The sequence below is a fragment of the Pelecanus crispus genome, chromosome 2 (genome assembly GCF_030463565.1).
Source record: "Pelecanus crispus isolate bPelCri1 chromosome 2, bPelCri1.pri, whole genome shotgun sequence".
In the NCBI taxonomy this organism is placed as follows: domain Eukaryota; kingdom Metazoa; phylum Chordata; class Aves; order Pelecaniformes; family Pelecanidae; genus Pelecanus; species Pelecanus crispus.
In genome coordinates this window covers 142,882,714-143,026,892 of record NC_134644.1, presented here as the reverse complement: position 1 = coordinate 143,026,892, position 144,179 = coordinate 142,882,714, and the positions used below count along the sequence as shown (strand labels likewise).

At 42.5% G+C, this 144,179-nt stretch overlaps 1 protein-coding gene across 1 annotated transcript; it reads left to right on the top strand.

The window, feature by feature from the left end:
- Positions 1 to 38,731: 38,731 nt before the first annotated feature.
- Positions 38,732 to 107,028, top strand: ZNF704 (zinc finger protein 704). Its single transcript, XM_009489308.2, has 8 exons — positions 38,732 to 38,973; positions 83,496 to 83,599; positions 87,723 to 87,955; positions 91,449 to 91,549; positions 93,614 to 93,875; positions 98,931 to 99,035; positions 105,018 to 105,112; positions 106,892 to 107,028. Exons 1-8 carry the CDS (start codon positions 38,747 to 38,749, stop codon positions 107,001 to 107,003), a joined length of 1,239 nt encoding a protein of 412 aa, XP_009487583.1. The 5' UTR covers positions 38,732 to 38,746; the 3' UTR covers positions 107,004 to 107,028.
- The last annotated feature ends 37,151 nt before the right edge of the window (positions 107,029 to 144,179 follow it).

Sequence of the window (144,179 nt, the reverse complement as noted above, 5' to 3'; positions counted from 1 at the left end):
GCTACCGGTGAACGTGTTCTTCATGGCTTACTGCTGTGAGTGTAGCACAGCACTGACATAGCTTTCCTGCAAGATTTTTGTGCCGCCACCTTTGGTTTTGTGCTGCTGATGTCAGAGTATGTGTCATGTACAGAAGCAAATGCCCCGACTGATCCACTGGATTAACCAGTGGAAAACTGTACCTCAGAGGACAGTTACAGGCCTTTAGAATGCAGGTAAAGATACTGAGTAGGACAGACCTTCAAAGACTGGCCTAGAAGAAGCCTCTGAAACACTATGAATAAATTATATCCTTTGTTGCGCATGGATTGGGAGTACAACAGCCAAATCCTGAACTGGGAGCAACTTCCCTGGAGAGAAAATACCATCAAGGTCTATTTGGGTTTTTTTTCAGCATTACTTAATACTTTCTACTCTCACCTATTTTACGTCTGTGTTGGTGGAGCTGGATTTTCTGTGAACTAAAAGCTCAGAACACTTTCGCTTTTATTCTTTTGAGAAAGTCAGTTTAGTAAATTTCTTTAGTTTAATAAGGAATTCACTGTGCTCATCCATTTTCTGACAACAAACCCAGCTTTGGAGATTAATTGCTGTTCTCCCAGAGCAATTAAAAGAGAAGTCTATAGTTCGACCTGGCAGGAACACAAGGCTTTTGGGGTCTGTTTGCTTCCAGAAATTTAACCTAGTATTTTTGAAAGGTTTATAATTTTCTGTCTAATACATCAAGATAAAATAATACTCCTTGACTCAAGAAATTTTTGGGAAGGAGAAAGAGGCTGATCACCTCTCAAAGGTGATTTTCTCAAAGAAAATTTAAAATCTGTCATTCCAGGATCCTGCTTTATTAGACAAGGTTGTGTTCAATGCATTGACAGAAGTAATGTTATAAACATTGATACAAGATATTGTTTAGCCACACGGTATTTCTTACTAACATGAATGAAAATAAACCCCAAATTGCAAATATTCCTTCTTCAAAAGAGCTTAACTCCTGGTTTTACTTCCCTATTACTGTCTAGTTCTATTCATTGAAATAAATGAGCAAGATAAGACCCTGTTTCCATGAGGGATTTCTCTAAATGAACACATTTTCATGATTTAGGTGATGATAATGGTGATGCCCTGCTCCAGCTGGAGTAAGAGAAATACACAAATGGAAGATCTTTTTGTACCTAGACCACCATACCATACCAGCATTACCCATTAGAAAATCTTACCTGTGTGACTGTTTTGCAGTGAGTAGTATAAAACAACGATGAGTTTGCTAATAATTGCTCTATTTTTAAATGTAAACTATTCAGAACCACTGAGCTCTGACTATACAAAAGCACTTTACCTGTTAAGTATCTTCAATTCAGAAAAGAAATATATCTGAAAACCGGGGGCAAAAGAACTTTAAAACCCAAATGTTCTAGTGGTCAGGAGTCCCTAGAGAAGACAAGGGACAACAAGTATAGAAGAAAGTCTCTGTAAGTGGCAACATATGATGTGGTTCATGCCCATGACCTTAATTGGAAAATCTGAAATTAAGATGATGGATATCTCTGATGTTTCTAGATTTCACTGTGTGTATTTTGTGATTACATCATAAAAAAAAAATACCCATCTATTTCTAATATCTCTCTTTCTGAGTAACTCAGACAAAGTTGAGGCATGTGTCTGAGGCAGGAAGAAGACTATTTTGTTATGTTGCAGTGGAATTGAGAGAAACCTTTACAAGAAAACAGTACTGAACAGATGATTTAAAGAGAAACAATCCCAGTTTAAAAAGCATAGTTGGCACAAATACTTTAGTCAGACTTAACAGCTAAATGAGGTCTGTATGTGTTACTGGCTAACAGGTGAAGAAGTTAATGGAGACATGGGCATGCAAAAATAAAAAGGGCTGCTGATGTGATGTCACCTAAGGTTTTACTGTTGCCCATTCTCTAATTCTTGTGGCCAAGTGAGACATATGGCCGCAGCAGGACATGTAACTGGGACCCCCCTACTTTAAAACCCCCAGCCTCTTCCTGCTCAATTGAAGAACAATTTCTGTTAATCTTGTCTTGGGAGAGAAAGTTTTATTTGTGAAGAGGGAGATAAAATATAGACATTTGCAATGTATTCACCCAAAATAAAATCAAAGAGGGGGGGTTGCATTCAAGGATTAAACCCACAAACACATGTGTGTATGTATCTCAAAGAAGCAATATAAGAGGAAAGAGAAGTTTTGAATTTAAACCCTTTTGAATGGGATGGAGAATCAAACAGCAATGGAAAGCAGAACTACTAAGGTATTATCCATTCAAAGGCAAGAACATGCACAAAAATGACTACTAAATCCATTGTCACAAATGTCTTTGAGATCAGTGAAGCGGAGATATTGAGTGACTTGGCATTGCTCAAAACCCACTAATCTCCATGAGCAGACTGAGATTCAAAGCAGACCAGAGAGCAACCCTTTGTTAATCATAATAAAGAATTTGCTGTATTCAAATGAAGTCACAGCAAAGTGGATGCGTGCCAGTGCAGCACCAGTGTTCCAAGAGAAAGGCAAGCTAGGAAATTATAGACCCTTCATCTCAATGTCTGCAATTTGCAAAATAAAGGGTACAACCGAGGAGCAAGTTTGCAAAATGCATGTGCAAATGGCGTATCATTCTCTGTAATCTACTTGCAGATAACTAGCAAGGATAGATGGTGTCGGTTAACTAATCTCCTTTTTGAAAGAGCTATGCTACACTTTAGTTATTAAATTTAAAACACTCAAAATAATAATTCATGTGACAGGCTGCTCACCTAACGCTCTGTGGCAGAAGAGGTTAATTCTCCTCTAAAATTGGTGTCTATTATTCCGGAAGAACTTCCTGATGCCACCGTAGGAAAACAGTAATCTAGGTCCCAAGTGTCCCAAGTTTGGGTTTTGCAGACAGCTGAACTTGTGAGCAGCACAAGGGGCAATGTGACCACAGAAATAGAGAAAAAGAAAGGAAACGATCAAAATTTTTAACAAGAGCTGTTATCGCGTATCTTCAGGACACTTACCTGTGTCATGCATAATTACCTCAAGCCTCTTTCACAAGGGTATAATGTCAGTTTGATTACCTACTTCTCCCCTGTCCCAGTAAACCGCCTGTGAAGAAGAGTTGTGTTCAAGGGAAAATCGCAAGGAAATAAATATTAAAAACAAAATTCTTGGTTTCATCAACATCTCTGCTATCCTTCACTGCCCTGGGGCTACTCTCCCATTCCTACGACTTGATGCCCCTGCCCTCCCCACTCCTCTTTTGCTGTCCTTCCTCTGCGACTACAGCCATCCTCTGCCCTTCCTGTTGCTCCTTCTCTATGCTGTATTTCCCTGAGCCGCTTCACTCTGCCTTTGTTTTCTGCTTTGAGACTGTGTTTATCTAAGTAACACGTTCCAAATGACTAATTCAGACAAGGCAGCAGATGCTTCATTAAACTGTAGCTCAAGTGGAACTCATTATCTTGCCATCTACACCAAACTTTTGCATTGTGTTAGCACCTTTTGACCAAAGTATCCTAACACCAAGAGGAGGGAAAGCCTCCAGGAGGGCTGGGGTTGACTTCTCCCCGTGCTCCCCTCTTACCTCCGCCACCCTGCTGCTCCATTCCTCCCACAACAAAGCCTGGAGTAGCAGTTCATTCATATTAAAAAAAAAAAAAAAAGTTTATACACAAATAAGTTTGTTCTATAAACACTGGAAAATAACCCTTTGTATTTAGTAACATTTTCAGCACCCGCAAGGTTTTCTTTTTGCTTACACAAATCATAGCTTAAAACACAACACTCCTCTACCAAAGGAAGCCAGCAAAACAGAACAGCTTTAGTGTCTCTAAACAAAACCCAACCATGTAGAAACCAAAAATTAATTAAAAGAACTTAGAAATTCAAGCCAAAACATTACGCCTGAAAAAATAATCACAAGAAAATGCTCAGAACACTGCCACTTCAAAATTCAGTTTTTCAATTCTATTAGCTCTTCCCGCTCAAAACAAAACCAAAGCCCTAACTACCAGCCAGAGAAATAAATGAGATTTACTATGTGAAATTTAAGAGCTTTTGCTATTTCCCGGGGGGGGGGCCTGCAGTTGAAGAACCGAACTTGCCACAGCAATTAGTTGCAACCTTGCCTGCATTTTGCACCAAGCGTATTCTACCCAAAACCCACAATGTGTTTAATGTTACGTGCTCACTTTTGTATTATGTCTGTAAAACAGGTAACCGCTGGAGTAGATTGTCCCAGCCTAACCCAAGTCATAGGTTTGCAGTTCATCCATTTTAGCTCAACAACCGTGAGACGTGACTGAGCCGCGTTTGGGTCACTTTATGTATTTGCTGATTTCTGAGCTGTTTACTTCTATCAAGTTTCCCAACTCCCACACACACACACACCCCACCCCCCCGAGGAAGGTTACAAAGGTTTTATTTGGGTGTTGTTTTTTTTTTTTTTAAGGAAGCTGAAAGTCTTACACAACCCTCCCATTTCAGTAACGGGGCTTTAAGACCTTTATGGATAACGCACTGCATAACGGACTGCCGCAGCGACCGTACCTCACCAGGGAGGCGGAGAGGGGACAGAGGAGCGCGGTTCTGCAGAGATGGTGGGGGTGGGCCTGGGCCTGGGCCGGGGCCGGGAGCAGCGCCTGGCCGCCCGCCATCGCGTAGGAAACACGCAGCTACAAACAGCAGCGGGACAGCACCCCGCGGCAGCCCAAACCGGCCGCCTTCCCCCCGCCTCTCGGCAGCCCGGGCCTTCACGCCTCCTTTACCGAACGAGCGGGCGGCGCCGGGGCCGTCCCGCCGGCGGCCGCTGCCCGCCCTCCCGGCCGCCGCCCTCCCCTCAGCGCCCCCCGCGTTGCCGCGCAACGAGCGCCCCGCCGGCGGGGCGGCAGCCGGGCGGCGGAGCGGAGGAGGCCGGGCGGGCATGGCGGAGCCCGCTGACAGGGCCGCACATGTTTACGGGCCGCGCTCCGCCGGCAGGAGGGGAAATCTGCGGCAAAAGCTGAACAGGATCGCGGGCGGGAGCATGGAGCGAGGGCTGCGGGAGCGGGCCTGGCCCTCCGGCAGGCAGGGGCTGCGGGGCGGGCGGGGCTGCGGGAAAGGGTGGCCCGGCAGCCCGGGCTCCCTGCGGTGCGACAGCGAGGGGCGTGTTCCCAGGCCGTTTTTTAAGCGAGTCCGCTTTATCTCTGCTTTTCCAGCTCCGTGGAACTATTTTTTTGTTTGTTTGTTTGTTTGTTTGGGGTTTTTTATGGAGGAGAGCAGGGTGGGAGAGGCAGGAAGAGGTCAACCGGATTTCCCCATGGAGAACGGGGCAGCGCGTCCTTGCGAGGGGACAGGAGAAAAGCAGAACAAGCCACCTGGAGTTGCCCTTTTCAGCTTTTGTTTTTAGGGAAAAACGGGCCAGCAAAAGCGACGGTTTTTATGAAGACTCCTAAGGAGCTGACTGGAAGGAGCGCCTCCAGAGAAACTTCCATCAGGGAACTCCCCTGGAAAAAAAAAAAAAAAAAAAAACCAAAAATTAGCTTTAATGAACCCCCTGTACTCACTAGAAAACAGGGGCATGTACAACAGGGAAAATGGCTCCTACATCTCAAGCTAGTGACCTGGCTTTCGGCTGATTAATGAAAAAATCTGTGAGGTGTGCGTGATCCTCAGGTTGTCTGGCTGGATGGTGTTTCCCGTAAATTTTGGTTGCAGTGGTAGTTACTTAAGGAGCCTTTAGGGTTAATGTCAGTGTGGTATGCAAGCCAAAAAAATGTGGAGTGCCCTTTTCAAAGCAGAGCGTTCCTCTCCAACATTAAGAATTCATGCAAATAAAACTATACTATCTTAGGTAGCAAAATGATCAGAATAAAATTGTACCCATTGCTTAATTTATCGGAGTAAATATTTTTATTGCTGGCATTGACAGCTATATAATCTTTTTTCTTGGTTCCACGAGATTTACAGTGGAGTTTCCATGTAAAAAGTGAGTCTGTAAGTACTGTTTGATGTGATCCTGTAATATTTCTGTTTTCCTGAGTGCCTGATCTAATTTGTTCATTTTGAAAGGAAGAGCTAGTTATTTTCTTCGTAATTGCTGTCTCTGCAAATTCAGCCTTGACTCTTAAGAACCGAGCTGAGTTCTTTGACACTTCACTGAGAAAGAGGAAGTTGACATGCCAGTCTTACATTTTTTCTTAATATATGTTTAATCTAACTTACAGAGGAAGTTCCACCTAAATTAAGACAATTAATGAACACGCTTACTTAAAATAATATTTCAATTCTCATCCATTCCTTTTCTATATCTTTCCTTTAATTCCAGTGTCATTTTAGGGGTCATTATTCACCACGTTGCTCTTACCACATATGAGTGAGCACAACCAACTTGGAAACTCCCCCAAAGATTTTTTGTGTAAAAAAAGAAAATTATTTCTAGTATATGCTCAAACATTTTCGTGACAGAGGCCTATGTTTTCTGTGTTTCTGCCCTCAGTGTAGACTGATCATGGGGTTTTTTTGTTCTGTGCTGCTTTTGTTAAGGAAAAGTGTTTTCCCTCCCCCCCACCCCACCCCCGGTCCTCACGCTGGGCTACTTAAGTAGGAAAATGTTAGTCTTATTTTTTTCAAATTCATCCCTTTGTCTTTCTCAGACTAGTTAATTTGAAAAAAGGGGAACTGTAATCATTGTATTAGTACTAGCAGGAAACTCCGATGAGCTGACCTATGTTTCTGGGAAACAAAGCCCTTTAAGAGACATAAATGTGTAAATTGCATGAAATTACTTCTCCACAACAGCAAAAACTTTGGGGAGGGTTTTTTAAAAGCCGGGCAGTTCTGGTTGGTGTTCATTCTCTCACAGTCCAAGGATGGACTATCTGGAATTCCTTTCCATACCAGTAAGATTATTCAGAACTCGTAAATGTTTCAGAGCATTAACTGGAAAGAGTAATGCGTAATGGCTGATGAATTTTGCCGCTTCATTCCAACGCATGGCTGGCGCTGGAGCCTCCTTCGAGCAGAAGGCGTAGCCTTGTCTGCGGGGTGGCATTTCGCTGCACCACAGCCAGACGCAGAAGTGACCTTGTGCTCCCTGCTCGGTTGATGAGTGGGGCAGAGGCATGTCACAGAGGCGACGATTTCGCTTACTGAGAAGGGGGTCGGAAGGTTGCCACCTCTCCTTTTGAGCAGCATCTGGTAGACAATTTTCTGCCTAATATTGTCAATCATTCCCTTGTTCTTGAAGGTGCCTGACTGTCCTCCCAGCTGGAGTGAGAACTTCAATGATCACTATAAAGCAAAACAAATGCAAAGTTTACAAAGGGGGTGTGGAGAAGGCAGGTCCCCAAATAAAGAAGTTGGCAGGGGCTCAAATGCCTGGGATTATGAGAGAAGTGGAACACACACATGGTTAGTGCACATGCTGGTTTGAATACTAAAGCTCACACAAATGCATTTGTTGCACGCTAAAAAGTGAAAAGTGAATGAGTACTCGAGCAGGTTATGTTTAAAAAAGAAAAAGTGATCAAGTGTGCGGAAAATTGAGGGTTTCTTTGCTTCCTATTGCTGCTAGACTTTAAAGGTAAGGAACTAACTGAAGCATAGCGTCAGTCTGGGAGGAGGTAGGAGCAGAGGGGATCTTGCCTCTAGTGATAAAGAGATGGCATTCATGGACAAGGGGAAAAATATTCAAAGACTTAAGAAAATAAATCAAGAAATGTATTATTTCCTTGCAGGCCCATCAGAAAAACAGAAGGGGGCAAAAAAGAAAAAAAAAAAAAAAAAGCAGCCATAGCCGCAGCAGGATTCTGGGTGGTCCAGCAAAATGCACGCTGCAACATGTCTGCCTGCTCCTGTGTGGCAAACTGAAGCACACCCGTACTAGCGCTTGTTAGCCGTGGCTAGCGCTTGTTGCTGCTGGCAGCTGTGTTGCTGACTGATGGTCCCTGAAGGAAGCAGTGTTGGGACCAGCAAGTGAGGTAGTTACAGAGTAGTGCCTCCCTGAGCATTATGGAAGGATCCCCACTTTTCAAAGCAAAAGGGACTCTTTCTCCAACTTGGTGTCAGGCAAGCTTTGCCTGGAGTCATGATGACAGTATAAAGTAGCAGTAGCTGAATGGAACAAAATGTCAAAAAGATCAGTAAATAATTATATTAAAAATGAGAGGAATACTTAACTGAGAGATGGACCGTATAAAATGTTTGGAAAAAGTATGTATCATTACAAAAACCCACCAGACATTAATCAGGATAGACTAGTTAAGGCAGTGCCAGGGAAAGCTAGATTTTTTTCTGTGGCTAGTGCACAGAACTGCCCAGTGGAGTTATGGAAAGAAGTTAGACAATAATTATTCAAGATGAACTGCAAAGCTGTCACTGTAATCAACCTTTAGATTGTTCTAGAAGAACTTCTGGAGGGATATATGCTTATATAGACTTACCATTTGAATTGTCTCATATGTCTTTACAGAGAGAAAGAGAGACATTTCTTTTTTGGAAATATGAACTGATTGCTAAGGTTAGAGGCAAAGAAGCATCTGAAACGCTTCTGCTGTGTTGCGAAGCTGTATACACAAAGGGAGTGCAAATGTGCACATTAACTTTTAATAAGCATGGAAATCATTGACATGTAAACAGTTACTATTACAGCCAGAGCCTGTACTTTCATTAGAGGCATATTATGCTGTAGTACAATCATGAGATATCTCTGTTTAGCTAAGTGTTACCATATTACCCCATATATCACAAGAATTTACTCAATGTCAGCATGTGGCTATGGGCCAGGATTGTTCAGCAGTTCACCCCAAGAGTGCTAAGACTGAGTCTCGGGGGAAAAAAATGTTGATGGGTGATAGTGGATTATGGCTTGTGTTTGACTCTTAACTATTTGTGAATGTAAAGATACTTAAGAGGACTGCATCTAGGGCTCCCTGACTGTCCTTAGAAAACTTTCTCCATAATTTAACTCCTCTGGGAAGCACTGAAAGGGCAATATGGGTTCAGCTTCGGCTCCATTCACGCTGCAAGTCAGACAGACTGGAAGAAATGGAGCACACAGTCATTTCTATCTTTTGTTTGTATCAAATATTGTGAGAGAAGTTATTCTTACTACAGCTCCAATCTGGCTCGCCTGGGAAGTGCTAGAAATCTTTAACCAATCTGTTGTAGAGTTGTCAACACTGGCTCCTCATTGCATTTGATAACCCAGCAGGAGTTAAAAGCATTAGCAGCTCAGATTACTAATCAGAAGTCGGTATTCTTCCCCAAACCCCTTCCCGGGATTGCCCTGCCCATCAGCCCAGTGAAATCTGGACTACTCTTCCTTTTGCCTCCTGATCCGGAAAATATTTTGCCTCCTCTCCTTCCACCAGAATTTGGTTACAGTCTTCCTCCGCCACCCTGCCCAACTTTGCAGGGCTCACCTGCTGTCCCATGACCTGCCAGAGTCCTGGGGGAAAGAGGCAGCATCCTGGAGGATGGGGCCACGTCCTGCAGGCAGGCAGGCAGGCAGGCCTGGGATGTTTTGTGTGTCCCTAAGAACCTGCCTGAGCCTCTCTTCTCTGCCTTCTGGTGATGCTAGAGCATGGTGATGCTCCCAAACCAGAGAACCCAGCTAGTAGTTTTTGAAACAACTGTTGTTGAACTGACAGCTAAAAGCCTGATCATTGGTTAGCAATCTCTGCTTTTATGCTCATCCCCCAAAACCTCAGGGCAAGAGGCGTCAAGTCAGCGGTATCTTACAGCAGGTCCCAAAACTAACCTGACGAAAGGGCTGAATGCAGAGGTCAGACAGAGTCTGCGGCGTGAGGTGTCACGAAGTTAACAGATATGTCTGCGCAAGCCCAGTGACCCTTTATCATCGCTATTTTCTACAAGAAATCCTTTGGTCTCCATTCTGTTATTTGCAGTGTTCATGCTGGCACATATAATCCAATTCAGTGGTAACACATTTGGTGTATACAATTTCTAATTTTGATTCTGTTCTTGCTACAATTCAAACATACAGACCTTTGAAAACCTCAGGGAAGTCTCTCAACATTTATCCCAGCGTGCGGCAGATAGGAATGGGACCTTCGTAACGTGATTGTAGTTCAGATAACTGCAAACACAGGCCACTACAGAAGATCACAATTAGATTTAGGTGGTAGTCAAATGATATGAAATATTCTGAATCATTTTAATACCAGGAAGTATTTGAATGATTGTGTTTCTATGCCCTCGAAGTGCGAGTATGAAGGAACCGAGAATACCATTTAAATTCATGGTGGAATTCATTCTTAAGGCAAAACCGAAGCATAACTTTTTGCCAAATCTAAACCTTAATTCTGAACATTCAGTTTAGAAATAAAAATAAAAAGCATTGCTGCTTTTTTTGTTGTTGTTGTTCTTCCACAAATCTGTCCTTTATGCAACATCAGCTTCAAAAAACGATGACTGATCCACTCAACCAGGTATCAAGAAGCTAAAATACTCATGCAGCGGCAGGAAAAAAGACGGGATGTCTCGTGGCAGCGCGTACCAGGGGCTGCGACTGCTGTTCTGCTGCGAGACGGGCTGACCCGAAGTTGCAGTGCAGCTGATCAAAGCTGCGGTAAAACATCTGGAAACGTCACTTTTGGACGTGTGGGGAAATCCTGCTGGAAGACCTGATACGCCAGAATTTGCCAGCAACTCTGTTGCGGGTCTCGTCCGGAGATGCACAGTCTCTGGAAACCTTGAAAGAATGAACGAAAACAACTGGTTTGTGGGCTTGGGTTGAGAAAATTGAAACCATTTCCATAGTTTAACATGGAAAGTAACTTCATTATTTCTTTAAGAATGGCTACTGTATTATCTATAATTCCTTGCATAGAAAGCGCTACATGCTATATTCCAAAATGAATAAATATCATTACTTTTTGACAGGGACAAATTAACCTAGCGTTGGAGGTGAAGCTTGGCCCCATGCTGACATACTATGCGTGCATTTGGCCTGGTGGCATGTCTCAACAGAACGTGTGGGGAGAAAGGTACTGAACATTGAAAAGGGAAGAACTGCAACTGACTTGTGAATGGAAAAGATTGTGTATGTATGGCTCAAAAATAACATGTAAATGCAGACTTAAAACTTATTTATAGAGGAAGGGGTTAGGAAGAGCATGTGGCAAGCTTAAGTATAACTCAATCTCAGGAGGCTTTGATAAATGGTATAGAAGCCTATAATAAATTTAAACGGTGACTGCAATAACTTAAAACTCTGAAACTATTTTAATTTAAAAAAAAGTTTTTCAGAAAGGTATCTTAAAGCTTGAAGCGCAGAAGTGCAATTTAAACTGGAAATTATTTCCCTGCCCATCCTGGGTAGTTTTCTCAACAGGCTGTAGATAGCTCCGCTTCCATTTTTCCTTTCAAAAAACCCCCAGTCCCTTCTCAGCCTTTTTCCCCAAAAGTTCCATTTTTTCCATTTAGGTTTTTTTTTTGGGGGGGGGGGGGGGAGGGGAAATAATTTGATTTCGCCCAGGCCCGAGACGCGCGGGGCCCCGTCCCGCACGCCCAGGCTGCCGGCCGCCGGCCCCGGGGCCATTTCACCGGACCGAACGCCGGCGGGGCGCGGCGGCGGGGCCGGGCGGGCAGCCCGCTCCCCTGGGCGCAGCGGGGGCCAAGCAGGGGGCGGCGGGGCCGGCGCCGCTCCGCCGGGGAGCCCGCCCGCGGCTGCGGGGGGAGGCAGGGCAGCGCGGCGCGGCGCAGCGCCCGGCGGAGCCGCGGTCGGCGGGAATCCAGTCCGGGTTTTGGTGCCGGGGACCGGCGGCGGCGGGGAAGGGCGAGCGGGAGCGGACCCCGCGCCGCGCCCGACAGCCGGGCCGGGCGGGCAGGCCGGCGGAGGAGGAGGAGGAGGAGGAGGAAGGGCGGCAGGAGCAGGTGGGCGAGCGGCGGGGCGGCCGCGCCCGCCGGCCCCCATGGCCGCGGCGCGCCCGCCGCACACACCCACCGCCGCCCCCCGGTGAGCGCCGCCGCCGCCCCTTGGGCTCGGCGCTGCCGCTGCCCGCAGCCGGGGCCGAGCGCGGCGGGAGGCGGGCCGGGCCGGGCCGGGCCGGGCCGGCGGGCGGGCGGGCGGGCGGAGGAGGCACCATGCAGGCGCGGCGCTTGGCCAAGCGCTCCAGCATGGGCAGCCGGCGGCTGAGCGCGGGGCCGGCGGCCGCGCAGGCGGACGGGGTCCGGCCCCCCAAGCCCGAGAGCGCCTGGAGGCCGCCCCGGCGGGAGGGCTCCGCCGCGGCGCTGGAGGAGGAGGACGAGGACGAGGACGTGGTGGTGGAGGTGGAGGAGGAAGAGGAGGAAGAGGAGGGCGGCCTGGGGAGCCCCCCCCCGGCGCTGACCGGCCACGGCAAGGGCCCCCCCCGGGGGAGCCTGAAGGTGCGTCCCGGGAGGGCGAGGGCGGGAGCGGGGCGGTGGCGGCAGCCGCCCGGCCCGGCTCGGTGCCGGCGGAGGGGCCCGGGCGGGGGTGGCGGGGCGGGGCCGGGGCCGGGGCCCCGGGCCGGGCCGGGGGGAGCGGGCGGCGGGGCGGCCGCTGTGCCCCACCCCGGCCGGGCGGCCTGCGCCTGCCGGCGGGGCGGCCCCGGGGGCGGCTGCGGGGGCGCCGGGGGCGGACGGGCCCGAGCTCCGCAAGTCCCAGAGGCGGCGGGTGCCCGCCGCGGCCCGGCGGGAGGGCGGCGGGCGGGCTGCGGCGCTGCGGGGGCGGCCGGTGCGGGCAGCGGCGCGGCTGGAAGGGGGCGTGCGTGGGGAGCCACCGGTGCCTGAAGTAGTTTGAGCGTGGAGGATAAAGACTTCGGTGGGTGAAGTGCGCGGCAGCAGGGCTGCTGCGGGGCGGCGAAGGTTGCTCGCCCGGGCCGTTCGCACGGAGGTTTTTGCAGGGCTAGAGCCGTGCCTGCGGGCTGCGTGGGGTGCGCGGCGCTGGGCCGGGCGCTGGAGCGCTCCTCCTGCAAGGGAGGGTGGCCGCGGAGAGGAGACCTGGGTGGGCGATTTGGGAAAAGTTTTCTGAATGCAGCAGTGCTTGCAAATCCAATCGAAGCGTGCTCGGGCTGTCCTCTGGGTTTGGTGCGGTTTGGAGCAACCTGCTGAACGCTCGCAGGCTGAGATCCCGCAGACTTAGGCTTAATTATTTTTATCATGAGGGGTTTTCTGTCATTTTTCTTCTCTTGGGATAACCCAGATAGTAGGGTTAAGTCTGTGTGTAGGTCTGCGGGAGATTCATGTGAAAGGTGTGCACTGGTTATAGAAAATAAATATGTATGGAAGTTTAAAGGGTATCCATTTGGATTGATTTTTTTTTTTTTTTAAAATAATGATTCTTACTTAACAAGAGGTCAGGGTTGGCCTATTAGTAGTGCCATATTACCATTGGGGGTCTTCCCTTTAGCCATAGAAGAAGAAGAAAAAAGGAAACAAAACCGAAACAAACAAACAAAAATCCCTGAAGGAAAGCAGCAGCAGAAATAGAAGTTATCCCCATATTGCAAGTTTGATGTAGCAGTGACAGGATAAATCTGACCCAGTTGGGTCACTGGACCCTGTCCTTGTTCAGTGGGTCTGTCAAAGGCCACGAGATGTGGTTGTGGTCTGGCTGGGTCAGACCGTCCGTGCTACTGAGGCCGGACAGGCTGGGATAACTTTGTTACTGCAAAACCTGTTGACACTTGACTGGTAGCCTGAGGATGGAGGGCACCGTAATGGGCTTCTGGTCCCATCAGTCTCCCCATTGCACCGAAACTGCAAGCAGTAGAGGAGGCTTAGAGAAACTTCCCCTGCATACCTAATAGGTAAAAAGTGTGAAATTCTCAAATGGAGCACAATAATCTGAAATATCAGCTGGATTACGTAGGTATAATCTGCCTGTAATGTGGGTTACCAGAGTGTGCTGTTCTCTTTGTCAGCCCTCAACACGTTTTCAAGTACTAGGTCTGTTAATATAAATCAAGGTCACTGGTATTTCTCTCTTGCATTTAAAACTATATGTGCATGTAGGAACATTGTGCTCACATGTATTTACTTACCTGGCAAGTAAATCTGCCTCATAGATGAGATGAGTGGAGCAATGTGTATTAGGCTACTTTCAGTATACGTAATAAACTCTCAAGTCATCTGCAGCGCTGCAGGTCAGTAACCAGGTGCAGGTATTTTAGGAGAATATTTCTAACCATCATGACCTGCCTCATTTTTGCTTTCAGTATTTATACTTGTAAGTACTGTAAACTAGGAAAACTGTTCTAATTTAATATTTTAAAGAAATTGTCTTTACTTTCTGTATATTTCTTTAGGGATTGATATGTAGGAGTACATAAAGTTAATCTCAGGATTCTTCCCAGTAATTTTGAAGCAAGAGATTAAAAATGAGCATGAAACGAATGCAGAGGACCGACTGCAAAACTGCACAGGGTAGTAGGGCTGGCACAGTCTGGCTGTGGTTTGTCAAATGGGATTCCTGCCAAATGGAGACCTGCCATGGGATCAGCAGCATTTGACTCCTGGACCTGGCCTTCCGAGTTGGGGTCCAGGAGCAAAAGGAATTGAAGGGGTGTCCACTGCTGAGACAGGGCATAAGTTGTTGCAGTGTCCAATACCCTTCAGAACAAGGGATGTCCTGAAGAGCTTCAGAATTTAATCAGACTTGAAAGCAAAGTGGTCCGAGTGCTGGTTTTGCAGTATATGCTATCCAGATAATGCAATTAAAAAGCAGCACACAATGTTTTGGTGTGTGGTATAGATACGGATGACACATGCATACACTTGATGTCCGTGCCCTTGGGTGGAATGGCATTTTAAAGCTGGAGGTTTCACGGGCTCTTCACAAGGTCACTTTCATGGAGTGGCTGTGTTACATGGATGACTGCATCATAGGGTCTGCGATGGAATTAATATTTTTAAAAAGTACCTGAGAATTTGGTCCACTAGTCAAGATGAAAAAGTACTTGCACCATCAGGTCTCATAGCTGTGTTGTCTCCACCAGAAAGAAGTCCACTGAGTGGTTGCATCTCTAGTGGTCCATTTTTGACTCCTGCTCTTAAGCAGCGGGGGGGGGGTGGTGGTGTAGAGAGACAGGAAGTACTTTATAAAGACAAATCTTATTTCTCCAGTTTCTGAAGTCTTGGAAGGAGAGAACAGATATGGCAAAAAAGAGAGTGGGAGAGACTGTTGGTCATGGGGAAGATACAAAAATTGTTTCTTTATATTGCTGTAGCCACATAGATATCCAAGTGGAGGACACTGGAGAACACTTTTGTTGCTCTCTTTCCCCCCTGCTGTTCTAACACGATGCTGGAAGAGGCATGAGCTGTGTTGTATGTCGCTGGTGGGTAATGGCAGGATAGCCTGAAAGACTCTGAGAGCCTGTAAAGCCTTGCTGAGAAGTGCTGGGATTTCTTATTTTGTCAGAACTAGTTCATTCATCTGTACAGGAAAACAAATAACTCCAAGGTGCTGATTTTACAGCCTCATTTTGCACATGAAACTCTTTCTTTGCAACTCATACTTGCTGCTTTGGCTGCATCTAGATTTCCAGCCATTTGAAATTAAATGAAAAAGAATAAATAGTGTAATTACCAGCACTTTGTCTTGAAGCGTGGATTAATTTGCAGTCCTGTTTATTTTGTCTTTTGTGTGGAGCTTGGTTCAGATACCACAAGCAGCGACATTAGTACCACACTGGGGTTAATTGCCTCTGTGGAAACGGCTGGTTTTGGTGATTTGGAGAGAAGGTTATGAAGTAGAGTCCATCAGTGGTCTGCGATGCTGAGTTTATCTGGTACTCGGTGAGCAAGCCTCACTGCAAGTTGCGGAGCTGTGCTAATTTGCCTGTAAACCACTAAAGCACAGTGATTGAGGATTTGGGCTGGTAATGAACATAGGCTTGTGATAACTTGCCAACATGGTGCAATGTTTTCTCTACTGTTATAAATAGTAAAGGGGTTAGTGCTTTCTTCTGTTCAGCCCAGTTGAGCTGCCACTTGATCCTGTTGTGGTTTAACCTGGCAGGCAGCTAAACACCACACAGCCGTTCGCTCACTCTCCCCTTCCCCAGTGGGATGGGGGAGAAATCAGGAAAAAAAAAAGGTAGAATTCATGGGTTGAGATAAAGACAGTTTAATAGGAGAGAGAAAAAGAAGGGAAAATAATAATAATATACAAAATAAGTGGTGCACAATGCAATTGCTCACCACCCGCTGATGGACACCCAGCCAGTTCCCGAGCAGCGATCGCTGCCCCCCAGCCAACTCCCCTAGTTTATATACCAAGCATGACGTCATATGGTATGGAATAGCCCTTTGGTCAGTTTGGGTCAGCTGTCCTGGCTGTGCCCCCTCCCAGTTTCTTGTGCACCTGGCAGAGCATGGGAAGTTGAAAAAGTCCTTGACTAGTGTAAGCACTACTTAGCAACAACTAAAACATCAGCGTGTTATCAGCATTATTCTCAAACTAAATCCAAACGACAGGACTATGTCAGCTACTAGGAGGAAAATTAACCCTATCCACCCCTCATTCTATACCATCTACGTCATGCACAGGTCTCTACCCTTTCCAATAAATTGGAATATTCCAATTTATATTCCAATAAATATATTCCAATTAACCACCACCACTTTTCCTGTCTTTTGATATATACACACAGATACCATTCCCTTAATCTATAAGCCAGCCTTCTAAAATGTCCATTGAGTTCATTTAGTCCATGACTTTGGGCTCCCTCTGTCATAACAGTGTTTCGGAGCAGGAGAAATGGTGTGTGGTGTTGGATTGTTGCGTGCTGAAGCCAGTCCTGGTTCCATCACCGCTGCACTTTGCTTGCTTTTATTAAAGTTCATTCTTCATTAGTCTGGGTGATTCTTACTGTAATACTGCTGATATGGCATACAGCAACCATAAAAGCGATGCCTTACAGTATTGTCTAGCAATTAACATCATACAGTTCATTGGCTATTTTCACCCAAAATCGTAATCCCTTTGAGGTACACGTTGGACTTCCCTATCCTTTCTTGTTACCCACCAAGTGCACCTAGGTCCTTGACCAAAAGCAATTCCATGGATGGGTTTGCCTTTGCCTGAGGCAGGAGTAACCCAGACTGTCTTCCCCAGCATATTTCTTACATGCGCTACAGGGACTTTACTCCTTCTACAGTACGTAAGAGTTTTGATAGGGCAGGGCCAGCTTGATTGGCAGATCCCCTGGTGTTGACTAACCAGGTGGCTTTTGCTAAATGTGTTTCCCAATGCTTGAATATCCCAGCACACATTGCTCTTAGTGTAGTCTTTAACAGTCCATTGTATCGTTCCGTTTTCCCAGAGACTGTTGCATGATAGGGTCAGTACAATGCTCTTTGGCCCAGGTGTCTATGAGGTTGTTTCGGAAATGAGTCCCATTGTCTGACTTGATTCTTTCTGGGGTGCCACGTCACCACAGGACTTGCTTTTCAAGGCCCAGGATAGCGTTCTGGGCAGTGGCACGGGGCACGGGATATGTTTCCAGCCATCCAGTGGTTGCTTCCACCATGGTGAGCACATAGCGCTTGCCTTGGCAGGTTTGTGGGAGTGTGATATAATCAATCTGCCAGGCCTCCCCATATTTATATTTTAGCCATCATCTTCCATACCAGAGAGTCTTGAACCGCTTGGCCTGTTTGATTGCAGTGCATGTTTCACATTCATGGATAAGCTGTGCAGTAGTGTCCGTGGTCAAGTCCACACCTTGATGACGAGCCCATTTATATGTTGCATCTCTTCCTTGATGGCCTTAGGTGTCATGGGCCCACCGAGCTATAAATAATTCACCCTTATGTAGCCAGTCCAGATCTGCCTGAGCCACTTCAATCTTAGCGGCCTGACCCACCTGCTGGTTGTTTTGATGTTCTTCAGTGGCCCGACTGCTGGGTACGTGAGCATCTACATGACGTACTTTTACAACCAGGTTCTCTACCCGGGCAGCAATATCTTGCCACAGTGCCGCAGCCCAGATGGGTTTGCCTCTGTGCTGCCAGTTGCTCTGCTTCCATTGCTGTAACCACCCCTGCAGAGCATTTGCCACCATCCATGAGTCAGTAGAGAGATAAAGGACTGGCCACTTGTCTCCTTCAGCAGTTCCTAAAGCCAGTTGGATGGCTTTCACCTCTGCAAACTGACTCGACTCCCCTTCTCCTTCGACACCTCTTCTCCTTCAGCAGTTTCTGTGACTTGTGCTCCATACAGGAGCCTTCCACCTCTGATGTTTTCCTACAAGACGACAGGACCCATCAGTGAACAGGGCATATTGCTTCTCATTTTCTGGCAGTCTGTTATACAGTGGGGCCTCTTCAACACGCATCACCTCCTCCTCTGGCGATATTCTGAAATCTTTGCCTTCTGGCCAGTCCATCATTACTTCCAAGATTCCTGGGCAACTGGGGTTTCTTATTCGAGCCCATTGTGTGACCAGTGTGACCCACTTACTCCAAGTAGCATCAGTTGCATGACTTGTACAGGGGATCCTCCCTTGGAACATCCAGCCCAGCACCAGCAGTCAGGGTGCCAGCAGGAGCTGCGCTTCAGTACCAACCACTTCCAGAGCAGCTCGAACCTCTTCATATGCTGTAAATATCTCTTTCTCAGTTGGAGTATAGCGAGCCTTGGATCCTCTCTATTCTTGACTCCAAAACCCTAGGGGTCAACCTCAAGTCTCCCCTGGTGCTTTCTGCCAGAGGGTCCAGGTAGGGCCGTTCTCCCCGGCTGCGGAGTGGAGCACATTTTGTACATCTTGCCCTGCCCGGACTGGCCCAAGGGCTACTGCATGAACTATCTCCCGTTTAATTTGTTCAAAGGCTTGTCGTTGCTCAGGGCCCCATTTGAAGTCATTCTTCTTCTGGGTCACTTGATAGAGAGGGCTTAGGATCAGACTGTAATTTGGAATATGCGTTCTCCAAAAACCCACAACGCCCAAGAAAGCCTATGTTTCTTTTTTGCTAGTTGGTGGAGACATAGCTGTTATTTTGTTGATCACATCCATTGGGATCTGACGATGTCCATCTTGCCATTTTGTTCCTAAAAACTGGATCTCCTGTGCAGGTCCCTTGACCTTACTTTGTTTTATGGCAAAACCAGCTTTCAGAAGGATTTGGACTATTTTCTCCCCTTTCTCAAAAACCTCTTCTGCTGTGTTGCCCCATACGATGATGTCATCAATGTATTGCAGGTGTTCTGGAGCCTTGCTCTGTTCCAGTGCCATCTGGATCAGTCCATGGCAAATGGTGGGGCTGTGTTTCTGCCCCTGGGGCAGTCAATTCCAGGTGTACTGGACACATTTCCAAGTGAAAGCAAACTGTGGCCTGCACTCTGCTGCCAAAGGGATTGAGAAAAACACGTTAGCGATGTCAATTGTGGCATACCTCTTGACTGCCTTTGACTCCAGTTTGTATTGAAGTTCTAGCTTGTCCAGCACGACAGCACTCCAGGGCGGCGTGACTTTGTTTAGGCCGCTATAGTCTACTGTTAGTCTCCGCTTGCCATTAGACTTTCGTACTGGCCGTGTGGGACTGCTAAAGGGTGAGCGAGTCTTGCTGAGCACTCCTTGGCTTGTCCAGTCCATGAATCAGCTTACGGATGGGAATCAGGGAGTCTCGGTTGGTGCGATACTGCCACTGGTGCACTGTTGTGGTAGCAATCGGCACCTGTTGTTCTTTGACCCTCAGCAACCTCACAATAGAAGGGTTCTCTGAGAGACCAGGCAAGGTGGACAGCTGTTTAATTTCCTCTGTCTCCAAGGCAGCTATACCAAAAGCTCACTGGTACACTTTTGGGTCCTTGAAATACCCTCTCCTGAGGTAGTCTATGCCAAGGATGCACAGAGCCTCGGGGCCAGTCACAATGGGGTGCTTCTGCCACTCATTCCCAGTTAGGCTCACTTTGGCCTCCAGTACAGTTAGCTGTTGGGATCCCCCTGTCACTCCAGAAATACAGAGAGGTTCTGCCCCTTTATAGTTTGATGGCATTAGGGTGCACTGTGCATCGGTGTCCACTAGAGCTTTATACTCCTGTGGGTCTGATGTTCCAGGCCATCGAATCCACACAGTCCAGTAAACCTGGTTGTCCTTTTCCTCCACCTGGCTGGAGGCAGGGCTCATCTAATCCTGGTCACAGTATTCGTTACTCACTTTTTCTAAATATGAATCAGAAGTCCTTTTATTAAGACTGGAAGTAAAATCAGCCCTTCTACTCTGTCTGAGGAACCGCTCACTGGAAACTGGAGCTGCAATCTTTGTGGAAGAACCCCCTTTTGTGATTCTTTTTCCTTGTAACTCACGTACCCATGCCTCTAGGGTTGAGGTAGATTTTCCATCCCAGTTCCTCATGTCCTGTCTGTGGTCATGCAGGTAAAACCACAGGGTAGCCTGTGGTGTGTATCCACTTTATCCTCTCTCTTGAGCAGAGGGATGCTTACTCCTAATGGCTGAGATACTGGACTGTACAGGTGGGAAGTAGGACATATCCTCCTTGAGTTGCTGGAACTCCTGGGACAGTTTTTCAGACAGTCTTTCCACAGCTGAGACACAGGCCTGTAGGGAGGAAGAGAGACTTTCTTCATATTGCTGGAGTTGGCCAGCCAATTCATCCACCATTGGTTCCTCTCCATCTTTCCAGACCATTACTGCCAGTGAGTTTGCATGCGATGATGTTGTGCTCCGTACAAACTTCCACCACATGGGTCGTGTGCACCTGACTTCATCTGGATCTTTGGATACCTGCTTGTTGTTCAGGTCATCATAAATCACCTCCAGCATGGCTAATTCTTTCAGATACTGGATACCTCTCTCCATGGTGGTCCACTTGCCTGGGTGGAAGGGATACCTTTCCTTCACGCCTGACAGGAGTTGCCTCCAGAGGCTGAGGGCTTGTGCCCCTTTTCCAATCGCTTTGTCAATGCCCCCTTCCCTAGAAAGGGATCCCAGCTGCTTGGCTTCCCTGCCCTCTAGTTCCAGGCTACTGGCCCCATTATGCCAGCATTGGAGCCGCCAGGTGATGATGAGCTCACCTGGACGACGACTGAAATCTTTTCGCCTACCTCGTGGTTACTCAGGCATAGGGATGGAGTGGTTACCATCTCATTTATGGGTTCTGCCTCTTCCTCCTCTGGTTCTTGTGATGACCCTGGTTCATCTTCATCACTTACCAAACGAGCTGATCTTCTTGTGTATTTGTTCTTGTGTATAGGGGCGACTAATACCGGCACAGGTTGGCTCTCTTGTTCAGCCACAGTGCCTGTCGCTGGAGTTTGAGTAGCTGCAGTGTTTGTCACTAGGGTTAGAGTCACTGCAGCGCCTGTTGCCAAGGTTGCATTGCGTATCGCGGTGGTTGGAGTAGCTGCAATGCCTGTTGTGGAGGATTGAGTAGTTGCAGTGCCCGTCGCGGGGGTTGATCTCTGGATGATATTCTTAAATAGTTGTTTAACCCTAAACAAGACCTGAACCACATTCAGGAGACATAGCAGTAGGAGGATGCTGGTTTGAATATGCCAAGGATATTCAAAATTCTTAAGAGCTGCTGTAACTAGCCTGAAGGAGAAAGGGATGGTGAAGGAGTTGGGGAAAGTGTCCCCCTCTGTCTCCCCAATAGATCGGTTCTCCGAGGAGAAGAGGTAAAAAGTGTAATTATTAATAGTTTCTGAGAAATGGCTCCCGAAGTACGGGAATGACAGCAGTGCTGAGTACAATCTCATGACTGATAATTTTATCATACCATAAACCAATGTTACACACTAAAGCAAAGCGATAACGTTAATCCATCTCCCAGAAGCGATAAACAGCACCACAGGGAATGCATACAGCAAGTAAGGTGTTACATAGCACAACTCGGAACAAGCACAACAACTCTGAGAGCAAATGAATCAACATTGCGACCAGTGACTATTAAACTAATACAATGAACGCTTATCACAAATTTGTTTTAACACACTCTGGTGAGATCAGTTGTTATCTCAAACCCTTTGAGCTTCACGTTGGGCACCAAAAAGGACTGTTGTGGTTTAACCCAGCAGGCAGCTGAACACCACACAGCCGTTTGCTCACTTTCCCCCTCCCCAGTGGGATCGGGGAGAGAATTGGGAAAAAAAAAAAGTAAAATTTGTGGGTTGAGATAAAGACAGTTTAGTATGAGAGAAAAGGAAGGGAAAATACTAATATACAAAATAAGTGATGTGCAATGCAATTGCTCACCACCCGCCAACCAATACCCAGCCAGTTCCCAAGCAGCAATCACTGCCCCCCAGCCAACTCCCCCCAGTTCATATACTGAGCATGACGTCATATGGTATGGAATAGCCCTTTGGTCAGTTTGGATCAACTGTCTTGCCTGTGCACTACCTAGCGACAATTAAAACATCAGTGTATTATCAGCGTTATTCTCAAACTAAATCCAAACCACAGCACTATGCCAGCTACTAGGAAGAAAATTAACTCTATACTATCTGAAATCAGGACAATCTCTGGCGTGTTTTCTGTCCCCAGGCTCAGAATATGGACACATGACATTTCACATTTCTAACCCAGCTGAGTATGGGGGCTGCTCCTGTTCCTCAAGCATTATGTTTCTGTGGTCTCTGCCCTTTACCTTACCATAAGCACCCGTGAAATTATCCATTCCATATATTGCCTTGTGTGTGAACACTTCTTGGCAGTTCAGAAGTATGAATATCCTGCAAATGGATTTTTTCCTGCAAACATGCAGCTCCCAAAATCATGGGAAATGAGTGGATGAAGAGTCTGAAAACTAAAGGCCCAGAGAGGTGGGCCCAGAGGAATATGAAAGCCCAAGGTGCATAAGCAAGGCTTCAACTTTATGCACATGGGGCTCAGTTTTGCCCACCTTGTGTAGTGGAATTTGCAACAAGTACAAAGTACGGAGTACATGCAAGTCTCTGCTAGAGGTTTCAGAGCAGGGATGGCAGATACTGGTAGGAGTCTAGGTTAATCCAGGATAAAGTATGCTTTTGGACATGATTTTTGTGATTTGTTTTGTTTTGGGTTGTTGTTTTGGTTTTGGTTGTTTTTTTTTTTTTTTTTTGAAGATAGAGACATCTGTCTGATATATGGGATGTAGAAGAATCTTCAGAGTTTGTCTGGAAGAAATCAGTTGCTTGTTACTTATGTGTGTTGTTTGGCTGGGTTGAATTTGCTCCCTGCTCCTTTGCTCCTTTTCTTTGCATTCTTTCTAAAGCCAGGTGTGAATTCGTTGTTGTCCTTTAAATCACACTTTCAGCTTCAACTTTACAGTTTGAATGGACGATAGGCTCATCTTGGGCAAAACAAACATTTTTTTTGCTTGATTAGCAAAGTGCTACTTAATTTAGCTTTCATATGTGTGTGTGGATATATTCTAATGGGCAATTTGCAAAATGCAAACTTCAAATACCAGATTCGCTTCGTGGTGGAGAGATCTCTAAGACACATTAGGAACTTGCATGCTAACCTAAGAGTAAACTGAAATGTTCCCTCTCAGACTAATAATGATAAAGGTATTTTAATAAATGCTACTAGTTGTTAGAACACCAGAACTCATCTTCTGATCTCGGAGCAGGATCCTGTTAGGCTAGGCTGTATACAAACTCGGAACAAGCACAATCCTGCTCTACGCTCTTCTGCAAAGTTGAGGAGTAAGACAAGAGATAATGAATGGATACTGATGGACTGTGGGGAACAACTAAAGGGTGAGACAAGAGAGGCAGATAAACGCCAGCAGCTTAGTCCTATTTTTGTAAGTAGGTAAACTTAATTAATTTTTAAATTGCAAACTTCATTCAGTTTTCTGTAGTCCTTAGGTGAAAACCTGGCTAGTGCAGTTGGTGTGGAAACTGCACGACTAGATTTGGGAATTTTTTCATCCTTAATAAAAAAAAAAAAAGCTTATACATAGTATGGATTACTGGAGGCAGAGCTGGGGTGGTGAGATTGTAAGATGATGTTTTTTCTCCACTTGCCCGTAATAATGAATGGGAGTAATTCGCTGAGGATTTTTGATGTTATTTTTTTTGTTGTTGTTTGTTGGACACAGACCAAGCATAACCACTTTGCCCTTAAAAGGAATTGTATTAGAAAACTGTAAGTATGTGAGAATAGAGAGGTACAGTGGAGCCACTAACAGTTTTGATCCTTATTTGCTAGACTGTTTTCAGTCTAGAATAGTTCAGTTGAGTGTGATCAGTCGGCTGCCTTCAGGTATGCAGCATATGCTGGTGGCTAGAGATGTGCTGCTCAGTCTTTATCACAGAATCACACAATGGTCGAGGTTGGAAGGGATCTCTGGAGGCCATCTGGTCCAACCCCCCTGCTCAAGCAGGGACACCCAGAGCAGGCTGCCCAGGACCATGTCCAGATGGCTTTTGAGTATCTCCAAGAATGGAGACTCCACAACCTCCCTGGGCAACCTGTGCCTGTGCTTGGTTGCCCTCACAGTGAAAAAGTGTTTCCTGATGTTCAGAGGGCACCTCCTGTGTTTCAGCGTGTGCCCATTGCCTCTGGTCCTGCCACTGGGCACCACTAAGAAGAGCCTGGTGCTGTCCTCCTTGTCCCCTCCTTTCAGGTATTTCTACACATTGATGAGATCCCCTCTGAGCCTCCTCTTCTCGAGGCTGAACAGTCCCAGTTCTCTCAACCTTTCCTCATAGGACAGATGCTACAGTGCCTTCATCATCTTTGTGTCCCTTCGCTGGACTCTCCAGTATGTCCATGTCTCCCCTGTACTGGGGATCCCAGAACTGGACCCAGCACTCCAGGTGTGGCCTCACCAGTGCTGAGCAGAGGGGCAGGATCACCTCCCTCCACCTGCTGGCAATACTTTGTCTACTGCAGTCCAGCCCCCATTCCCCTTCTTTGCCACAAGTGCAAATTGGCTGGCTCATGTTGAACCTGGTGTCCACCAAGACCCCCGTGCTTTTTCTGCAAAGCTGCTTTCCAGCTGGGCAGGCCCCAGCATGTACTGGTGCCTGGGGTTGTTCCTCCCCAGGTGCAGGACTTCACATTTTCCCTTGGTGAACTTCATGAGGTTCCTGTTGGATCATTTCTCCAGGCTGTCAAGGTCTCTCTGTGTGGCAGTGTGACCGTCTGGTTTATCAACCACACCTCCCTGTGTTGTGTCATCCACAAACTTGCTGAGGATGCACTGCCCCATCATCCAGATCAGTAATGAAGATCTTGAACAGGACTGGATCCAACATTGAACCCTGGGGTACACCACCATTTACTGGCCTCCCACTAGACTTTGTGCCCCTGATCAACACCCTCTGGGCCTGTCTGTTCAGCCAGTTTCCAACACACCTCACTGCCTGATTATTCAGCCCATACATCAACAGCTTGTCTATGAAAATGTTATGGGAGATGGCATCAAAAACCTTCCTGAAGTCTAGACAGAGAATATCCGCTGCTCTCCCCTCATCTACCAGGGCAGTCATTTCTTCCTAGAAGATCATCAGGCTGGCGAAGCATGACTTCCCCTTGGTGAAGCCATGCTGACTACTCACAATGATTTCCTTGTCCTTCATATGCCTGGAAATGGTTTCCAAGATCAGTTGCTCCATCGTGTTCCTGGGAATCAAGGTGGGGCTGACCAATCTGTAGTTCCCTGGGTCCTCCATCTTGAAGATAGAAGTGACCTTTTTTTGCATCTGAAAACAAAGTATTGAGAAAGTGCTTTTCATGGTCTGGTAATTAACATTTGTAATGTGTCCTACGACAAGTGCGGATGCAGCATGGACCATCTGTGCTCTTTCAACCTTGCTTCTGACCCAAGGTTACGGAGAACCCTAACAGTCCTGTAGATCAGCTTTGAACCCTCGAGTCCTGCTCTGTCTTTTGCTAGCTGCTAGATTAGAAATTCCAGTGATATGAGAGGACCAGAGAGATCTTAGCAGACTGCAGGATAAATCTGTGCCTCAAACTGTGCCACTTGGCCATCTCAAAGATGGGAACTTTGCTGCTTGGGCAGTAAGGGAGCATGGGTGGTGTCTGCTCTGTAAATACTGCTGTGGATTGAGCAGTGATGCTTCCCGCCTCCCCCCCCTCAGAATGAGGGTGCCCATTGGCTTCGTAATACTTTCAAGTGATTTATTGAATTGCTTATTTCTAAAAATAGTGAGCAGCTTGACCATTCCTGCTGCTTGAGGCCAGCCCAAAGAGTACAGAAGGAGGATAGGCTAAGAGAGAAACTCTTATTAGTGTTTATTTGCGAAAATTGAAGAGGAAATATAAAGTGAATAAAAAGAGCGTTCATTCACTCCTATGGAGATGAGCTTCAATCTCAGGAACTTGTGTTGATGTTTTTCTGTAGCATGTTGCAGCACGTAGGAATTTAATGTTATCACTGTTGCTGAACAATCTGTGATGGGATCACTTTCACCGCTCTGGCACCTTGCCAAACTTTCCAATCCCAAATGATGATTGCAGTGACATTTGTCTCATTGTATTAAAAAGTACATGTGTGGGTGGTATTTGTTGTTTGACAACAAAACTAATGAAGACAGGAAGTCGAACAACTTCTGTTGCTTGAACTTTGGTTAAAAATACAGATCCTTTTATTGGTGTTTTTGCAAAACATGAAGAATCAAATTTCCATAAAATCTTGACCCAGCTGAAGTTGATGGAAAAGTCCTGCTAGTTTAAGCAGATTTGGGATTTCAGCCCAATTACGTAACCACAGTGGTGAATCCATTAGTTTCCTAAAACCTTTCCACAGCGGTCCTAATAATTTTTAAGTATTGCTTCAGACTATAGAAGACTGTTATCATCACTGGACACAGAATCAGAGGGAAGGCAAAATGCCTCATGATTAGATACTGAAGTGTGAAATTATATAGCTCCTCATTTTACCATCTTTAATGTATTTTTTTAACCTAGAGGATAAAAGGTTAGTTGAACTTTAGATAGGTAGCGCAATTATGACGAGCAGTCATAAGACTGGATGGTTACTTAAATTTTTTTTCTGCTTCAGCAGATAAAGTGGCTAATGTCTGCATCATACTCACATAGAGAACAAATTGTACAATCACCTTCTATAAACTGGACTTTGTAAAGTTGGCGAACTAAACCTTTGAGCCAGCCTGATCTTTTATGTACACATGCATATCCCTTCGAAATGGCAGAAAGAACTCTCTTTGGATCAAAAATGCTTTTGACCTCGTATTTCTCAACACGTCTCTTTTCTTAATGTAATTACGACAAATGTAAGTACTGCCAAAGGAAAAAAAATCTGATTTTTCTACTTTAAAATACTTCTAAAGTGAACAGTGTGATGCAGTTCTTGCTGCTCTTAGGTGTAGGTTAGTGGTGGTTCCTCTGTAGCGTGTGGTTCATAAGGCCATGGAAAGTGGTCCTCATCTGGCTTACAGAGCTATATGGAAAAAGCAGAAAAATGAGTAAGGGTGAACTGGTGGTTGTTAAGGATATGCTTAAGGAAGCTATATTTTGCTTCAATGTGCGTGGCCACCACTGTTCTAGACAATTGTCCTTCCTTTGTTGGGGCAGGAGAGAAGTGGTTGGTCTTGCAGGTTTTCCTCTTTCCATGCTGGTAGGTCTCACTGCTGGAGTAGCAGCCTTTGCAGCACGGCATGCTTTGTGCCTGGGCACTGGGTAAAACTGGATGGTGTTTGTGGAGCCACAGTGGGATGATTTAATGTTTCATCGAAGGCTCCCTCTCCGTCCTTCCGTCCTTTCTCCAGCTCCCAGCCATGCACCAGCTACCTTGGGCTTGCACCAGAATTCGTTGTGTGCTTTTGTGGGCTACTGAAACAGTGGGAAACATGCAGCAAAGAGTCTGTAGACTCTGTAACTTAAGTAAGTTAAGGTGATTCAGGAAAGGGCTTGTCGAGGGTCTTGATAGTGCAGAGGAAAAGATGGTATATCTCAGCTAGGGCATGAATAGGGAGGAAAAGGAAGGTGAGAAGGGAAGCAAGCCATCCTCCTTTAGAGGACAGCAGCCATTTGAGTGGTTGGGTGGTGCTTGACTTTGGGCGTGGTTGTTCTTCAGGTTCTTTGTGAAGGTTCTTCTCCCATGAGACATCCTTGCATTCCTCTAGTGGTTTGATAGAGGGCTGGTTTCTGGAGTAGCTGAGGAAGAGGTGGTCACATTTGGCCTCTGCAGGTTTCTACTAGTGTTATTCCATTGCTTCCAGGGATAATGAGATGAAACTCTGTGATACTACTTCTCTGCATAGTCAGACCCAAAAATAAGCTTTTTTTGGCACCTCTCCCACTCTGAACAGGAAAACTGCTAAATGTTTTTGTCTGGAGCCGAACATAGATTTGGGAGAATATCTTAACTGGGGGCAATGCTCCTTGCTTGTTCATCTCCTCTGAAGGACTATGCTTTCTACTTCCAGGCTTGAGATCAGTTAGAAAAGACAAGGATGTGCGCTTAATTCTGGTCTTGTAATATCTCTTCCAGGCTCTCAGCTTCAGGGATCGGCACTGGCCCTTGAAGCTTTCGTTCACAGTACCTATTTCATTCAAAAGTTACAACAGTTGGATGCATCTGTGAACTACCTTGGTTTAATTTCACTGAAATCCCATCATTTAAACAAACAAACAAAAAAGAGCAAAGTCTCTTTATTCCCAGGATGTTAAGGCAAATGGATTACATTTCTATACCCTTTTAAGTGATCTAGGATCTGCAGCATCTCATCTTGGCTGGCTGCTTCCAAAGTCAGACAATTGCTTCTGCCCTTAGAAATCTCACACCTCTTTGTACCTTATTTGCAAGAGGTCTTGAAAATAAAGCTAATCTGGTTTTCTTTTCACTAGACATACTCCGCTATGTATCTCTATCCAGACAGAGGAGGAGGGCTTTCAAATGCAGATGAATTGATCAAGAGTTTCTTACTGAGGAGCAGTGAGGCAGCATTTCCAAAACCTACTAAGTGTGGGGAGTTCCCCACTGCCTCTTGTATGGTCTGATTTTTGGGAGCTCTGCTTGCTTGATTCTGAATGACATGATAGAAATAGTGATGGTATTTCTCCATTCTGCTTTGCTGCCATCCTTACTGATCCCAAACCACCAGCAAATGAAAAGAGGAACAAGTGGAGCTTCTCATACATCTCCAGCAATGGTCTTGAAATAGTTGAAATTAAAGATACTTTATTTGCACGTGAAATTTGGGAAATACAGGTCAGATTGCTATTTCTGTCCATAAGGCAATCCATACACAAGGCTGTATTAAGCTACTTGAAACTTAAGCTGTTGTGTACAACTTCTTAATGTAGATGGAATCAAAATTAGGAGCAGCAAAGACAGTAGACTCTTTCCCACTGGCTTCTAGGACCCTCTTTGCATCTCTTACAAGTAGGAAAAATCGCCATTTCGGAGAAGATAGATGTTCGTAGGCATACCATAGAAAATACCCTGACGTGAGGTTTCAGAGCTTCAGCCAGTGCGGTAAGAACTGGCACTTTGATGGCACTTAACTAATTACAGCTTGTAATTACAACCAGTAACGTAATAGAAATAAAAACAAAAAAGTTTGTTTGAACTTCCCTGCTACCCCGCACTAGCACGCTTGTTTTTATCTCCAATTCCAGGTTTTTTTACAACTTTTCCAGAGGTGGCCAGCAAGACCCAGGTTTATCTTCCTCTTCTGTCCTTCAGTGCTCCTTGGCCAGCCCAGGGCACACGTTTCCAGTCCCTCTCCTGTCCTGTGCATGGCCGCAGCTTGCCTGGCAGCACTGGCCACTGCTCACGCTGCTTTTGCCGCAGGAGAGGCGAGGGGAGCCTACTGCCTGGCAGGCACCCTTCCCACTTGCATGGCCAGGCATGTACGTTGCTGCGAGAAATGTGATAATGGGTTTAGTTCATTTTAAACTCACGGCTTGTGAAACCAATAATTGGGAAGGCAATTATGGCTGCCTGTGTCTGGCCAGCCAAGTCCTTTTTAGCCTGGTGGAGTACCCGAGCGCTCGATGGTGAGCGTGTTTAGCAAAGCTTGAAGTGCAGCAACAGGATTGCTAAATGAAAAATGAATCTGTTTTTTTGCAGCTATGATCCTCCACTTTCCTTCTGTTTAAGGCTTTCCAAGCTAGCTTCTTAATTTTTAGATGTTTAGAGGTAATGTGTTTCTCAGGGCCTTGTTTTATTTAAGAAAAGGAAAACAGGGCTGAAAGACCTCTGCTGAGATCCTTCCAGAGATGCCACGCCTGGGCGCCGTTGTCCAAACCCAGCTAGCCGGGTTTGCGGAGTGGTGACTGCAAGACATCCGCTTCTGTGCGCAGCACATCCAGAATACAGAGCACGGAGTTACTTCTTTGAGACTTAAACATTGCAAGCAAATTTTGAAGATGCACGCATTCAGTAATTAGTATGAATATTTGGTAATTGTTACTAATTGGTGGCTGATTATCTTAGAAGTCATGTCATGTACTTTTCTGTAAGGAACTTACTATGGCTGCATATGGGGTGGGAAAGGAAGCTGCCATACTTTCACGTCTTCATCCCTTTGTTCACGTGGTGGAGAGAAAAAGGCTCAAATATCTCTGAATCATTTTTGTTTAGACCTGAAAACGGTGTATGGGAAGGGCCATGGATTCCCAGTGTTCCTCGCTGTCTTCCCCTGTAACCTTAGTAACACCTCTTTGTCCAGTTTTAATAATATCTGTGCTTTTGTGCAAGTTAGTGCAGAATTTCAGATGTCACAAGTTGGTCGTTGTTTTATTTGGGGTACAGCAGGTACCTGGGTATTGAATTTCAAATGTGGGAGTGAAAGTTTCTGTCATTCATCTGGATAGATGCTGTGTAATTCAGAAACACCTTAGGCTGGTGCTGGGGTACACAGTTTTTTGTAGATGAGTTATATTTAGCCAGATAAGTGCTGACATACATATGATGATGAAAGGGCAGAAACTTCTTGCTGACTCCAGTTCTTGCTGCCTAACACCATATTGTGAATCCAGGCAACATAAATGTTTAGATTTGTATTTTAATATCTAGAAAATATATTCTAGGGATGGTTTTGTATATTCAGTCAAATAGTGAAGACAGGGACTTTGTCCTAGCCTGGTTGAAAATGAATACTACACTACTATACATTAATGTATACTATATATTGTAAAGAACACTTACAGTAACCTTAAAATGCATTATCTTCCGTATTGTTACAGAGCAGCAGTTTACAAATGCTTGGAGTGATTAGGTTGACATGGTTTATGTGTAATGAGCAGCCACTGGTGAAGCGAGTAATTAAATGCAAAGTATACTTGAAAATGTAATAATACATTGAAATTCAGGGTAGATTATTTCCAACCATCATTACGAGAATCTGTCTTACCTCTTTGTATTCCAGTATGAATAGAGATTTCTGGCAAAATGGAAATGCAATGCATTCTTTCCTTCCAGTGAGGACACTGTTTTGGGATGGCAACAATTAAGAGCCTTTTTACATAAAAAACTCTGTTATGGGAACTTGAACTAGAAATACTGTACGAAGTAGTACGAATAAACCAAAACCTTTGTCCTTCCGGGGATTTAATTTAAACATTTTTTTACTTGCATGATGTTATCTTGGTAATCAGTTCAGTGTTTCTCGTTGCTGCTTGTTGTATTTTGCTGTGAACTTTACTCCTGATTTCTTTTTTGTTCAGAAAAGTGGCTTATCCTTGTCCCTAGAGCATAGCCTAGCTGTTCAGGCTGGCCTGAAAAGAGTCCTGCAGTTATTGAGCTCTTGTTTTGGCTGAACTTTTTAAATGTGTATCACATTAAATATATACATTTCATTATTGGTTTCCATTAATAACCTAGGCTGAAATAATATATCCATTTCTTCTTTTGCTTCCCCCACCGAGCTGCGTAGTTGTTCTGTGGTGGATCAAAAATGTTGCTAAAGCCTTGTTTAAAACCAAATCCTGTGACTTTTGTTTTCTTAGCAGATGGAAGTTTTATTGGCAGTCCATAACACTTAGCATGCTTACATCTATTTCAGAAAATGGAAAGAGATGGTCACAAAGTCAGAATTTAAAAAAATAGTTTATAAAAAAACAACAGGGTTATATGGCAGGTTGGCGGGTGCTAAACCATCTTGTAGCTATTGGTGTTTTTTTAACTGGTGTTTAATGAAAAGAGTTTTTTGATGGAATTAGGCCAACTGATTACATAGTAAATCAGATGGAAAACAAAAATCCTCATCCCAAACTGCGTCTCCTTTAACAGCTATATAGTGTTAATATTGTACATAGGCCTAGGACTCACAATTCAGTTAAGATTATTTATCTATTGACAATGCAAATTTATCCAGAATTGGAGCAGTGTTGTTGGGGTGGTTGTTTTTTTTTTTTAGATGTGTTTTTTAATTAGCGCCTACCCCCCCCCACCACATCTGCCTCCCCCCCAGTCTGGAAAGCAGCCAGCGTGGCTTGTGAGGGATCTTCTTGTCTCTGGAGTGAAGTGACACTGGGGTTGAGTCCAGTCATGGTGGCCTGTAGCTGAAGTAGAGGAAGTATAGCTTTTATGGGTTGAGGGAGAAAAGGAAGTCTGTACAAAAATGGAAACACGGCAATGACATCAGGATTGTTAAGATAAGGTGGTTTTTTTAAGCAGCAAGTTTCCCAAAGCATATTCTCACTAGTGTGTTTGTTTTTTTATAGGGAATTTTGGATGCAGTCAGCTACTCTCGTAAATTTCCCGCTACTCTCGTAAAATGTTTTTAGTGTTTTTTAGAGATACTTTTATTGCTGCTGTCGTAAAAGGAGCTCTTTATCTGTATGAACAAAACATAATGGCACAAAATAGGCCATAGTTGCAAGATTATTTAAATTACCCGGGCCTCTAGGATTCAAACTCTGCACGGAGGGGACTTTCTCAGACATTTAAGTCCTTCCAGAATCCCAGTAGACAATGTGAGGAGAAATAGGAGTTAGCCAGTGTCCCCGAGGAGATCAGGGGGGACTGGGCTCTCACTGCCATCCTGCTGCCTGACAGCGTGACACAAATATTGCTCTGCCGAGCCTCTGTTTGCGGGCCTGCTTCTTGGCAGGCGGCTGTCATCACATGTGTGGCCAGATCGTCTTCAGCTGGCGTACACTGGCATAGCTTCGCTGAAGATGCTGCACCGAGTCCCAGGGTTGGTGGGAGGCAGAGCCGCTCGGGTGAGCGATGCTCTGCGCTGGGCAGCTGCCTTCTGCTCCCGCGCTTCTGTTACATCCAGTGCCCGCTGCCCGGCTCCTTGTCGGTAAATCAGCCCCCGAGTTGTTTATAAAACTGTCGGCAAAGTCGGCATGGTTTGTGGCATGGCAGTCCTTTCAGTAGCGTTTTCTATTGCCATCTGCCTGTGTAGACCATTACAAAGCCTGTTAAAAATGAGGTCTGTGCTCCTGGTGTGCCCACCTGGATCCACAGGTGCTGCACAGAAAGTAGGAAATTTGAAAGAACATAGGTGGGAGGCAGTTTTTACATTTAAAGGCATATTTCTATACATTTGGGACACATACAGGTAAATTGTGCGACTGTTCCTGGGAGTTTAGTACTTTCCATTGTATAGGAAACACAGACATCTTAATGCTTGTTAAATTGTAGTGAACTATTTGAAAATAAATAACTTAAGGTTTTAAGCAGCAATGCACCAGCAGCAAGGGAAGATGCTAAAGCCCAGTCAGGTTGTACTCAAGAGATGACAGACATAGTCTGTCAAATGCAAGTCTCTGCATTTGCACATCAGTGTGATAGGTCTGCTTATTGTAGTGTTTGCTGATCCTTTGACTAGGCAGTTCAATACTTGAGCTGTCTGCTCAATAATTTTTTTGCTGTTCAGGGAAAAATCCAAGCTGAAATTTAACTGAAATTGGAGAAGACTGAGGTTTGACTGCAGCGTGGTTTTGGGCATAACAAAAATTGACTGCAGATAAGTTAAGGCATAAACTATTGAAAAATTGCAGTCTGCACATCCTCTGTAAAGAATGAAGAAAAATTTCTCTAAATTCCTCAAAATTTGTGTTGGTGTTGAGCATGCTTTAAATTGGGCGGGACTTCCATTGCAACGCATGGTCTTGATTGCAGCATCTAGTTTTTACTTTCATTAAAAAATACGAGGCAGGAAACATGAAATTATTACTCTACCCTTAATTGGTTTAGTGGTGGACTTGGTAGTGGTAGGTTAATGGTTGGACTGGATGATCTTAAAGGTCTTTTCCAGCCTAAATGATTCTATGATTCTGTGATTCTATGTGGAGTTCAGGACTAGCAACTTGGTTATGACAAGATACCACCAAATACAAGTTTCTATAGGCAGGTTAAGATGGCTGTTGCAATGAAAAATTATTAATATACTGCTGAAAATACTAACTGTGGTAATCATTTAGCTGTCACATGGAGTATTCTACTTCCTCATTTTAATAATAATAATGAAACAAGCAAGAACTTTAACTTAGAAGTAAAACCCTCAACCTAAATATATACCATTGTCTTGACAACTTCAAAACAGAAACTAAAACACTTTTCTTTTTTTGTTTAATAAAGTTTCTGCTCAGAAACCAAAGCAAGAAATGACTTTCAGTTTTTGCAGGAAGATTACCAAACTCCGTGGTTGAAGCGGCACCTGCCTCGGTCTGCCAGACTAGGGCTGCCACAGCACCGTGCTGCTGTGCTTGGTGAGCAAGAATATTTCAAAATGAGCAAGGGAAGAGCACTCTGTGGCCCGGCTCACGCCTTTGAAGAAGTTCATGGACATGGTCATACTCTGAGGTGTGGAAAACTCAGAGGAGAGTGAGTGGGAAGGCCAGTGCTTGCTGAGAAGCAGTGGAAGGAGTAAAGCCAGATCAGACCCCAAGCATGAGCTCCAGTGAGGAAGGTGTGGGTAATACTGAGCTGCTGTTCCCAAGCGGCGGCACATCAAGTTTCCCTTGCCCAGTGGTGATGGAAGGGAAGTTGTCAAAGGCAGGTTAGGGTAACTGCAGACAGAAGCAAAGCTAGTTTTTAAAATTTGCAGATGGTTTATAAATCCTGTTTCTGTGACTGAACTTCCAAGCGATGTCAGTTGCCTGAGGCCAGGTTGCAAAGGACTCGGTTGAAAGTAAGCTGAAGGTTGCTAACGGCTTAAGGGTGAAAATATGCAATGAATTGCATAGAAAAAGAGTTAGCCTATTATAAAATGGCTTGTATGAGCAATAATTAATCAAGTGTATGGAAAAAACTGTGTAAGTTTTTATCAGCAGTTGATACTGGAGGCAATAAGGTGGCAAATATGAAGGTATGATGACAAGAAAAGCCAAACCATTAGGGAACAACATAAACATGGAGTTTGAGAACAACTAAGAGAAATGCAAAGTATTGGAAGTAAGCAGAAATAAATTGATGTTACGGTGTTAACATCTGGCTGTCTGCAAGACAAGCTGTATCCACAAAATTTTTGCTGAAACATGTTATGGACTTAGAGGACCACCACAAGCCTCAAAGTAGTTAAAAGAATATGAAGGATCGGGAGGAAGTTCCCGATAAGATGTGACAGAACAGTTAACTTATCTGGAAAGACATATTGGAAATTGTCTGTATTATCTCCGAACTGTGAGTGATGGTGAAGCAGAGCTTAAAAGTAGAGGGGTCCTGGTGGTTAATCCATGTGTTTGCCACAAAGCGAGGAACCTGATCAGTCAAGTGACTGTGGCTCTCGGCGCTCCCCACATCAGCGGCTGCTTGTGTAGGTGGTTGGGTTTCCAGCAAAAGACCCCGTACCCTTCCAGGCAGGGCAGGTGTCTCAAGTGGGAAAGTCTCTCGTAGACATGGATGAAATAAAATAGAAGAACTGCCTGTGGAGCAGGAGAAAGCTACTGGAGAGTGGCCGCCCAGGGAAACTCTTGGCTTTCTCTCACAATCACCTGCTTTTAAAACAGAGAAGATTCTCCCTCCTCAGTCTCTCAAGGACGGGTTTGGAAAGAGGTTGTTTCCAAACACCTGTTGGAAACTGAGGGAAAGGGTTAGTCTAAGCATTAGATTTGGCTGTTTCTGGCCATTTAGACAAAGGACCTGAACCGCTTGGCAGCACGTCTGCAACCTTCTGAGCACTTGCTTCTGTGGTTTTTGTTATTCCTCACTTCCATTGGCTTGCATGGGGCTGGCTGTTAATTGTGGCGCATTGACATATGAAAACCAAATCGTTACTTGAATATATTTGAACTGTGTTTGAATAATTTTGATATATATGAGTAGACTATCTGGTATCACAGTACAAATACTCTGCTTTTTATGTTTTAGGCTTTATTTGTACAACTGTAGTCCGAGTCTGCAACTTTTTGTGGTCACTGTTTAGGTCTGTAAAGAAAACCTAATGATGGATGACATAATATGTTGGCTGAAACTGAGTGAAATATTACAGTTCCATAAATCGAGGAATTTTTTTCCCCCCCTTTGGTAAAATCTTGGATTTATTAGGTTAAAAAAAATCATCCTGATGAATACCATGTTCAGTGTGGCGTTGGAGAGTAGGGAAGGAGGGAGGCTGCCCCTCTCCCACGCTCTCGGTGCTTTCTCCGCTAAGGGTTGCGCAGAGCAAGGAGGAAGCTGCTGGGTCCTGCCTCGTACGTGTGTGCACCAGCACCCTGCCGCGCACGGTGGCTGCAGCAGCTCCTGCCCTGCGCAGCACCGTCCTCTGCGCCGGGTCGCGTGGAAATCCTGGGGAGGGAGGAAAAGGTATGTGGTCATGCAACGGAAGACCATATGCAACGGAGGGGATGGAATTCAAGTTGTCTATGTACCTTCGTGTGGCATTATATAATTTCTAGGGGCTGGATATCGGAACTTGGCTGTTTTCAGGCTTTTTTTTTTTTCTTTTTTCTTTACTGCATCACTTCTAAGTCAATTTTGATGAAAATGGAAGGCAACTCAGCATCTGTGAAGATCCTCAGAGACTCAGAAAAGGGCTTACTGTAAACCTAAGAATTTTTTTTGTTCAAAAAATCATTAAATCAGAATTAAATCTGTGTTGTTTATGTGTCTTCTAATTCTATGTGATCACATGCTGACTATTTTGTCTTCCAGGCAGATTTTCTTGGTAATGTGTCATCTGTTTGTGTGTGAAGAAGTGTAAAATGACTAATTCTTTCTACTATTTACATTCATAAAGTAACAATTCTAGTTCTGTTCTTGCAGCAACTACTAAAAGCCCTTCAGTGGAAACAGTAGAATGAGACAATTAAATCGTTGGTCCTAAGTATTTATGCGTTAATGATGTTATATACTTCACCGAACAAACCAAAATTACCTTGGCAGGATTGTCTTCCCTGTGAACTTAAAATCACTTGCACCGTTTTTATACCTGCCAAGGTTTGAAAGCTATAAACAGGGAGATTATGTGGGGAGAGGAATGTATTTTTATATATTTTTATGCATAAATATATACACTTACACATTCATTTTTTTGAGCACTGAAAAGGCAGAGGAGTAAGGGGGAAGAGTTTACATAGGAATTTCAGCTTATTGGTGCTGTTGCTATCTGGGGATGACACATCCTGGATTTTTCCACTGTAAAGATCACCAATAATTTAGAAGTATCTGAAAACCCGGTTTGCAAGTCCTAGAAGGCGTCTGGATTTCCCCGAGGTGATGCGTGCGGCGTGGAAGTACCTCTGCTCAAGGCGGGACAAGCAGCCATTTTCTTGGGCCGTATTTTGCTTGGCTGTTTGGGTTGGGTGGAGGGCTTGCCTCCCTGGTGCATCTCCGGGACTTATGGCAAGTTAGCCATTGAAACTCCTGATATTGAAAGCATGGATATCCAGAAATAACTCTAGTAGCAGATGCTTCTGGTAGGCTCTGTGTTCGCAGGGACAGGAGGAAGCTCGCAGGCTGAGGGGCTGGAGGAGCTCGGCCGACGTCCGGCAGGAGGAGAGGCTCGCGACAGCCTGCGAGATAGGGCTGCCCCCGTGAAGCTGAGGAAGCGCAGCTGGCCAGGGAAAAGTATTGCAGAGGAAAATTGAGATCCTGGACTTTGTTTTGCTTGCTGGGGAGGCGGAGTGGCTTGGTTTTGCTGGCTTTCCATGCTCTTCACTACAACTCTGCAATAGGTCTCTTTATAAACACCAACACGTTGTACTGCAGAGAGGTAGCGTGTTTGTTGAGATGCCTCTCTGCTTGGGAAGTCTTTGCTTACGGCAAGCAGCAGACCTGAAGATCTGGGAAGCGCTGGCAGCCAGAGAGACAACGTGACATTGCGTCTGTGTGTGTCCGTGCTCTTCACCGCTAGCCGGGCTCCTCACGGAGGTCCTGCCGGCATCGCTTGCTCCCCTTTGCCTTCTGGCAGCTGAGTTGGATTGTAGCAAATTATTCCGCTCCTGGAGTAAACCCTCATTTACAAATACAGCTGTTAAAGCATCCAGTAAGTGGCTGTCAGAAACGCTTTAATTTCTTGGTTGCCTCTTATCTGGACAAATTCTGCCTTTTTTCCTGGAATTTTAGGAGAGAGGCAGCTAGGATTTCTTTTGCATAGTTAAGCAGCGCAGATGTGTGTACATTAAATATGTTGTATATACTGTGATATTCCAAATACCTTTTTGATTCAGCATTAAGAGCCAACTGCTTGCTTTATCAAATGGACAAGAATTGCTTATTTTCCTGGATAGTCTTTGACACTGTTGAGAAATTAATGGCAGTTTCGGAATTTATGAAGGGCAAAGAAATGGTATTCTCTGATTCAAAGAGCTAATTAGAAGCAAATGCCTGTGGGTATTGGGTTTTTTCCCCCTACATTGTAGGAGCATTAGATGAAAATTTAATAATTGCTTTTAATTTTACAGGCAGCCAGCATCAAGCGTGAAATGACCTTCCCTGCATTTCAACAGGAGGATGTAAAAAGTGACATCAGTCAAAAACTGCCAGACCAACAGTTTCTCCTGTTCACCACAAAGGAAGAAGATTTAAAACCAGCAGAGACCAAAAAAACAAACAGAGCTCATGAGTATGAAAAGGAAAACACTCGTTCTGTTTGTCTTCTGGAACAGAAGCGCAAGGTTGTTTCTTCAAATATTGATGTGCCTCCAGCAAGGTAAGGAAAGTTGGGATTTTTTGTTGTGTTTTGTTTTAAGCTTTTTTTTCCCCCTTTTTTTTTTAATGGCAGATTAGAGGCAAGTTTGGTAAGCAGTACAATGAACTGATAAGACTAGTATTTGTGTCCAAGCAGTCCAGAGTCAATCACAACTCCATTACTTGAGGGATCTGCTAGAAAATTGAAAACACTAGTAGCAGAAACTGAGACCATCTGCAGTGTAGGACTTTGTATTGCTATTGCAATGTTTGTGCTTTTGTAACGTGCTGCAACTGAGATACTCCCAGAAGAGGACATATCTGAACAGGAAAAGGTTGTTGACCCAGCTTCATCCCAAGAAGTAATTGTCTAAATTAGACACAGAATCATCTTAACGGCTAGAATTTTTTTTTTTTTTTACACTGTCATACCTGCAGCCACTTTATACTCATGGAAGTGTGCAGTGACTTATGTTGCGTAGTGTGGATGTAGTATCTTGTGTTCTGTTATATCCCTGTATAGGTATGCAGCTACGTCATAATGTGGTCTATGAAATTAATTAATAGAAAAAAGTAGTGAGGAAAGGCCAATGCAGGGAAATCAGATTTGTACAAAATGGGGACTTTGGTATTGCTTTTTAATTTGTTATTCCTTGAGGATCTGTTGTGAGTGCACATAAATGTTTATGTCCTCAGCATTCGCATCTGAGCAGTTACACTTTTAATTATAAACTATTTATAAGGAATTATTTTGAGAAAAATAGTTGTTCTTTAATCTGAGACTTGGCATGTATCACAGAAAGAAATGCAAGGCTTATTTGTCTATCTTATTTCTTTCCTGATATTTAAGTGGAATTACAGTAAGAGAAGGAGAAACTGAGAATTTCATACTGGCTAGTGATTTAAAGAGAAGGGGCTAGAAAATACAGAGTCTAGAACTTTGGGGAAGGACTTCACTGCTTTGAGAGAGAAAGGGAATGACTCCTGTAGGGAATGCTGAACATTAGTATAAAAGAAACATATCCAGTAATGCTAAACAGACTCACTTGTATTAGTGGTGAAAAACTGACAACAAATTGGGTGTTCTGCGTTGCAAGATGACAAGTGCTTTTTCTTTTTTCCTTTTGTTGCTTGTGATTTCGTGTTGGCAACAGTCTATCTGCAAAGATTTTTTCCTTAACCTGCCTGATAAATTCACCTGCACATAATATTCAGTGAAATGCCTTCTGAGTTTATAGTGCCACTTAAAAAATACGTAGTCAAGCTGGGTGTTTTGTTGGATTTTTGGTTTGTTTGCTTTCTAAAAACCAACATAAACCAGCAAGTTCTGCCACATCATCCAGAACAGAACAACCATCATTTTCCTCTGGCTCTTATAGATGACACCTGTGAAAACTGCAAAGTTCACAAGCATTTTGACAGGGTTTTTTTTCCCCCACATATATCTAGTAAAAAGCTATGCATGAAAAGCTTGAAAGTGTTAGGATACTTGTTTGAGATTTTCACCAGTAATCAACCCTGTGATGGCTGAGTACCCTTCTCATTCATGCTTATGTGTCTCAAAGCAAATAGGATCATCAGAAAATTCAGGTCAGCGGGGATCTCGGGAAATCAGCTAGTCCAACCTCCTGCTCAAACCATATGTTAGCATTTCCATTTTACAATTCAGTCGGCTAAGGTACAGAAGTGCCTTTTTGTGTCCTTCATGCAGATAATCCACCTGAAGAAGGAGTCGAGCTCCCCTTTTCTGTAACTGCAAGATCATCCTTCCTTGGAAGGGTGGCTATTTTTTCCCCAGAAAGGTGAAAAGAGAATGAATAAACATCTTTAATGCCTTCTTAAGATTAATTGTGACACCAGTTGTGAGCACAAGATACTTATGATATGAAATATGTTCATTTGCAAAGATGCCTTCTGAAGTTGTTTGTTGTTGCTGTATTTTGTTGTGAACACATAAATGATCATATTATGTTGATGCATGTTTTCAGACATGTAGGTTGAGCTGCTGCATTAGCAGAATTAGAGATTGAAGTAGAAAACAAACCTGGAGTCTAAATTTGATAGTATGATAAACACTGTCACTTGCAACAGTTTTGAGGACAAGTATAAGTTTCCCTTTTAATATGAGGTGATTTATTGGGCCATTTGTCCACACTGGACAGGAAGAGTGCTAAAACCTTTGCTTGGAGATCTTACTAAATATTTGTTGTTGTAATGATGGGAATGCCCAGTCTCTCTTCCTCTTTGGCACAGTTTGATCTATTAAGTCATATTCTCTGAGAAGTGAGAGTCTAGGCATTTGATGTTCTCCTGCCTCTTTATAAGCCCCTTCCAGTCTTCTGTCTAGGACTGTGCTGATGGAGTTGCATGTTCCCCAGAGATGAATTTCTCCTCTGTTCTCCTCCTGGCAGGACTTGTTGGGTCGACTGTCCTCTCTGATGAGAACATCCATCCACCTTTGCAGCTTGCTGATTGCCTTCACAGATTATTTGTCCTATCCTATTGTGAAAGGTCATCTTGAATTAATCAGATTATGTTTACAAAAGCATGGGAGAAATAAGGAGTTTAATATGATCTTCAGTTTCTTATTGCTACATGCACCTTCTTTACAAAAAAACTTTCAGCTATCATTTTGAAGTAGAAAAATGCTATGGAAGTGAAGCTTGCTATTTATTTTGTTTTAAAACCTTGGTAGAGCTGAGAAGGTTACCCACTTTACTTCAGAAGCCAAGGTAAAGGGTAATGTTAAATTTTGCAGTATCCCACTAAACGCAGGACAATATGTAAGTGATTTTGAGACAGAAGTTTATCATACTGCGGAATCCATACATATGCACAAGGGCATATGTATGGAGTATCTCCATAAGAGCTCTGAAAAAGTGTCTGCAAAAGAGCTGGTAACATGGATAAGTGTACTTCACTTTGACCACAAAACAAAGCCCATCCCATCTTACCTGTTTTTAAGGGTCTCAGTGAATAAGAATGAAATCTTTGTGAGGCACTGTATCCAAAATAACTAAGTTCAGAAAACAGCAGCATAATAAATGTTGCTTCTGAGGCATTCAGCTGCAGGGCTTGCGTTATTGCTTACAGACTCTGAAATTTTAGAAATGTGAAAATATGTTCACTGAGACCCTGGTGTTTCAGGTGATTGGTACTCAGGTGTGCTGAAATTACAGTAGATGGAACTCTAGAGCAGGAACAGGCTGGTGGCCATCTCATGTGCACGTGCAGGAAAACGGGAAACTAATAGAAAAGATGGGACGCTTTAGAGTTTTGTTTGTTAATGAAATCTGGAAGGAAGAGGTAGATCTAATTAATTAATACAGCAATCTAATAACAATACAATGTAATTAATAACCCAACAGTTACACACTTGCCTGGAGCATGGAAGGTGTGGGGTTCAGCTCCTTTTGTTGCTGTATTTGGAGCAAAGACCTGAACTGGGGTCTGCAGTGTACAAGGTGTCTTAACCATCAAAGTCCTGGCATATTGAAGGTGCTTCATAGGGCAGCTCTTTATACTAATAGTGTCAGGCTTAATGTAGCAGACCTGAAATAAATACTTTATTACATGCAAGAGAATTTTAATACTGATATTAAATTAAATTTGAAGTTGATTGTTTACATTTTCCATTTCATCTTACATAAATACTGCAGACGTTTCTCTCTATGTTACGTGCTGTACTGGAAGTGTCTTTTGGATTAAAATAGTAGGAGACCATGACTTTTTCTTACTGCTTTTTTAGGTTTTGGAATGCAAAAATGAAATGAGAGGTTAACAGCATTAAGTCTTTCCCTTTTCAGATTTCTTTGGTCATTTTGAACAAAACTTATGCGAGTTAAATAGTTTTCCTACTTCTGAAGCTCAGATGAGCATAAATGTTCAACTTGAGTAGATGAATTCTTTAAAATAATAAGGAAATTTGAATTCTTTACTTTCCCTTTGAATTTATTGGTAGTTTTGGTGCATAAAGGACTGCTGTCTTGGAGAAAGGGGTCTGACCATTCAGCTATACACTGCAATTATCTCTGAGAATTGAGATGTTATCTGTACAACAGAGGAGAATATGCTTTACATTGACCTCCAGTTCAAACATGAGCAATCAAACACAGCCCAGATCCCTAGGATCTGAGTAGTGAAAGGTCTTTTTCTAAAAAGAGAGTGGTGTCGCTGAGGGACTAATCATCTTGTCTTGTGGGCAGAAGCAAGCAGAGGTCTACCAGCGTTTCGGGCAGCTACATCGGTAGTGGTCATATGTAATCAAAGATGATGTCCCCAGTAGGCAGTGGCATGGATGTTAACAGAGCCTTTTTGGTCGTTTGTATTTTCGTCAGTTACTTACCATAATGCACACTTACTCCCAAAGCAAGTCAACAAGAAAGATGAGAAAAAGCCTGGGCTGCTGATGCGGTGGGTGTGAGTCACGATGTAGGGACCCAGTGCAGGTCAGGCACGTGGGGAACGGCTTCTGCCTGATCCTTGGAGGATGAGGATGGAAGGGTGGGCAATGGAGAGCAGGGGATGACTTCTCCTTTTTTTGAGTAAAATGTGAGAACAAATGTCTGGAAATGGTGATGGGGTTAAAGGTCCTTTCAGACAGAAGTGTTTTGACCAGCTGTAGCTGGAAACCCTTCAAAACTTATATGCATTAGTATCAGAAGTGGTGTCCTTTCTGGTGACCAAGAAGGGAGTAACTGGAAACATCCAAAAGGTTAAGAGAATTAAAGAAGGAACTAGGCAGGCATCGCTCGTACCCCTCTGATGGGTGGGAGTGTTTGAATAGTTTTGCTTTTGTTAACTTGTGCTAGATGACCTCAAAATATTGTGAAATTTGTATTATCCCCTTGCCACACATTCTCCTTTTCCCCAGTCCTCCTGTACCCTATCTTACTGAAAAAAAGAAACATAAACTTTCTAACTTCCTAACCTTTTCTGCATTAAGTTTGTACTCTTAAAAGACAAGCCAAAGCTAAACCTCAGCTGCTTAAGCACTTCCTATAGTATGAAAATAGCTATTGTGCAATAAAACCTTCTAATTCCTCTGCCCTTCTGGTTCACTGCTATTAAGCAGTGACATTTGCCATGACAATAATATATTGGATTTTACTATCTTCTGTTTCTTTTCTATAAAAAAAAGTTGCTCAGTTACTGCGAAATTAGTATTTATTCATGTACCTATACTTTATCTACTAATTAGTTTATAATTTAATGGAAGAATATGTGGAATAATTGAAATAAAGTAAATGAAACATGTCTAGGAATTCTCTTCTCCACTGCCTCTTTAGGTCCTTCTAGAATAGCTACAGAAAACTGGAGCAAAATGAATTGCAGTCGTGTTTTCTGACTGTTAGAAAGAAACAGTATAGGCAGTGCTGCATTTTCATCCCTAAATTATTTTCTTGCCTGGTCTCTCCAGGAACATAGCTCTGGGCAGCCTTCTGATTAGAGAGTGTGTTGTTGATCCATAAAGCCTGCTGGGCATGATTGATTATGCACCGTGCATTTTAGTGGAAACATTTGCATATTTTCATAGCCAAAACTCTCCAGGAGTCTGACTCCAAGATCAAAAGCAGTATCTGCTTAACTATGATATCCTCACTAGGAGGACTTCCCAATCTACTCACAGAGGGAAGAACCTGACGATCAAGTTGTGCTTTTCTGTTTATCCAGAGATGTTTATTCAGAGACTGTCTTCTGTGATTCTTCTCCATCTGTTTTAGAAGGCTCCTCAGTTCTCCTTGGGGGAGGTCCTTTCCTGTATCCCTCACAACTTTGGCAGTGGATTGATGGGACAACTTCAGAGGGCATCAACTATTTGTTGGCTGCTGAGGCTTTTCAGTTAAATGGGTGAAAACAGAAGGCCAAGAAACCAGGCTGTGCTTCAGATTTACTGACTGTAGCTCTGCAAGCTTCTGAGCTCTCCAGCTTTCCTTCTAGCCCAAAAGCACTTCATTGGGGTGTGAGTTCTTCTCCAAGTTTTCTCACCATCCTATAGGTTGAGTGCTTCCATTTCTTAAGTTTTATTTTCTTATGGTGCATCCATGATAGTTAGAAACTTTGAAAATGGTTGGTTTTCATGTAATGAGAATTACTCCCAGAGTCATTCCCATGTTTCAGGGCTTCTGTAAAACTGTTGGTAGTTGGCAATACCATGCGTTTAAAAGCAGCTTCTCCAAATATCCACACCAGCTAATTATTGACGTAGTAAATTGTTGCTTTGTTTTGCTAGACTTCTTTAGTTAAATATATGTGTGCAGCTTGATTGGATTTCACCCAAGCAGTCATTAGGGCTTGATTATGTTTAATATCGATGGTAAACTGCTTGTCATGGTCTGTTGCAAAAAGGTGTGGTGCCTTCTAGGATCTGACTGTTAATGGGAAAAAGAGGCTTATCCAAAGAGCAATCAGAGAATTGGTCTGTTAGCATGTTTTGAAGTAAAAAACCTGCATTTCTCAATGCTGTTTTCTAATACTAAATTTTCTTTGTGTTCTGGAAGGGCTGTGTATGTGCTTCAAGCTCTAGATGCCTTTGATCTGCCTGCAGCATGCATAAGCGATGTAGCAGAAGCTTCTTTGAAAAGTGTAGATTAAATGGCAAATAAAAACCCTGCAGGTAGCTACCACAGAGCCAAACTAGAACTCTAAAAGTCACCTTGCTCATTTAACGGGAATGTCATTTTCCAGATTACTTGCCTGGGTGTGCATAGTGTTTGTTGCCATGATAGCTGAACCAGCTTCTCACGATGCCGAGAGAGATGACAGCGTTCGTGACAGCTTGCAAACTGTTGGAAACTCACCTTTCAAGTGGTGAGATGGTTCAAGTCTCAAGAGTTCTGGGGCACAGAGGACACACTCAGTAGGACTGTCCCATTCAAAGACTGGCTGAACATAGGCATGGTTGAGCTTGTTATAAATAAGATGGCATTTCATAGCCAGGTGGTACAAACTCGGGCGTTAGCATTCCGAAGTCCCCACTGCCAGAGAGCCACAGCGATATGTTGGATAGGATCATTTTTTGAAAAAGGTGTAACGTCCCCTGCTGTAGAATAATTTACTCTGAAAGTGTGCATAATGTGTCTTTATTTTTCAGTGGACTTTGTCAGTTCCCCCATTTCTTTGTGTTGTACTGTGTGCATGTCTGAGAGTTTCGAGATATCTTGTACTTAACTGTATTACTGACATTTCTACAACCATCGTGTTCAATCCATTGCAGTTTGTAGAGGAACCAATTATGTGCCTAGCACAATTTATTCTTTCATCACCAGTCTTAGATACTCTGGCTGGCCTCTCCAGCAGGATTTTGCCAACATAATATTCTCATTAACTGTGAATTTTGGATGAGTTAACATTACTCTTGAAGTATTTTTTTCCCAGTAATGTTCAAAGCTGAGGGAATATTAATCTCATGAATAAAGCAAAGTGCTTTTTCTGTTCTTTACTCATAATGTTTTGTGCTTCATAGTGATTTTCACACAATTTGGTATAATGGCAACTACGTGTGGTTGTGGTCTTTGTGCCTGATTTACTATACTTGATCCTGTGAGAGCAGGATATGATTTAAGAGTGATGGACCTAGCAGGAATATGGATGAAGCTTACTTCTCAAGAATAAGTGGCTGTTTGGTGGGGCTTTTCATAGCAACTGGTCATCACATGGACATCTTAGTTCGTTCCTGGGTTTCCATAATTTCAACTTTCACCCTGTCTTCTGATGTGTGCAGTAGTATTAATTTTAGGAGAGGGAACTTCTAACACAGCTGGTGAGTTTAGCCCTCTGGATTTTTGGCCAATGTTATTGTCCATTTTTTTAACTGTGGACTTGCAATGGCATTCCTAGGGAATGAAATTCCAGTGAAAAGTAAAAGCATGAGAATTTGATAATGCAGTTAAATGTGGTAATGCTAAGTTGTCCTACTGCCTGGCATTGGAGTCTGTATTATTTTAGGTAATTACTATTTTCAAAAGAAGATTTTGCTTGTGCATGTATACATACATATACACACATATATGTATATATACACATAAAAATAAGTTTCCCATTTCTCTAGAAGATCCCGTATTCAAAGCACTCCTGAGAAAGGTTTGTCTTCATCTATAGAAGTATGACTTTCACTTTAAAATCTTCTTCCACTGGTAGCCAAGAAAAAAGGCTAAATAATTTTATCTGTGTGATGGAAATGGCCAATGGACAATGATCTCATTACCAAGCAAATTTCAATGAATTCCTCTAATGTGGCGCAGAGGAAAAATGTGTCCTTAATCTGCAGCGACCATTAAGCACTGGTTCTTGAAGAGCTGCTTTCAGTCAGCATTGCTGCTTTATCTGTTAGCCATTGCTGTGAATGCACGGCTTGTTCTCAGCTCTTCAGTTCCCTTAAAAAATGGAGTGTAATTTCAAAACACTCTTCAACAGCAGGCAATATTCAATAAGAGTAATTTCTTTGTGGTTTGTGTTAGCTGTGGCACAAAAAAAATTTCCTCTTGAAATGCCATCTGTGCTGAGAAAAAGAAAAAAGTCAGTGGGTACATGGTTTATAACTTGTGTATCTGTGAAATGTGCAAGAATGGGTTACCATGTATATGGTTACATTGATTACATATATCATAGCCAAGTGCATAGCTATAATTTTATTTAAATGCTATAAAATGAAAATATTCTAGTTTATGCAGTGGTATTCTATCGTTGAGGTCAGGAAAGACATGAAGCTTGCCTTTCTGAGAGAAGTTGTATCACTGATTGTTAGTTGTAAAATATTTTTAGAAATTTCTGTCTTAACTCCTTTAGCATCATCTCCATGAAAACATTAATTTTACACATTTTAAAAAAAGGAGGTAGAAAGTGTGACTTTTTTCCATTTATAGTAATACGCTTGCATTATGTATACAAGGGTTTTTCAGTGTTTTGTTTGTATCCCTAAGACAACTACATTACAATGGAACTCATCTAACCTTATTGATTCTATAAGGTACGTAAAGTGTATAATTGGTTTGTATAGATGAAGGGCTATTTTTAAGGTGCCTTTTATTAATTTCTATAAGAAAGATTTTCTAATCTCTATTATGTTGGTTTATATGCATCAGATACCTGTTTGCCTATTACTACTTCTGTTTTTGTGACAACAGGAATGTTGTGAAAGGATGGAGGACTTAATCACTTCGAAATATCAGTATCTAGATTACAAGTGTAAGGTAATCTATTATGATCTAATGTAAATTAGATTTTTCTAACAGGTTATTTTTGTTTGAAGCAGAACCACATCATCTTGTGGTTTTAGTTGTCTGCATGGTTTAGTATAAGCTCCAACTCTTCCCTTTTTACTCCCTGATCGTTTGGGGAAAATGGTGGAATCGTTGCTAGATACAGAAGGTCTGCATGAAGCAGCTACAATTTTTGGTAAGTTCCTAGTCTTTCAAAATTAAATATCCCTTGACTTTGTTACTGAAGCAGCACTCAATGGGATTGTATTGCACCAGATGTGTACTGCACGTGACCTGCAGCGTGGCTTTTGTTCCCTATGGAAAGTGTAGTTCCATACCCAGCTGAAAGGCTGTTTTTTGGAAGTTCACAAGAGTTAACCTGTTGTGTTCAATGTGGTTTTAATAAATACTGAATGTCTAGTTCACAGTTGTCTCGAGCCAAAAATAAAAAATAGTTTTTGTTCTTCAAGTACACTAGTGAAACTCACTACAGAAGGAGTTTTGCAATTTTGCACGCATCTGTATTTTAAATTCTGCCACAGGAATTCCCACAGGTGATCTGATGCTGCATCTGCCAAGTAACCCTGGGCCGTCTGTGCTTGGTACCCAGTGAACAGGACAGAGGTGGTAGCATCTTCACGGGACGAGGTGGAAGTTGTGTGTGAAACATGAACTTCTGCTATTAGTGGTCCCAGCAGAGGCAGTACATCCTGAAGTACTTTGCTCTTCCATCCATAGGATAAAAGATGAAATGAGATGAGACATTTTGCTAAAAATATTTAACATTCGCAAGCAAATGTATGTTTACACTTTGTATAGAGCCAACGTTTAGAAACATAACTTCATTCTCATTTTGGGATAAAACATTCGCTGTTAGTGGGTGTGTATGTGAAATGGTTTGTTTGATAACCGTGTCTTCAAAATAGCCTCCTTGGGAGACTGAGGGAAAAAGTACGGAGTAGCATTGCCAGAATACAGTAGCTGAGTGTTTCTTTTCCTTAATTATACATTATGCTAAATTCTAGGTATCTCAGAGTTGTCCTTGCTTCTCTCCAGGAGCGTACCAGAAGCCCACATGTGGCTGGACACCTGAGCTGTCTTGTCCTGTGGAAAGAGTCGTCCCCTGCAGTGTCAACATTGGCATACTGCATTGAGGCTGCTACTGTGTTGATGCATGGATGGTTTTAGTAATGGCAGTATTCCAGATGGTGAATGGAGTCAATAGCTAATTGATGCTTTTAATAAGTTATTCTTATTTTGCAATACTGCTGTTCCTCATTTCATTTGGTTTGTTACCCAAAACTTAATGTCTTGGCTATTTCTTTGAGGAGGGACAGAGGGTGATACTTCCACCAGCAGCAGATGTACTGTCATTTTGGTCAGCTTTATAATGAAGTAAAGCTTGTGTTTAGGTAATGCTTTCCCCAGGAAAACGCCCGTTAAAATACTTTGTAGTCTTTTACTTAATTTTGTGTATGAAGGACATTATTCATCCCATACTGTGCTCCCAAACTTAAGCTGCCTGCTGTGTCTGTCTGCTTTCCCCCTTTATCTTAATTTGGGTCATTGCTTTTGTTTTCACCATGAATGTCCGATTCATTCTTCGATTCATTCTTCCCTTGAAGCTGAGACAGGCAGTGAAGTAAGACACACACACGCGCAGTGGCACGTACTGCGTGGAGCGGGAAGCGGTGTGCGCCTGATAGCTTGGTGTGAGGCAATTCCTCACCTCTCTGGGCGAGGAGGGAAAAGATGGTGAAGAGGATGTGCTGGGCCTGCTTTGATATTTCATTCTCATTAAAAGTGTCTGTGAAAAAAGGTTTGATGCCACTTCCTGATAACATCTGTGCCAGTGATTCAGAAAGAATATTTTGGCTGCTTTTTCCTAGCAGCCGATACTATTTTTTTTGTGTGTGTGTATATATACATATGTGTATATATAATCAGAGCATGTGTTTGTGTGACATACTTGTGCACTCATCTCTGATATCCTCAGAAATATCTTGCGGATATTTAACCTTTCTAAACTAGTGTTTCTACTTCTGGTACCTGGAGTACTTTTAGATCACAGGAATACCAACAACAGCAATAATAAAAATCTAATCAATGTTGAAAGCCCTTTAAAACATGTCACATAAAAAGGCTTGTGGTTACACTTACTTATATTTTGTGGTATATATTTTACAATGATGTTGACGGAAGTTCAAAGTATTACGAAGGACGATACATGACTATCTCTTGCTAATCTCTGAAGCAAATGCATGCAGGGAAATGCAGCAATTTTGTCATTTTATTATGTTTTGATCCAAGTAAGAAGCTTGGAGAGAAAATCTACATGGAATGTATAATAAAGGTCTTACCAAAATAAACTGGATATGTGCTGCACTTAGAATAAATCATTAACATTAAAGCAGTACAAAACCAAGCTTTCACATCTTAAATTAAGACATAATGTGTAACATTAATAAATACGGCTTGTATTGGTCCTACAGATAGAAGCTTTGAATTACATTATGCAGCAAATGTTCTTAGTTATCTTTGGTTTTTTTTTTTTTTCCTTGAGATTTTTTTTTTTTTTGGCAACCTGTTGTGCAGACGTCCAAACTGTTCACAGTATTAATTGAGTTGCTTGTTGTTATTATGGCAGAGGAATTGGAGAGGCAGCATATCTGTGATGAGGAGCTGGATTTATGAGCCGAGGAAAAATGTGGTTGCTGTGAAAGAAACCATGAGGGGTCAGTAGATGTCCCACGTACCAGCGCTGCCCAGCAGGACCTAGGTTTCCCTCTGCGAGACAAGGATTGAGGTCTCAGCAGCTGCCCGCCCCAGCATCGTGGTTGCAGCTGAGCCCCTACAGCAGTAGATGCTGTCCTCATATCACCTGTGAAACCCCCCTGAGATGGAGGGGACTGCTCGGGTACAGCTGAGGAGACTAGGTAGTTTTTATTGTATGTGTCTGGTAAAATAACAACCCTCATAAAGGAGCCCCAATTCATCACAGTCCTTCAGTGCCATCTGTGCCTTTAAAGGAATGTTGGCTCTATCATTATTTGCCTCTCTGTGGTCCTAGAAGTACGGCTTATTTACCTGCTGTCAAATATATCAGAAACAGGAAATACAGAAGATAAAATCTAGTCAGACTTCAAAACTGAAAACAACCTGTCCTGTCCGTCCCTGAATCGAGGGGCAAATATTAAGCCATTCTATGTGTTTCTGCTTTTCTTACCTATATTTTTAAATCAAAGCTTGTCCAAGCTAAATGTATCCCTTGATGTCATGGGAACTGACAAAGCATCTGGCCTAGATTGCCCTCCTGCTTTGTAAAATCTCCTGTTGACTCACTGTGCTATACAGCCTCCCACCTACCCATCTATTGCTGCGGATTCTCTTCCTCCCACTTGTTCTCTCCATGCTGTTCCTTCTGTGGGTATGCCTCTGCTCCAGCCATCCCTTAAAAACACCAGCAACTCTCAAAACCTCACCTTCTTTCAAATGCTTTACATTTTTCACAGTTGGACTTCTAAAACCTTCCCTTTAGTTCCAATGAGGAATAAATTTTTCTTCCTCTCCAAAAGATATACTTCCAAATATTCTGAAATGAGTCTCTCCTCATGCTTCTATGGTACATACTATAAACAATGTTTGGGATAAATTGTATTGTGCTGAATTAAGGAATTACATGGTTAAAAGCTCCTGTTCTCATATTATGCACTGAGTGTATTTGAGTGCCTGGAAAATACCCAGGTAACCTTTGCCTGCCCTACCGTTTGGGAAGGAAGGCTCCTGAGAGCAGTGCAGGCTCATGGAGGGAAGGAAGTAGCTGGGAGGAAGCAAAGCTGGCTAACGAAATAAGTGAACCCAATCGTCATTTTTTCACTATTATTTTTGTGAAGTTATCAACATTTGTTATATAAGCTGATTATATTCAGTTTTTGTTTGGGGGGGAACAGTGAACAACAGACTGAAGGTCAAAATCTGCTTTGCTTGGTGGTAAGCATCTTCATTTCTGTGATCTAGTCAAAAGTAACAAACTTTCATAAGCAAGGGCAGATGTGTGTACGTGCTAGGATATGTTTCTATACAACACTAAATCACCAACAGAATAATTAAAATTTGCTGAGTAACTCCTGTGGTGAGGCCACAAACAACATGCACATTGTTTTCTTTATATAAGCAGTGATGGACAAATTGTTACTGATTTCTGTAAGCACCACAACCTAAAGAAAACACTAGACTTTGAAGTAGCTTATCTTTCTAGTTTAAAAAAAAACAACAAACAGAACAAAAAACCTTAACAAAACCAAACAAAACCAACCAAACAAAAAACCCCAAACCAAAAACCCACAAGTCAAGTGAAAGGTAGACAACAAAAAGCCCAGAGAACAACTATTATGAACAGATGGCTAATTTCTTCTGTTCCTAAAGCAGTTTTGTCAGTATATATTGCTAAGTCTAATCAGTTTTTTTCTGTTTACATTGTACTGGAGCCCAAAACATGTATAGTTATCTTTAGACCATTACACGAGCCCATTCATAGGAGTACGGGGACGCCCATTCTGATGGTTCTGCACAATGTGAGTGGGTACCTGTTATGGAAATTATGTTTTACGGGGTTGAGGGCACCTTGGTTCCACCTGCATACAAAACCAGGCCCTTTTTAGGCTATCAGAAAGCTTTGTTTGTTACCCAGTAGGGCAGCTGCCTCTAGAGGATGAGAGCTAGAGATGGGAGCGAGCAGTGCCAAGCTGCACGTGCAATGGGCTGCTCTTGCAATTAGTGTAGCTCCGCTGAAGCAAACTGGCTCTCCTACCATACATCTTCCCTAATTGATTTCAATGAAAACAAGGTCTGACCATCGTCTGCAGTACCCAGTGTGCATAGAAAAAGTTGTGGGATTTATAAAAGACGTTACAGGAAGCTACGCTGTGATCGGCAAATACTTATTTCCGTGAAACATATATACATAGAGTTAATTCTTAGTTTATGTTAGAGTTTATCTTGATAGGAAAACTGGATATGCTGTCATTACCTCAGAGCCTTGTCTTGTTGATAGAGAGAATTGCTGTTGTTTTAATGGAAAATATTTGAACAGATTTTAACAACCTTAAACTTGTACTGTGTTCTGTTTAAAAATATGCTGAATACTTTCCCAAACTCTTATGTTTTAGGAGATGTGTGACTGCATGTTTTATTTCTGGTGTACTGCCAGATTTCCCGTATCATCATCTATGCCAAATAATTGCTCACTTATTACACTGGTAGCTTAAATACTGTTGCTGCAGAGCTGTGTTTAGAAGATATGATAGATATTGGCATATTTTGATTCATAGCATTGAAACAGCAAAATTACAGGTTGAAGGTCCTCCACAGGTCATATAGGTCTTCGCTTACCCCCCAGCAAGATCAGTTTTATGTACGCCTTTTGATAACTGTTTGTCTAATATGTTCTTAAAAGTTGATACCTATTGGCAGGTCGTCATTCAGAAGGGCAGTCAGTTCCAGGGTTTAAATATTTTTACTGCTAGAATATTTTCCAATTACAGCTGAAACCTCCCTCATTGCTTTTTACATCCATTGCTTCTTCCCTCTACCCCAATGGGCATGGAGAACAATATACCCCCTTCCTCCTCCCCCACCCCCCAACCCCGTATTTTACATACTGGAAGATAGTCTTTTTGGTGAGTGGAAGGGACACCTTTTATCCAGTTGCTATTTAATATGGGTTGCATGAATAAAATTGAAAATGAACATCCCATGGGTGAGTATCCCATTTCATGGTGTCACAGATGTTCAGGCTCTGGCCTTTTGCCGAGGGCAAGGGATTGAGGCACCCTCCAGGGAAGCGGCGGGTCAGGTCAGGGAAGAGAACGGAAGGGGACTGACGCCAGGCAGCAGAGATGCACGGTGACAGCAACCCTTGAGCACATCACAAGGAGGAGCCAAAGATGCCTGTGGCTTCTGTGTTGCTCATGAGGAATTTGTGGATTGTGCCCTTTAAGCATCAACATTTTCTGTGGCTTTATTATTATTTTTTCCCCCCTCTGCCTCTATTCTCCAGTTTTAACACAGAAGGTGAAATAGTGGTGAAGATTAGAAGAGCTCCACAGCTAGTCGAGTACCTCTGTGAGGTTAGTGAGTAGAATAACCGGGTGAGACTGGCATTTTCACGTGGTAATAGAAGTAACAGGTTCTGCAAACTGAATGTAGCATTTGTTTTCTGGGAAAGGGAGCATAATATTTTCCACATTAATGCATTGTATGGGCTCAGCATTGGACCCCACCCAATCTGCTGTAGTTCATGCATGGCTGGAAGCCCAGAAATGCCACTTTTGTCCACTGAAGGATGGCACTAAAACTGGTTTAGAGAAGACATATCTGTTGTTCACTTGTAAAAGCAATAGTCTTATCTCAGCTGCTAGCTCTGCAGTTTAAACTGAGTTGTCTCTTTTTTATAATGCTTAATATACTTCAGCTGCTCCTTCTGCCCACATCTCCTCCTCTCTGTGCTCCCCAAAATGTACATAGGCTCCCGACAGCAGAATGCTGCTGGAGGTAGGGAAGCTTGGTTTGAGGATTCGGTGCTTTGAACGCGGTTTGTTTACAGCAGGTATAAAGCAGATGCATTGTTTTATGCTTAAAAGGAAGGGGTGGCTTGGCAACCGTCCACCCATGTGGCTTTGAAACTTGATTGCTATTTGTTTGAATAGTGATGCACTAGATAGGTTTTGACAAACTCCAGATTGCAAAACAGTGGTGGTAAAGCATTCATTTTGTATAAGTGTGTATATATATATAGTATATATAAAATATATATGCATATCTGTAAAGCACTGTGAATATGAATTCAAAAAGTCTGTGCTGTAGATGAGTTTCAGAGGTAATTCCTATTTTCCCTTCCCCTCCCAAGGATACTTTAATTGTTTTCTGTGGGAACTGGGTTGAAGTTAGACCTGGGGATGGTTGAACAGATGACCCTGTGTTAAAGGGAAGGACCATTTCCTACTGAATATTTTCAGGTGCATCATCCAGTTGGAACACATGGCATCCAAAAATTAATCACTCTGCTTTGCTAACTACATTTGATACAAATGGTTTCCCGTGTACTTTCCCATGGCCATGTGTGTGCACTGTTATGTACTGCAGCACATATTATATTAGTGTGCTGTATAATTTAGAAGAGAAGATGCTTTCTGCTTTATAACTGAACTTCATGCACAGGGAGATGACAGTTTATTTTGGGGGGAAAAAAGAGAATTACTTAGATGGTGATACCCTCAACATTTATCAAGTCTGCTTCAATGTATGCAGGATAGCAACTGTGCTGATGATAAAAATAATAATGCTTAGTACAGCATTTTTATGATTCAGTGCTGTACAGACACTAATATGGTCTAAAATAACAGAGAACAGTAAGCGAAACCGCTTTAAAGATGTTCAAGAAGTGATACAGCAGAAGGAAGTGGCTGCCCAGCAAGGCGGGGACTGTACCAGGATTAGAAGTGGAGACTTCCTGACTGCCAGCCCTGCCTTCCTTCTTCTTCTTCTGACTCCCAACAGCCAGCTTCTGTTTCTAACTTTTATGCCCCATACATACTTCTGAGGTCCCTTGTTCCAAATCTCGCCTCAAAGTCAAGTTGAAAAATAGGGAAAAACCTCTGATCCAAACCCAAAGCAAAATACCTTCTACTCCATATAAAAGCTTGCACCCCCTCTTATAAAAAAATCTGTGTCATTCCTGCCTTGTATGCCTAATAGCCTTAAAAAAAAAAGGCCCATGTTTTTCTCTTAGATGTTAAAATGCTTCTTCTAGTCTCATGTTTGGATTCAAAGGATGGTCAAAAGCATGCATTCTTAAAATGTCATTTATTTCTTTAAAACGTTTTATCTTTGGGTGATTAACTCCAGTCATGTAAAGCGTGGCTTTTAAAGGTACTGAGCACCCAGACTTGCAGTTGTCTGGGACTTTTTGTGGTGAGACTTGTGCATGAATTTGTCAAACTGGGAATCATCCACTTTCTGATAATGTTGGGGTAAGTGAATTGTCTAGATAGACACAACCGAGTTGTTAGGCTTGGTAGTGGATTCCGACTATCCATCCTGCTGCACATAGAGGTTTTAGGTTATTGCCAGTCTCTGATCAGTCCAGATGAGGTATTAAATGGCAAATTTTAATAGTGGTCTGGGTATGAAGAACTGAGATTTTTATTTTTTCATCTGGTTTAAAGCTGATTTTGCAGTCAGGTTGGTCTTCAGACAGAAGAGTGTATTTCACAGCAGTAGGGATTTAAAAGAAGAATAAAAGCATCAGTCATCATTTTTTTTTGTAGCTTACCTTATGAAGAGCTTAGCGTCAGTGATACCAAGCCTTATACCTCACTTACCCCAAATATAAAAGTGAGTAGCAGAAGAAGGATATATTTTTCGGGTAAGAAAACATGTTTCATGAGTTTGATGTTCTCTACAGCTCAGGCCACAGGAATGAGCTGGGTGACTCCCCTGCTGCTAGGCGGTGCGGGGGTTCAAAGCACCTGTACGGCATTGTCAGCAGTTACACACTTACCAACCTAAGCCTCGTGAAGCATTACTGAAAATGGGACTTAGGCTCCCAAGTCACTCTGGCTCCTGAGGAAAACCTCAAGGGAAGTAGACTCCACATAATGTCTTAGCTCCAATGATAAATTACATCTAGTTTGTTTGCTTTCAATTAAATAAAAAGTAACAAAGGAAACACCTGTGGACTTTGATAATCTTTGGAGTCTGATGGTGCTTGTAGAAGAGGTTACAGCTGCCAGAGACTATTTCAGCTGGCTAAGTTAGCACTGCGTATTGTAACTGAAATGCAGTACAGAAGTGAGGTGCAAGCAGCCCTGCTGGGAGAAAATGCAGCCGGTCACCTCTGAGGAGCACGAGGGGCTGGCTACTTTGTACAGCTGACACTCCGCAGCCTTTGAAAATCCTTCTTGCGTGCTCATAGGAGGAAGGTGGGAGCTCAGACTTCACTAGTTCTTTCAAACACATTCATTCTCAATGAGGTCTTTAAGACAGAGTAAGTCACATTTAGTCACTACAGATTTGATACGCACATAAAATTTTTTAGTATAACATACGACAAAAAATGGTTTGTTTTTATAGATGTAGAGATCAAACTGTTGAACGGATTTAGCTAAAATGCTCCAGATAAACAACCTGCCTGTGTCTCTGGGTCAAACCCAAACTCATAAACGTTTGGGCCAAAGTGAATTTTCTTGAGGATTTTTAGAGGAGCTTAAAAAGGCAGGGTACCTTTTAAACTTTGAGATGAGTTTGTGCTTCACAAAGAATTGTTAACAGCCACCTATTAAGTAAATTGTGGTTCTAGGAGCGTTGTCACTGAGGGATGGGCGATACCTGGGGAGGAGGAGGCAGTGCCCGCAGTGAGTGGTCTGGCTTACCCATTAGTCATGCAGCCCTCATGCCCAGTTGGACGAAAGCCTGAAAGGTGCGGAGGTACTACCCCCCCGTCCCCCGCTCATAGATCTTCTTTAAAAATCAGCATAACTGATTCAGAAGCAGGAACTGATTTGGAAGCGTTTTTGGAAGGTGATTGCAAGGGCTGGCCATGCGGCTCCATGCAGGTCGCTCTGCCCTGCCAGCCACAGCGCAAGGTGCACGAGTGTGCTGGAGGTCCAAGGTGGTTGGGTAGTTGGAGCTAAATGAAGGGCTAGATAATGGAGATCAACTGCATTGCATCATGTATATTTTTTTCTCTTACTATGCACCCTTATCTTAGGGCTAGAGATGTAAGAGAGAAGGTGAAGAAGAATTTCTTCTCAAAGCTATATGGGCAATATAAATTTTTGTGCATATGGCCATTTCTCAACTGCATAATAATTTCAGAACTCTTGTTCTGATTTACCCATCTTACTTGCGGCTTACTCAGATCTTCCTTTTACAGCATCTCCGGTTGTGACACAGCTGCAAATTTGGTCATGCTTTAAATGTCCACCAAAGAAGCATCTAAGAGAATGCTTTGTAGTGAATGATTTTTAGGTTCATTTGCTGAAAAAATAGCTTCTGGGAGACCTAAAATGGGCTATACAGCGTGTGTGCGTATTTGAAAAGTATACCTAAATAAATGAAACAGTACTACAGAAAGTACTTGTCAATCACAGTCACAGTGGTAAAAGTGGCTGTGTGCAGCATCAGTGGTTCCTACGCCTTATGTTGCCCATCTCTCACAGCGCTTTGCTTTTGTTCAGCGAGACTCTCCAAACTAAGCATCCCATCACAAGGATTCAATAGCGTGGAAATGCCTGAAAGACTAATCTCAGTCTGATAAACTCCTCTCTCTTGTTCTACATAGTGGAAACCTATGAGTCCAAAGAAAACAAAATTGTATTTGAAATGTGATGGTCTGCTGTTAGTCCAAGGAAGCAGAGCTAAATAAATGATTATTTAAGTGCATGGTTCAGCAGAAGAAAATGTCGTATTTAATGACTTATGTGATGATCTGAAGTAGCGCATTTGGTGTCCTGCAGTTCTTGTCTGTTGTGTATCTAGCAGCATATATTAAATGAAGTTCGGAGTAATGGAGCTCCCCAAAATACCGTATTGTCTTATGTTATTGAAACTGGAAAAGCTGTATTTAAGCAAAGTAAACCTCTCTTTTTACAGCAGATGTTAGGGACAGGAGGAGCTTAGAAGAGCAGAGTTAGCATTCTGATTATGCCAGTGCTATTTATCTTTAACTGGAGAATAAGCATTTTTAGAACAGACAGTAACTTGGCTCTATTTTAAAACCCTTTTTTTTAAATACTGACTAGAGCTGTGCTTTGGTGAATTGGTGATTTTCCCTGCTTAACCAGGCCAGCACAAGACCTGGGCTGATTTTCTTTCTCGTCTTTTATTAGTAATATTTTATAATGCTTCACTGGCACATCAAAGAGAAACTGTACAAGCAGAGAAATGAAGTAGCTGGTGAGGAAGCTCAATTTTGTCTTCTCTGACAGTTTCTGAAATCCTTCACTAGCCAAGGAGCCCTTCCACTCTGCCCACTGGCATTGCAGCACCTCTGCTGGTGCCTCCGTGTCTCTCTGAGCTTTGTCCTACAGATTGCCCGTTTTGTCCTCTGGGGATCTGTTCCCTCCCGTTTTCACCTCTGGATGTGTTTTCTGGTCCACTAGGACCTACATCAGTGGTGAAGGCTCTGTTCTCTGCCATGATTTTACTTCCATCTCTCAGCTGGCACATAGTCCTCTCTTTGCCGGTTATCCTTCTGTGTTGTCCAACTCCGATTACTTCTGACCATCTTAACTCTTGAAGTCTTTCTAGTTATTTAATCCAAAAGTCCCTTTATTGCTTATTGTCCGTATACTTTCCTTGTGCCGAGCTACGTGTTTCCCGTGGCTTGCACAACCTGATTTGTTTCACAGGTCTTTAGATGCTCCTTAAAGGGCCACTTCTGCCTGATGTTACACAGCAGATTGACTACCTCTGTCCAGTTTTGGGCACGCACCTTCTTTTGCAGCTGGTGATGGTTCACCTGCCCATCTTGCATCTTACGGTTTAGATCCCTGCCTGCGAGAAACTGGCAGCGGTCCTTGCCTCTGATCTTGTGTTATGCAGATCAAAGAAATGTAAATTAATACATACCATTATGAAAAAGCCGCATAAGCAAGTCTTGCATGCAATTATGGTACTTCTGTGAGGTTTTTTAAACCATCCTTTAAAAAGTTGTAAATAAGTTACACTTGCTGTCCATAGATATATATGTATATAGTAGTAGTGTCATTGAAACAATCCCCAGAAAGGATATGTTTTATATTCCATAGATTTCCAGAAGAACTTTTACGGAATTAGATTATTTGAAAAAAGCATTCATAATAAATAATCAAAGTGTGCCTATCACTCTGACTATCCAAGTGGGAATCATTTTGTGCGTATTTTGAAAGCAGCAGAAATACAAGTCTTCTATGTCAATAGAGTTTTTCCATATTGTAACTCTTCATTTACTTATTTTCTGCTTGGAGAGGCTTATCAAGCACTAGAGATTAAAATTCCGTGCCATTAGTCACTAAATTGCATTAAATTTTTCTGCTGCTCTGTGCAGATGGAAAGAAGATGGGGAAGAGCTTAGGTAAAAAGTTTTTTTTCTAAATTACAAATCTAAAATTAGGTTTTTTAAGCAGAAGCATTACTGATGCATTTTGTTAGCATCTTCTGGGGACAAGTAATAGCGTAGAGAGATTAAACGATCTGCTGTTTCATTTAAACTTTCTGCTTAGCCTTTGTCCAGATTAATTTGAAGCATCCCATTTTGATGGGGAGAAGAGAGAGGTTCAAGCTGTTTGACATTATAAGAAGAGTAAATATTGAAGGATAAGTATGTATCCTCAAACTGTGGTGGAATGAAGCCACAGAATTTGGATCAGGGGGCTAATTGCCAAAGACTTTGATGCTACGATGGGAGATTTCCAAACAATTCTTCGTAATACAAAGTCTGTTCACAAGATTCAAAATCTGCACTTGGATCAGAAGGGATGTTTTGGCTTGTTTTCGTATTATTTTCTGAAGTCTTGAGCATATCACTGTGCAAATGTTTACATGAGAAGGCTAGGCAGGATTCCTCGGAGAGGAAGGAGATTTGCGGATGAGCCGAAGCGTTTGTGCAGGCGTTCCTTTACTGCATCCTGTGTTTGTACGAGTCCCACAGAAATTCCCCCTCTGAGGGGATCGTGCCTTGTCTTGCTGGGGTATGAACTTCTACTGGTCCACTCACCAAGTGGTGGACTTTGAACTGCTCCATCAGATAGCCCCAATGGGAGATGCCTGCAGTCCTTTGCTTTGGACTTGGTGTTTTGTAGTAGTGTTTGCCTGTGCAATGTTATTGCTAAAGTATGGTTTTGTTGATGCATTTATTCTTTTCTGGGCATATGTATTTTAGTTTTGTTACTCATATCTGAAAAGGTATTCGGGACTTGTATTAATTTGAAATACTGAGGCTTCCTGCTCATTCATGGAAAAATTACTCCACAGTTCAGTGAGCTATGAACTTCTTCTGTTTTATTTTTATGTTAGTATCTGAAAAAGGCCCTAGTCCAGGAATGACACCACTGTAATAGACACTAAAAACGCTATGTAAAGTCATCGTCCTGAAGTCCTCTACCTAAAAAAGTCCTCTAACCTAAGAGCCTGGCTTTTTCCTCTTCTGCTTCCGCACCAGGCAGGTCGTGTGAGGCTGTACTGGTCCTTCGCCCCTCTGCAACCACTCTCCTTGTGTCCTCTGACCGATTCCTTTCTTGTTTTTTTCCAAGTGCTCCTCAGACACTTCTAACACTTTCAGGACACCCCGGTTGTGTTCCCCTCTGAGGTGAGCTGCCATGCCTCCTTGGTGGCTGGAAGACCCCTCTTGCTGTGGTGCACCTTTTATCTTGGCTTAGGGCATCTGGTCCTGACTTCTGAATGCATCATGCTGCCCCACATCCTTCTGTGTCTTGTCTGTATTTGGTTTCTTCTCATTTTCTGTTTTTCCTGTGCATCTAAAAAGCTATAATATTTTTCTTCAGAGGCCTGTTTTAATTCTTCTGTATGTTGCTGACTGCAAGGCTCTTCATACGTTACCAAGAATCCACCGTATACCCTTTTTTTTCCTCCAAACTGTGGATTTTAGGTAGCATAGTTCAACAAGCAACATGAAGCCTAGAAAATCCAGCAATTTGGAATTGCGACTGGCAAGCCTGTAAAGCTCCTGCAGCCGTATTCTGTCTCTCATATGGCGCAGAAACCTGGTCCCTCGGTTTTGAGCTGGACTGCAATGCCAAGAGTGATATTGCACATTAAAACTACATTACTTATCTTTAGGCATGTTAACTTAGGTTGTTTTTTATAAATGCTTTTACAAGAGGACAGAAAAAAGTGTCTAAAATTTCAAAATTGCAGAAAGCATGGGGTTTTTGTGTCTTACGAGGAATACATAGTGATAGGGTTTCAGACTTTTCTTAGAATATATTTCTTTGCCATTACATTCTCATATGGGGGTTAATACAGTATGCCCTTATTCAATATGAAGCAAGAAACCTGATCTTTGTGTGGGCTGTTTACCAGACCAGTAGATGCTATGAGACTGAGAGTTGTTTCCAATTTTGTTTTGTTGAGTGGTATGCTGACTGCATCGGACAACTGAGCTGTGCTTTCTGCTGCAATCAGTAATTTTCTAAACTTCTCCAGTAAAATAATAACTTTAATTATTGAAGAGTATGACATAGACCTAAATGAGCTTGTTAATATTAATGCTTACTGTGCTTGCTGAAGTTACTAAGCTTGTTATGGACCTGGGCTAGCATATTCGTAAGAGTAAACAAATGCAGCTGCCCTTTCTGTTCATGGACCATTAGAAAAACACCCTGGATTTCTGCAGGTTAGTATAAAAACTGTTCTCCGAGCATTTCTTTCCCATACATTATTTCTGTCTGCGGGCTTGTTAACTGTTTAGTTTGTCTGTTAAGTTACCCATTATTAATAGGTTCGGACTATTCACCTGTGTTGCACGTTTTTGTATCTGCGCCTTAAGTCTCTGTTGGCTGACTAAAACAGGGTTAGAAAAATGAGAGATTTCAAGAGCATGGCTATATGAACGCTTTGTTTTTCCAACACATCTGTTTGAGACCCGGTTTTGAGAGCATTTTGGTGAGCAAAAGGTTGTGGAGTTGCATTGTTGATGAAAATCAAGTAAAAGCATTGAGCCGTCCTTTGAAAAATGTTTGTGGATCTTATTCAAAGGCATGTCTCTTAATACTTTTAAGTATTTTTTGAGCTGGACTGGTAAATACGCAGTTTCATTCTTTTCCAGATAGAAAGATGTATTCTTTTGTGTCTGTGCTGAAGCTGTGGCAGACCTAATGGGACAACACTCAGGAATGTAGCGGCAGGTCCTCCAGCTTCTGTTCCTTCTACCTAGGAATAGCAGTATATAATGATCTTTTTTGGAAAAAGCTATGTGAAAAAGCAGCAGAAATCCTGTGTGGGGAGGAGGAGACAGGGAGAGAGGGAGGGAGTGAGTGTGAACGTGAGCGCACGCGTGGCTTTGCAAGCATGATGTCATTCTAATTTGCACTGCTAGGGGATGAGCTCATCGGGGAGGGGTCTTGCAGATTTACAGCTGTGCCAATTCATCTCTGGTTTGATTAACATTCTCCAAGCTCCCTCCTTGAACTAAACAACAGGCGCTGCGTTATGAATTATTTAAAGACCTATGAGAGCTTCTACTAAATAAAATCAAGCATCAGTGCAAAACAAAAAAGAGTGAACTCTATTTTGCTTCCGCAGTGTTGTTAGAAAATGGCATGTCTACCATTCCCAAAGGGATATGCAGGTATTTTTTCTCTCCCCCCATTCCTGCTCCTTAACATTTTTGCACTACTAGTTTTCAACAGCAATCTGAGTTGCCTTTTTGTGGAAGGTGGGTATGTAGACCTAAAATGTATGTGTATATATATGTTTCTTGTTTAGTGACAGTGTAGCATTGACAAGGCTGTATTATTCCACTCTGTAACTGGGTTTTCATTTCTAATAGGAATTTAAATATAAAACTTGGACTGTAAAACTGTTAGAAAAAGCCAAGCATATTCTTCTATTTCTAGAGGTCACATTTAGACTCATTATTTATTAATTTTTAAAAAATAATCCATGAGAAAATACCTGAGAACTAAATAGGTTTGCCCTTCACTGTTTTCAGGAATCTGACTGCATTAAATATAAGATAGTTAGGATTTTCCTTACACAAATTTTAAAAAGTATTCAAAAATTCTGCTTCCACTGTGAAGGAAGTTGGTCTCCTAAAGCGGCTGAAGATCCAGTCTGGGTTTTTTCATAGAAATCATGCCATTTTGCAGATGGGGCAGAGCAGCTGTTTGAAAATCAGATAAAGTACCTGGGAACTGCTGCTGCTGTACCCTGCCTCCTGCATAGCCATGGGCTAGAGGTGTTAGCAGATTTGTATACTTAAATTCAGTGAAATGCTCCTCAGAAACACATTTAACAGATTTTTCCAAAGATTAAGATACTAGCTTGAGATGTTGGGTGCAAATGATGAGAGCAGAAATGTGCCTAGCATCTGAAAAATACTTTGGGGCCTCTCTAAGAAGCAGAATGCAGGATAAACGTTCAACATTATTTTGGTTTCTCATAGATACCTGGTACCTTCTCCTTCAGTGCAACACCTGCCTTCTGAGGTGAGGACAGGGTGAACTTCTCTGTTTCTAAAGCTTTACTTATCGCTGCTATCTGTAACAGCTTTATGGCTTTATTCATTCCTGCTGTAAGGTACTTTAGCTGCTTCCTTTAGATGCACGTGTCTTAGTACCTGTAGTACAGCCAGCAGTACAAATACAGGGAAATCTGAAATTAAGTAGAGGAAGAGGTTGTGTTATGACACCTGGTTACTCTAATACCACTGTGTCCCCCTTTCAGCGTTGCGTTTGGGGTCTAGGGCGGGAGAGTCTGGCTGAATACCCCGAAAGTGAACAAACAGCTGAATGTTTTGCTGGGGACTGATACTAAAAGAGCGTGTTGCTGGGGGAAGTAATTCAATTCAAAGACCAAGCTATTTTATCAGTAAGTTCACAAAAAAGTTGCCAAATGAGAAAATCGTCATTTTCTAAAAATCACAGGGGCCAATTAGAGTATGGAAATGCTGTACTACCTGTTCTCTTCCCTGAAGGGAAAGGAAGAATATTCTCTGTATACTGTAGTACAGGTAGGTTTTTAATAAAAAACCCCTGCTACTGAAGATGTAGAAGGACATAGTGTAATTTTTGTAGTCTGTGTAACTTGAACAGATGAAGAAACGGGGTTTTTTTTGTCTTCATGAAAATACTCTAGAAGCATGGGCAGGAGGTAACAGCTCTTTGGTGTCTATGAAATGCTTCAGCTGGGAGCCTGCTAGTGCTCCCTGACCTTCTCCCACTCCTGGAGCATTAGCAAAATCTGGAGTAAAGCAAATAGACTTGCAGTTTAAGCACCCACTTCCTTATAATCAGCTTTATCTGCAACAGACAAATTGTGTACCGTGCTAGCTTGTATACTTGCAAAATAATAATCTTTTAATTTCACACCGTGAATGGGAGCGGTGCCAAAATAGGCTTATTCAGACATGAACTCAAAATGCCTTCAGCATTACCAACCCAGCATGTCCCTCTGAACAAAACCTGTAATGTTGAATAAACACCATTTAGTTTCCAGTATTTTATAGCACTTTATGTACAGCTGTGCTCAAGGATGAACTTAATCTTCAAGACACCGAGCTTTTTTCATTCAGAGACAAAAGCAAAAACAAGCCTGCTACCCAAATTCAGAAGTGTTGAGGCAAACCCACAGCTTGGTTTTGCAGAGGTAAAGCTTAATTAATTGTTTTGGAAAGTTGCCGTGAAATGGTGTTGGGGAAGTGCTGCTGGTTCCAGGAGTAACGACGGAGGGAGATCTGCTCTGGGTTTCACTGCTGAATTGGTAGCACCAGCTGATAGTGGTGGTGTAGCCGATGCTGGGCAAACTCCTTCCCTCTTTTGCCGCTGTCTTTCCATCTGTAAAATTAGGACTATTATAATTTTACTGTACTTTTGGGGGGTCTACTGGAAAGAACTAAATATTACAGGATAGTAGGGTATACGGTAAATTTAGGAATGTAGTTATGACTAAGCTTGTCAGTCAACAGCAAGTACCTTGATAATATGTGTGAATTAAATGCAGGACATTTCTTATTCCGAAAAACATAAGAAGAATGGGGTTTTCCTTTCAGATGGTGGAACTTGGGTGTCTCACGTACGGTGTCAATGTGTTCAGGAGATTTCCTCAGTACAGAGGCCAGCCGACATAGGGGTCCATTCATCTTACCCTGAAGGAAGCACCAAGTGGGAGATGGAGCTGGCTAGACAGAAGCATCCAGTGCTGTGTTACATGCCCTCAGGTATTTGAGGCACCTGTGCGGAGCTCTGGATGTGACCCGCGAACTGCCCAAGACCTTGCTCTGGGAGCAGCAGCGAACGGCCAGGGGGATATGCTAGGGCATCTCAAAGATGCTGGATACCTAAATTTAGGCAAGCCCGATCTTAACCCTGGCATAATGGTTGGTCAGCTGAGTCATGCTCTGTGCTCTGCTATTTATTGTGACCAGGTTTCTGTCGACAGTGGTAGGAGTGCAGGCACATAGTCCACTCGTGTACCTAAGTATAGATGTCCTAAACTGGAGCTGAATCCCACCCTGCGCCAGCCAGCTTCGCATGTGTTTCTAGACAGTCCTTTAGCTGAAGCTCAATGTAGTGTATCCAAGTTTTTGGTTTAAAATCCTCAAAAGGAGCTCTCTGTATTTTAACAACGCATTTTATTGCTTATGGCAGTGATTTGTAAAACTTACATATGCTTTAAACACTATTTGTTTTAAAACACAAAAAGACTTCTCTCACGTGCTTCTCGATGGAAACTTACACTTCTCTTTGAAGATCCTACAGAAGGAGCAGCACTGGGTGTTGCACCAACAAGTACACAGTTCTAGGCATTGAGGTTAAAATTTAGGTTTTTGAGCACAGGGACTTGGAGGGAGATTTACTGCTGCTTTCCTGCTAGTCCTGATAAGGATACAAAATTGGTTTCAGAGCTGTGACCAAAAAGCATCCCTCCATTATGGTCGTTAAGGAAGTGTATGGAAACTATAAATCAAGTATGATTGCAAGTGGCTTGTGGGAGAGTGAGAATAATCAGTGCTCTCAACTATACCCTTTTTGTTCCCAGGAAACTGAATTAATCTAGCTGGAGGCAATGTTTTTAGTACATCTAAAAACTTAAATATAGGCTTGGGTGTTAGATTTGTTACCAAAGCCCTCTGAATATTTTTTATTTTCTATTTCTGTATTATTTAAGATACTGTATTTTCTGTGTTTTTTAAGATACTGCTGACTATAGGTGTGGGAGAAGATGGATCTGAAGGTGGAAGGAAGGAAATCACCACTTGGTTTTGTATCTTAACAAACTCAATGCAGTTTTTCAATTCGGAGCTGGGTTTTGATTTCCTGAGGTGCAGCTGAGATTTCCTGGTTCCTGCAGATGTAAGAACTTTGCCTGGGAGATGGGGGATGCAGATTTGAACTTCCTCAGCTGGCATCACACCCACTGGTCCATTTCCTGGCCCTAATCCTGAGCCACCACACAAACAGTGAGCAGCAGTACTGTTCTGCCGCCTTCATCCCCAGCACACCCTGTTGGGACCCGTGCTAGCTAATTTGGAGCTGACTTGTGTGTGTATACACACACGCGCGCACACACACACATATATACATATATACCCACACACATATATATTACATGTAATATAACTCCTATTGTGTTTTGCCATACACATGTAGTTTAAGTCGTGTTCCTGTTATTGAGTATTTCAGGAGCTCTCATTTTGAAAACTATTATTTAGGAGTGATCCGACATGTACATTTTTATGTGGCCGTTTCCAGTACGTAGTTTCCAGAACTGAGTTTTAAATTAATGGGAACATTTTTTCCTGGTTTGGAAACGTAAGGCAATTTATCCACTTAGCTATTGCTTAATCCTGCGTTTAATTTTCCTAAATAAATAAATAAAATTAAAGCTATTTATCACACTCACTTTTGTAGGGCTGAAGTCATAATACAGATGCATTTTAATCCTATAATAAATACCAGACAGACATTTTCTGGGTGGATTGAGGTTTTGCTCTAGAGAAAAAAGCACGGTGAGTTTTGGTAAGATTCTTGGCACGAACTGAATTTTGCAGGATTAGACCCTTGATATTTATGGCGAGTATAATTAAAAGTAAAATACTTGAAAAAAAGTACATCGTTTTCATTAGTTGACCATTTGATTTTTCCAAACTGAGGACTTCTCAAAGGATTTCATGCAGGTGGTGCCCTGCTTTTTGGTTGTTTCTACAAGGCTTGGAATAGCCAGTCATGCACAAAACCATTAATGTTAGCACATTTGGCATGAAAACAGCACAGGGAAAAGGATTGCTTGGCTAAAAGAGCCAAGTATTTGCAGAAACTTCTTGTTGAGTCTTTTGTGTTCCCTGCTGGGAGTTTCTCCAGTAGAAAATTAATGGAAATTAAATCAAGTAGCAACTCACCAGGGCTGTCAGCTGATTTCTGAGTAGAGCAGGTATTTATTTTCTCTTTCCACCAATAACTATATTCTTGTCACCGCTATAAATGAACTTCTAAAAGCGTTACATAATCAATTGCTATTGCACATTAACAAGCTGTGGTTCAACTTGTTAAACTTCCCTTGTCAAATTATATCTTAACTAAGAGAAGAAAAAAGCAGCATATAACTTCATGAAATATTTCTGGAGTGCAAATATAGGGGTGGAAGAAGGGTACCCCTTTTGTCATGTCTGCTTTTTGTTTAGTACAGAGGACTGTGAGCCACTGAAACAAAATTTCAGCTAATGAATTCTCCCAGCAGCCTAATGGGAAAATGCAGTCTGTAAATGTGCTGAAATCCTCCAGTCTATACATACAGCTTCACTATGTCATGTTCTAAGGCATGGCTTGAAGATGCACGGTTTTAATCTGATAAAGTAGTAAAAATCACAGCCTTCATGGGAAAAAGAGTGGAAAATGGATACTCACTCTAAAGCTTGATTTAAGAGTACAGTTAAAATTCTGGCTGCAAAAAAGCTTCTCAAAATGTTCATTTTTTACAAACTTCTGTTCATAGAAGTTGAAGCTGAAGTGAGGTTCGCGTTAATGAAGACAAATATTGACCCCACAGATTTGTCCCTGTGATTTAGTTTTGGGAACAGACCTTATTCAGATCACTGCCAGAAATCATTAGAGAAAGTCTCTCATAGCTGTCTCTCATCCCAGTTTTTGAAGCAAATACCCGTTTTCAGAACTGACACTGTAATAACCCCCAACCCACTCATAACAGCTCAGAAATATTGGATGTTACTATTGCAAACATTTTGCAGTGTTAGAGAATATATTACATATACTGTAGAAGTGTTGTTCCATGTTGTATTTGGTGAGACCACAGCCCTTGCTTGCTGGATTATACTTGAAACTGTAAGTTACATGTGAAAATTTTTGTGAAGGCGACTTTTAAAACATCACGTTTCTCTGGCTCTAATGAGTCTTCTGTGATTTTTTCAATAATGGTAGTTTAAAAAAAATCAGCTGGGAAAGAAACTGCTTATTCTTGAGGAATAAAAAATGAGAAGATGAATCAAAAAACAAAGGCTGTGCTTACTTTTTTGATTACTGCATTTGGATTATCCAAAATCTTGACTGTTCACTGTGGCAATAATACCGCAGCAAAGTTGTGCTAGACATTTGGGCTTCCCTGTGTAACTCAGATGCCCTCTAGGCTAAAATGTGAAATCAGCTTTACTTCTGCGCATCCCTGATTCGAGTGGTGTGTGAGGCTGTGTTGATCACGTTGTCTGATTGCAACAACTGATTGCAACAATTTTTTTTTACTTTTTTTTGGAAAGTGGCCACCTTAACGTTTTCTGAAAAACTGGTCCTTCCAAGTTGCTAGGTTGTGTGCCCCGAATTACTGGTAATTCCAGAAAAAGTATGACTGTGAACACACATGCAGCAACATAGTTTTATTTTGCTTTAGATTTTCATGAAATATTTTGGACAGGCGATATTTTTGGCAGGTCTTCCACCATCAAGTGATTAAGGTGGTTCAGATATGCTCCTCTGAGTCTGGATACCAAAACAACATCTGTCTGCCGGAGTTGACAGCGCATGAATATGTTTAAACAGCCCTAACACACGTAGCTTTATGCTACAATTGTCTGTTCTCACATCAATAGATAAATGTTTAAATTTGTCTCAGATATGTTGCTTGGGAGTGAGGTATGCTGAAGGAAGGTGTGAATTAGAAGAAGTTGGCCAAAGCTTTTTTCTTTCCTTTTTAATATATTTGACTGTGTGTTTGCACCCAGCACTATCCAACTGAAAAATCTGTGTTTTCTAATTATTCAGCTTTGGCTAAGGCGTAAGTGTTACTTAGGTGTGTGTTTATCTAAATGCCTTTAAACTGGGGACGAACCTTTGCGGTTCCCAGCGGTTCCATTATCCAGGCGGAAGCACAGAAACGAGACCAGTTCAGAGTCCTGTACATCCCAGTGCCGGGGTGCTTGGGCCGCTGACGGACCAGTGGGAGCAGGAGGGAGCAGCTTTCTCCTCCTGGGCGGGGGTCTCTGCCGTGCAGCTCAGCCACAGACGTGCTCGGTCATCAGATGCCAGCCTGGATGGAGAGTCAGGCAAAATAAAATGGTCGAGGGTGAAGCCTTTCCTTTTTCACCTCCCATTCTGTTGCGGTTTTTTTGTTTGTTCGGGGGTTTTGTTTGTTTGTTTGTTTGGTTGGTTGGTTGGTTTTTTTCCCCCCTGGGTTTCTGCTTTGGAAAGGTAGGATTTTGCCAGTTCCCAGTACTGCAATCCCAGAGGCAGCGCAGTCGGTGGTGTACTGCCAGGACTCTGTGCGCTGCTTTTCATGAGCCAGGTACGGCAGTGACGAGTCACACAAACGTCATCCTTAAGAGTTATTTAAAGAACAAGGAGAGCCTTTTCAATACAAAGCGAGGATGCCGACATGCTTGGCTTTCCTAAGGCGAGCAGTCAAAGCCGGGAGAGAAACCACAGATGGACGCGCTGCGTAACAGCCTTGCTGGTCGGCCGGCTGACGTATCCCTTGTGACAGAGCATCCCTTCAGCGCGGCAGTGAGCAGGGAGGGCAGGGAGGAGAGCAGGCGCACGGAAACCGTCGCAGTCTCAATCTGCCTTTAAGTTTCTTTTCAATTCTTCAAAACATGGCCCTGGTTGCAAAATGAGACCAAAAAAAAAAATCAGTCCTAAAGCATGTGCTGTTGTTTTAATAATATTTTTGCTTGTGAAATGTTTTTTGGAGGCTGTGACATTATCGGTGCTTGCTTCGAAGTGATTTATCATGCTCTGCATATTGCTGTTTATAGCTGAACACCTTTTGTTAGTAGATCCCGTTTGTGGATCATGTACAGACACAAATGTGTGACTGATTTTTTTTCTGGCATTACAAGTTAACGATTCTCTTTTTAAGATGGTCCTTTAAAGTGAAGGACAAATACGCATCTGGTGCATGGTTCTTTATCTTATTTTATATTAAATTAATAAAAAATTCAACTATAAGGTCCTACACAGGAGGATGGAAGATGTGATGTAGAACAAAAAAAAAGTATTTTTGAATGCTAACATGATGCTTTTCTAATTTTCTGTGCACATGCATATGTGCTCTTTCTCTCTCTTCCCAATTTACCCCAATTTAATTGTGTACATTATCAAAACATTAGTAAAACTTCCAGCCGTTGCAGTTAATGCAGGCTCTGCAACAGGCTCTGCCCTGTGTTTCTTCACTATCAGCAGTCATCCCTGAAGCACACAAGTGCCACTTTCCAAACTGTTTGTCAGGAATGTTGTTTTAATCTGTTTTAGTTGGCCACGTTATGAGCCCCACAGTTCTCAAAGTCCCAAGTCAAGCAGCTCAGGGTCCTTTTTTTCCTTTCATCCCTATGGAGTAGTGCCTGAAGGACACTGATATTGGGGGGGGGGGAGTGTCTCTGTGTGCTGTCAGTGATCAATACCTTTCTGATAATGCAAACCAAGGAGTGAGTTGAACCTGCTACTGAAGCTGCAGCCACAGTGATCAGGGCTGTAAGAGCAGCATCTTCTTGCCCTGAAAAAAGGGAGAGTTTTGGATCATTTACAAAACTTTTGACATCGTCAACAACAGGGACGGTAGGCTGCAGTGGTCTGGGGTCATGCTTTTCATCAGCAAGCTGTCATTAACGCTAGTGCTGTAATGGGCTTCAGCTCACATGGTTCGCTACCAGAGCTTGTTCCTGCCGGGATGAAAATCCAACTCAAGTGTTTGAGCCAAGTGCTTTGGCATTAGCGAAAGGAAGAACTTCACAAATTGAAGATGGCACAGCCTGCTAAGATAAACTTGTGATTCCTTACTCACAGCATGCTGTAAAGAAAGATGCTGGCCTAGATTTGCTCATCTGCTAAGATCTGCTGTGCAAACAGCAAAAACCTGTCACGTAGAGGATAGAGAGCAATTCCCACTGCCCAGGGGAGCTCTTTGCTGGGCAAGTTGTCAGATGCGCTTCCATAGTCACTCCTGTCAGCTAGACCATGCTGGTGGGATTGGGAGAGCGAAGGGGGACTTTTAAAGGTAGGAGGAGGTGGGATGGGCAGTGCATCCAGGAAAACTTCCCTACATACATCTTTTCCTTAATGTCAAATTATAGAAGGACTTTGCACTGGAGGTGAAATAAGGCAAAGATTACCCTAAGCAAGCTGGGGGAATTGGCGACCTCCTGAGCTGTTTTGAGGAGGGGAAGAGAATCAAGGTGGTGTGTGTGTAAGAAGAGACTGTTGAAGGGAAGTGAGAGAAATAATGTGATTCATCTATTTTGAAAAGCCAAAAAGTGATGGTAGAGAAGAGGCCGTAGTTAGGCTGTTCTGTCAGCTCCACTGGGGACTTGCAGCTGCATTGCAGTTTTTAGTCTGTATTGAGATGTGCAAATGAGAAAGAATAAATTCAGTTGCTTTAATTTTTTTGGGGGAAAAAAAAAATCGGAAATTATGGGTATGCTAAAGACAGCTTATTCCTTAAATAAAAATGGTGAATTTTCAAAACACAGTAATGTTCTGCAAAGGTAATGTTTAGCTGCAGTGCTCCAGCTTGCACAAAACATAGTGTATCTACAGGATAGCAATGTCATCTGCCTCCGGAAGCGGTCATGTTTGTATGGTATTAAAAACTGCTGTCAGGTGAGTGCTGCTTTCGGATGGTGACTCACAGAGAAGTAACGCATTCTCCATGAAGGTTGCATCTCTTTTGTCTGATGTAGCTAACACCTTAACCGGGGGCTCCCGGGAGAGCAGCGAGGAGGAGGCTGTTGTTGCCCAGTACTGCAGAGAGGACTCGGATCAAAGTGGGTGTTAAGCAGGCACCAAAGCTTGACTGCTAGCTTCTCACAGGCTGAAGCTACTCCTTTGCACCCCTTTTATTAAGAGATGTATTTATTTGTTAATGGCTTTATCTTCACTTTTGAATTTTCATTGAATTGTAGCAGGATTTTTTTTTTTCTCCCAGAAATTTTCTGATGGCTGTAGTAAAAGGCAGGCATGCTAGGGGAAGTCCGGCATCAAGAAAAAAGGCAAGTATAGGAAAACTGGAGCAGAGCATCACAAGACAGAGGGACTAAGATGACAAGGGAGAAGTTGAGGAGGAGAGGATGTTTGAATTTATGGAAATTACGGACTGTCTGCCTGTCGGTATGCAAAGTAGGATGTTTTGCATTTGCAGTTCCCTTCAGCTCTCCAAGCCCACGTTTCTAGTGGGTATCATTTTAAGACTAAACTAATAACAGTGCTCCTCTGAGACTTCCCTCCATTCTGAAGAAGGAGGTGCCATTCGCTGTGTTGTGTGTGAAAAGAATTATTTAAATAATTTTAGCGAAAACTTCAAATGTCAACGCCTCTGTGACAGTAAAAACTCTAATTTGTTATCATGGAGCATTGCACATGCTCAGCTGCTTCTAGGTTTGTTATGTGAAGACAAAGAAACTAGCCCGTTAGGCCAGTGCTAATAGTATGGAAATAGAAAAAAGATGGAAAATGTTGTGCATTGTGGACTAATAGTGGAAAAGAAACCACTTCTCTATATGGGAATAGGAAGAGAATTGAATCCTGTAATGGAAAATGATGCCATCTTGTCTGTGTTATCTTTGGTAGGCAGAAGTAGAAATAAGGTTAGTAGTATCAACTGTAACATTGATATTTTATAACTATTCAGTAAGACCTTGGTAAATTTTTACAATGTGCATCTGTGGTTTAGTACAGAATACAGCTTCCAGGGGGCAGCATGGAAGGTGGGGTGAAGATGGTATCTTCAAGATGAAGAAGGTATCTTCATCACAGTTAAATTTTTGCTGTGATTTCTTCAGGTGACTGTTACTGTTGTTCATGTACCTCTCAGTATCAGGAGTAACTTTATGGAAGTGTGAGATTGGATAACATGAGCATAATACCAGACCCACAATAAGTGACTGGCTGTTTTATGTCACGGTAATTGTTGCTTGTAATATTTGTTACAGCAGCATTTTCCTAGACAAAAAAAAAGCAAAAGCACACTCTGCTCTGTTATTTAAAAATCTACAAGAACAAATTTCACATAATTGAGTCTGTACAACAGTGTTATTGCTTCATAAACAGTTACTAACAGAAATACATGTATTACCAAGGAGAGTGTTTCCATCTAACAGAAGAAACTGGAGAACAAGCTGAACCTAGTACTAGCCAGAGGCTGGGCAGTGTATTCTCAATTTCCCTTTGATACCTGCAGGCCACAGTTCAGTTAGTTTCTCGTAATGAAAAAAAAAGGTTGAATTTCGGACAAGAATGCTAAAGATGACAGTACAGTTAAGCCAGATGCATTCTTCTGCTACCATGTATTATGTCAGTGGTTTCATTCTTCTAAATGCAAAGCATTCAAGTAATTAAAAATAAACAAAAAACAACAACACACACCCCCCCCCCCCCCTTGGACTCACAGAGCAAACATTATAGCACAATGAATGTTTAATGTTAAAAGCATCTTGGAAAAACATTTAGATTGGGAGTACTTATAAATTTTCCTGATACCTCCCTTCAGTTTTAATCCATCTAAATTGACCATCTTGTATGCTGACAGTGGTTTGTCCAAAAAACAAGTTTCGTAAGACTTCCTAATCAATTTTTATTTTCATAGTATCTCCACACTTCCGATAAAGTTCTGTCTTTATTTCATTAAAAATCTAAGTAAGTATTTTGGTTACCTTTTCCTATAGTGATATTACAGATCACAGTTAAACTACTTGGAAACAAATGACAAAGCAATAATTTGCGGATTGGGTTTACCCAAATCTCCCACTGTCCCGATAGGACCATAGGTGGTAGTTGCTGCCCCCAGCTTTTTCTGGGTCCTCTACCACTTGGAAGGTGTTTGTCTCCCGGATCGCTGCAGTAGCAAGGAAGACCCTGGGAGATGCTTTACAGTGCTGTGACCTATTGGCTCATGTATGCCATCGGAACTGTGGTTTAATGTTTGGAAATTCCACTCGTTGGGATATAGTCTCTCTCCTTGGCAGGAAGCAGAGGGTCATCTCAGAGGTGGTTCTGCCTCTAGGCTCCAGATCTCTTTCAACAGCATCGGTGGCTGTGGGCAGCCTTGTCCAGAATCGGTGGCTTTTTTCTTCCCAGTTCTGTTAGCGTCTAGCTTGCAAAAGTGAGGAATCAGAAAGCTCAAGAAGGCTGACATGTAAATATGAACAACGAACAGAAACTGACCCTGTGGGTTATTTTTGAGACTGATTTGATTTCAGCAAAGTGTTCCCCATCTTGTTTGTTTTAGTAGTTACACGGAGCAGCAGGACAGCAAGCCTGTGGCTCTTTGGTGAGAGGAAAAGGGGATAAATGTAGTGTAGACTTGCAGGCTTTTTAAAGTGTTTCATCAACGTATATTTTATTAGAAAATAATGTATATTTTAATGTGGGGGGGAAGTTTAATATTATTTTAAAATTGACTTACAGCACCTTTTATAGATAAATTGGGCCAAATGTTATCCATATAGATGTTAGGACTGTATATAAGCATTGCTACTATAAAACGTATATGGGGAATGTTAGAATTAAATTCATTCAAAGTGGGAATCATACTGTTTGCAATAGATAAGGGGGGAAGAAGGAGGAAGGGCAAAACGTTTCTGGCCTTGCATTTTGTACTTTATTTCGAGAAAGACAAAATTCCTCTAGCATCTGCCGTAAGGATATCTTATTAATTACTCTCGAAGGTTGAGGGAAGATTTATGAAAAAACCTGTTTTGCAAAAGGCTCTGAGAGAGAGCATTGTGAAAAAGAGCCGTCAGACATAGTAGTATTGGGGTGGCTCTGACTGCGGGGCCGGGTGAGGGTCGCAAGCGGTGCTGCTCCTCAGCAGCAAGATGTGCAGTGGGAATGCCAGCTACCTGGAGAGGCAAGGTGTCTTGGCCTCTCTCCGTGTCATCAGGCGGCATCAGCACTTCACTTAGCACATCACAGCACTTCTTGGCACAGTTCTTGTTACATTTGATGAGCTGGGACCTTCGGGGTTTTTTTTAGTTTCCATCTTTTTCCATTCTCAGCGTGATAATTTGCATTGCATTGAGCAGCACCTCTTGGGCATTGTAGCAGGCAGTCCAGCCCCTTACCCCAGAGAACGCACCAGTGCTCAGAAGTGTGAAATTTTCTTTCTGTAAACAGTACCCCATTGAAGCAGTCCCACTTATGAAAGGAGATGTACCTGTGAACAAGCTAGAACAGTAACATAAGTTAAAGGCAGGAAAGGGATGAACATGACTATTAGATAATACTTGGAATAATTGGTCTGTTGCTTCAGGGTGCTGTCGGGACTCGGTTTGTAGAGACTGATTTGTTTATTGCATCAGCAAGTGGCCTTTAAAGTAGAGGGCATGGAACAGAAAATCTTCCCGGAAAATCCTCAAGGTTTGTGGGTGACCGTAAGGGATAACTGTTCTCTGCAGGGTTGTGTTATTCCTTTCTGAATTTAATTTTTGCTTTGCACTTACAAGCCATCAAGTGATTACCATTTAGTTGATTGCTCTGTTTTGAAGGGGGCTATTTCTATGTCATGTTCCTGCTTCAGGTTCTGTCGTTGCCCCAAGGGCTCTGCACCACATAAGTTCTTCTGATATGTCACAGCTGTTTGAAAAGTAAAAATTAATCACTGAATCAACTTTTTCAATGTATAGAATAAATTGTTCCTGTAAACTGCAGCTTATCTCCCAGTCTTGAATTTGGCTTGCTTAACTGCTCCCATTTATGCACAGCATTTAAAAACTGTAGATGTTATCACTGGCCGATGATGAGAACACTATTTTACTACACATCCTCTCCCTTCCCACCCCCAGCACACTGTATCCTGTGTTTTGTAAATCACAGAGCGAGACCTAGAGTTCAGTCCTGTTACCGTTTGGATAGGTTTGAAATTTCAATCGCCTTTAAGGCAGGCAGACAAGTTGCTTAAGAAGTGATGATAAAAAGGCTTTGATGAAAAAGGCGTTTTCCATCTGTTTTGCAGGCTGTGCCTTAAGCAGACTTTTCTGGGGAGTCTTAGTGGGCAAAGCAGCTATTCCTGCCACTGGGCTGCAGAGGGGACGGCGGCAGCAGAGCCTGTCCGTGGGATGTGCTTGCGCCAGACGACAGAAATCGCAGTAATTTGGCATCCTTTTTGTGGCTGGTGCGGCTCTGCCAGGGCTCCCCGACAAGGTCTGGTGCGGTGGTAGCCTACAGAGCAGCCCGGGTAGCATCACTGGGTTCTACCTCCATAGGGAGGAGGGGGCACTGGGAAAGGGTGCTGCGGGTGCTCCCTGGGGTGCTGAAACCGTCTGGGGGCTTGAGGAGGAGGGAGAGGGAGAGGGAGAGACAGGCGAGACCCCCGTGTACAGGAGAGTGCATCAGCCAGCCTTTACAACCAGATACTGCATTTTCTTGGTTATCTAAATTTCTAAAATGGTTGTAAAAATGAATGGATTATTTTCAGTCAAGTTTTAGTGCTTTTAATGATAATGGCTAGAGAAATACCTGGTTTTAGAGAGTCCTCTTTTTGTGGAGCAGTGGAAGGTGATGCACGGTCTGATGCGAGGAAAAATGAGAAACATGCCTGCATTATACACCACTTTCTCTTCAGTTCTGTTAAACGTTTCTTTTTGTTCTCCAGGATGCTGAGAACCACTCTGTGAATGTCTGCCATCTGATATGACTGATTTGCAGAGACTTTTTATTGTCTTTAAACCATTACAGTCCAGCTAGAAAGTCTGTCTGCATTACTGATGACTCTATCAACTCTCCCTGGCCTCTATCAGAGCAGCCAGACTTCCAAAGGTCCTTTGAATAAGTGAATCACAATCAGCTTGGCTGAGGGTGGTGGAGAGCTTTGAGGTGGCCTTTGAAGCACTTTTCTTTTTCCCTTGAGAAGTTCAGGTATATATGTTTTTTAGAAGAAAAGTTCCTATATTAGTATAATAAAGATTTTGATCATAATTAATTTCTAGGCATTGTCAGTATCCTAAAAAATTGCTGGTGTGTAACCAGAACAGCAGAGAGAGACACAGAAAGGGCAGTTATTCTGTATACGAAGTAGTCTGCAAATATCACAAAATTAAGAGTGGAAAACGTTAATTCTATGTTTGGCCATGACGAGCAAAGGCAGAAATCCCTAGCTTCTAATTAGCGCATTGTATTATTGTGTCTGTGCTTTGGATATCAAACACCGGTTCTCTTTTTAGATGTGTAAATAGTAATGCTCCCTTAAGTTTTAAGATGTGTCATTATAGTACTGTAATGATTTAATATAATCTTTGAAAATATTTCCCTTTGCTTTTTGCTTTATTGTGAAAAGTTACAGCTTTTACCATAGAGTGCTCAGGACCTTGGACTGGTTATGTGGATCATTCTCTATATATAATTTTTCCTCTTGTCTTTGGCAAACGGGTTAATTTTTAATCTTCATAATCAACAACTGAACCTAACAGCAACTAGCAAGGTCATTTATTTATCTGTACTGTCAGTATTTTGAGTTGTTAGATGGTAACCGAATATTATTGTAAATGTAACAGTTTATGGATTAATAATATTTTGCTGCACAATACTGTAGATCTTTGCTCAAGACAGAAGAGTGGTTGTAGTTACTTTAGCTATCTGGAGTCATAGCCACATGCGTGGCTTTTCTTGCTGGTTCCTTGTTAGGATGTTGCTTTTGCCATTAATGATGAATTGAAGAAACCTAAAATGTTTTTATCTTACCTGTAGAATGTAATTTAGGATTTTTCTTTCTTTCAGAAGTACTTCTGTTATTACTAGTGCACTGATTACAATGATTCCTTATATGATGAATCATATTTTTGGTGTACAAAAGCCTGTAATGACATGTTCATCTATCGGTATTGATACAGTGCTCAGTATGACGGCATCAGTGTGATGTGGCTGTAATCAGGTGGTCAAAGTAAGACTTCAGAGGTCTCTCTATGAGCATTTAGAAATGTAAATATGGGAAGGAGAGAGCAATTTAAATATCCCGTTACTTTGTCCCAGTTGTAGCGTATTAATGCATGCATATTTATATGGTACTGCCTTAACAAAAGATCAAGGTGTTTTGTGAGCCACTGTCATAAGCTGGTGTTTGGGTGGAGGACAGAACCCAGCTAACACAGCATACTAGCATTTTTGTGCCTGACTGCTGCTGTTCTTGACAATCCTAGTTAAAATTTTGTATTCTGTTTGGTTTTTACTGTGTCCCCCTGGTAAGGGTAGAAGTAAGAAACAGGTAAGAACGTGCCTCTGCCAAAACAAAGAAAAATGTAAGCCTTCTAATAAATCTGAATGTTTAGGGCATATGGGCTTCAGGTGGTTATTGCTTGGAAAGTAGGCTAAGGAAAGGCAAGCTGAACAGTGCTGGAACAGGAGGGGGACGTGCTTCTGCAGAAGGCTGGGTCTGTGACCATCAACTTCTGTAGCCAACCTCCACTTTAAGTAATTGGAACTATCCTTCCCCTTCCCTTTCCCTTCTGCCAGCTACAGGATGCCCCTGCCCTTGCTCCCCCCGCCACCTTCTTGATGGGAGTAGAGCCATGGTGAAGAAACGCTGCCTGGTCTGCACTTGCGCCGTTTGGGGCAGCTCCAGAGCATAGGAGGGCATTTGCCATACGGTGAACCCGTGCATCATTGCTTTGAGCATCCCTGTGCTGGAGTTAGAGGTTGCTGGACAGGGAATTAACTGAAAGCTTTGGAGTTGTGGGCAGGGAAAATGAATTTGTCTGGGGTTTTGGTTTTTTCTTCTTAAAATGAACTTAGTTGTCATTTTGAATAAGGTCAATTTATCAAAAACACTTGCTACCACTACCAGTTTCTCTGCTCTAAGAATATTCTCCAGGACCCTTAAAATATGCTTGGGTAAAGTACTGACCTAAGATGCAGTCTTTCCAAGAGGAAGAACTGCAGGCTTTTTGATCTAAGCAAGGCAAATAATAAAGAATAGACTAAAGACTTCAAAACTAGAATGAAACACATATTTCTAAGGATTTTTTAAGGAAAGTTTAAAAAAAAAAACATTCCAACCGTAGATGATGGTCTGGTTGATAGAAGAAAAAACAGAGGTGTGGTATGGGTGTGTCCAGATGCAAATAACACTTAGTGAAGGTGACAGTGGCCAGAAGAAGACCTGTACACCTTTCCTGAAGGGAGGTCAGGAAGACATTCCCTCGCCAGAAAGTTGCTAGTAGGGAGGAATTGCACCAACAGCTTAAACCGTGGATTCAGTCCCATAAGGAAACATGGGTCCTAGGGGGAGTCAGCTACTGGCTGAGGAAATGGGACAGTAGGAGATCGGATGTTGCATTTGTTTGGGACACTTGTGTAGCCTTGGACTCGTCTTGGACCCTCTTTTGCTTATCTTTTGGAGCCTAAACCCAACCTTTCCTCGCAGAGAGCTCTGTGATAGTTTTCTTAACACCGTTAAATGGTTATCAAAAAAGCAGTAAATTTATCAGCAAAACCAAGGAAAGGATTGAGCAAGAGTGAGGGTAATAACTGAATTTAACTTGAGCTTGGCTATTAAAGAAAAGGACAATTTTAAATGCCAGGCTGGCTAGGTTAGGGTATTGCAGGGATCAAGTGAAATCATTCTGCCTGCTGAGGAAGCAGGGAGACATGAAGCTGAGAGACATGGGGTGGTGGTAAAAGATCTGCCCCCAAGGTCCTCTAACTTCTGCTGCTTATGTCTCAGCTGGTTCATTATAATTTAGCTGTTGGTGTCTGTTTGGATTTACAAAGACTTGGAAATAAAAGATCCAAAAGTGTTTCACCTCAAATGCAGACTGAACTTACACAAATGTATCTATCCAGAAGCTGGGAGACAGCATTTGGAGACTGGGATGTGGGATGTGAGGAAAGAAGAAATCTTCATAGCTGATGTGGTCGATGATCTTACAATTGATTTAGATTTCATTACACCTAATAGCAGTATAAGCAACGTCAGGGATTATAACTTCAGTCTGCAGAAAATCACCTTAGCAATGGTGGAATGAATGGTTTGTGAACAATCGATGTGTAACAAACAAGTTATTCCCCCTTGTCAGTTCGAATACTGTTGAACAGCTGTGTGCAGGTTCAGCTTTCCAGTGGAGAAAGCTGGAAAAGACTGGGGCAGTCTTAAGACGTCGACTCACTTGCAATGCTGACTGAATGCAGATGGCTTAAGTGGTTCCTGTCTTCATTTCTGTGCTTTGCCTCTCTCTGGAAGGCTGCTGTTGCTGCAGCGGTGCTGGCTGAGTGATACATGAAATATGTGTGTTTACATTTATAAGCCAAACTGTAAAAATATGTTTGGGAGCAGAGTCACATAAGCCAACACTTGTAGCTGCTAAAATTCTTGTGGCTGGGAAGTAAGAGCGGAGCATTTCTTGTTTGCTGGATGCAGCTGAGGAGCAGTAGGTAGTAAAAATGACGGTTGATTCAAAATGGGCAGAGAAGAAGTTCACAGTTTCATTTATTTGGGCTTTCCATATTGAAAACCTGTTAAATTGGATCAGGTAGAAAAAAGCATTCCAGTAATTGCAAAAGCGTGGTTTCGCATGGTTAGGAGTGGCATGGGGGGCTCATGACCCTTCCTGTCCTTTGCCTACCTGTGAAAACTTTCATCTTAGGCACAGATGCCATTGCTGGCAATTTTGGTGCGTTACTGACAAAATTATTTGGAGCAAAGGTTAGTTTTTCAGAGGAGCAGTCCGAGTCATTGTAGGGGAGCAGGGGAACATCAGTACAGAAGAGCTAGAAGTAGTTAAAATTATAGACTGTTTGGAGGAACTTTGGGATTAGCTCTGGGTCTAGACTCTGACATCTTGACACCAACTTGGCAAATACTTAAAACAACTGCTGTAGTGTGTTTTTTGCAATTCTGCAGAGGCCTGGATGGGAGCGTGTTAGTCCTGTTGCCATACACACTGAAGAACCTTGGTGGAAGGCTGATTGCAAACGCTAGGGATCAGCTTCTCCAGCATATCAGGAACCTGTGGTCATTTTGTCCTCATAAGTTGCAGAAGTGCAAATATTAGTGGTTCATCCACAGCTGGATAAGAGTAGGGACAGTCGGTGTAGTTGCTCAGGAGTGGACTACAGAGCAGCCGCATGCTCCTCAGAGAGTGGATTTTCATACTGGGATATTAGGTAATTGGAAAATCATCTGGCAGGGTTGGTATCCAGAAAATGTAGCATCTCCATGTCATCCATGAGGAAAGGTCTTCTGGACCCAGAGGAATTTGGCATTCTGAGTGAAATACTCCTCTGCCTGCAAGAGGACCTGGTGGGTGATGGATTCAGGTTTTAGCTGATTATAGCAGATATCTAAGACCCTTCCAGTACTCGGTGATGACCATATGGCTGCTGTGCTCTTCACAAAAACCTTGGCTGAAGTAAAGGAGGGTTTCTATGGATATAATCAGAACACAGCAGGAATCGTCATCAGCATTTCAGTTCCAGGCACTGATGTGTTACAAAAGACAGTCATGAGAGCTAAGCTGTTGCACGGCATGGGAGAGCGTTCATTGGCATCTGCGTGGGTCCTTGCATCAGCCAGAAAGCAGCTGTGAACTGTTTCATGGACAAGTTTGAGGTTTGCTCACTAAAATATCAAGAGGCTTTGACTGTAGTGTAGTTTCCAGTTAATAAGCCTTTAACCTGATGGGTGAGATGGGATTCTAAGAAGGGGACTGCAAACAGCATGGTGATTTGGTGACTTACTGATCAACAGTTGACAGAAGACATCAGGTAGCTGAACACTTCTTATATTGGGCTTTAAATAAAGACTCAACCTGATGGTTAAGTAGAGCTCCTGGCAAGGCACAGAGGAAATTCTAGAAACCCCACAATGCAGAATAGAGAGGGGAAAATGTGTGGATATGAATAGCTGAAATTCTGAAAAGGGTCAAACTAATGGAGGGTCACAATAATTCTGATAATTTTATACAAAGATGTGTTCTCTTTTCCTACTGCTTTTCCTATTTATGCTGAGCTGGTTTGCTTAAAGTAGCCACTTGGTATGCTCAGGTTGCCAGCAGACAAAAGCTTTGAGAACTCTGCTTGGTGGCTTACTTCAGTTACTGGCTTAGGGTTTGGTCTGTTATTTTTTTTAAAAAAAAAACAACACACTAAAAAAGTTAAGTATTTGCTGATGTGTTTCCTGCCTCCTATTCACTGTGTTTCAGAAAATCTTCAGAAGAACTGGACATGGATAAAGTAACAGCAGCCATGGTACTCACCAGTTTATCCACCAGCCCCTTGGTCCGCAGCCCTCCTGTCCGACCCAACGGTAAGCCTTCAGAGCAGCGCCCGGCAGGGGCTGCAGGAAGGGGTGCCAGGGCCCTGTATGTGGGGGCTTGTTTCCAGGGGTTGTGGCCATGGTGGAGGACAAAGGGTGAGTGGCTGTCTTCTGGCAGTGGCCTGTGCGTGCTGGGGATCATACTGAGTGAGCTTCGCTCCGACATAGTTGAGGGTTTTGGTGCAGCGTTGGCAGAAATGAGACGATATCTTTTCCGTAACCATAGAGCAGCTTCACTTTATGAAACAGGAGATGCCCCATTTCATAAATGGGGGATGAGTGCTGCGGAAGGTCTCCTGACCTCACTGCAATGCTGATTTTCCAAACAGCTTATTTGCATTTGCACATATGCAGTAAACATAACAGCAGTTGTTCTTGTCCCCACCCCATGGAAATCAGATTGGGTTTTACTCAACACTACGATGAGGCAAAGCACTTCCAGGTCACAGCCCTCGGCTGAGAGGCGGTGCACTAGTGGTCTGCACGGCCACAGGTCTATTTCTACCGATGCAGGATTAGACCCTCAATTCCTGTACCCTTTGTAACTCTCTGATGGTCTACCATCAAATCCATAATCCCTTAAAAGACTACTCTATTCATGGGATAGCAGAAGACACACAAATAAAGATAAATCTAAAAAGTCAGTGGTAATAAGGAGATTGCTAATGAAATATAATTACTCTGTGCAGGCTTGACTGGAGTTACAAGAAATGTTTTAAAGTGTTATATTTTAAGAAATAATTTAAATTAGGACACCTTTGTTAGGATGTCTTAGCATTGTTTGTATGACTGGCTTTTCTTACTCGTAACTGTCAAATCGATACTAAATGCCCTTCTACTGGAAGTAATTGGAGTACTTTGAGGAATACTGATTGTAAGTTAAAAGGGAAATGGTCTTTGCAGTTCTTCATGGAAGCAGGGGCAGTCCACGGAATGATGTTTTACTTAAAAGGACTCTGTACCATGAGGAATGTCCCAGCTTTCAAGATTTTTGAACAGATAGTGTGGGTTTTTTCATTTCTTTCCAGAAAACTTAAATTTTATCTGTTTAGCTGGAAGTCTAGCCATGAACACCGATGGCTCCTGCCTACGTGCTTTCCACACACTTGCCAAATGTTAAAAACAGAAGTATTTATGGAGTATCGTTGCTCTGAGGAGCTCTGGGAAACCTCCAGTGGTGACATTCCCAGTGACTGTCCTACCCCAGGGCTGGAGGTTGCCAGTCCCCAGCGAAGCCCAATGGAAGGGAAGGGAAAAAAACATACCTGCCCTCCAGCTGCTCCAGCTCACAGCTGAAACCACAGATGAAGGTGGATCTGTGCTGATGTGCCAGGCAGGGATTTGGAGTGGCCGAGGCACATGCGTGTCCCACGTTGCATCCCTGGTCACGGGGAGCTGCTCTCGTGGGGAGCAAGGCAGTATCTGCCACCCTAAACAGTTTGAGCAGGTGGCAGTTGTCAGGACCGTCAGTGCACACTAGCTAGCAGCTGTTGATTGGAAAGATCTTCCAAACCAAGCCCCTTTGAATTGCTAATAGGTAAATGGTAGCTGTTAACTGCCTTTGATATTTCTTCATGCAGCCTGAGTGCTCTTTGATATTTCTTCACATAGCTTGTCTGCTTGTTTCCCAAAATCTGGGAAGACAAGCCTGAAAAAGTAATTCACGTCTTTTCAGTAGTCACAGATAAGATTTTGAAGCTATTGTTGGGCACCTTCTCTGTGAATATCTTAATTTTGCCTGAGTGAAGGCTTGCTAAAGACTTCAATAAAAGTGTAAAGATTGATAAGGTAATTTAAAGCTCAATTGGTGTTGCAAGGCTAGGCTCTGATCTGAGTAATACGAGCTACAAATGTACTAATGATGAATTCTTTCTACATCCTTTTCCAAAAAAGGGCAGTAAGTAGCAGTGTAATTAAAGGAACATTTGTTTAAACAAATGGAATTTTGCCTAGAAGTAAAAAAATTAACATTAGCATTAATATTAAAGTCTGATCTGTGCTGGAATTACTGGGGATGATCACCCATGTAAACTGGATCAGAGTTTGGCCCTTGTTTCCGTGCAGCTGAGTAATATTTGGTCTGGTTCTCTTTCACGCAACTCCAGCAATGTGAAAAGAGCCCCAAAATAAGAGTAAGTTGCATTTATTTATATTTTAAACTTCTTTACATTGACAGATTTGTTAGTATTAATGAGAACCAGTGTTTGTTTTTTCCCTGTTGTCAGCCTCATTCAGTCTTTTCCATACTACTTTAAAAATGGTCTTGATTTACATCTTTTTCTCAGCAAGGTGAGGAGAAGCTGTAAACCGTGAGAATACAAAGTACCACCATAAATGTGTCAGAAAGCAGTAGTTGAAAGAGTGCTGTTTCCTTTGTTTTTCTGAAGAAATGGAAATTTTAAGCTATGCTAAGGTCACAAGTTGACACCAGATGTACTTCTTGGTTTTGGCATGCGACTCAAGTACAAATACTTAAAAGAAACAAAAACCACCTCCATTACAGTCACATGAAGGCTGTAATCATGAACCAAAACATGACATTTTCGTATGTTAACTTATTAGCTACCAGAAATGTATATGTCATTTTCCAAAGAGGAATTGGGGGGGTGTGGAGAGGTTGATCCCATTTACGATCTGTGGCCCTGATCAGTAAGTGCGGGGATTTGGCTACTGCCTATGCAAGGGGTTATTTTTATACATGTGCTTACATGATGGAGCACCGCATTGTTTTGTGACCAGCTGATGTTAATGATTAAGGGTTTTGTCCAAAACCAAATGAATTAGCAGAAGAAAAATAAAAATTCATTGGCTTGGGGTTAAGCTTTTGGTAGCAGGTGGTAGACATTATTTTCTTGCTGATGTTATTAGTTAAATTTATCTGTAAGAAACTGAGAAGGAATGAAGGAGTGACTTCTGCAGAACACTTAAAGGCAGGCGCTGGCTTGAAAAGACTCCTGTCTCACACTTAAACAACGTTTCATGAACAGATAAGATGTTATTTGCTTGCCAACTCCAAAGTCGGGTATTGCACAATAATCAGACACCTACGGTGTCATTGGGAAAAGCTTCCGATGCCTGAGTTAGGGAGAAACTGCACCTAAACCATCCCTGCTCATGTGCCTGAGCCCTGTGAGAACCTGAAGCTTCAGGCAGAGCTGCCCATGGTTGCACCACTGGACACACTCGGGCCATGCCTTTGCCAAGCTGATGGCCTCCATACTCCTCTCCTGCCAAAAGCCCCTTAGTGATTGGGAAGAGTGATATGCCAATGTCTAATGCCTGAGGACCTCAGCACGTGAAGCATGGTTCAAGCCGTGCTTCAGACTGCGAAAGCAGTGCTGTTACTCCCACCCACCGTGTTGTAGAGTAACGTGTTAGTCTGAGCGTCTGCTTACCAGGGGAACTGCTGCAGTGAGGAAGGGGTTCCTCCAGCAAGTAGGTGTGGAGGTGATCCAGCATCTATGCGTCCCACTTCTGAGACCAGATGCCTAACAATGCATGTGTATGAAGAAAAAGGGATATCCTTCCAAGGATACGTGCCACCTCAATTAGAGATTCAAATTAGGCAGAGTTGTGTACACTGGGAGATTGTGAGAAGACAGAGTGTAATTACAGGGTTTTTTGGTGTTGCAGTACTGGAATGATGATCATGTTTTTGCAGATCTAGTTAGTGTCCTGGGGCTCAGAGTGTATGTCCCCTTCCCAGGGTCTCCTGTTGGCCATGTGGTGGCTTGGAGCTTGCTCTGATGCCCCACCACAGTCGTGTGTTCCTGTTGAAAGTTTAGGATGTATTTGAATGTTTTCCCTTAATCATGCATGCAATATCTGACTGCTTATTGCGGTTTATGCTCCAGAGCAGGTTATTTGTGCAAACCCAGCATTTCTTTTTAGAAAAGTACTTGTTGTTTTAAAAAGACCTGAAAAATCAAGTGTGGAATATGTAATCTGTGTGCAGTGGGATAGATGTGGTTGTCCTCTCTACATCCAACGCTTTTGCTTTCCTTTATTGCACGTACAGTTAATTACCAACATGGCATCTAAGCCTTATATAAAAGAGCTGCTTAGCCCTAACACATGATACTGTTGTAATGATGGCTGTTGTTGTTCTTGACAGAATCCCTAAATGGATCTTGGAAAGAAGGAGGATTTGTGCCTTCTAGTACCAGCAGCAGTGGATACTGGAGCTGGAATGCTCCCAGTGACCAGTCCAACCCATCCACCCCATCTCCACCTCTGTCAGCTGATAGCTTCAAAGCTTTTCGGACACCTTCCCAGCCAGATGATGGTATTGATGAAGCTGAAACAAGCAACCTTCTCTTTGATGAACCCATTCCTAGGAAGAGAAAGGTTAGCCTCACAGTAAATTCCATACCTATGGACAAATAGGATGTTGGTAGACTTATTTTGCTGTGAGAAAGGAACAGGTCACCCAAACAGCTCTCTATGTGTATTCCTCCTTGGCATCCAGTTAACGTAGGTACTTAGCCTGTTCGCTATGTCTCGTTCAACCTAGTCACCTACTGCACACACATGCTGCCATCAGCACCACATATTTGCTGGCAGATGGTGAGGTTCTACGGAGCCTCCTGCTCAGAAAACACTAGAGTGATTTGCAGAAGGTGTTGCCTCTGGCCATTCAAGGGATTTCTGTCCTACTTTGGCAAATTCTTTGTATGCAGGATGCAACAGGCAGCCTTTACGTGTCATCACAAAAACTGGATATGGCCTTAATAGTTCTTGTTCCCTGAAAGTGCTGTTTGTCTGACAGCATGTCAGATACCTTAATACTGTGAAGCTTTCTCTGCGCAAACATATGGAGTGAAAAGAGGAGAGAGAGATCAAACCTGATGGCTTTTGATACAGTATTAGCAGTGGCCAAATTTATCCTTGGTAGGAGTGTAAAAGCAGACTAAATAAAACACAGTGTAAAAAAAAAAAAAAAAAAAAAGTCCAAAAGTAACCCCCAAAAAGCACCGTTATGCTAGCAAGCAAGCTCCTCTCAAAGAAAAAGAAAACAAAGAGATGGCACTAGTCCAAGTTTCCTTCCCTCCCAACGCAACAGGACAGATTTTACATAGCAAGATGAAAAAGGGCTTTTTGTAAGAAGGAAAAACAGGGAATGTATTCTCCTTAGTGACTTTGTTTCTGGCTCAGTCTGAGGCAGTTAATTGCTTCATCACCAGCAGGAAGAAATTTTAATGATTGTTTAAACCTGTTCAGATTTATCCTTTTGCTCCAGAAGTTGCTTATTTGCTGACCCACAATGTTCTGTCCTTGTTTGTGGGAGAGGGGTGTAGAACATTTGTGCTTCTTGCTAAAAAGGAAAAAAATGTTTCAGAGGACACCTTTGTTATAATAAATTAGAAGTTAGAGCTGACTGTTAAACTAAAGACAGAGATGATTCTAGAGGGTGTGGGACAGGAGGAGTAGGAATGCAGAAGTGTGCTGGTTTGCCTTTTACTTCTCCGTTGAAGTTCAGCTTATTAGCATCACTCTTACTGCTAAGCCATGATGAAACAGATGGGTTTGCAGCTGCCATCTTTATTGTTATCTAAGTTGTGTTCGAATATTTCTATTTCTGTACCCACCACAGATCTATTGCACTCTCTGTTCTGGTTCGCAGGGATTTTGCTCTGTAGGGCAAATGATTACTGTAGATAAATAATAACATTACCTGCCAAACTTTGTTTTATAAATGAACAGTGTTTCCTGCAGTTTTTTTTTGATTCTCGTCCCAGCATGGTGCTTTATCTGAGTACGGCTTCACACCTTTAGAAGCTGAAATAAAAATGTTCAGGTTATATCTTCTTCAGGGCTGCAAAAATCAGAAGGAATAAACCTGGAAGTGGAGTGATCAGTAACCTTACTTTTACTCATTAAAGTTTCTTCCATTTTGTGTTTGGAAAATGTCCTGTTAACAACCATTTCCATTAAGTTGTTTGCTTAAAAGTTTCCACTAATGTAATTATTCTTCACCAAACCATTTATGTTCCATTATTTTCTTAAATAAAACATTAAGCCTGATTAGGCAATTTTTTGACTAGTCAGAAATGGAAGCATGGTTTATGTTCTGTATTTCTACTGAGTGAGATTTCATTTGGTTATGTTATAATGCATGGGTTTTTGCAGAGTCCTGGCATTGATAATAAAGCTAAAAACACAGTGGAGCTAGGAGACTGTTTTTACCATCAAACTAGAGACTGATGTTAAACCATTCTGTGTTCATAAAGATGCATATGGTGTTCATGATGTCATATCAGAATTCCTAAGATGTAAATGATAAGTATAGTCTTCATCTTGTCACTGTGTTTGGTGGTTGGTTGTGGGTTTTTAAGCTGATGACAGTATTTAGTATTGTATTATATTATAAAAGTAAGAAATGTATCTATCAGAATTGCTAGATAGATTACATTTAACTTTAGGAAAAAAAGAGTTCTGTATCTATTTGAATGGTAGTTGTATTATCGGATCAAAAAATTACAGAGGGAATTTATGTGCAATTTATTCCAAAGTAGAATGTTTTCATACAAACAGTGTGATCAGGTGCCTCAAATCTGAAAGCCTTTAGTATCCATGCTTTCCAACAGGAGATGTTAGACTGCCACATAAGTATGAGAACATGCTACTACAAACCACCTGTATTTTAAAAGCCCATCAGCTGACATTTTTAAAAATTACATTCTAATCATCATCTTTCTAGCAAATGCTGAAACTTACCATCTACTGACATGCAGTTCCAAAGGGTCCACACTGAAGAAAGCACCAAGTCAGCTTTTGTTCAAGACACAGCGAAGCATGTACTTAACTCTAAGGATGTGCTTGTTCCCTTTTTTTAAATCGAGCTTTATATGAATAATTTATTCTTACATGTAACTAAAATTATAGGATAATAATACAGTATTTTGAAGCTCTTCCTCATGTTTTCTTTAATAATGTGTTCTCTAATATTGAGAAAATTATTTTTGAGAAGTACAAATTATTTAGATTTTTAAAAAAAAATTCATAATTTATAAAGTAGCTTTCATTTGGGGGTAAAATTAGCTTTTAAAAAAATCTGTACAGTTCTGCAACATCTGTGTTGTTTGTTACCACATACTGTGCTTTAAATTAAGACTAGTTTTCTCCAAAATCTTCAAAATATTGAAGATTGGGCTGGTTATAGCCTTGTTGGCTGTGCTCTAAATCAATGACAACTCAGTTTGGGCCAATGAAGTTATATTAAAGAATATAACAAGAACAGTAAAATGAGATTATACACACATTCTTTTAAAAATGTTGAACAGAGACAGATGGCTTCTCATTCTCTTGTCCAAATAAGGGTCACAGCAGCTTCTAAATGAAATAAAAGCAGGTTTTGCCAGCTTATGGGTGAATATTGTCACTGCAGAAGCTACTGTTTTCTGGCACAATATTTCTTCTGTGTTGCAAAATTCAGAAGCAGAAATATTCATAAGAGCTTGCTTTAGGAAGATCTTAATTTAAGAAGATGCCTTGCATTAAGTGAGAAGTCCTCATCAGTTGTTCTTTGAAAAGCTCTGAAGAAGTAGGGGAAGTTTTTATAGCATCTGCCTCCTTTGGTGGGGAGACAGAAACTGGAACTGCAAATGAAAAAGGTAAATGAGAGGTAAACTTCTGGCACAAGCTGTTCCTGTGGGTTTTCACTGGGATTGTGGCGAGTTCAGTAGGATGACGCTGTTGACAGAGACTATTACATCACTACAAATTCAGAGTTAGAGGCTCTGAACCTTTGCGGTGTTTTGTAACTATATATCTGGTTTGGGTGGTTTGGTTTTATTTCTATCTTCCATGCAACTAATGTTGCTTTACTCATAATTTCCAGAACTCCATGAAGGTGATGTTCAAATGCCTGTGGAAAAACTGTGGGAAGGTACTGAGCACAGCTGCAGGGATTCAGAAACACATACGGACCATTCACCTTGGGTAAGAGAGCAGTCTCTTCAGAAGTCTGAAGGATTTGGTGTAGAAGGGGAGCAGTTGCACTTGGCCGGGGAGGTGAACTGACTTGTCCTTGGTTTTTCTGTCTCAGATCCCAAGGTTTCTGAGGAAATTGCATAGTAGTGCATCAAGGTGAACGGGAACTTATTCCAACAGCAAGGCACTTTCTTTCCTGAACATTTGTGAACTTTACTAGAAGGTCAAATACAGCTCTAGGTCACACTGCACTTCCCTAATGGCAGCGCAGCTCAGTGGCATTTACTTCATATGTGCTATCCACATGTCATGTCCAAGCTGACGCTGTGCAAAAGACAGCAGGTTTCAGGGTCTTGCATGAACACTTTCCAGCTTTGTTTCACATGAGATCAGGTGCTTGTGCTAGTTCTGAGTCAAATTAACTCAGACCCCCCCAGAAAACCCTAAGAAACCTAAGAAAAAGAAGCTGAGCTGCAATTCCATGTGTATATTACTTGGACTAGAAGCAAAAGCAAATGAATCTTGTATGACACAAGCTTGTTTCAGAGCTTTAGTTTGCAACTGAAATCTCCTGTGCAATTTGCTGAGTGACCTGTCTGTCTCATACGTAGTTACAGTGGGGACTCATGGTCTCCAGCTGTTAGGTATGTGGAAATACATCTCTCTTGTCTAAGTCTGTGTTACCCAGTGCTTAAAAATTAAAGTGACCGTGAGGAAGTAGTCTGGTGTGGAGCTCAGGAGAGTCTTGCAAAGGTCATAGTGATTTGCTCTTGGGCTTAGGCTCTGAAGAGTGAGGCTATCAGAAACGGAGAGGATCTCTCTCAAAATGCAGTTATGAATGTTGCATTGTCCTGTGTATTATGGGGACATCCTTTTCGTGGCACAGGAGAAGTAAACAGCAGAACTTCCGTGGAATTTGGAGTATGTAACTTTGCTGCAGAGAGGAGTTTTGGTGACTGACTGGCTGGGTCTGACAGATGGTACTTTTGGCAGAGCCTTTCAAACCTGCTGAACCCATGCTCTCTCAACAAGTTCTATTGAGTAAGGTGGCAAGAGAACCACAGGTAGAGGTATACGGGACAGCAGGCTGAGGAACTGGCTAGGGGCTGGTTTTGGGGTACGTGGGAAAAGGAGAGGCACAGCTCATAGTTAGATACGGACATGCAGGCGGGAGGACGCTTTGGGCTCTCGGATTTCCCATATGGAAGATTCATGAGAAAATATGCGTGTATGAGCTGTGAGTTACATCTGTACAGCATGTGGATTATGAACGTGCTAAAACAGTGGTTTGTTTGGGACTTCAAGATAACATGTAGCCTACTGGGAACTACTGCTTTGACTGGGCTGCTTCGCTCCTAGCACTTGCGCTCAAACAAGCAGCAGATAGTGCCAGGGCATGCAGGGGCACTTAAGCCTTTTACATCTCCTCTTTCAGTAAGTCTGCACCTAGAGGGTAGGTCCAGAAAGTCCAGCACTAGCAAGCCAGCCCTTACGTGTCCTTTCTCTACCTCTCTCTGAGTGAGTTGCATGGTGAGACTGTTTTCTAGCAGCTTCTTCGGTTATGCCAAGGAAAGTTACGGTGAACCATGGACATAATTATATTTGGTTTAATTAAGTAACCTGTGATAAGGTTACATATTGTTTGCTGTTACATTAGTGAAGTATATCTTGCCCTTGTTTGTTATGTTTACCTGTCCTGTGGCTGCTCTGTCATTTCTGAAGTCAAAGTGCATTGAGATTCTTGTTAACTTCAGGAGTTAGGAATGAGAAGCTGGTATTTAAGCTGAAGCATAGAAGTTAAACATCTACTCCAAGGTCACAGAATTAGGCAAGAATAACACACAGAGGAAAAAAGAAATCTAATTCCTGCTTCTTTTCCCTTCAGACTAGATGATTTTCTTTTCTTCTCCCCTTCCCTGCAACCAGAATGCTGATAAAAGTAGGTAGGGTTGAAACTGAGAATATTAGTTTATTGACACTATGAATATATTTGCTCATGCATCTAGAACTTAAATTTTACCTTGGGGTTCTTGCTTTCATTAAATCAGTCCTTCATTCTTTGTCTTGATACAGACGTGTAGGAGAGTCTGACTACAGTGACGGAGAGGAGGATTTTTACTATACAGAAATCAGGCTCAACACGGACTCAGTAGCTGATGGCTTAAGCAGTCTTTCCCCAGTCTCTCCATCTTTAGCATCTCCTCCTTCCTTTCCCACCCAAGATGCAATCCGTCCTGAAACTTCCTGTGCCAAAACTGAGACTAAATTGATGACACCTCTGAGCCGCTCAGCTCCTACCAACCTCTACCTCGTACACACGGACCATGCTTACCAGGTAACACTAGTGAGAGTGAACTCCATTGATTACACTAATGTCATTAATGTATAAACAAATGTCAGACCACAATGTTTGGGTTTTAAAAGGCCAAGTCTAAGGCCAAGTCTAGTTTTGATGGGTTGAGAAGTTTTCAGGGCAGCCCAAGGGGTTAGTCTCATTTAAATTTAGATGTCTGCTTCTGACATAGTTTGTTTGTGCTCCCACCATAGCTGGTGGGCTTTGGGGTGCTATTTATCCAACCACACATAGGTGTGTACTTCAGGTTGAGAAGAGTTACTCTGTGTATCCCACTGACTGCATCAGTTATTTCTCCACTGACCATAAGGAGGGCCCAAAGTGATGTGCTCAGATGTGGTCTCCTGCATTGTAAAAATTCTCATTCAGTCAGCCAAATCGCTCTCAAAGGCTTCATTTCAGCGCTGCTTGTGCTGGATGTGTCTGTAGGCAAGTACCCAAGGGATGCCAGGAACAATTCATTTCCTTTATTTGTACAGTGTGAGATGTCAGTTTGCATATGTGAAGTAGAGCAGGAGGAATGAAAAGTCATATATGGTATCCTCCTACTCTTAGAGTACCTCTGTAATGCTTTGCAAATGGCAAAAATCCAATCAGATCCAAAAAAACGCTGTTCCAAAACCTTCCAACTAAGTTCAGACAGAATGCGTTAATTTTAAAAGTGCACTAAAATTTGACATCTTTTGGTCTGGATACCATATGAGAAAAGAAGAATAGAGGCTTTGAAGTAGTGTGCTCCATGACCTGCGTATGCACCGGAGAATTGAGCTCTGTTAAATTTATCAGATGCAATAACTTTCGTACACAGCATTGTGCAGATGAAACCTTTTTGTTGTGTGTCTGGAGCAGACCCACTAAAAGGGCAGAGGGAACCACACAGAATTCACAGGCTTGTTTTAGACTCTTGGGCACGGCAGAAAGTATGGGTGGAAGCTTGGCAACTCAGGCGGGAGCTGCATCAGGTAGCACACCAACTTGGGGATTGATCAGGCCAGTAGGAGAAAGACTTTCTTCTCAGTCTAGCTTAAGCCCTGTGAGTGAAGCACCAAGTCTAGGCTGCTGAGAAGAGTCTCACTTCATTTGGGACTTGCAGTTGTGACATTCTTCCCTGCAATTTGGAGACTCACTTGATCCTTTTTCATAAGCAGCCTTTGAGTAAAGTACTTGCCTAAGGAAATCCTAGTTCAGATGTTTCAGCCACTTGAATTAGATTTGAACTGATGTATTCCACAACACAAGACTACAAGTGTCTGAGCCCCGTCTCCTTTTCAAGCTGCTCTGGTTTCAATACTTCACTTCATCAGCGAGGAGTGACACAGTCCACACCGTTCAAGGCATTCCTGTCAGAAGCAGGAGACTGGGTCCCTGCTCCAGCTCACGTTCAGGTTTTCCTTGCAAAGGAGACAGCTTCTGCAGAGCAGGTCAGTGGCATCCTGTGCTAGGGTCCCTCTAGACCAGCAAGAAGAGGACTCTCTGGGAGGCAAGGTGGAGATTCAACTCTCAACAGCAAGCGGAGGAATTGAGCCCAGCTTTCACTCGTAGCATTTAAGCATTCTTGTGACTAATCTGTTGTGTAGAAGGGAATAGAAAAGAAGGCGATGACAACATCTTTAATATCACCGTATTTCCTGCAGTCTGCTTGCTGGAGTGAGCCATATACAGAATTTCAAAACGTTTTTTTACTTCTGATAAAAATATTATCTATATCAAAACTGAAAGTAAGTATTGAATGGGAATGTAGCGATGAAGACATTCTCTCATGTGAATGAGAGCATGAAAGTGGAAATTAGTTCATTGGGAGTGAAAAGACAAAATTCACAGCTCAAGGAACTTAGATAAGGGAGGCTGAATGATGTTCGTTCCAGAATTCCTGTTAAAAAAGGGAAGAAAATAGGGAACCCAAAGCTGGGTCACAGGATTCCTAAACAGATCTGTTAATTACCATTTCCCATATGACCGGAAGTAGTAGTAGTAAGAAACGTGTAAAGGGGAAGTGTTCAGGCAAGTCCTGACTCTCTTCTCTGACCCATTCCTATCGATGAGGAAAGATTTAGAGGAATAATTGAAGAAATTGTACAAAGTACAGCAAATGAAGTGAACTGCAATGGAGGAACCCCGAAGAAAGATTATGTGAGAACAGTTTAACACCTTCCTTGGACAAGGTAGCTTTGTAAACAACAAAGAACCAGTACAGAATAATAAAACCCTCTGGATTCGAGGAGAGCATTTGATCTTAAAATATATAGGCAGTATTTGTTAGGCTAGAGATTAAATTTAGTGTAGGAGAGAGAGCTGGGGAGTCAGGGAGAACAGCAGTGAGTTATTTTGAAAGGGCTATTGAATGTTATTAGTGGAGTTGAATGAAAAGCTGATCTTGTTTTCATTAAAACGTTTTGGTACTAGACGAATACTATAATAAACGCTGATAATGAACTCGGGGGATGTCAGCAGTACAGGAGTTTGTATATCATGCTTACATGACTGGGTGATCTTAAAAATAATAGGTTTTGGATGCAATTTAATGGCAGAACATGTAAAGTCCTGCACCTCAGGAACTAATGAGATTTTTCTGCTATAAAATGGGGTAGTTAGCAAATGACATAAGAAGGAAACCTGTGTTCATTAATCAAGCACAGAATGACTGTGAGCCAACAGCAACAGAGCTGTGAAGGAAAAAAATAAAAAGCTGTCAGTGTTCTTGTGTAAGAAATATCTAGGAGAGGCAGAAATTTTTAATGCCGTTGTACAAGACCCCCGGATAACTTCAACTGAGATCCTGAGTAGAGTTCTGGTCAACAAGGTTCAAGGGTGCTGGGCTCCAATTAGAAGAGGTAGAAAGAAGGTGATCAGAGTGAAGAGGGAGGGAAGGGGGGACACAGAGGGCCTCTCCAGCCCAGGGACTGACAGCTGGGCAAAGCAGGGGCGAGGAGAGGATGGGCTTGCTGCCGGGGAATAAAGTGAGAGGACAAGCATGAGAGGGGAAGAGGACGAGCACGAGCACATGCTATTTCAGATAGAAGGGCAGTGTTGGTGCAAAAAAGTAATTATAAATTATCCATTAATATATTTTGATTGGAAATTAGATGGAGGTCTCTAAGCAAAGCGAGATCGGGGTATAGAATCTCTTCAGTTCGTTGTAATGTTATGGTTGCTTACCTTCTGGAAGAGATTGTCTAAAATGTTAGCCTGAAAAAGGTGACTGTGCTTGATGAGCAAAGATGCACGTCTGGGAAACAAATGAACAAGGCAACTGACTGTCTAAATCTGATCATGTCTGAGGTAGATACTTAGGCACTAAGAAAAAAGAATTGAGCACCATAGTATTTTAGGCAACTGCAAATTACAGCAATTTTAAACTTCTCATACTTCATGTTTCATTATGAAACTAGTGCCTGTACCTGTTAAATTTAGCTACAGAGGAACTACAGGCGGGCTCTTTCAGCATCTAGGATTTCCCTTGCAGGTCTTATTCAAATACCTGAGGAAGTTGCTGTGCTGACCCGGGCTTTGAGCTGATATCCCGGTGGGATGCTGAGTGGAGGCAGTGCTGCCTCACTGCCCATCCAGCTGCCTCCGGCTCTTTCTGGCAGAAGTACCGTGGTCATTCACTCCTTCCCATTTGAACAGGGTTGTGACGAAGCACTACTGGTACCATCTGGAGTTGCCAAATTTTTCTTGATGCCTTTCAGCAAGATTTTTATATTTCGTGGAGCTCAGCGGACGTTTGCTCCGCATGTCTGTGTGGATTCTCTTGGCGCTGTCAGCAGGCTCGGCAGCCCGCAGAGCATCGCTGCCGTAGTGAGAGGCATCCGGTGGTCTCAGTTTCTTTTCCTTGGAGAGACTCCAGGGGATTGCTTCAGCACTTGTTTACTCTGAAGATTATCTTTAATGGGGACTATCAGGTTGTAGTTTGTCACCACTCCTCGCTGCCTGGCGGCTCAGGGAAGCACTCTCTTCCCTGAAACGGTGAGACAACTTCAGCAGCCTCAAACACAAACACTACTTAAGTAAGTGTATTGCATTATTGTCAGGTGCAGGCAACTGAAAGGCAGAAGTAGAAGCTCATTTTTAATAGCAACTTCTTTATAAGTTGAAACCAAGGGGCCTTTTTTTGCGGTGAAAGCTTGAAATTCAAGAGTCAAAGGGAGCCTGTGTTCATGGTGGCTGCTCCCGCTTCTGCTAGGCAGGGTAACTGGAAAGGTATGAATTTCCTGACTCTGTAAATTAAACAGGATTCAAAAAGTGGCAGGGAAGAATTCCTGAGGGGTCAGAGCCCAGTGAGAAAACCGGAGGGAAGGCACAAGGTGAAAGATGCTCAATGCTCTGAGCTCAGATTATCAGGTATTGCACCCCACAGCAGCCCTGGGTATTACAGCCCAGGTGGGAGGAACGTAAGAGTTCAGGGGGCTCAGGGGTCCTTCAAGTATTTGCTTTAGCTTAATCTTTTAAGAGCTGGTTTTTGAATCCCAAAGATGATTTCCAGCTCCTTGGTTTTAATAGGAAAGGCTGTTTTAATTGGGATGATTCTTAACATTTATCTGATAAACAAGAAATGGCCAACCCTTACTTGTTGGTCCTTTACCCTGTTGTCCAAGAAGCCTCACCAACCAGTCTTCAGTTGTTTAAACCAGCTGCTATCAGTTTGAGTACTGCCTTGTTTATCACTGTGGAACAGGTGATCATTTGTAATATTTTTTGCTGCTAGCTGGCATTATTTTAAAAGTTATTTGTGTATGATGTTTGATTTTGTGTGGTTTTTTATCAGATCTAGCTTTTAAGAGTTTTGCATGGATTCTTGTGAGAGCTATCATCTCTCTCTAAACAAGGTTTTAAGAGTGATATATAAATATGTCCCTTCCTTACCGGCTTATCCATGATTATCCCTCTCATAAAGGTAAAATGCTTGTCGCCATGCAGTTTTTTTCCACCTTGGAAAGTCTCTTGTAGATTTACATTTTCAAGGAGTGAAAGATCCCTTGAAATGCTTTGGAAGAGGAATGGTTCTTCTTACTGGAATAATATTTTCTTTTCACACAGGCCACTCCTCCGGTGAACATTCCAGGGTCAGCAAAATTCACTCCCAATGGCAGTAGCTTTAGCATCTCTTGGCAGTCGCCTCCAGTTACCTTCACCGGCATTCCAGTAAGTGCACGACACCAAAAAAAAAGAAAGAAAAAATAATAAGTTTTTAGGACTTTCTGTGTTGTTCACAGTGTCTCACGATAGAAGTAAATTTGACATAACAGGTACTGAAAAGAAACAAATTAAATATATGCCTCAGTTTGCCAGCATGGCTGATTTTAACACTTTTTCCAGTCTCTTTAATTCAGTACAGTGACTTTTTTTTTTTTTTGCATCAGTGTCTACAAGCACAGAATTGGATCTGTAGTATACTTTTTTTAAAATTATATGCTCACAAAAGAACTTTCTGGTAGGTGCAGAGCCTGGCACTATATGCTCCTTTTTGTGCTACTAAGAGACTTTATACAAACCTAGATGGAAAATCAGCAAGGTGTTGGTTAATGCTAACAGGCTAATTGGATTGAAGCAGTAGTGCTGTTACCTAAATGAACTCTGAAGATGAAGCATATTTGAAAGGCAACTTGAAAGAAACAATAAGATGAAATGGAAAGTCTGATTCTAGTAGGCTACATATATGTAGTCCCTACTGATACCAGAAAATTCTGTACTTTTATACAGAAAAAATGTTCAATATCTATTGTATTTTGATATTAATATATATTGCAGTTTGACCCATTTTTAATGAAGATGTATTAGGCGTATGTATTAGATGTAAAGTCAGCTCTGACCCCTTCCTCAAAAAAGCTAGTGTACAAGGCCTAATTTCATGAACAGGACTGCAGAAATGGGACGTTTGCTTCAACATAGACTTCCAGTAATCCTAAATGTAACGGCAATAAAGGTGTGGGTACTGCAGGGGGAGTTCAAAACCTTTATGAAGAGTTCAGAGGGATTAGGCTTTTAGTGCCTAGCATGGTGAATACTAAAAGTAAATGTAAATCGCTATTTATGAGTAGTGGAAAATCTTCTGTATAATAAATAGAAATAAATATTAATGTAATGTATCCTGATTTTTATTGAAAAGCATTTTTCAGTATAAACTGATATTCTCTAATCATAAACCTTTTTGATATCATAACATTTCATTTAATACATTTTATGAATTTATGAATTTTTAAAGTGTGTTATATAAGGCACATTCCTCATCCAAAGAACCATATAGCTTTTTTTTCTCCTGACAGTGAATATGAGACATGGCGATAAGAGACACTATTTCTTTCCCTTCTCTTCATCAAGTGAATCTCCAAAGCTTCTTACTGTCAACCTTTGGCAAGTCTTGGAGATTTTCTGCAGAGGCTGTGGCATCCTGCAGCGCTGATAAAAAATGAAAGTGGCTGAATCAATTACACTGCACTCTGCCAATGAATATTTATTAAATTCCATCAAGGAACAACTAACAGTGAAAGACATCATGCTGGCAGCAATTTGAACAAGAGTGCCTTGACAGAGCGTGCTATCTATAAAGTTCCTCGAGAATTTGATTTCCCAACAATGGGGTTGATACAGAGTAATTATGAAACTGGCTCCTTTTGTGGAGTAGCAGAAATTGGTGCCAGGAGTGTTGGGAATCTAAAAATGCAATTAGCCACATTGTAAATCAGACACTTAAGAGGACAGGATTAGGCATGTATGCGTTGAGTTTACTTGTTCGAGCAACAACGTTGATCTGTGGCTGTAGAGTTGAGAGTTCTCAAAAGAATTTAAGAAATGACAAATCACTTTCTGAGAATTGTATGGAGGTGCCAATGATTTAAGTACAATTTAAAAATAATCCCAATACAAAAACCTGGGGAAGCAGTGATGATGGCAGAATTATAAACTGCTCAGGGAACCATATGAACTGCCTTTACACCTCTGTCTCACAACATTTATAAGGCTGTTTAGCAAAAGAAAAAAAAAAAAACCAAAAAAAACACCACCAAAACCTTCTAGGTTTGCACACATTTGACTATTCTGTCGTCAGTGAGATCATTTTTATGAATTACAAAGGCTTGCCTGCAGTGGAAAATTATGTGCAGTAAGTGAGGGTGCAAATGCAAAGTGATGTTAAATAACTGTATATTAAATGCAAGTTTCATTTCTCCTGTTTCAAAGTAAATTAGATATTGCCTTATAAAAACAGGGCTTTGTCAATTCCCACCCTTACACTGAGTGTAACTACTTTAGGAAAGCTATAGTATAGGGGACTTTCTCCTTCTCTTACGAGGTTTATTTAAGCCCAAACTATGTGACAGAGCCAGCATACTATAAACTCACACAATTCTATAGGTACATGGTCCCTGAGATTAGACACACGTCTGTAGCACCCAAAGGAACTTCAGAGAGTAAGTCCAAACCATTACTTTTTGCCTGACCCTTCATATTTATTCAAGCAGTTTTCTTGAAATGGCTTTGGGATACTTTTTTGGCCTGGACAAACCACTGAGCAGTAAAGGATTAGGTACAGATTTGCAAAAATGTGTAGGTCTGCACATTTCTTCATGTGACTAGTGATGTTGGAATGGGGCCATTCTGTCCTTGACCCCTTAGAGGGCTGTTGAATCCTGATTTTGAACAGTCTCCTTTCTAGGCCTGTGTGTCCACAAGAGAGACGAAATTTCAGAACAGTCGTCTTTTGTGGATTTTTTTGACACCTACCTTAGGTGTTACCCCATTCATTCCTGTGGACACTGAATTTCGATGACACTGAGCACTCCCTGCTTGCTGTCCTGGGAACTTGAGTGTTCAGACAGACATCATGAATTGCATTTAGTCCTCACCTTTGGGCAGTCTTTAGCAGAAGAGCACCAAAAGCCCTTTGCGGATGTGAGTGTGCTTATCAGCAAGTACCTAAGTGCCTCAAAACAAGGCATATGTACAGCTGGATCAGTCAGGCTTCAGTATGCAACTGCTTTAGGCTCAGGGGTATTCACAGCATCTAACCATATCTAGAAGTCTTGTAGCCATAAATGAGGAGAATTAGGGGAACCTCCAAAATCCTTATACTTTGTGTTCTGAATCGTGTAAGTTAGATTCCCAAGGCAGATGGGAAACACACTTTTTTGTACCATTTTCCCAAGGTAACTTTGCAGGTGCAAAAGAAGGTTGAGTGTTGGCACAGCTGAGAGTCGCTGGTAGGTGTGATTCTCTGCAAGAGCAGAAAGGACAAGTTCATGTTTGCTCCACCACTTGAGACTGAACAAGGAGAAAACATAAGGCACAGCGTGGGGATCTGTGAGGAGGACGAATGAAATGATGCCAGTGGTTCTGGTGGGATGGGCAATGGTGGGGTCTGGATCTTTTGGTACTGGAGGACTTAACGTAATGACCATACAGTTCCACTTTTAATAATGTAGGATGAAAGCTGTCTCATGGCCACGTGATCTCTGCTGTGTGATATTGATTCTTACCTGCCTGCTCATAAGACCCAAAAAAGTTGAACAGGAGATCTTTAAGTTTGATAATCTGATGTTTACAGATCACCAATCTTCTCTGTAGCCACAGTTTCCCCCAGGAGCTGTAACTGGAAACTCTAGGTCCTCCCTTCTAACAAACACTACAGTTTCACATTAATTCTATGCGTAGACAATACTTAATATGAAAAGCCTCCAAGGGCAAGGATTGCCTTCTCACGCCCTCCTCTTGATCTGCACTCAGTGTGGCCTTCAAAGGAGTACAGCTAACGTATTGTTTAGACCTGCTGCAAAGCGTTATCAAAATACACTAAAGCTCAACTTCAGTGCAGTTTAGCCTTCTTGGTATGCTAATCGATGGAAACCGTCGTGCAGACGCCCTCTCTGTGCAGAATGTGAGGGGAGGCGCAGTCTGCACGCTCCAATTACTACTCAAGCCTGTTCTGTGTTTGGAAGCAAGCAGGATAATTTCTTGTAACATAGGAGGCCATCAGCGTACTTCTCAGTGATAACCAAGGAATATATTGAGTATTGGTTAGTAGTGGTAGATACTGAAATTTTTTGGTTTTGAAAATATTTAAGAACTCTAGCAGAATTGACTGGAGATCTCTGGTTGCTGGTAATGACTGAAAAACCCTGCAGTGTGTGGTAAATGCCAAAGACTAGACAAGTGTTACTGCTTTGCATTTTATCTTCCTTGTTTCAAGCATTCCTAGGTAAAACAAGAGAAGTGTTGATAAAAGATAGGAAAAAAGGTCAGTCAGGATGATCTTACATGGCAGGATTTGCCAAACAAACCTCATACCAGTCTTTGAGGATATGACAGGTTTGGTGGATAAAGGCAACTGCACGTCTAATGTATATTTCGAAAAGCAGCAGGTTTCTTAACTAAAAATATGTAGTGCCAATGCAGCACATATTAAGCAAAGTAAGATCTGTCTGTCAGACCCCAAGTAGCAGTAGTTAACTGGGAATCTTCTTTACTGGGCCAGCATCACCTCCATATGAGGACTGGTGCTTTTCAGCATTTTCATAATTGATTTGGAAATAAAATATGAACTTACTGCTGATGATCCATTTTCTGGATGGCTGAGAGACAGACAAAAAGACAGGATACTCATTTATCATTGCATGCTCCATTTGTGAAGTGGGGCTCTTTTCAGACCCAGTGTCCTTTAATTGTGCAAAGTGCAAGGTTGTATTTATGAAAACAGGGAATTTGGATAATCCCTGGCATCTCAGAAGAGCACTGACTTTGAAAGTAAAGACTGCAAAAGATCTAGGACATGTAGACTGCAAGCTTCCCTCAGTATTCAAGAGTGATAGGACAGAAGGAGCTACTGTGGTGTCTGGATGTATAAAACATGAGTTCTGGTAAACAGGCACAGAGAGAGGAAATTTCTTTGACCTTTTGGATATATAAAATGTTGTATCAATAATGGCCTAAACGCGTTCAGAATGTGAGCTGCGCATGCAGTTAAGTCAGAAATTACTGTAGTTACCAGCCAAGAGTAAAAGTGGAAAGAGTGTCTGTACTCCATTATAAGTATTAGTTAGATTTTGCTACTGTGGAGTAGCTATAAAGTAGACTTTCTATCAAAAATCAAAGCACATTGATCTCTTCAAGTTAGTCAGTTCCCATTCTTCCAGATATTATGAGACTTCAAAAGGGCAGGAGTGAAAAGTCATAGCAATGCAGGGAACTATGACAATATCTGCAGTTTCCTGCTGCAGGAGGCAGTGACTCTGTGCACCAGATGCCCAAATGAAGCTTGCTACCTTACGTATGTAACAAAAAATGAGTGTTCATAAATTTTTTCTGGTGTTTTAGATGTAAAGTGGTTGTGCCCTTCACCCAGGAGCAAAATAAGACACTAGCAGTAAATAATTTAGGAATTATTTAAGGCCAAGCTTTATGCCATATGATTACTTGAATGAAGTTGCCAGGACCCAGGCACATGTAGGAGGCTTATTTGGAAAGTCAGAAGACCAAACTACACCCTTCACCCAGGACATTCACAAAGGAGGACACCTGCTGAGGTTTACAGTGCAGAATAAAGGAAATCATCCAGTACATCTTGTTAGCAGCCTTAATCAGAAGGGCTGCCTTGCACTCCTGTTAAAACCTTGAGGGCCACATCGTAACTGCCCTGCCACAAACCCCCTTCTCCAAGGCTGTCTCTCCACAAAGAGTGCCAAGTCACAGATGAGAGCAACGTGTGAAATCCCTTTATTTCATAGGGTTTGTTGGTATTGATCTCAGCACAGGCTGGAGTTTATTTTTCCAGTTATTTTCTCTGCTTAAGTTGGAGAAAGTTTTCATGAGAGCTATTCGGAGTTCTTAAATAAGAATGAATGCATTTTCTGTATTTCCCCAAACCTGAAATGATGCTGACATGTATTCTGGTTTGCTCTGTTTGGATGACTGGAAGTACAGGGAAACAAAATGGAGCTAACATAGAGTACCTAATGCTCAGTGGACATCTTTCTAAACAGACCTACACCTTACTTATGTTTGTATGTTGTATAATAACCTTTCCTGGGTATCCTTGCCACCGTGCATCATGAATTGCATTTTCTGGGAGAAGTGTTTGTACTGCATGCATATGTGTATGTTCTTCATCAGCAGGTTTTTTGTCTGTATTGACAGGTCTCACCAACTCATAATCGTCCTGCAGGGAGTGGAGAGCAGAAACAGTCCCACACAGTTCTTTCATCACCGCCTAGAGTAGCATTTGGCTTGAGGTATGGGACCATTAGCTCCTGCTGACAGACCAGCAGCCTCAGAACCTGGAGGGCATTTAGTAAATAAGATGTCAGTGGCCAAAGAAACAGAAAAACCACACCACCAACCGTGATTGCAGTTGTCAGGCAGTTTCTTACTAGAACGCTTCAGAATAACCATTCTGGACCTATTTTGCTTTTCATTGCCATCAAAGGTAAAGTTCGGGAGAGAAGTGAGTCATTGCACAATGAAAAAGGCAGACTATGAAGCAAAACTGCAGGTCTTATTCCAGGCACATCTGGAGTTCAGATGCAGATCTAAATTGCCCTGTAAAGCAACGCTGCCCAGATTCACTGCTCCAGCTGAAGCATCCTGAACTTCATTACGTGGCTTTGCTTTTTTCCCTGAAAGGCTGGGTTGTCTTGTGTGTTCAACACCATTCAGTCAGCATGGTATTTGGCTACAACTCAATTATAAGAAACTGTATCTTACAACAAATTAGATCAAAGCAAAGCTTTTTCTGCCTTGTCTTCTTAGACATAAGCTACACTCACTTCCATTAAAGCTAACTAATGTTTGACCAGAATCTGCTTTAAAAGTGTTCAAAAAGTTATGTTAAAAAATCAAACTGTGATGCTAAGTTTCTTACAGTAAAGAAACTCTTAATTTCTCTCAGTCCTCAAGGTGACTGTACCCTAAAACGAGACAAAAGGAAGATTTCATGCTTTTCATTTTCTTCATGACTCTCAGATCATTGCATATGCTACGAACCAAACTTAGGATCTTCCCAATTCATGGATTGTGCCCATTAATGAATGTTCAGTAATCAAAAAACATATAGGTATGCAAGAGAGGAATCACCAGGCAATTCCCATGTGTGCCATGCAGCATGTAATAGGGTATTAAACAATTCTGTCTGTACAGTTACTTGATTTTAAGACGCCAGGACAGATATCACTGCTGTAGGAAGTGTTGGGTTGCTTCTTGTAGCATTGCTCCTCAGGTTTGCTGCCTCTCTGTGTGTTGAATTAAAAAAAGTTCCATTTTAACAGTTACGTTGACCATTTTCTAAACTTGTGAGCTTTCGAGTGTGGTTATAAGATGGAAAACATGACAATCGTTATAGCTTCAAAAGCAGATACTGCCTGCCTTGCTGACTTTGGGGACAACAGAGAAGCAGCACATGTGAACGTGCTGCAGCTGAGGGCAAGGGTTAAAACTGGTTTTCAATCACCGTGTTGTTTTTCTGTCAATGAGCTCTGAGCAAACTATGCAGGAAGGACTGGCAAGCCTAGGAGGTGGTAGCTTTTACCCTCCTTTGCATAGCTGCTACTTGCTGGTAGTCAAGGTCTGCTGCTCAGAGCTATGCAAAATATTTGTACCACAGTTCTAAAGTAGGACTTCTGCCTGATGTGACCTGCACTGTATTGTAGAATAGCTATGACTATCCATTACGTGGCTAAAGTACCATTTATCTAGACTGGGTTTAGTGGCTGGCTGGAGTCAGGGCTGTATGTTCCTGGGATCAGCCCTGGGGCAGAGGAGCAGGCTCAGCAGCTGCTGCAGAGGCTGTAGAAGCCAGGCGAGGAGAAGGACTGGTCCCTCGGAGCTATGGAGTCACGGCCCTGTGTCTGTCTGCTTCATCAGCTCCTGGTTGACTCGAAAACAACCCAAATCCCTTTGAAACGCTGGGGGTTCTCTGCCTGCTGCACTCCATTGAGATTGTTGTCCTGATCTTAGGGTGATAGAGCAAAGCTACGAAAGCATCTCGTTAACAAGCCTCCCTTTCTCTCTGACAGGAAGCCTAGAGGGGAGGGGAAAAAGTGTCGGAAGGTCTATGGGATGGAGAACAGAGATATGTGGTGTACTGCCTGCCGATGGAAGAAGGCCTGCCAAAGGTTCATCGACTAAAGATTGAAATTATGCAGAGGATTTGGGGATGGGGGAGGACAACAGCAGAACCAGATTGCTGCAGCTGCACTGTATCACTTCCCATTTTCCCTCCAGTGAGGTGGTGTTGAGGAGGGTTTTTTTGTTGGTTTTTTGGGTGGTTTTTTTTTTTTTTAAAGAGCTTTGTATTTCAAAGTGAAGCACTTGTAGCCAAGGAGAAGCACTAATCAAAACCTGTGTGGAGCAATAGAGAAAAAAAAAAAAAGCAAAACCAAGAACATACAACAAAATTCTGTCTTACTAAATATGGGAACCAGAGCAGCTATTAGTGTTTTTCTGTAAAAGAAAGGAAAAAGTTAATTTTTTTGCTAACTCTGTGAGCTACTTGCTCCTTAGGATAATTTTTAACCATTTCAATCTCTGTGCTGTGAACGTCTGTATTTGCTAAACTGAACAATTTTTCTTTTCCTGAAATGAAGATCTCTTTTTGAAAGCTTTCTAATAAACATTTCAGAGTCATATAAGCTACAGTTTACTCAACAAAAGCTGTACTAAGACTGGAGACTGCTAAATAATTCTCCTGATACGAATGATCATGATTAGATTATATTTTTGGAAAGGGGATGTGGGGGAGGAGTTGGGATTTTCGTTTGTTTGTTTATAGGAGAAAAGCAAAGTCTGAACGTGCAAGAAGGACAAGCAGTGCTCCTGGAAGATTTTTAAACCAGGCACAGACCAGTGGAGTGGAACAAAGTAATTTAAGTACCAAATTGGATTTTGATCCTCAAGAGGAAGAAAAGCAGCAATGGAAAGTCACCAGCAGATATTGTAACAACAAGAAGTCGAGGGAAGAAATCCAGGGACGCTTGATTGAAACCCATAAGAATATAATGGGGGTCCAGTAGCTTTTCTTACCGCTCTCCCGTTTCTGAGGGAGGATGAACAGTTGGACCAGCACGTCTGTTGCTGCAGGAGGCATATAAAGAACTGGTAAATGCAGCCGCCAGGATTATATGTAATACCTATTCAGGGACACAATCCAGCCCAGCAGTTCTGCTCTTGCTTCCTTTTCTCTTATTTGAGAGATTGTTGTTAAGATAATGGTTTGCTCAGTTTCCCCCACCCCCCCTTAAAGTTGCTAAGATTTATTTGATGCAAAAAATCAGTAGGGAAAAGAAAATACCCCCTTTCCACAATATCATCTCAGAAAAAGAAGTACAACACCAAAGGAGCAACGTATTTGTGGTAGAAGTCCATTTCTTAACTCATTTTGATACACGAATTAACAAGTTTCTCTACTTGAAATACTTGGATAGATTTGGGTACTTTAGTTTCTCTGTCCATTAGAAAATACACCGGAATGCGGAAAGCTGGTGTTCTGTCCCAACTTGTATTGAATTACCATTAATTAACAATTATTTCAATGCAAAACTAAAATAAGGATTTACTAGGATATGAATGTATACAGTTAAACAATACTTGCCTGTTAAACAAAACAAGACACCTTAAAAAAAATCGAACAAAAACACAGAAGCAAAACTTTTGCCTATTAATACAGGCACGGAGGCCCACAGATTCCTGGATTTTTTTTTTTTTTTTAATGCCATTTGAAATTACACCAGATCTTTCTCTTTTTTAAATTTTCTAAGCTGGCTCATCCTCACTGAAAAAAGGGGACTCTGAGTATCTTCACAGCTTTCTAAAATCTGGTCCAAAGTTCACGTGATAGCTTTATTAAGCGTGCATCACTGCTTATGCCCATGTAAAAGCACAAAATAACAATGCAGTTGTTGCGAAGATACACTATGAATTCAGTAAAGTAGTACTGAGAAGTAAAATTTATAATAGGAGCTACTGAAGGTTATCATCTGATTTTCTTTGAACAAGTTAATTGGGCAATCAGATGCCTAATTTGAGCATGCTATTTCTGCAGTTGTTTACAAATTGTGTAATTTGCATGCACAAGTGGCAAGATATGCTTGCATGCACGCAATTACTTGATTTTTTGCCCAGTTGTGTTCTCTAAGTCATTGGGGAAAAAAAAAAAGAAAAGGAAAATAGACTCTGAAATCTGATAAGACCCTGAAATACATACATGTGTGTGGATGAATATTTATATATATATATAAAAAAAAGATATATCTATATATTATATAAGGGGTTTTTTTATATATATATATAATCTGGCATCAACAGGGAGGAGAAAGATTGTTTTCTTTATAAAACAAGACACTAAAGGTCAGTGGATACACATAGCCACTGTTTTATTGTCTTTCCTCTTAGTAAAATGTGGGTCATGGGTTTTCTTTGGATGTTGTATTTTTTTCAATTTCCCTAGTAAAATACCTCACAGTAATTCATAGTCATTTCATCTTAAAACACCAAGCTTGCTGTTGGTGTATTTACTTTGGTAGAACTTAGAAAATTTGGGTCTTTTCCAAGATACTCCTGCCAGTTTGCCCCCCCCCATTTTCACAAGCACTCTGAGACGAATTATAAAGCCTTCCATAATTAATTTGACTATTGCTAGACTGACAGTATTTGCCTATGTATTTGTTGTTCCCCTCCTTTTATATTTTCCCTTTTTGCTTTGGAGGATTTTTTTTTTAAATAATGTATCAGATTGTATATTGTTTCTATGATGTCATGGCATTATGAGCACCTTCCCTGAGGGCACTTTACGAGTTATTGTAATAAGATTATTCTTTACAAATTTCTGCACAGAAGAATGGTTTTGTCACCAGATCAGATGGCCCTCTGGTACAGATTGGGTATGGATTACATATAGGCACAAAAGCCACAACTCTTCGGGATAGAAAGTTGGTGTTGCCAAAACAGAGGACAGAAGATACTTGATGAATCTTGCCAGGACAAAACTAGATTACCAGTATTTTTACACAACCTTTAATCGGCAGTTTATATTAAATCACTTTTGCATCTTACAGCTGTGGCATTTTGATTCAAAAGTAGGCACTCCGTGAGTTACCGTGTCTCAGCCACGGCCTGTGATAGCGAGACGGCACAGCCCTCTGGACCTGCGTGAAGCGTTCATCAGTTGCTTCGTGCTTTGAACTCAGATGGCTTCATGTCACACGAGCGCTTTGGCATCTGCCGAGATCCCCTTCGCCCTCCTGACACACCCAGCAAGAACAGAAATGTCAGCGAAGCCTTTCCTGTGCAGGCCGTACCCAGCCTAATCCGGAATGACCTCTTCCATTTTTCAGTCTCTTGCTTTGGTGTTGCTTTAAGCTGCATCGCTGTCCTCCTAACGTCCGATTCATCTCAAACTTCTGCGCCGGCCTCCCCAAAAGAGGAGGAAGAGCTAGCCTGAATGCTTTGGTCATTTGTCGTCATCAGTACACGCCATTTCCCTTATTTTCAGTGTCTTTGGGGGACACAGGTCATTGTCTCTGACCTCCCAGAGAAGTTGGAAAGAACGGCCTGAATGCATCATGCAGCTTCTGTGTGCTGCAGGGGTTGGGGCGTGGGTTCATTTATGTCAAGAGCCAAAAACCTCCCCCTGAGATATAAAAATGGAAGGACCTATTTTATTGGGTTTAACCACTTACTAGTATTGATGCTGGTAACAGAAATTGCCAACATCAGTATCGGAGTGGAGATAACTGTATAGATCCCATATATTTTTCTTCAGGAGCTTTCTTGCTATAACAAAGCTATTTCTCACTTCCCCATTTACCCCACGCCCCAAAAAAATCTGGAAAAGGAGTTAATTTTAGAAGTGGGAAATTTTAATGGCAATTTTTGAAGTGTGACTGCTCCAACTGCTCCTATATGAAATAGCAGCTATTGGACATTACAAACTCGGATCATCTTAGTCACAAAATGGTTTCCACCCAAAACAACGTGCCTGATTCTGTAGTGCCTTGCACAAATGTAACAGGATACACAAGATGCAAAGTGAGCAAAAACTCTTCCATTCCAGTTTGCAGGTTTACACTTACTCTTAACCAATACCAGTTGTCACCTAGCAGGTGTCCATTGTCATGTAAGCCAGACCCATAAGCCCTGCTTGTGTGAATAAGCCGAGTAGAACGCCTGTCCGTTGAATTACGTTATCCAAATCATTAGCCTGGTATGAACGATTGGTATCTAATGATCTACAGATTCCTTGCACCCATTCGCCATCGCTGACATCGCTTTCTTCATTCCATCTCCCCTTCACTTTTTAAGAGAACAAATAAGTAGGCAACACAACAGGAGGCAAAGCTTTAGCCAAAAGTTCTTGCAGAACCTGCATGTAAGAACGGATTCCAGCTCCATGGCATACCCTAGATGTCCTTGTCACTGACTTTTTATTTTTTTATTCATCCTGATTCCGTGAGTCGGGACGGGTTTCTATTTCTTGCTATGGTCTGGGGCCAGCTAGAGTGGCCCTGCCGAGAATTCAGGACAGTTGCTGTAAGTGTGGCAATATAAAGCGATTGCTTTCTTCCCCTGCCTGCAGATAGATGTTGAAACACCATCTCGAAAACAGGACATGAAATTAGAAGCTTGCTGGCCATGTGTAGAGGCATAAGAGGTTACCACTGAGGCTTGTTTCTGTTGGTTCAAACTTCAGTCATCTGTTGGAGAAAGTTGTGCTGCACCTTCTCTTAAAAATATTTTGATAAGGAAATGTTTGTAAAGTCTTATCTTGGTCTTACATTTACACTTTATTTAATCTTCCTGGAAGGCGGTAGCACTGGAACAGAGACCTGTACGGAGTACGGGATTTAATCTGCATTTGTCAGGATTTTTCTGGTAGATAACTGTGGGCTGTTGCAAAGCATCGTAGCAGAGATTTTGTTCTAGTATAAGTTTAGGAGAGTTTTATGGCATCTTTAGCGAAACAGCTAGAAAGTAAGTCATGAGCAAAAATTAAGCTGAGGGTTTAAATGCATTCTGTATCTGCAAAAATTAATCAAGCTGAGGGTTTAAATGCATTCTGTATCTGCTACATGTAAGCAGCCCTTGTCTGTATCTGTGGTGGAGCTTAATAAGCTTCAAAATTGCAAAAAAGCCAGTGTATGCCTGTAGTTGATAGAGCCCACTTGAACTGTTTTTTCCACGTTAGACTAAGTGCTTTCACGTGGACCATGCTCTCACTTCTATCCGAATGCATGATTAAAGCCGTGCGCCTTCCACTTGCAACTTTTTGAGTTTATTCCTCAATATGAAAAACTAATCATGTTCTTTGTGCTTCACACAGACCATTTTTAACAGCAATCCAGAAAGACCCTGAAAACAGAAACCAGTCTGTTTCTGATGGCACCAAGCAAAATAAAATACGGTTTGCTCCTATGCTTGCTCATACTCACAGCAAGAATGCATTTGGCCAGTCAGCTAATGAAATGTAAGGGAATAGATAAATTTAGTTACAAGCCAGTGTTCTGCTTTTTTTTAACACATCTTAACACCAAGACTTTTTTTTCCTTCTGTGTTTGAATCTGAATGTGAGATCTGTAATATACTCTTGAGGGAAATGAATTTAGCAATAGAAATGCTGTTTCAGCTTTCATATTACTTGGGCATATACACAATATTATACTAACAAGGTAGGGTTTCAAGACTAAATCAGAATTCTTGATGTAATTCAATGCTAAAGATGGACTCGAACATTTTCACATGTTTAAATGTTACTGTTTACCGTTTGCCAATCCTCTGAAAAAATTCAGGTTTGACTTTGGAGTCCTTATCTTAGTATGTTATACCCTGCAGCAATTAGTATATGATATGTAGTAGTCAGATAAACAAAAGTTACTAAAATGTTTGTTAAAAAACTGCCTTGGGAAGACAGGGGGAAAAAAAAAGGTAGTTAATACAAATTTCCTCAGGGAACATAAGAGGGCTGTAAAGGCAGGATGTAGGTTTATTTGAATGGAAGATGGCTAAGAAATTGATTTTTTTTTTCTATTCTAGGCAGAATTTAAAGAGCAATATGTCACTACTTGAATTATTAAAATTAGAAGGAAGCACTAATTAGTGAACATGGTCTTACTTAATGCTATAGCTTATGAAGTTCCAAATAGAAAAAAAAAAAACATGTGAGATGATGTAAAAATACAGAAAATGAGACTGAACCATAACCTAATTATAATATAAATCTATACATTTGTATAAATGTTTTCAGGATCTACTGTAAATATAAAGGCTTCTTGTTTATATAGTTGCTTGGTCAAAGCATACTTTGTCTATCATTGTATTACTTCTTACCAAATTACTTCAGGAAGCAAAAAAATAATACATTAGCATGATACCTTGGAGGTGTTGAGTACTCCGCTTCGCAAAGTGCTAATTCTACATGAAATCAAAAGAAAACATGCCACCACACTTTTTCTCATATCTGCAAAGGTATCAGCTTCAGTAAACCCAGGGTTTTATTGAACCATGTTAACTAGTATTTTATGCAAATTCTCAAATTTTTCTTTATTTGTATGCAAAGAAATTATTTTTGGTCCGTAATAATTTTTCTATCAACTCTTTTTCCTGTGTCCAGGGACTCCATTCTGCAAATTCCCAAATATTTATACTGAAGTGAATAAAAATCAGAATCATCAATATTAGGACCTAAAAATGTAAATAGCACCTGGCATCAGAATTTTTAGTATCAGTATTTAACTGTAGTAATTCTTACAGCGATGCTGACAAATCTTTCAGGGAAGGGGTGCGCGTAATTTATAAATTAGCAGGTATGGCTGCACAGAGGTAGAACTACTGGTGTTCCAACAACAAAATGTAGGTTCCAATTCACCAGAGCACTCAAGTATGTGTTTAACAACTCTTGCAGAGTTTGTTGATGAGACCATCCGTGTTTCTTAAGTTAGGCACACGTTTTTATGCTCTTCTGAAATCAGGCCTTGGCAAGAGAGATACTCTTACAGCGTTGTTTGAAATACGCACTTTGTAAGACAATCTATCGCTTTCTGATTTTATGCAATTTATCTTGTGTTTAGAAGACCAGACAAATTTAGAGAATTCTTTTTTTTTTAATTAGTTTTTTGCATTGCAAAAGGAAAGTGAGAAAGAAGACAAGTTTAACTGTACTTTTCAGCATGTGAAAGCATTGCTTAGGTTTGTAAAAGGTGTGTATTTGCCATCAAGCTCAAAGGAACTTATTTGAGCACATTAGAAAAAAAATGCATGACAAGCAGGTAACGTTATTTAAATTTATATAGTTCCATCTGTATTCCCTGAACACTCAACACTCCTCCAGGCAACTGGAGGCATAGAAGCTCTGAGTATGCAAGGAAATAAGTAAGTTTACCTAAAAACTTTAGGAATACTGTGCTTTTAAGCCACAAATGGTGTTGTCTATATGTAATTTTTAGTGTTAAAAGAAAATAGACAGTAGCCTTATGAACAAGGTGCAATACTTACAAAGGGCTAAATTACAGAAACAAGTGGTGTGTGTTTGTGCATTACTGCGAAATGTGCACTCTTTTAAACTGACTTTTATAGCACTGGGATCTTATTACCTCTCTGAAATGATAATGTTGGTATAATTTTATAGCCATTTATTATACATTATGAAACAGGATTTGGGATTTCTTCAGAACCAAAAGGAGGAGAGGGGGAATTGTAAATCACATAGAATAGTAGTATGTTGTTTTACATGGCAGAAGTAACCTAAAACACCTTTACAAAGCTATACAAATTCTGGATTACTGAAAGAAAAAAATAATTGCCCTTGGTTACAGAGATATTTTAGTCTGAAATTTCCCGTGATGTCATGAAAATGCCTACTTCGGTGTTCAGTGTTTGCTTTGTCTCTTGCGGTTTACTATTGGGTTTTATTTGCTTGTATTCTGATTGTGAAGACATTCCTAAAGTACCAATACTTGGCTTGAAGTTGTATTCTTTTGAAAATAACTTTTAAAATGGAGAGATTTCTTCATCATGCTGTACAGTCTGAATGAGATTGCACAACATGATCTGCTCCAACTTACGTGGAGAGTTCATGCAAGCAGAAGGTTATATAGGAAGAGATTATGTTGAAGGTTTGTTGTTCAGTTATGAAAAGGGTTTGAACAATCAAACTAAAAGCTCCGCTCACATATTTATTCTCTCCTACACTGTGGGGTCAACAGGATACAAGTTGCCAAGTATGGTGTATCTTGGTATCTTACACCTTTTTTTTTTGCTGTTAAATAATGACATACACATAATTTTCTCCTCTCTTACTGTTTTTGTCTTATGCTCAGTCTAGAATTAACTGAAAGACAGAAATAATCAGATCTGTTAAACAGAAGGCTGTTTGGTTGTTTCCCTGTTTGACTGACTTCTAGCAAAGGGCCAAAGGACAAACTCAAATTTAGACATTAGTCGAAAGAGGCTTGAGCCAGTCAGGTAAGACCTGAAACAAAATTGCTCAGAATTGGATCCCAGTAGGAGGAAACTAGTCTTAAGCAATCAATTACAGAAGTTTTTTGTTTCACTTTTTTTTTTTTTAAATTACAAGCCTGATAAAAGTCTTGTTACACAATTAAGAGCAAAATGCAGATAGCATTGTAACTAGCTGAGCCCTTGGAGCTTTACAGGTTTTCTCAGGAGAGTTGCAATTATTCCCATGAATAAGTGCATTGACTAGGACTGCTCACGCGGGTAACAGTTGTAGAATGAAGGCACTTGGGATTTCCTCCATATGACTGTTTCTACTGTAATTGGGAGTATGAAATTGTGAATCTCCCTTTCTGAGTGTTTGAGAAGAGAATTTTGCCATTAGGCTTTGTGAGAGGGATGGATACATACCTAGGCACGTTTGCCTGGCTGTTGGAAGATGTTGGCTCAGTTTCTACTAATACCAAAGTGGCAGGCAGTGACAGATTTAAGAGCTGTTAAGCACATGGTATTCAGCCTGTAATCCATCCTACTGATACCAGGCCTGGAGAGAAGGAGGCTTCTCGGAATGGGATCCAGCCAACCTGTTGTGAAGGGAGCCATCACCGTAGTCCGTGTGCTGTCAGCTGGAGCCAGTGCTCCATTGGTTGTGTCCGGCTTGAGGGAGGTGGTTATCTGCATTCATTTGTGACCCACAGTTCAGAACGCTCTTCTGAAGAATATTCTTTCTTTCAGAGATTAAAATAAACATGTTGGAAAGCTTTTATGTTACAAAAGGTCACCGAGTAAATTACAGTATTGAAATGAGAAGTGGTGGATTCCCTCCTCCCAGAGCCATGCTGCAGCTCCCCAACGAGCTGGTGGGAGCGTGCTCCCACCTTGGCTCTCGCAGAGCCCTGTAACTTTAACTAAGTCCTTTCCCCAAGACTTGCTGAAACCCAGCAAAGAGCCCTAACACCAGGCCAATGTGAGTTTGACCCTCCAGGTAAAGGAGGCCCTTCCCAACTCCTTCCCAACTCTTCCACCTCCTAAGCAAGTGTTTTATTAGTAGACGTTTATAAAGGGGCCATTGCCCCATCACTTCCCAGTGGCATTTCTAACACAGCACCAGCCACCACTGCATTTGCAAGGAAGCAGACATTATCTGTGTCAGTCACGGGGTTTTGGGAATATAATTTTAGTTTTAGATCTCCACATTTCACCTAACACTGTAGTTCCACAGCAGGTTAAGTTAGCATAAGCTTGTGCTGCTGTTGAAAGAGCTGTTCCTACCCCCTAGCAGAGGCAGGTCTAGAGAGAGATATCCCTGGTTATGCTGGCTTGAACCACTCCTGAAAGTGTAGGTCTATATAAAATGCCTAAAGGCTAGATCGGTGTGTGGCTTGCTGGGTTTGTACGTCTGCTCTTCATGTGGCAGGCATGATAATACTGCCTTTATCCCACGCTGTCTTGGCTGGAGTCTCATTAAGGGCCTGGACTCACACCTATTCCTACAGCAGCTAGCTCAAGAGAGCTCCACTAATGGCTGGTTGCTTAGCACTACTAGAATACTGTTAAGACAGCATTGATTTTGATATGAAATGGAATCTGTAAGGGGAAAAAAAAGGAGTTAGATCAATAATCCTACACGCAATGAGTCTTAAGACTACATCTCAACTATGCCATGGTTTCGCTAAGCAGATACTGGAGGAGTTAAGGGACATGAAAAGCAACCTTACCGGACCTTGATCCTCCCCAGAGCCCAGGGGCGTCCTGGAGCCTCTCTGGTGTTGCTCAGCCTCATCTCAGGCCAGGGCAGGGTTTATTGCGGGGGTGGGGAGTTGTGATCTCTGCATGAGATCTCTGGGCCACAGAAAACCAGGGTATACTTCTTATCCAGACATGGTAGCAAATAGGAAAGATCGTCAGCTGCTTTGCTAGTGCAGTTTTTCAGCCTCTTTTTATTACAGCATCAGTGTAGTAACGATGGGAATGCTGGGGAGAAGGTAAAGGTTCGTAAGATAAGCAAAGGAAGACAGTTGTCAGCATCAACCACGTTACGTTGAAAACAACTCTGAAAAAAGTGATTATGTTTTCTTGTCATCTACTACTCATATATTATTTCATCTAAGAAAAGTATTTCCATCAGAGAAGGGAGGGGAGTTTAGCACAAGCTAAGCAGCTGTAGGAAAACAAAAGCCCAATTGCCTAGTTTTTGTGACTATGGGATTTCTAATACACTCTGCTTGCATAAGACTGCAGTATTTAGATCCGTGCATCCTTTGTCTGGCTTCAGTCACAAAAGGGAAATACCTGTCCACATATATTGTTCTTCCTTTGTTTCTTATCAAATATTGTTTTGGAGAATAGAAAGTAAATTTAAGTTCTTTTTTAAAAACATTTTTTCTGAATTATTATTTTTAGAACCAGAGCATTTCTTCTTTCACTCAGTGTAAAATTACTGAGCTTTAATTTGCTCTGCATTGCACTTTATATATTTTTTCACTTGTTGGGCCATGTATTTTTGATACACAAAACAATAAGGGTTTTGTTAATCTAGGTTTAATTAGAAATTAACCATGAAACTAAGATGTTTTTATAAAAATGCAAGTTCCATAAAATACAGCAAATAAACTATTTAGATGAGAGATGTTTTTAACGATACATTGAGAAATATGTAGCTTCTGAAATTATTTACCATTTGGTAAATTCAATACATTAATGCATAGCATGGTTTAAAATGGAATATGAATAAGCAGGAGACAAAGTTCTAGACATTGGATTTGCTTATATGCAAAACCAGCATTAGTTTAATTGATATGGGTCTTAAAAAAATTAGCCTAGTCTAGTTTAAAGAAGTATAAAAATATTCAATAAGCCGGGTTAAAATGAAAAGAGCTCACAGAAAAGTTGAGATCAATTGAACTTAATTACCAAGAAAACAGTTTTTCACTACGCTAATGCAGTGCTGTATCGTGGGCAGTCTGAGAAGCCCCTTGTCCCTGGAGGGGCTGAACTCGTGCAAGTACAAGGCACCGCCAGAAGCCGCACGCGAGTACGTATTTTCCTGCTTTAAACAGTAGCTCTCCAAACTCTTAGCTTACAGGCCCGCTTCCAGGTTGACAATGGTATTTCCATTTGGTTTTTCCTGCCTTCATCCCCTCTAATTTTGGGAACTAGTGTCCTAAAGCCAATCTTCTTGTTCCTAAATGAGCTAATGAAGAACTCATCTTCCCTCTGGTTTTGGTGTTAAACTTACAGCCCTAATACTATTGCATGTGGTTTAGCTTAAGAATTTTTAGATGCCAGTTTCAATGCTTTAAAGCAAAGAACAGCTACTCTACCCCAGCACAGAATCCCTTCAAATCTTGTGGAGTATACTGAAAAATAAAGACCTTTTTTACTTTTACTTTGTCCAAACTCTTTATTCCAAATCACACCTAGAAAAGCGGAAGCCTGCAGCGACTGGAAAATGAAGCACACGGCAGTAAAGAGTAGGGGGAGAGGGAAAGACAACGATGCTCTCATTTTCTTCCCGGGGTGAGTCCATCCCTGGCTCCCCTCTCACAGGCTGACGAGCGCGTGTCTGCACAGACCACGCACAGCTCTGAAGTCCTTGACGCCGTGGTGTGAAATCCCTGCAAAAGTTCTTTGTCAGCCACCTCCCAGAATCCCCTGTTCCTTTTAAGAGACTTTCAGACATTCTGCTTTTTCACTTCCACATCCATAGGTAAAAGCTAACTGCTGCTCCAATAGCATGAGTACGGTCTCACCTTGAGTTGCAAATGCATCATCTTGCCATTTTTAATCAAGCTTCAGTTTCACGTACAAAAGATGTGCAGGATCCCGGTATTTCTGCATGCTGTAAAGCTGTTGTCTCCTTTCAGGGACTAACAGGAGTCCCTGGAGCGCGGCAGGCACGCTGCCAGTGGTGTGCAAGCTACGTGCTTAACATTGGTGAGCACCACGATACCTGTGCTGAAGAGAAGGCGTAGGTTAATGTTACCTATACATCCATCCTACCACAGAGATGAGTGCTGCACAGCGCTGCACAGGTCTTGCAATTGTGGAAAAATGCTTAAAACCTTTGCACTAAGCACAGGGTGTCTCTGAAAACTCAGTCTGTGTTTGGCTGAGGAGCAAGAGCAGTGACAGGCCTACTCCAAGGTGGCGGTCCATCAGGCAGCACAAATAACAATTCTGTTGCCCGAGTAGTTTCTGTATTTTCATGTCTGTTTGAAGGAAAGCTTAGAAGACTCTTACATGTAGATGATACTCCTTATCTGATTTGATTCTGCCCTCTGGGGGCAGTCTGTGGGCCAGCACAGCAGATTTAGATAAGGTACTTCCACTACTAGTGACTTCCACATAGCAAAAAACTGTTTATTGGAAGCAGGTGCTTTTTCTTTTATTTTTCGTAAGATAAAAAACCACAGAACAACAAAATGCCACCATGCAGACCTTTGTTAAACTCTCACTGTCTCCCTGTAGCGCCAGCAGCTGGGGAGAACTCCAGAAATCCGAGTACCTTGGCCATAACTCATCAGAAAGCCTCTGCAATCTATTGCCCCTGAAAATGTTTTAGTGCTAGATCAAAAACACACAGACTCAGGCTGTCGAAAATTCCTCTAAGGATTTTGCTGTTACTTTATACAAAAAAAGTGTTAAAATCTTTGTGTCTGCATTTGAGTTGATTCTGCCTGCTGAACCAAAAGCACTTCCAGTGGACTTCAGATATGTAGGGAGTAAGTCTCAGTACAAGCTGTGATGCTCCAAACATTTCAAACCTTTTTCTTAAATTAAAAACATTTGCAAAATTAGAAATGTGTATATTAATGACTACAAGTCTATGAAAATAATTGAATTAAAATTCTAAGAAGTATGTGCTTGCACTTGAAACTTCAGAGAAAGACTACTGAATTACTAATTTTCTAAGCGCTGGCTCCTGAGTTTTATTAATGTACTAAACCAGCTTTGGACAGAGTAACTTTTTCTAAATACTGAGAAGGAATTTTTTTTTCTCAAGTTATTCAAATAATTCAGGTAATGAATAGTTTGTTTCTGGTCCCTGCGTTTTAGAATGAGCAAATCTCATCCTCTTGCACTTCTAGTATTCATTGTTTGTATGGAAAAAAACCTTGTCTGCTTTTTCATTTCCCAGTGAATGATCAGTTCACTGGCTGCAGGCAATGTTTCTTCACTTAGATGGCAAAATATGCTTTGATAAATTTACTCTCCTCCTTGTGAATCCTGATTAGCTGATTATTATATTTTTTCTAGTTTCAAAAATGCTTTTGTGCAATTTTCATAGATACAGTTGAATAAAAATTGTAAGGAAGAATCCAAGTCATCTAGTGACTGCATTAACCACTTTTTTCCCTAAGTAAAAATTAAGAACATGAAGTATCATGAAAAAAGTTGATTCATTGCTGAATTAAATATTTGTAGAACATCTTGATTAGTAAAAAGCAGTAATCTTTGTTAAAGTTACATTTAATAGCAAACCACTGTGTTTTAGTAAGTACCACAAGTGAGAAAGTTATGATTCTTCAGAAGAAGCACAAATGGAAAACAAGATTAAAAGAGATCATTTAAACCGAGGCTTTCCCTTTGTCTTTAAGCACATCCTGCCTGGTACCTTACTGTTGTACATTCAGGGATGCTCAGGACAACAGACATTCTTCATGGGAAGCAGCTAGGTTCCAAAGTGTTAACTGAAATAAAAGCAAAAGTGAGCAAACTCACAGAATTTTCTAAATACCAGCTCAGCTGTTGCCAAAAAAGCACTACTCGCTGCTGCACTAGAATTTCCGCGTTTTAAAAGAATCGTGTTTCAATCTAGCTCACACACCATATTTAAAGCCCGATTTCTGTTGGTTTGCTCGTTTGTCTTACAGGACTTATACTTGTTAATAAACCTCAGAGCAGGGTGCACCAATACTCAGATAACCACGGTTGAATTGGAATCTCTCGAAATCCCCAAATCTGTTATACATTACTGCAGAAACAACAGTCTTTGAATGAAAAACTACTTAAAATTATCTCAAGAAAGCAGGAAGAAAAAGAAGCTAATTCTTTATTTGGGAAATGCCATTCAGCTACCATTAACTCACAAGCTGTGTGCTTAACTGGTCTCCTGTAGCCTCGTCAGGCCGCTTTTTTGTTGAAAGCAGATGGTGATTAAAATACATAGCGAAGAACCTTCCTTTGATCTTTGTAAATGAATGTATACGTACAAACTATGCATTTTCATACAGCTGCACACTGTATCTTGAATCAATTAAATTCCATCCTTTTCCCTTAAGTTAGGAACCCACAAGCTTCAGGAGCCAAAGGTGCTCCCATCTCCTTCAGCATGTATTTGTCTCCTGTCTTGTTCCTGCTCTCCAAAAACCCGAGACGCGGGACGGAGGAGTGCTGAGCTGCAGGGCCCCAGGAGCAGAGAGGCTGGGGGGCTGTGGCCAAGGCGGGGACCCGGCACGCGCTGGGGGACCAGTTTGGACTCCTGGGCCCACCGAGGCCAAGTGGAGGGCTGTGGTACCTGTGCTCGCTCAGCCAGAGCTGCTGCAGCTCCGGCCCTGGCACCTCTTGCGCTTTCGCTCAGCGTCTTGCACGCTCGGGCAGCAGGGCGGGAGCAGCAGCTGCTCTCTCACATGAGGGCAGTAGGAATTTACAGAAACACCAGAGCAAGCTGTGCCAGGGAGGAGGCCACTGCAAACTGCGCTTCCAGCCACCATCTTCCCCGTCATGAGAGCCTTTTCGGCCACCCTACCAGCCCCGTTTCGTTCTTACCACCGCTTCTCGACGGTGCGCTGCGGCACACCACTTCGGAGGCATGGATGGCTCCGCAGGGGTTGTGGTCTCACGGCTGAGACCTGCTGCCCCAGACGATACATCGCCCAAAACACTCAATCCTTCATCCTGAGCGCTGACTGGACTTCAGGGCTGGGCTGTGTAAGAGACGAAGGATCAGACCTCGGTTTTAGTGTACCCTCTGTTGGAAGGGAGTAGGAAAGATGAGAAGTGGATGTCTTGTTCTTGTAGCTGGTGTAATTAAATGAAGGAAAAAGGTATTGCATGCAACATTCTTACTTAAATTTTGGGTTGTTGCTGTAATACACATCAGCCCAGACTGGTCAATGAGTGAAGTGTGTTTCTTACAGTTTATCCTACAGGAAGAAAGACAAAAAAAAAAAAAAAAAAGATGTATTAAGAATATCCTTGCTTTAGAGTAAAGCAGGCCTGGACTCAACAACAAAGAAAGATTTTGTTTATATGCAAACTATTCAAATATTTGATACCAGTATGAAGGCAGTGGTATTCTTATCTATCCAGAGATGTGCACTCATCTAGGTTATGTTTAACTGAAAAATATTTTTACAGTGCGTATTTGTATTTGATAGGCTAAGGCCTTTAATTTTATATTCTTTACAAGAATTGGCGTAGAAATTATGTTTTCCCATTTATCGAGCTACCTGCCCATGCTAGTTGTCCTTTTGCCTAAAGAATGTTTTCAATACTTCAGAGGTTTTTGGGTTGGGTTTTTTTGGGTTTTTTTTAAACACTGTCCTTTTTTAAAACTGCAGTGCTTTTTGTATGTTGCTCAATAGAAAAGCATATTCCTTACCAGGGCCCCTACAACGCTATCCACAGAACCCAATGACTTGAAAAAGACGCTTGAGGGCAGGTCTTCAGCGGTTCCCACAGCCGTGACCGTGTCCATCAGCGGAGGACCTGCCCCCGGGAGGGTTACGCGGAGGCGGCTGTAGGGACGCGCAGCGCGGTCGGTACCCGAGCCTCTCCGGCGCTGGCAGGCCACCGTTAACCGGGATGCAGCCTGCAGCAGCGACAGAAAGGCACGACTGCGTTTCTCTGCCATCTGCAGCTGTCCCGTGGGCCCTGCGTAGCTCCAGCTGCAGTCCCTCAAATCAACGCTCTGACTGCAACCGTCAGTCCTGTGCTGTCACTTGCTATCACAAAGTTAACTTTTTAAAATGAGAGCGAGCTTCCAACTCCGGCACTAATGGAAATACTGAATACTTTTAATATATATATATATATATATTTGGAAAGTATTTGAAAAAAAAGTGTTTTGTCTTTTTTTATACAACTTTTAGCCAAATAGAAGTATTCTGATTATTACTTCTGTGGATGCCTGTCCACCTGTAAATAAATTCATATATTCAGGTACATGAACCTGAAGAAACAAAAAAATAATAAAGACTGTTCACTGGCTATGCGCTTTGCTAGCTTTTGGTTCCTTTGTACATAAGAGGTAACTTTCAATGTTGGGTGCGGGGGGGGGGAGGGGTGTTTATTTAATTGTTGTTCCTCTAAAGAAAGAAGAAGAAAAAACTTTTGACTTTGTTTTCTCTTTTCTGAGTTAATACAAAGATTTTCTAACTTTTTACTGCAGAAATGGATAAATACCTGGTGCTATGTGAATTTGAGTCAAACTGGCCATAGCAGACACACCAGTTAGAATGCACTTTTCCTGTGGCACACAATGTATTTTCTCAGAAGGGACTTTCAAAGGACCATCAGATGTTTACATTTCTTCTTGTTGCCCCAGATAGTTTTGAATATTGAAATAACTCCCTAAACCAGAGAAAGTCATGATCCATTACTGATGGTGACGAATCCTTACATTTAGGTATCTACGACGGGTTTGTACAAATACCATTTTAGAGATAGTTGAAATATCGGGCTTTCATACTTTGTAATGCTTTGATGTGACAATAACTATGCTGTTGCTATCTAGTCTAACCTCATTGTAGACCTGTAACTTCCTGTTTATGGTTATATGTCATGAATTGCACTGGCTTGAATTCGGCCAAATACTGACTGTTCAGCTGAAATATTCCGACTGTTATGATGTCCACAAAACATTAATTAAATGCACTTGTATCTGACTACCGCAGAGTATGTCAAATTATTCATGTAATAAAACCCTTGTGTATAACTTTCACTACTTGTTTATGTGAACTTTAGTTCTTTTACAGCCATGAACGTCAGCACATCAACCGAGGACCGACACGAGTCAATGAGAGCCTTTGTATTGACTCATTACGAACAGGACTGAATTCCTTCTCTTCGATCAGAAGGCAGATATTTAGACACCATGACGTGAGCTAAGACACACAGGACAGGAATGTGGCCCTTGAATTTTAAGTTTTGGCCCTGTGAATTTTAGGTGCAGCCTGTAACTAGTGACTATGATTTCCCACTTCCAGGGGGAATATATGCTATAAAACTGGTCTTCCCGGTGCATTAAGCTAGCAACCCTTTTCCTGGCCTGCTCTTGCCTAGCAGTAGAGGAGTAGCCTCTCTCTGCACAAGGAATGCTCATGATAGGCAAAGCTTTGTTTGAGCAGCATATACCTTTCTCGTGGTAAAGCTAATGAAGCTACTGCTTTAAACTTGCAAGTTGGAGAGACATCCCTGAAACAGGGAGTAGCATGTTTAAAAAAAAGAAAAAAAGCACCTTCCTGTCCAAGTTCTCAACTCCCCTTTTAGCTTTGTTAGGTCACATTTAGATTTTCCTTTGGCTAATGCGTTCCTACCCACTGCTGCAAAGCCAACTCCAATATAAATAGCAAAGCTATTAAATTTAATGAGCGGTTTAATCACTCTTCTTCTGTTCACATTTTCCTCCCTTCAAGCAACACCTCCTCACCACACACAGGCATACACAGTCGTCCATCTCTAGTAAAGAAGATCTCTAAACTCATCTGTTCTCTAAGCCAGAGGCAAAACGGCTCGGGCAAAGAGACCCTGCCCTGCTGCCCAACGTGTATCGTCACTAAGTCAGGCTTGTCCAAACGCCCCTTCCTGAACACGCGTGTAATCCCGCGGATACCAGGCACTGCCGGAGTGAAGAGTGCTCCTTGTAGCTTAGGCTGCTGTCCCCATGGCCCCGCTCCTGCCAGGCAGGTACCCAAAGCTGTCTGCCTTGTATCAGTAGAGTAGGCAATCCTAACAGCTGATTCCTCTAGATAGAGAAAGGAAAGGATCTGAAGTCATATAATTAGCAAGGAAGCATTTTAGTGGTATTTCAGATTAAATTCCACTAATTAAATGCCACTTTGAGAGATAATAATCTCTGCTGTAATTAATGTTTCTGAAGACAGGCAGACGGCCCGCTACAGTTCTCTTTACGAAAACAACATGTTTTGTACCTTTGTACATTGAAGAAAAGGGATTTCATTTTAGGCCAATATTCCATACCTACATACCAACTCCTCTCCACTCCCGCACAGGCTTTGTCTCTTTTTGAGCCAGTTCTGAACACTTTTAAGAAGTGACTACCTTAGGTGCATTTGGTTTAGAAATATGTCACACCCTCATGTACTTCCTTTAGAAAATTTTGAGACAGAATTATTCCTTCTCTGCCTGCATCAATAACTTCCTCTAACCTCATTTCTTTTAGCTAAAATAATCCACTAAATTCAAATTTGGGCTTCAAATACTCTTGGCTGCAAGAAAACAAATTTTGTTGAAATATCCTGTGTATTTTGTACTTCAAATGTTGCCATTGTCTTTTTTTTAAGCCAGTACCTTTGAGACCTGTTTTCCAAATGTGGTGTTACAGAATCCTTACATTATAATCTTACTTCTGTGAGGTCCTAGTGGAAACCTGCCGCACCAAAAGCAACTTTTTAGCAATGAAAATACCACTTAGAGAGCAATAACATTATTTCGGTGTCCCTTAATTGAACACATTACTTTCTAGTTTATTTGCTTAAACTGCCAACTTTTTTCTGTCTCCCACCCACTCTTTTTTATGATGCCAAGAAAAATATTTAGGTTATAAAAATGGGCATATTGGTTTGAAGACTAAGCTACATTTTTCTTTTTGGCTAACAAAATAAAAAGCAAACATTATGCTAAGATTTATGTTCTAAATTTAGCTTTGGAGAGGAGAAAGAGAGAAAGAATTTGCACCTTCCTGAATTATATTTCCCTGCTTTATCCCCAGATGATACCACCACAAACAGATGCAGCTTTTTTTTTTTTCTTTCACAATTTTTGCAGAAGGAGAAGGGTTTTCAAACACATTTGTTTCAATGCAAGGCAAATGACAAGCAAATGTCTCATTACTCTTTGTCTCAGCTTTGCCTTGTAGTCACTATAGTACAGCATCTTGCTCTGAAACAAGACTTCATTGATTTCTTTGGTCAGGTTGTAAAAACAACCCAAAACTTATGGACAGGGAGAAAGGGAGAAACCACTACCAAGGACTGGGTTAAACGACCAAGCTTGTTTTTAACCAACCTTATGGCATAGCACCAAGTGTCTTGATCTGGCTCTGCGGATCACTGGTCCACCAAAGTTTAACTTCAGCATTTTTCAGTAATATGTGAACATTCCCTTTTGGTTAGAAACAGACTTACCCTTCCTTCCCAGACTTTTTAACTGTTAGCTTTGCAGGCCTTTTAGCTCTCCTTCATCATACTATAAGCAGCATCTTTAATATATATATTATAATATTGGGGGGGGGGGGGAGAGGAAGAGGAGGAGAGAGAGGGAGAGTGTGTACGTGTGTATATATATGGTTCAGAAACCCTTTTCACAAAATTAGTTTTCAGAATGAGAACCTGCAGAAGAAGGGAAAATAACTAGAAAACAATCCTTTTTAGGAGAGATGAGATTAAAAATATGTGCAAGCTAAAACTTCATTACATAAAACTTACTGAAAGGAACTCGGTGCTCACCAGCTTTATTGAAACAGGTGGGATCTGCACATTCTGGATAGCTGAAATTTTTTAAAGACCAATCACTGGAGGTGCAAACTTATCCAGTGCTGACCTCTTGTGGTACGTAATGAATCTGCAGTCGCCAAAAACTGCAAAACTCGCCACCACGGCGAGGTTGGAGAAATACCGGCAGACTGGCCCTCCAGATCCGGGCTGGGAACTCAGAGAACACAAAGAGCACATCCCAGAGCGCGCACACACCTCCTTTAAATTTTCACTTTTAAGTCCTGAGCACACAAAATCCTACATCTTACACAACACTGAAACATGGCGAATCTATCAGGTAAAACCAGTTCTTAAATTTGAGAAGGATTTATCTAAATTCTTCGCAAAGCTTTAGAAACAGCTTTAGCTGGGAAGCACTGAAGTAACAGAAATCTCGTCATTGATCCTTGCAGACCAGAGCTGTATTTGTATCATTTTATCACCAACACTGAACTATCTCGTTGTATACAAGGCATGGTGCATCCCTCTCTCATTACGTGTGGTTGTGCACTTGACTAATTAATCTGTGGAAGTCCAAGTCTCCTGTCTCCCTTCTGGTATCTTTCTTGTTGCCCCATTTCCCACCAGCATGGTATAAGACAACAACTGGCACAGTGAGGCATATGTGTTCTACATCTCCGTTATTCGCTCCTCCAAGCACGTCTGTGTCACTCAAATCAATTCACCCATGATTTTTAGGCTCCAGAGGATCAGAAGACAAGTCATTAAGTGGGAAACCAAATATTTTTAATAACGTCCCTCAATGGTGAGCCCATTTAAGGTCACAGGAAGCGGACGCTACTAGCTCTGCCAGGCGTGAACTGTCAAAGCCTAAGGGCTGTGACAAGGAGGGCAGGATTAATCACATCCTCATCCCGCTCTGAAGTCCAGCTGCACTAGGCACCCTTTCATGTTTACACCTATGCCTGCCCCACTAGCCCTGCTTCCTACTCCCCGGGATACACCTCACCCACTCTCCAGCCGATGCAGGGCATCCCCTACCCTCACAGCAGCAAGGCTCACTAGTAGTGCCCACACAAGCCACCAGTAAAAAGGGTGCTCTGAGTCCTACCTCAGAAGAGGGAACAAATTTGTTCCTGCAGCCTCGCTCTTTTAGCGTCGTCAGAAGAAGCACTATGTACAAAGCAGGCCTTCCCAGCGCACCCTCAGAAATGGGAGCGCACCGAGGATGCCTTCATCTTCCCACACAGCTGGAACTGCTACTCAAACACAAACACAAGAATCCTTCTAGCTAAAGCTCCTATGCTTTAAAGTCTCACCCCTCACAGCTAGCAGAAAGCAAGCCACCCCCAGAAATCACTGCCAGGCATGCTTTTTACCCATTTTTAGGCCATCAACACACCTTCTAGCCATCTCAGAGCAGAAACTGGCTCTTTATTTTCACTCCTCTTTATTTTTCTCCTCTTTGTTGTTCCTTGCAGGTTCCTTGCTCTGGTGTATATTAGTATCACTGGCATTATGTCCCATCATGCCTGAGGTATGATGTTTGTAAAGTGGTGACTCACGTAACCAAGTTTAGTCTGAGCTTTTCGCTAGGACTGACCAGGCTTTCTGAAGCACTGTAGTGCGGAGGTTTCTGTTAGAAGACTCAAATGACATCCTCTTTAGAAAGGGCTGGTTCCTTCCTTCTGGTCATGGACCTCTTGACCTGTGAAACCAAACAGGATACAGAATAAGGGATGCAAGAAAAATGTTTTTTACTTCCATGGCTTTGGTAAAAATCTGAAATTTCCAAAAATATCCAGAAGATCCCACTCCCAGGCTGCTTCTTTCTTGGGTTCTGTTTTCTCTAAATGTTTACATTTTCTCCCAGAATGGTGGTCAGGAATTTTGGCATTTCAGGCTGAACTCACACCATGTGGCTCGCTCTGTGGGGTGATTTTCAGAGCTCATCCCTCTGCCAGCTCTGTCGCTTCCCAAAGTCAGCAGCAAAATGAGAAGTATAGTCTCTCACTGAAGATGTTTCGTATTTAGAATTGGCACTTGATAAAGACGTATCCTGCACTGCTACAAGACATGTGGAGGGAGGCAGACCTGGTGTAGTGTCAGGGCAGGGGAACTAGAAAGCTATCAGACGAAAGCAAGATGAAAGTGGAAGGGAAATGAAGTAAGTGGGTGATAAAATAATTCTGTTATATAGGGAGAAAGCCAGAAGGATCAAAGGATCTCTTTTATTTGCATTTTATCCTCATTTCTGTTCCTTGCAGTTTCCTTCCTCTGCTGTATATTATTATCACCTCTATTATAAAACTTTCTGGTTGTTTGCAATTATCCCCCCTTTAATCTCATGCTAGGCTCTTCCCCTTTGATCCAGTGCAGTACACGCCCTCTTGCCATATGACTGATTGTGTGATTGCTGCATATATATGTAAAAACAATTTTTTTCCAACCTAATTTCCCCATCGTGTCTCCAGTTTAAGTCTATAAAGCCTAGGCAAAGTTGTGTGTCCTTCACAAAATCATTTCTGTTTACCTCAGTTAGGGTGGATTCAGCTCCCAATAAAAATGTTACAAATGGAAAGCTCCTTCTAACATCTTTATTTTTGCACGTAAGTTACAGTTATAATTTCATACACTAAAAGAACACGAGCTACAGAGAAGGACACCTAATTATGCCCTTCATTGCAAAGCTAAGCTGAGTTCAATGAGAAGTGGCAAACCTGTTACCGGCAGACCCTTGATTCTTCCTCTTCTTTTCAACTTATTAAAAAAAAAAAAACCAACAAACCACCCTCTCCTGCTGCTTCCTCCCTGCTACCAGCCTCTCCCGGGACCACAGCTTGCCCTGTCCCCTGGGCTTGATGGCAGGGCTGGCAGGGTGGAGGCCCCATCCCTGGCAACATTCAAGGTCAGGTTGGCTGGGGCTCTGAGCAACCTGATCTGGTTAAAGCTGTCGCTGCTCACTGCAGGGGGGTTGGGCTAGATGACCTCTAAAGGTCCCTTCCAACCCAAAGCATTCTGTGATTCTATACTGAAGAATGCTGGGACCTAAGGGCCAGGAAAAGAGCCCTGAGATGACAGGAGACAGGGCAGAGTCAGTCAGAAAGTCAACAGGGAAGATGCTTCTACTCCAAAGGACAAGCCACCTCCTTCTCTAGTGGGAAACAGGAGGCAAAGCAGAGCTGCCCAGCCCTGCCTGGCCCCATCCCTCTGCAGAGGGCAGCTCCCCACTCGTGGGCAGCTGCTCTTTCACAGGGCTAACACCAGGCAAGACCAGGAGAAGCCCTATTCTCTGTTTTCTCACTGGGTTTAGGTTTTGGGGTTTTTTTTTCCCCCCCTAGCTGTGCTCTAACCTTTTGAGTGTATGAAACACGCTGACCCTGGCTGGCAAGGAAGTCTCATCTTCATTCTTCTTCTTCAAAGGGAACACTGAAAGAACAGTGTATGGATGGTCTGAAGTAGTCAGCTGGATTTCTACAAGAAGTGTCAAAAAATACTAAAGCCCACATAATATTTAAGCAGTTTGTAGCATGAATACTGTTAACTAAACATTTTGATTTGAAAAGGAACATGACGGAAATTTTCTTCCTTACCTTATTCACACAGGCTGAATTCCTGTCAAACAGCTACAGTAAGCACCCTGATAGCTCACAAAAAGAAGAGCCACTGAAAGGAGCCATAGAAAGAAGGCAGGAGGGCACCCAAACTGTAACTCTCATCCTGGCCTACACAAATCTTCCACAAAGCAACACATCTTCCAGAAAAAGCAAGCTTTTATTTTCCTTGGCTATAAAGAGCATCTCCTCTTCATGTCCTCCAGAGTATCAGTTCCCCCTCCAGATTCATTCCCCATCATTCCATGACTTCCACATCCACAGTTACAAACTTCTATCCATCACCCACACCGTCCTGTCTTCACTATCACCTTCCTTGTGAAGATGAGAGCTATTTGAGATTTAAAAAGAGCGACAAGTGATTTAATTTTGTTTTCCTTCATGTGAGTTTTGTACTAATAACCATTGAACAAAGGCTCTGCAGAGATGGGAATGACAAAATGTATTTAGATTTTTTTGCTTTAAGCTCTTGCACATGCAGCATTGTCTCTCTGGAATTAAATGGGACCAGAGTTCTATCTTATGTTGCTCTGCATTCAAATAAACACATTAGTAATAATGCAAGATGCAGCACCCCATTTTCTAGTATTGTTAGATCACAGTAGGACCTTGAACATCTTTCCACTGCCACCTTCACAGACCACACTGCAGAAACACAAAAGATTTGCATATGTTATTGAGTTAAAAGAGAGACCTCAAGATCTTGCTACCTCACATCCTTCACATGCCCTACTCTCCTCGACACACTGGCATGTCTCTGATGATGCAGCACTGCTTTCTTCTTCTCTTTCTAAAATCTCATACAATGGTGAGTTTATTGATGTCCCGCTATGCTCTGCCCTGTTCATGAATTACATTCCCCTCCCAGAAATATACTTTACTTGATATATGGTTGGAGGTTCTAACATCAAGAGCAAGAAAGTGGATCTTGCTGTGCAGAACTGAAAAGCCCTGCGCTACAACACCTTTTGCAGCTGTGAGTATCAACACCCACTCATCACGTTGCCTTTTTCAACCTTCTCTTCAGTAAGGTACATTAGTCAGGCTCCTGAAATAAGCGCCCTCAGGGCATATTTTCTGTTCACGTGGTCCTCCTTTGAACTCAAGCCAGCCTGTGCCTTCCCAAAACATTAACAACTGTGGTAATAAATATATCTGATAAGAATTCACAGAACATTAAGATCAGCAAGCCAACAAATGGCTACAGGTGTTGGAGAACACTACATGGAGGAGATATGTAACAGACCGTGGAGGCCCTTGAAGACCTCCAAGGGGCAGCTGCCCTCCTGGGGAGCGTGGATGGGCACAGCTGACATGAATTGACGCACAGGGCTGGATGCCCAGCTCAGAGACTTCAAAGCTTCCAGTTTGGGAGGGGACTAGGTTGTTTGCCTTGGTGATTCAAGTCCTTACGATCAACTTGAAGAAAGTAAGTAAGTAATGGACTCTTGGTTTATTTTTGCTGGGTAGTGGTGTTCTCATCTCCCAGGCTTTAGGAGAGAAATAATGTTCTGCATGCATTGCTACTGAAATAATAGTGGTAGCAGTTATCTTAGGCTGGTAAGAGATATGACACGTGGTCAGTCTGCTAGTTCACAACATGAACAAGAAGTTGTGGATTGCAGGGCTGGAGCTAGAATATGTAGAGCATTCATGAAATGTGTGCAAATGTACTCTTTGTCTGATGTAGTGATATGTCTGACAATCACAGAGGGGAGATATGCTAGGGGTAATTTTCATGTTGCTCCCATGAGATCTGGGCTCTGGGGTTCTCTGTTCAGCCTCTCCTGTTAGCAGTACAAAGCAGAAGGGCTCTCACAGGCTATTCTGGCAGCTCAGGTTTCCTGGGGTGTCAGAACTTCATAGGCAGCCTCCTGCTGCCAGGAGCCCAGAGTTGCAGTGTGCAGGGAAATCCCTTAGTGCCCTGCTCTTCTAGGGTAAGCTGGACTCCAGTTCACCAAGTGTGGTGTCCCCCATCATAAGAGGAGAGAAGTGAACCACTAGACACTGAGGCCTGTCTCAGGTTTTGATGTTTTCTCTTCTGATCTTAAGGTGTGATCTTGAGTCTGCACGATGCATGTTTCATCAGGAATCAGGTTTCAGTAGCATATGTAAGGGCTTTTCTTTTTTCATAGCCTAAAGACTCAAGGCTGTGCTGAGTCTGTTCAAGATGCTATTTTCTCTCAGATGCCCACAGTCTGTATTTCATCTAGAAGGACTTCAGAATGTTTCAGATACACAAAGGCTATCCATTATCTTCTTGGTGAACTGTATCTTAACCACCCAGCAAACTCTGGTGGGAAGTGAATCGTGCACTGTGCCTAACTAAATCTGCAAAGGGGATATAGACAAGCAGGGTGTAGTTCTCCAAAGTGGAAGCTGGCCAGAGCATAGGGCCATGACTCCTCCCTGTTACTCCGAGGTTACTTGTGGGGGAAGGGGAGAGTGCGCTGGCAATTGCAATCCCAAAATTCAGAAAGGAGACTCTGCAGTGTGTATTGGTCACCTGCTGACTTCAAACACTGTCAGAGCACAGATATGAAGGCTATGGGGGAGAAGGATGCACATGGATTTCAGAGGAAACACTTGGTTACCACATCTCTTCATCCAGACAGACGGGAAGGATTATTCAATTCTCATTGTAGGGGTCATAACTGCAGGTGTCACCGGGAAATTCAGAGCAGCTGTCTTAAGGCATAGACAAAGACAGTAATATTAGAAAAGCGGTACCTCTGACTGAGGTACAGTCAGCAGTGAGGTTATCTGAACAGGAACTGATATTCCTAATGACTTGTGACAGAAGATGAAAATACATCTTTTTATATTGTGAAAGCTGCAGTATTGAGGACTTCTGCTTCAATTTCACAGTAACACTTCCTTGCCATCCGGTCTATTTCAAACTAAACAGGCTTGGAGTTTCTGAATGGCATCCTTCAACCTCAGGCCTTCCGAGACTTCAGTTTTATTCTGAGCTGATGCAGAACTTGCAGCTGTGCTGATTTCCTTCTTTTACAACAGAACTGTTCTTCTGCTTGTGCTGCAGATAACAAGAACTGGAGGCTACTGGAGGGGAAGATCAACATCAGAGGAGAATCAAGTTGGAAGTGACATTTCTGTCTAGGAAAACTATGGTAGAGATTAATCCAGTTTATAGTAGTCCTGTTCAGTAAACATTTGAACACTCTCTTTCCTGACCAAAACTTGGAAGGGTTGATCTGCATGTCCTTAGTCTGCATTAAGGTCTGTAAATAAGAGGATGATTGTCAAAATATATTAAGTTTCACAGTTGCTTTAAAACTTGCACCAAACCACTTCTTCATAGTTGCATTTTCCTATAAAAAGTTAATTTTTTTTTCCTAGAAAAATGAAGTATTTGATCAGTGAATCAATCATCTTAATTCAGACATGGCTTGCTGGAACACACTGGAAACAAACTGGATGAGTTTGCTAGTAACCTGTTTGTGCCTAAGCCCCACAAGACATTTCTGGGAGATGTAATCTGAGATACTTAATCTCAGATACTAACTCTGTGGGATGTTTTTTCTTGTTAAGATGTGTTTTCCCTTCGTGCACTCTATTCTCTGGCTGGAATGGAACATGTACTAGGAGAATCGTGACTGTGTGGAATGGCATATAGATCCTTAGGCCTATAAAGCAGAGGCACTAAAACTACCTGCGAGTACACACCTCCATGTGAAACAAAGCCAAAATGAACTGCTTTGAACTGGAAAATGTCAAAATGAAACTTTCTACATGAGAACATTTCTAAATATTTCAGGCAGGGGTGGTGGTCATATTTTTCAGTCTTTATCCTGGACTTGAGACCAAAACATAGTGCTGAAATATTAGAACTTAAGTGTTCTGATTTCTTACTTGTTCAGCAAAACACCTACAACTTTCACTGAGGTAAGCTCAAGTCGAAGTTTCTGTAAAGAATGATAACTACAACAGCAACAAAGCTCTGCCCCAGTGCTGGCTTGTGCAGCCAAGCAGTAGGGTAGAAGATGTCTTCTCTCCTGTAACGCGCCCTGCTAGGAAGCATCCTTCCCTCTTACAGACCTAGGACTGTATGTACACTTTCTCTGAACGCTGACAGAGTATGTAAAGGGGCAATCTACTGCAGTCTATTTGTGCTGCCCTCGTCTTACAGCGTGTTCACAGGTGAGCAAGCCACGTGCAGTCCTCACTTAAGCAACCTACTGTGCAGACTGAGGGCTTGTTGCTTGTGAGTTGGAATATGTGTGGGGTTAAAGGTGTTCTTCACTGAGAAAACAGGGTACAGTGGCTAGCCCAAAGGGCTGGCAGGTTGCATTCATCACCGTAGGGCCACTTCCAACCGGCACTGCTCAGACCGTGACAAGTTGATACCAATTGTATGAGGTTCAACAAGGCCAAGTGCAGTGTCCTGCACTTGGGTCACAACAACCCCATGCAGCGCTACAGGCTTGGCGAAGAGTGGCTGGAAAGCTGCCTGGCCGAAAAGGATCTGGGGGTGTTGGTAGACAGCCGGCTGAACATGAGCCAGCAGTGTGCCCAGGTGGCCAAGAAGGCCAACAGCATCCTGGCTTGTATCAGGAATAGTGTGGCCAGCAGGAGCAGGGAGGTGATTGTCCCCCTGTACTTAGCACTGGTGAGGCTGCACCTGGAATACCGTGTCCAGTTTTGGGCCCCTCACTACAAGAAAGACATTGAGGTGCTGGAGTGTGTTCAGAGAAGGGCAACAAGGCTGGTGAAGGGTCTGGAGCACAGGCCTTATGAGGAGCGGCTGAGGGAACTGGGGTTGTTTAGCCTGGAGAAGAGGAGGCTGAGGGGAGACCTTATCGCTCTCTACAACTCCCTGAAAGGAGGTTGTAGTGAGGTGGGTGTTGGGCTCTTCTCCCATGTAGTTAGCGATAGGACGAGAGGAAATAGGCTCAAGCTGCGCTGGGGAGGTTTAGGTTGGAAATTAGGAAAAATTTCTTCACGGAAAGTGTAGTCAAGCATTGGAACAGGCTGCCCAGAGAGGTGGTGGAGTCACCATCCCTGGAAGTGTTCAAAAAATGGGTAGATTTGGGACATGGTTTAGTGGGCATGGTGGTGTTGGGTTGATGGTTGGACTGATGATCTTAGAGATCCTTTCCAACCTTAATGATTCCTAGTTTTACTTTCAATAAAAAATAATCCAGCCACCAAGCCAGGAAACATGAAATTATTACTGTACCCTTAATTGGTTTAGTGGTGAACTTGGTAGTGTTAGGTTAAATGGTTGGACTGGATGATCTTAAAGGTCTTTTCCAACCTAAACAATTCTATGATTCTAAGTGCAGATCAAAACTTTTCCTTTGTAAGAAACCTCCCAGGTGTGGGAAGGCCATGTCTTGAACCAGACAGGAAATGTGGCTTTCTTAAACCAGCTTGGTTCCAGCACAGGGAAGGCCAGCATGCATGTAAACCATTTCTGAGGATATATTATAATCTTTCCCTGGCAGACTATAGCAGGCAGAGAATTCTGCCTTGTCAACTGAGCAAATGACTATTTCTGAGGACAGGCTACCACATGTTTTATGTTACCTGGTTTCTGATTTAAAAACAGACTTTAAAATCTGACAAAGATGTCTGGTAGCAACTTCTTTGATCTGTCCCTGTTAAAACACAATTCAATTTGATAAATTAAATCGACATGGAAGGCAAAGTATGCTGTTAGAGGGCAAGTGACAGTCCACATTAATGGGACTTGGGTTAGATTGTTGTGGTCATCACAATTATTACTCTGAGAACACTTCTATTCCATTATTTGTGCCATCCATGTGTGTATAATACACATCTTTGTGCAATTCTCTGCTGTAGGGAGGTAAAAGAGGAGGCACCCTTTTGTTGATCCTACTTTTTGAAAGGCTGGTGTTTGTTGGCCTGCTGTAGAGATAAACTTCTGAGACCTTCTAGTGTACTTTGTTACACCTCAATAGCTGGATCCTACTTTTGGTGCAAGCTGAGGTAGGAAATTGAAGAATGGGCTTGTAGGGACAGCAGCCACAGGAAAAGAACAGACGAAAGATAAGACAGTCTGTGCTCATCATAGAGCTGCGCTTAGATGCAGCGGAGATGTTTTATCTTAAGCTGGCAATGATTTCTGCTTCTTTGATCTACTAAAGTACAGTTGAGGGAACTGTAACATGAGAGGCTTCAAAATTGGAGGAATTTTAACATGGTATTTTCTAAAGTACCTTAAAGTTATCTGAGAGACATGATCAGACAGTCCCTGGCATAGGAGGGAAATGGACTGTAAAGCTGTGGACAGCTAATGAGCATCTTGTGTGGAGAAAAAGGGAGGGAGAGGAGGAACTTCCCAATGGATTTTTTTCTTTTTTTTTTTTAAAAAAGGGGGAGGGGGGGAAGCCAGTGGGATGTTTGGCTTAGATGGCAACATAAATGAGTGGGGTGGAGGCCAAGACTTTTTAAAGGTCTTCCTGATAAATCTGTAAAGCACTACCACAAAACACAGCACCATAAAATAGACACACACAAGTGCTTTGCTGGAAGTGTCTTAAAATGTTCTTCTGTCTTTTTCCTTTCTTCAATCTTTCTGTACTTGTCATGATTTAACCCCAGATGGCAACTAAGCCCCACACAGCTGCTCGCTCGCTCCACTCCCTCCCCTCCCTGGTGGGATGGGGGATAGATCAGGAAGGGTAAAAGTGAGAAAACTCATGTGTTGAGATAAAGACAGTTTAATAGGTAAAGCAAAAGCCATGCACCAAGTAAAGCAGAATCAGGAATTCATTCACTACATCCCATCGGCAGGCAGGTGTTCAGCCATCTCCAGGAAAGCAGGGCTCCATCACATGGAACGGTTCCTTGGGAAGACAAATGCCATCACTCTGAACATCCCCCCTCTCTCCTTCTTCCCCCAGCTTGATATGCTGAGCATGACATCATATGGTATGGGATATCCCTTTGGTCAGCTGGGGTCAGCTGTCCCAGCCGTGTCCCCTCCCAACTTCTTGTGCACCCCCAGCCTACTTGCTGGTGGGGTGGGGTGAGGAGCAGAAAAGGCCGTGACCTTGTATAAGCACTGCTCAGCAGCAACTAAAACATCCCTGTGTTATCAACCCTGTTTCCAGCACAAATCCAAACCATAGCCCCATACTAGCTACTGTGAAGAAAATTAACTCTATCCCAGCCAAAACCAGCACAGTACTCCTTTAGCCCTCTTCTGTACCTGTCGGCTACACTGCTGTGCACTGTAGTTCATCCCTCTACCACCTTCACATCTTCTCTTCCTGCCGTTCCACTTACATGTCATAAGAGTCCACAGAAACAGTTTGACAAGTTCAGCCCACCAACCTTGTAAAAGTGGGACAGGAGAGGATAGTAGTGTCTAAAATGAGGGCTGTTAGAAGGGGCTGGTGGCTTGGGCATGTAATGTAAAGGAGTGCTATTTCTACAAAGGACAGAAGGTATCAACTCAGGCCTGAAAGGCAAGAAGCAAGCAAATTAAAAAAAGACAAATGAAGGACAAGTTCTATCACTTTTTGTTTCTTTCAAATCAGTGCCTAGTACACTGATTTCACCACAAAACACAAGCTGTGGCAAGTACCCCAGGAACTGAGAAAAAGGAGAAACAGGGATGTTTTCTTTTAGAAGTGGTTTTCATGTGAACTTCCAAAGATGAAGTGCATTTTTAGCTACTTACTAGCTTCAAAAATATGCTATACAATAGTCCACTTGAATTTTCTGTAAGATTTCATTTAAGTTCTCATATTTGATTACTGCAATTGTTTGGGGAAATGTAACCATTTTTTCTGTATTCCACAGTTCTGAGAAAAGGCTGAAATAAAAAGGGAAATACAGGTTTATGTGGCTGTAGACTTGTGTGGGTCAGAGGCTTTTGACACTTACAAAGCCAAGCACAGAAAGCCTTCCACTTAAGAGTGATGCAAAAGCAGTGACAGCTCATTTCAGAAGCACCACAGATTTCTTCGGGTCAAGCCAGGATGCCCCTCCTGTAAGACAGAGTAGGATCAACAAGCATTTCAAAAGAGGCTTGTCCCCCTCCGTACTGATAAGGAAACCTAGAACCTTTGAAAGCCAATTTACAAAAGCACAATGGCTGGAGTTGTTCAAGGACGCCGCTCCCACTGAAATGGTGCACAGCTATGGCTGCTTCAAGGGAGCTGGGAGCGCACGCTGGCATCGCTTTTGGTGGAGAAAATGATTTCTCAAAGTCACTTAGCTCTTCTCTTGGTGCCCTCACAGTAAGTCTGTACTTCTAATTACTATATTTAAGCACCCTGGTACCACTGAAAATTGAATACCTAAATCCCAGAGGCACCTTTGGAAATTTCAAACTCGTAAAACAAAGGAGTATACGAATTCAGCACATTATCTGCGCAAGTCTGGATTAGCACATCCTGATTCCACATGCATCCAACTTTGTGCTGGAAATAGCTCTCTTTCTCTGTGTAGCAGGTGAGCTTGTTAAACCTTTATCAACTGCATAGCCCACCTGCTCTTCTACAGACAGCTGTTTCGGGGTATAAGACTAGTGTTCTGATAAAGCTTCAAGTCAGCAGGACACATTACAGTGAAAGTCTCTGTGACTTACACTCCCCAGGTATTGATAAAGCCAAGCAGGAGGAGGGAGAAGCAAAATCTCATGGATTTTAAAGCAGAGATTTTAAAGCTGCTTTAGGAGTGAGGACTTGCACTTGCTGCCTTGTTTTTAAGGAGGGCAGTTTTAAGGTGCACGTGGGTCCCCTTGTTCTGTTTCCAAGCTTAACTGGACTTCACTGTTTTCAGATGTGGCAACGTGTGAATTGGACAAATTAAAAGTGTTTGGAGTTACCTGCATAGACAGCCTTCTTGCCTGACCAAACCTCATCTAACCCTAAACATGGTCTTAACCCTGTGAAACCGTCGGTAATTGCTTTCAGTCTGAACTGATGCGATAGCTCGGGGTGCAGTACTGCCTGGCTTTTCCCCGGTTCTCTACTCAGGCTACTTGGTAAAAGGGCAGTACCAGGCAAGGTCTCTACTTTCCTCTGGTCTTTTTCCCATTCCCTATTTCTGCTCTTATTATCACAAAGCCATAATCTCTAGCACTGAAGGAACCCACTCATTCCTATGAAATGACTGTGGTAAGTGGAAACTTTGCAAGTAACCTAAATAGGTGACCACAGACATTATTTAGGGAGAACCCAGGGTGTTTGGGGAGGGAGGGGAAGGGAAGCTGGAATTTATTTTGTTGTTTTACAACTGCTGTATCCCTAAGTTTAGTGGCTGAATAGCTGAAGCAGCATGCTGAAGGAGACAGGTTCCTGACATCTCCCTTCTCCTTCAAATTGGTGTCGGTCTCTCAGACAAACGCTGGCAGGCTTAGCAGTAATGTCTGAGGCGTGAACACACCCAGCTGACACAGCGCTTGCTGCCAGAGGTTACAGACTGCTAGTAGGAGAAGAAAATACAAATTTTATCCAGCTGCTTTCTCCCTTTACCTTGTAGCTCATATTTCACATTCTAGAGGAAACGCACGTTTTTTCTGATGAAGACTACTCAGGTATATCTGGTGCAGCTGAAATGTGATACAAATCTGCATTTTGTTACTTAAAATCACTATCCACTCAATAAAGAAACCAGGCAAGCAGATCCATGCACCCTACATGTCCCACCGGCTTGAGAGCTTGAGATTCTCCTAACAGATTCTGTGTAGGACCCAGGACCATTACACAGAAAAGGTGTAGGGCAGCTAAGTACTCAATTAAGCTGAGATTTGTGGCAGCGTTTCATACCAGGTACCTGATTATCAAAACCTGAAACATCAACATTGTGAATTTATGGCCCTGAAACTTAATAAGAAGAGGATGTGTGTTGTATCCCAAGATCTCCTATTGGTTGTCCTGGCTGCTTCACCTCCCTGTTTGTTCCTCAGTCTTCCACCTGAAAATGGGGAATTGCCTCTTTATATATCATTTATTAGCAACCCGAAGAGGTTCAGTGCTTGTCCTCTTGACCCTGTGGGCCAGTGGCGCTGCCCAGCTTGTGTCCATATGGCAGCATTCTCCTTCTCTCCTAAAACAAGTCCCCATGTTGCCTACTGGGAATGGCTTCTGGCCTGTGCCGGGGCATTGCCCAAGGAATACTGGCTGCGTGGACCAAAGCCATCCTAAGAGGCATGCTATCAGCATAAACAGTCACTTATCAGTCACCACTTGTGCCCTGTTTAGCTCATTATTTTTATATCATAGTTATGTAAAAAAAAAAAAAGGAAGTGCTCTTCATAATTTCTTATTAAAGAGAATAAAGTTATGAAATACGATTTCTTCGAATACAGACTTACAGGAAAACATGCAGCAGTAAAGCAGAGTATGGAGTGCTGTGGGGACGCAATGAACAAGTCCTTCCAAAAACATGCCACAGCACAATCTGCATTTTAGGAGTTTTTAGACCATGATTTTAGGAACAACTAAAAAAACCCCAAAGTAACCACGCCTGGCAGCCTAACTCTTATTTACTGGGAACTGTAAAATAAACTCTGGAAGCAATGTTATGTTCTTAAAGAGTCACTGTCAAATTACAAACAATAGAAAACACACTTGCATTTCAAACCTATCTGTCTCCTGGTGTTGTATGTCACACAAACTGCAAAACAGATGCTATTAGCAATGTTTTTTTTTTCCTTTTGCTTGGTGTGCTGGCAACCTTCAGGGCTATTTTGGTGGATCTTCCGCACAGCAACAGGAAGGAGAAAACATTTTTGAAAGTGTGATTGTAAAACCACAAAACTCTGGCTTGGGAACTTGGGCACTCATCCCTGAAGCTGCCCTTATTTCAAACCAAAAGTAACCCAACAAACATGCACTAAACTCTCTAGATTCCCCACCCTTACCAGCCACCATTTCCTCAGCTATAGACAGCATTAAAACAGTCTTTAAAAAAACTGTCACTGCTGGATGGGCTGTGTTACCCTGTAAATAAAGAGGTTATTCCCTTTCCTATATCCAGAATCCTTAAACCGATTTCCTCATTTCTTTTTTCTGTAAGACAAACAGAACAAAGGAAACTTCTGCCCTTCTAACTTCTGGCTTTGTCAGCGCCTGCTCCCCTGTCGGCTGAAGCACATTCATCTCTGGTGGGGCAGGCCACCCTCTCGCAGGGCCCAGCTGCCCTGTTCTCCTTCTGCCAGCCGGCAAGACTCTCCCCCGGCAAAATCAATAATGTATCCCGGAGCCTGCCTTTCCCTGGGGAACACAGGCTGCCTCCCTCCACCTGCACAAGACGGCAGAGGCTGCCCAGCTCTCAGCTCGCAGGCTGCTTTCAGGCAGAGGAAAAGAGTACAGCAGCCCCTGTCCGGCTCGGAGCGGGAGAAGGGCTATGCTGGGCTGGGGCTGCCCCGGCAGCAGGCAGGACGCGGGAGGCCCCTACCAGCTCACGGCCGCTCCTCGGGCACCGAGATACTGCTCACTGTCTGCACCCTCCCATGTGTCACAGGCAGGCTGAAATGGAGAAACAGCCATCCGGACCAGATCTAAATGGGAAGAGAGGTATTTTTGGATAAACAGAATATCTCAAAGGAAATTAATATTTTAGTCAAACTCTGGGTTAAGAGCTGTGCCCTTCGCTTAGCCCCTTGCACAATTGTGCGAAGACGCAGTCTTTAATTACATGTGATGTTCTAGGCTGGGTTTTTTTCCTGTGGGATTCTGGCATCATTTGGTGAGCGCCTCGTCAATAATGTGATGTCTTCTCTGTTCTGCCTGTGCTTGTGTGTCCTTATACACCAAATGTTGCCCCAACTCTGCTCTGCACAGAGAATTATTCATTGATGTTGCTCAGGGGCTCAGATGGCAGAGTAGCTCACCAACATTAATATACATATACATTAGTATATGTAATTTTGGAGGTGAGGGGCAAGTTTTCGCACCATCATTACTACCCGAGTGACGAGGGACTCGGGGCATAGTTATCGGAAAGTTCCCTCCCACGGCAAAAGCAGTTAAAGAAGTTCCCCCTCTCTCGGCCCCCATCTCCGGCCGCCCAGTCCCACTCTCGCAGCACAGTTTGCTGCCTCCATCGTAGCACTGAGGCAATCATTTATGAGACTGGCCCGTAAATCATCCGCACTGCAGGCCCACAAACGGTTGCATTAGTGCGTTTGGGGAGCTGGTAGCTGCCACGCAGAGGCAGGGAACAGCGTATGGGCAGATATAATGTGGGGAAACAGAATCTCGCTTTGATATCACAGGAAATGCTCATTTAACTAAACCTTAAGGCTGGTAAAGAATATGAACAAGGGAGATGGTACTTTGGATTCTCAGTATGAGACACCTACCACTTTCGTTTCGCTTACTTTTTCAGAGTATTTAGCATTTTTTTGGACTCTCTTTTTTGGGACTAGAAGTCTGGTGATCTCAGCTGTAGCTGTGACAGCGCAGGTTGGACATCTGAGCAATGGAGCACACACCTACAGCGGCCAGCGTGCTGGAGTTTAAGTTGCTGCCCAGCGTCGCGTAGCCGCTCTGTCACGCAGGCACAGACAGACTGCGGTTCTGCTAAGTGGTGTTTAACTACCTTGCTCCCGAGACCATCCCATCTCCCCCGGACCTCCCTCATGCCACTCACGATACGTGTTCCAGTATAGCATCCCCTCTTCGCGGCCCTGCTACGACTCATCCCCAGAGCACCATCCGCCTCATGCGCTGAGGAAGAGAGGCATCTGTGGAAAAAAAAAAAAACAACACACAATCATGCCATTGAAACCTGCAATGTGATGAATATATGCAGAAGCAGGATAAATTAAGAACAAGTCCTGCAGCGTAATTTTGCAGAAAAAAAAAAAAAAACAAGCAGAGAGGACACTCATCCCATCATCTGAATTCATGTGCGTTACCACAGGATCATTAGCAGGCTTGATGAACACTGTCACTCCACAACACGTCCTTCTGCCATTTGAGCTGGAGGATTAACCTCTATCAGTGGCAAATTGCCATCTTTTATTCAGATGAGCGGTGCAGGGACTTGATGGTTTCTCATGGTTATTTGCTGACAGCAGAGGAATACTAAGTCGTGGGTGCAACTCCGCATTTCCAGCCCAGCTGGTCTATCAGCAGGGTACATCCCATTCCCCTCAACTCTGCAGCAGTGACCAGCCTCTCCACCATTTTGCTTCCTTGCCCTGGTTTTGGGCAGGATTAGCAGAGGGCAGAGCATGGGATGAGGACAGAGCGAGTGGGGTGGAGGGCCGCACGGCAGCCCTGTGGCAGCAGCCAGCCCTGCAACCACCTCTGCTGCAGGGTCAGTCGGCACCCTGAGGGGCAACGGGCCCTCCACGTTTGGGAGGAGAATGGCAGCTGATGAAGAGTAGCCTTGCTGCCTTTGCTTTTCTAAGGCAGATTCCTTAGATTCCTCCCCTTCGACCCACTGTGTTTCTTTCTCTTTGCCTTGCTCAGGAACCATGTTGTACCCTCTGCCTTCACTGCCTCCCCCTCCACGCCAGCTCCTTCCCCGCAGGCTGCACACCCCATGCTCGCATCCTTCCAGCCGCTGTAAGGAGCAGCCTTGCAGCACCATCTGCCTACACCAGATCCCGC

Coding starts and splice junctions, on each gene's coding strand:
- ZNF704 (XM_009489308.2), top strand. CDS start 38,747: ATGACCTTCCCTGCATTTCAACAGGAGGATGTAAAAAGTGACATCAGT. Junction 87,956..91,448: donor CCATTCCTAGGAAGAGAAAG/GTTAGCCTCACA, acceptor CATAATTTCCAG/AACTCCATGAAGGTGATGTT. Junction 105,113..106,891: donor AGAGTAGCATTTGGCTTGAG/GTATGGGACCAT, acceptor TCTCTCTGACAG/GAAGCCTAGAGGGGAGGGGA.